The following is a 144,179-nucleotide window of genomic DNA, read 5'->3' on the forward strand; positions in this document are numbered from 1 at the left end:
TGGGCTGGGCCTCCGGTTAATAGGTTAGTCCCAAAAATAATATTAAAGTGAATAATAAAGCCCAATAATGTCTAAAACAGTAGATAATATAGCATGGAGCAATCAAAAATATACATACGTTGGAGACGTATCAAGCATCCCCAAGCTTAATTACTGCTCGTCCTCGAGTAGGTAAATGATAAAACAGAATTCTTGATGCGGAGTGCTACTTGGCATAATTTTAATGTAATTCTTCTTAATTGTGGTATGAATATTCAGATCCGAAAGATTCAAGATAAAAGTTTAATATTGACATAAAAGTAATAATACTTCAAGCATACTAACAAAGCAATCATGTTTTCTCAAAATAACATGGCCAAAGAAAGTTATCCCTACAAAATCATATAGTCTGGCTATGCTCTATCTTCATCACACAAAGTATTTAAATCATGCACAACCCCGATGCCAAGCAATTGTTTCATACTTTTGAAATTCTCAAACTTTTTCAATCTTCACGCAATACATGAGTGTGAGCCATGGATATAGCACTATATGTGGAATAGAATGGTGGTTGTGGCGAAGACAAAAAGGGAGAAGATAGTCTCACATCAACTAGGCGTATCAACGGGCTATGGAGATGCCCATCAATAGATAGCAATGTGAGTGAGTAGGGATTTCCATGCAACGGATGCACTAGAGCTATAAGTATATGAAAGCTCAACAAAAGAAACTAAGTGGGTGTGCATCCAACTTGCTTTCTCATGAAGACCTAGGGCATTTTGAGGAAGCCCATCATTGGAATATACAAGCCAAGTTCTATAATAAAAAATTCCCACTAGTATATGAAAGTGACGAAATGAGAGACTCTCTATCATGAATATGATGGTGCTACTTTGAAGCACAAGTGTGGTAAAAGGATAGTAACATTGTCCCTTCCCTCTTTTTCTCTCTTTTTTTATTTGGGCCTTTTCTCTTTTTTTATGGCCTCTTTTCTTTCTTCTTTTTTATTCTTCCAGAGTCTCATCCCGACTTGTGGGGGAATCATAGTCTCCATCATCCTTTCCTCACTGGGACGATGCTCTAATAATGATGATAATCACACTTTTATTTTCCTACAACTCAACAATTACAACTCGATACTTAGAACAAAATATGACTCTATATGAATGCCTCCGGCGGTGTACCGAGATATGCAATGAATCAAGAGTGACATATATGAAAGAATTATGAATGGTGGCTTTGCCACAAATACGATGTCAACTACATGATCATGCTAAGCAATATGACAATGATGGAGTGTGTCATAATAAACGGAACGTTGGAAAGTTGCATGGAAATATATCTCGGGATGGCTATGGAAATGCCATAATAGGTAGGTATGGTGGCTGTTTTGAGGAAGGTATATGGTGGGTGTATGATACCGGCGAAAGGTGCGCGGTATTAGAGAGGCTAGCAATGGTGGAAGGAAGAAAAGTGCATATAATCCATGGACTCAACATTAGTCATAAAGAACTCATATACTTATTGCAAAAATCTAGAAGTTATCAAAGCAAAGTATTACGTGCATGCTCCTAGGGGGATAGATTGGTAGGAAGAGACCATCGCTCGTCCCCGACCGCCACTCATAAGGAAGACAATCAAAAAATAAATCATGCTCCGACTTCATCACATAACGGTTCACCATACGTGCATGCTACGGGAATCACAAACTTTAACACAAGTATTTCTCAAATTCACAACTACTCAACTAGCACAACTTTAATATCACCATCTTCATATCTCAAAACAATTATCAAGCATCAAACTTCTCATAGCATTCAACACACTCATAAGAAAGTTTTTACTATTGTTGAATACCAAGCATATTGGATTATTTAAGCAAATTACCATGCTATTTAAGACTCTCAAAATAATCTAAGTGAAGCATGAGAGATCAATAGTTTCTATAAAACAAATCCACCACTATGCTCTAAAATATATAAGTGAAGTACTAGAGCAAAACTATATAACTCAAAAGATATAAGCGAAGCACATAGAGTATTCTAACAAATTCCAAATCATGTATGGCTCTCTCAAAAGGTGTGTACAGCAAGGATGATTGTGTTAAACTAACAAATAAAGACTCAAATCATACAAGACTCTCCAAGCAAAGCACATATTATGTGGTGAATAAAAATATAGCTCCAAGTAAAGTTACCGATAGAAGTAGACGAAAGAGGGGATGCCTTCTGGGGCATCCCCAAGCTTTGGCTTTTAGGTGTCCTTAGATTATCTTGTGGGTGTCATGGGAATCCCTAATCTTAGGCTCTTGCCACTCCTTGTTCCATAATCCGTCAAATCTTTACCCAAAACTTGAAAACTTCACAACACAAAACTTAAAGTAGAAAATCTCGTGAGCTCCGTTAGCGAAAGAAAACAAAAGACCACTTCAAGGTACTGTAATGAACTCATTCTTTATTTATATTGGTGTTAAACCTACTGTATTCCAAATTCTCTATGGTTTATAAACTATTTTACTAGCCATAGATTCATCAAAATAAGCAAACAACACACGAAAAACAGAATCTGTCAAAAACAGAACAGTCTGTAGTAATCTGCAGCTAGCACAAGATCTGGAACCCCAACAATTCTAAAATAAATTTATGGACGTCAGGAATTTATGTAATAATCATCTGCAACAATAATTAACTAAATATCACTTTCCAAACAAAAATGGTAGCAGTTCTCGTGAACGCTAAAGTTTCTGTTTTTTACAGCAAGATATCAAGACTTTCCCCAAGTCTTCCCAACGGTTCTACTTGGCACAAACACTAATTAAACACAAAAAACACAACCAGAACAGAGGCTAGGTAAATTAGTTATTACTAAACAGGAGCAAAAAGCAAGGAATAAAAATAAAATTGGGTTGGCTCCCAACAAGCGCTATCGTTTAACGCCCCTAGCTAGGCATAAAAAGCAAGGATAGATCTAGGTATTGCCATCTTTGGTAGGCAATCCATAAGTGGCTCTCATGAAAGATTCATAAGGTAATTTATTTTCTTTCTAGGAAAGTGTTCCATGCCTTTCCTTAACGGAAATTGGAATCTAATATTTCCTTCCTTCATATCAATAATTGCACCAATCGTTCCAAGGAAAGGTATACCAAGAATAATAGGACATGAAGGATTGCAATCTATGTCAAGAACAACAAAATCTACGGGCACATAAGTCCTATTTGCGACAATAAGAACATCATTAGTTCTTCCCATAGGTTTCTTGATAGTGGAATCCACAAGGTGCAAGTTTAAAGAGCAATCATCAAAATCACGGAAACCTAAAAATCACACAAAGTCTTTGGAATCGTGGAAACACTAGCACCCAAATCACACAAAGCAAAGCATTCATGATCTTTAATTTTAATTTTAATAGTTGGTTCCCACTCATCATAAAGTTTTCTAGGGATAGAAACTTCCAACTCAAGTTTTTCTTCATAAGATTGCATCAAGGCATCAACGATATGTTTAGTAAACGCTTTATTTTGACTATAAGCATGCGGAGAATTTAGCACGGATTGCAACAAGGAAATACAATCAATCAAAGAGAAATTTTCATAATTAAATTCCTTGAAATCCAAAATAGTGGGTTTAGCAACATCTAGGGTTTTAATTTCTTCAAACACACTTTTATCAAATTTAGCATCAAGGTCTAAAAACTCCGAATTTTTGGAACGCCTTCATGGTAAAGGTGGATCATATTCAGTCCCATCATTATCAAGATTCATATTGCAAAACAAAGATTTAATAGGGGACACATCAATAATTTTTATATCTTCATCTTTATTTTCATAGGAACTAGAAGAACATGCTCTTATAAAGGCATCTTTCTTCTTTTGCATATCACACAAATCAACGAATCTATTTAGATGGGTAGCGGCATCTTCACTAGGAAGGCCGGAAAACGGATCTTTCATGACAAGATTCAGAAAGGCAGCATTAATTTCACAAGATTCAGCACCGGTAAGTGGAGCAATCGGAGTGCTAATAAAATCATTGTTATTGGTATTGGTAAAGTCACACAATTTAGTGTTATCTTGAGCCATCGTGACAAGCAAGCAATCCAACACACAAGCAAACAAAAAGCAAGCGGGCAAAAAGAGGCAAATAGAGAAAGAGAGGGAGGACAGAGAGAGAGAGAGGGCGAATAAAACTGCAAGGGTGAAGTGGGGGAGAGAAAAACGAGAGGCAAATGGCAAATAATGTAATGCGGGAGATAAGGGTTGTGATGGGTACTTGGTATGTTGACTTTTGCGTAGACTCCTCGGCAACGGCGCCAGAAATCTTCTTGCTACCTCTTGAGCACTGCGTTGGATTTCCTTGAAGAGGAAAGGATGATGCAGCAAAGTAGCGTAAGTATTTCCCTCAGTTTTTGAGAACCAAGGTATCAATCCAGTAGGAGGCTATGCGCGAGTTCCTCATACCTGCACAAAGCAAATAAATCATCTCAAACAATGCGATAAGGGGTTGTCAATCCCTTCACGGTCACTTACGAGAGTGAGATCTAATAGATATGATAAGATAATATTTTTGGTATTTTTATGATAAAGGTGCAAAGTAAAATAAAAGCAAAGGAAATAACTAAGTATTGGAAGTTTAATATGATGAAGATAGACCCGGGGGCCATAGGTTTCACTAGTGGCTTCTCTCAAGAGCATAAGTATTTTACGGTGGGTGAACGAATTACTGTTGAGCAATTGACAGAATTGAGAATAGTTATGTGAATATCTAGGTATGATCATGTATATAGGCAACACATCCGAGACAAGTAGATCGACTCCTGCCTACATCTACTACTATTACTCCACTCATCGACCGCTATCCAACATGCATCTAGAGTATTAAGTTCGTGAAAATAGAGTAACACCTTAAGCAAGATGACATGATGTAGATGGATAAACTCATGCAATATGATGAAAACCCCATCTTGTTATCCTCGATGGCAACAATACAATACATGCCTTGCTGCCCCTAGTGTCACTGGGAAAGGACACCGCAAGATTGAACCCAAAGCTAAGGACTTCTCCCATTGCAAGAAAGATCAATCTAGTAGGCCAAACCAAACTGATAATTTGACGAGACTTGCAAAGATAACCAATCATACATAAAAGAATTCAGAGAAGATTCAAATATTGTTCATAGATAATCTTGATCATAAACCCACAATTCATTGGTCTCAACAAAGACACTGCTAAAAGAAGATTACATCGAATAGATCTCCGCAAGAGAGGGGGAGAACATTGTATTGAGATCCAAAAAGAGAGAAGAAGCCATCTAGCTAATAACTATGGACCCGAAGGTCTAAGGTAAACTACTCACACTTCATCGGAGAGGCTATGGTGTTGATGTAGAAGCGCTCCGTGATAGATGCCCCCTCTGGCGAAGCTCCAGAACAGGCCCCAAGATGGGATCTCGTGGATACAGAAAGTTATGGGGGTGGAATTAGGGTTTTGGCTCTGTATCTGATCGTTTGGGGGTACGTAGGTATATATAGGAGGAAGGAGTACGTCGATGGAGCAACAGGGGGCCCACGAGGGTGGAGGGCGCGCCTAGGGGGGTAGGCGCGCCCCCTACCTCGTGGCCTCCTCCTTTATTTCTTGACGTAGGGTCCAAGTCTCCTGGATCATGTTCGGTGGGAAAATCACGTTCCCGAAGGTTTCATTCCGTTTGGATTCCGTTTGATATTCCTTTTCTTCGAAACCCTAAAATAGGCAAAAAAAGAAATTCTGGGCTGGGCCTCCGGTTAATAGTTTAGTCCCAAAAATAATATAAAAGTGGATAATAAAGCCCAATAATGTCCAAAATAGTAGATAATATAGCATGGAGCAATCAAAAATTATAGATACGTTGGAGACGTATCAGCACGCACTGCAGCTAGTTCAAAAGCTCAAGAACACTCAAATATACACCAAAGCAGGATTAGGGTATTACGCATCCTTGCAGCCCGAACCTAGGTAAACGATCTTTGTGCTGGCTACTAGACCCGCTCTTTGCACAAACCCGCGCCCGCCAACCGTAGAATGAATCCTAGTGACTCCATAGTTGTCGTTTCCACCGACATCGATCCTTTAACATGAGGTGCTTGACGGTGTCCTGGACTAGGGGGTACTCACCACGTCATCTCCCCACCAGCTGGATCGGGCCGGGGACCCCCATGGCGGTTCACTTATGGGCCACTTCGGGCAGCCCATGCTGCATACAAGAAGAATTCCACAAGACTTGGCACCCAAGACAAGGACTCCTCTAAACCCTAGGCCTCTTGTGTGTTATATAAACCGAGGCCAGGCTAGTCAATAGAACATCTCATATTCATTACTACAATCTCGTGGTAGATACATGTACTATGTACTATCCCCATATGAATCCAATCAAAAGTAGGACGTAGGGTTTTACCGCCATCAAGAGGGCCCGAACCTGGGTAAAATCCCATGTCCATGTTACCATTGCTCCAAGACGCCTAGCTTAGGACCCCTACTACGAGATATTCTGGATATAGAACCGACATTGGTGCTTTCATTGAGAGCATGCTGGCAGTCGCCACGATGCGATGGGAATTCGGATCGTCTCCGGCGCGATCTACGCATCAGAGCCGAGCTTTATGGTCGATGTTAGCATCTTTGTCGCTGACTCGGCTGGACCGAGGACCGCGCTCCGCGTCAGATCATCAAGATTAGATGGATACTTTCATCATCATCAGCTCAAATCTCAACCGAGACCATGGAAAAGTCGTCCATGTACAACCGACTTCTTTTCTCTGCCACCATCTCTTCGGGAGTCAATTTGACAAACCCTTTGGTGGAATTGTGCGGAATTGAGTATACAACGACCCTGTAAAATTTCGTTGCCTTCCGATGGTGGAATCTCCGGCGATCTATGATATACCGGAGGCCTGTCGAGTCTGGACGGGAATCTGGATGAGTTTAGGGTGTGGTTTCTAGAGCCTAGCTCGGAGGTTATTTGAAAGATTCAACCATTCATCTTCTGCGAAATTTTCATATCTACCACCTCTCAAAATTTCAGCTCGATCCAACCGTTCAAACTCCGGGAACCTTCCAATTAGTGCATCACTTTTCGGATCTGTTTTCTGCACGAATACGAATCCGACCTGAGTTCAACTTTTTTCATGAACGAGACAATGGACAACCTTTTTGGAAGAATCTCTTTCTAGGGTATTGAGTTTTGTTTCCTAACACATGCTCACAAATTTTGCTCACAAATTGAGTTTTGGAAGAATCTCTTTCTAGGGTGTCAAACCAGCCCTTTCTACATGTCTGCCGACCTGTGCTAGACAGATCGTCGCTTCATCGAGCCGAGCCTAACCTTATCGGATCATCAGCTCGGCAAGCCGAACAAGAGTTTGGCAACGCGAATGCTAAATCATCACCAACACCATCGCCCCATGGATCGCACGGGTCAGGCGCGCCGACATCGCCGCTCGGTCACTTCATCAATCCGGCATTGACCGCGTCACAAGTTATGACCAGCATCGGCATGGCCGAGCCGTACCTTCTTCAAACCGATGTCTGCCACGGCGAACCGCTTCAAAACCTCGGCTGGCACGGCGGCTGCAACGTCACCTTACCGACCTGCTCCGTCACCTCGGCTGCACCAGGAGCTTCGCCATCTCTTCATCAACCTACTCCGGAGACTTCGGCGTCACCAGACGACCAGCTTCGTCATGTTAGCTAGACCGGGGGTTTCACTTCGATGCGTCCTGGCCGAGTACGCGCACACAACATCAAGCTAGCGCTAGCACTAGTACTATTACTAGATGCAAATCCATGAATGCCCGCATGTGTCTCTTTGGATTGCTACAACAAATAAATCAGGTGCTATTATTCCTACTAATTTTTTGCTTGCGTGGGCTTATTTTTTCCGAGGAATTTTCCTCTGGTTTGTTCCACCCTCTGTACACAGGACTGTCAAATGCTAGCCGCATTAATGATGGTTGGGTGATGGTTCGGTCATTTTTTTCGTCTGCAATTCGGCGAACGCCACACCCTGCGAATTCAGGCTTTGCCACGCCAACGCCCCGCGTCGACATTGGCTTCGATGTCAGGCCACATCTGTTTAAAAATTAGTTTGCGTAAATTAATTATGTGAGGATTTTTTATATATTTATATTATTATTATTTTGGACCACACTATTTTACACGTGTAGATAATCGACTTTGACTGCGTCACGCGGTCACTTCGGCAAGCCGACGTCGTCGTCCCAATCGGACTAAATCGGCTCGCGTGATCACCTTGTAGGTCGAATTGCCATACCGACATGTTCGGTTGCCTCTACCTCATCGAGCGTTCGGCACATGGGCCATGTTTCTTATATTACCCGCTTTGCATAAATTATTAATTATGCAATGATTTTTTAATTTATTATTATTACTATTATCTTTGGCTTGCACCATTTTCTGTGCACAAGTAAATGATCCGGGTTGGGCAGCTGTCACCTCGGCGTACCGACATATCGCACCACCTTGGCTGGACCGGTGGCTTCGTCATCACTTCATTAAACCACGTCGGGGACTTTGGCGTCATACTGTTGGCCTGCTCCGTCGCCTCGGTCGGACTGGGGGTTCCACCTCGCCACATTGGTTGTGCTATGTCACCACTTCAGAATGCTAAGCTCTTTGCTCCGCCACCTCAGGACCGGCTTGGGGGCTGGGACCTTGTCCCACCGTAAGCTCGGGCTGCGCATCGACACCAAGCTCATTAACCAGCTAAGTCGCTTCCATGCTCACTTTTTTTAATTCTTGTTCGGTTCGACCAAACTTTATATTTATGTTAAACAAAAAACTTAGTTTGTTAAAAACGTTATTTGTTAAAAACACTTCTTTACCCAAGTTAACTGGGGGCTCTTAAATTTGTACGAGCCATTCTATAATAATTGTTTTCTTCCTAGTCGTTGCAAAGTCTTTTTCTACCACTCCTTTCTCGACTCGAGTATGTGGTCAATAGCCAGATAGCCTGTTTTCTCTCTAATGCCGCTCGAGTTTAGTTCTCTAAACTGTCCTAACGAGCAGTACTCTGCCTTTGGGATAGGAGGTTGCAGCCATAAGCTAACCCGCTTGAAGTCTTGAGAACGGATGTGTCATATTAATGCACGTTAGAAGCACAAAAATAAGACCAATTTTCGGATTGGCACCAAATGACTTGATTTAGTTCGGGCATAAAGTTTTTACTGAAGTTTTTGGTTTTTCAAGCCTATGGCACTTTTAAACTATTTGTGTGGTTCTAGCATAAGTCTTGTAGTACAATGCCGGACACCTTTAGAGATTCAACAAAAACACTCTCGGATATTGCTATATATGCATCGGTTTCGAATTGTGTCTTCGGTCAATAGTTGGGTTGCCCGGCTCCTGTGCTTGCCTCCTACATTTCGCTTTGTTCAGCTAGGTGTGCAAAGGGAGAACCACTGGAATTGTGCTTCCAGCTCAAATGGTTAAGCACCTCAGTGGAGAAAGCCGAAAACTGACTGTCACAATGGGCGTAAACTAGTCAGCGATCCGATGACGGTGTCAAACTATAGATCGATACCGATTACCCTGTGTTAAACGATGGGTCTTTCATAACATTGGCCGAAGTGTTAATGGCTAGACTTTGGTCGGTGTCGAACACTAACCAGGGGCTCGTAGCTAGCTTCCCTAGTTTAAAGCTCCTATGACTAAGTGAAAGTTATAATGCCCGCATATCTAATTGCCTTGTTTCTGCTAACACAACAGCCTCCAGGGACCGAGGCGTTGGCTAAGGGTTGTCTTGTTACTGCAGAAACACCCTGCATAGTATCTACAAAGGGGTAGAAGCCGACGATGGGCCACTTTCAACTGTAAACAGTCGCAACGGAGTCAAAATAAACATATATCATTAGTGTTTGTATTCAGTATACAAGCACTGCCTTCCGCAATTATAGTTATAAAGCCATAAATATGCATCAATTTGACTTAAGATTTTGGCCGAGCTGGGTTGCCTGGCTCCTGTGCTTACCCCTACGTTCCCGATTGTTCGGCTAGGCAGTAAAGGGAGCACATTTGTGATTGTTACTACTGGGTCATCCGAGTTAGTACCTCAGATTGGGTGAAGCCAAAAGCTAGCGATCTTAAAGGATATAATTGGTAGACAATGACAGGAGTGAAAATTTAGGTTCACTAAAGACCACATAGTTCGGGAACTTTCCCCAAACTAAATCCTCAATATTTTTCTCCCGCATTGATCGGAGGTGAGGTTTCATGATCATGGTCGACATGACAACCCAAACAAAGGAACCGATAGCGGGACTATTTTCTTTGGAAGGTGTTTTTTACATTACATAGTAATATAACATTCTCTCTGCATACCTTTGTTTATAAAACCGTATGGCCGGATTACCTCATTTGACATAAATCTTTGCCCTCATAAGGCTTTATAAAGTGCGACAAACACTCCCCGGCTACTGGCCAAGGAGGTTGAAGCCAATGGTCGGTCAACAAAGTTTTGTACAATGTGGATCCGAGCATTAATAATGTGGAGTACTTGGATACGTAGAATCATTACGCATAATTTGTGATTTTACTCCCGATATCGATCCTTAATTCGGCCAAGCGTGCCCACATTAAGGCTCGGGGACTACTGGGCTTCGGTCTTATCATTTACTAATATTAAAGGGGCACATTGATCCCCTGATCTGGTGTTGCCACCCGACCAGTGTCTCGGGGGCTACTGCATTGCCTATTCAATACAGAAAATTCAAAGTGCTCAGTATTCGGCTTGACCGAACTATGGGCAAACGCGTCTTCGGACAATAATAGGTACCATCTGGGACTTATACGGCATCAAGCTAATATATTATAGCGACTTCTCATAACCCTCTCTCAAGGGCCCGTTCGCTGATCACTATTTGCTCTAATATATTACACCACGTTTCTATTCCTAAGTATGATGCCGAGCTGGGAATTGATCCTCATGCCAATTTCATGAATCGACTTAAGTCTCAAGGGCTACTGGGGTCAGCGGTTTGATTTTATCCTTCAGGTGCATCCCGGATATTAGGCCAACACGCACCTTGAGGGCCACTGGCTATACATCTTGGTAGAGAATACATTGCACAAATCGGAATTAAATTCATATAAATCAGCCCATGACCAAGGTGGTGCACCACCTCGGATACAGTCAGGCGTTGGAGCCCGAATACAGTCCAGCATTGGTGCTCGACTGCAAACTATACCTCGGAAGCAGTCCAGCATAAAGCTCGATGCAAGTGGCTGGCTCCATAGAGGGCATCTCCGGCATTAAGCTCGATTCTACCCTTTTAACTTTTTCAAGACCGAGGTAATCTATGACACTTCGGATACAGTCTGGCATTGGAGCTCGGATACATTCCGGCGTTGGAGCTCGGAAGCGGTCCGGCGTTGGTGCTCAGCTGCAAAAGATATCTCGGATGCAGTCTGGCATTGGAGCTCGGACGCAAGAGGACACCGCCCCACGGGAACAACTTCAAACCCGAGGTGTGGCGTGAAAAATAACAAGGCATTGCTAAAGGCCGAAAACTTAAAGGGGCTCCTCGGATACCCGACGTGTAGACTCTTCGGATTCACTTCGGTGATCCTCAAGATCGAAGATGAGAAGATTTGTTGAACCAGTTTTCAAGACCGACGACCGAAGATGAAGAACATATCGAAAGAATCGAGGAGCGTCCCCAACTTGAAGACCGGATCAGGGGGCTACTGACGGTGTCCTGGACTAGGGGGTACTCACCACGTCATCTCCCGACCAGCTGGATCGGGCCGGGGACCCCCATGGCGGTTCACTTATGGGCCACTTTGGGCAGCCCATGCCGCATACAAGGAGGATTCCACAAGACTTGGCACCCAAGACAAGGACTCCTCCAAACCCTAGGCCTCCGGTGTGTTATATAAACCGAGGCCAGGCTAGTCAATAGAACATCTCATATTCATTACTACAATCTCATGGTAGATACATGTACTATGTACTATCCCCATATGAATACAATCAAAAGCAGGACGTAGGGTTTTACCTCCATAAAGAAGGCCCGAACCTGGGTAATATCCCATGTCCATGTTACCATCGCTCCAAGAAGCCTAGCTTAGGAACCCTACTACGAGATATGCCGGATATAGAACCGACAGTGCTTGCCCCTATCTTTTCTAGCCAAAAATTCCGCACTAAGTAGAGATACTACTTGTGCATCCAAAAACCCTTAAACCCTAATCTTATTTTCAAGTGTCCACCATACCTACCTAGGGATTGAGCAAGATCCCTCAAGTAAGTTGTCATCAGTGCAAAAAGGCAATAAAAATTTCTTCTAAATGTGTGAGATCATTTAGTGTAAGAGAAAATTGAGCGTTGCATGAACTTGTGATGTGAAGAATAAAAGCGGTAGATTGCATAATGAAGGTCGCTATCACAAGGGGTAATGCAATGTGACATTCTTTTGCACTAAGGGGTTGAGCATACAAACAAATAAGTGCATGGCAACCTTTTCTTCCCTCTGCGAATGGCCTATCTTTTACTTGTGTGTATTTACTTTCATGCAAAGAGTCAAAGTTTTCCTTCTATTCCTTTTTATTTTTCTCCTTTGGCAAGCATCATGTGGCGAGGAAAGATCTAGGAACATATGTACAGTTGAATATAGATAGCATGAGTTATTATTGTTGACATCACCCTTGAGGTGAATACGTTGGGAGGCGAAACTATAAGCCCCTATCTTCCTATGTGTTCGGTTGAAACGTTTTGCTCATGTGTACGTGATGAGTGTTAGCAATCATAGAAGACTATATGATGGTTGAGTATGTGGACTTGCCTAAAGGCTCTGATACGTGACCCTTCCTGAAAAGATGATGAATTGTCGTTGCAGAGTTGACTGAGAACATAGTTTGTTGGTTTCTAATAGAGTTTTTTCTTTATACTTCAATAGTGTGATGAATTATCACTTATTAATGAGAAGTCTATGATAAAAGTTCTTTGATAGAAGTTTTATGTTTAAGCTTGTTTCTGTTATAATAATGAACACGATGCTTCTATGTCTGTATTTTTTTAACGACACCTCTCTCTAAGCATGTGGACATGTTTTTCGATTTCGGTTTTCGCTTGAGGACAAGCGAGGTCTAAGCTTGGGGGAGTTGATAAGTCCATTCTGCATCATGTTTTCTTACTATTATTTATGATGTTTTTATGCATAATAAAGCTTTTTGGAGTAATTCTAATGCCTTTTTTCTCATAATTTACAAGGTACACACAAAGAGGGAGAATTCCAGCAGCTGGCAATCTGGACCTGGAAAAGCTACGTCAGGCCACCTATTCTGCACAACTCCAAATAAGTTGAAATGTCACGGAGATTTTTTATCAAATATATGATGAATATTGGAGAAATTACTACCAGAGGGGGCCCACCAGGTGGGCACAACCCACCTGGAGCACAGGCGCGCCCTGGTGGGTTGTGCTCACCCAGGTCCACCTCCGGTGCCCATCTTCTGATATATAAGTCATTTTGACCTAGAAAAAATAAGGATAGGACTTTCGGGATGAAGCGTCGCCATCTCAAGGCAGAACTTGGGCAGGAGCACTTTTGCCCTCCGGCAGAGCGATTCTGTCGAGGGAGTTTCCCTCCCGGAGGGGGAAATCATCGTCATCATCATCACCAACAACTCTCCCATCTTGGGGAGGGCAATCTCCATCAACATCTTCAACAGCGCCATCTCATCTCAAACCCTAGTTCATCTCTTGTGTTCAATCTTGTTACCGGAACTATAGATTGGTGCTTGTGTGTGACTAGTAGTGCTGATTACATCTTGTAGTTGATTACTATATGGTATATTTGGTGGAAGATTATATGTTCAGATCCAGTATGCTATTTAATACCCCTATGATCTTGAGCATGATTATCATTTGTGAGTAGTTACTTTTGTTCTAGGTCACGGGAGAAATCATGTTGCAAGTAATCAAGTGAACTTGATATGTGTTCGATATTTTGATAGTATGTATGTTGTGATTCCCTTAGTGGTGTCATGTGAACGTCGACTACATGACACTTCACCATATTTGGGTCTAAGGGAATGCATTGTGGATTAGCGATTAGATGATGGGTTGCGAGAGTGACAGAAGCTTAAACCCCAGTTTATGCGCTATTCCGAAGGGGCCAATTGGATCCAAAAGTTTAATGGTATGGTTAGAATTTATTCTTAATACTTTTCTCGTAGTTGTGGATGCTTGTGGGAGGGTTAATCATAAGTAGGAGGTTTATTCAAGTAAGAACAACACCTAAGCACCGGTCCACCCACATATTAAATTATCAAAGTAGCGAACACAAATTGAACCAACATGGTGAAAGTGACTCGATGAAATTCCTGTGTACCCTAAAGAACGCTTTGCTTATCATAAGAGACTATTTTGGCCCGTCCTTTGCCTCAAAAGGATTGGGCTACCTTGCTGCACTTTTGTTACTACTATCGTTACTTGCCCGTTACAAATTATCTTGCTATCAAACTACTCAGTTACTTACAATTTCAGCACTTGCAGATACTACCTTACTGAAAACTACTTGTCATTTCCTCTGCTCCTCGTTGGGTTCGACACTCTTACTTATAAAAAAGAGCTACAATTGATCCCCTATACTTGTGGGTCATCAGCGGCCCATGGCATGACTCCACCGACGGCCTGGTACGGCCCATCTTCAGCACCAACAACACAAGACCCTCGCGAGGGGACATGCCTCGTGAGGCGGACAACGCCAAGACCTCCAGAAGGAGAGGCCTCCTTAGGCTGGCTCCTGAGGAGCGGAGATTTCTATGCGAGCCCTCACCTCGTGAGGCTCGAGTGACGTAAGCCATGATGACCAAGGCCAGGCGGGCGCCAGCGGGCTTAGCACAGTAGATTTCCTCTTTAGTGCTAAAGAAGCAAGCGCGGGCACGGAGTCCCGAGGAATCAGTCAAAGGTTTCCATTTCCATGCAACAAGACCAAGACCGCCGGAACGGCAGGATGGAGGTCATCACTGAGCCCACCACGCCGTCACGACTAGAAGCTTCGCACGCGAAAACCACGTTTCATCGGGATAAGATGTACTAGTTGTCTCCCTTCGAATTTGGTCGTTGTGGGATCCCTTCCTGCCTTCATTTTGGGGGAAGAGGACCAAGGCCACTATAAGTATAGCCTAGCCACCACCTTAGAGGACGATGGATCATTCAGGCTATCCTCACCCTCAGCAGCTCACACAAGCACAAGAACACACCTCTTGAGGTTGTTCCTCCTTCGTACTAGTTCATCCTCAGCCCGCCTCGAGGCTAATCCACCACAAAGCAGGAGTAGGTTTTAACACCGCAAGGTGGCTTGAACCTGGGTAAACTGCCTTGTTATGTTTCCTTCTAGTTCATCGAGCTAGGCTGTGGGATCGGTGGGTAGGCTGACTGCGGAGGTTGAGTTCTTCGCACACACCCCATAGTTCGAATCTATCTTGGGTTTGTGGAGCCCTGAATCCAACAGTATTGATATTCTACAAAATAAAAAACAAGCAAAAAATAACAACTAGCATTGGGCACTAAGTTAATAGGTTAGTCCAAATAATGATATAAAGTTGCTTGTAAATCTATATAAAACATCCAAGATTGATAACATAGTAGCATGGAACAATCAAAAATTATAGATACGTTGGAGACGTATCACCCCCGAGCCGAAAGTTGTTTTCCAAAAACTGGCGTTGGGGTCGTGTATAAATAGGAGCTTTACGTGCAACCCCCAGGATGTTGCCTAATGAAATATGGTGGTCGCCCTGGAGTTTCAATAGATTGATTTGCGGGCTTATGTAAAGAAGTTTTGTTGGCAGGTTTCGACCTCGACTCTGAACTTCGTCTCCAAGGAGATTGCGGAGGTAACCCATAAGCTCGAGAGGTCCCGGGAGTACCTCAACCTCATGAACCAGATGTTCGAGCAGTCTCAAGGTAAACGACCTAGACTTGCGTTCTATAAGTGTTATGCAAAATTTGTGATGGTTGTGACTCCGGGTCGAGAACTGATGCCGAGCTGTTTGAATGACAGCAACGTTGTCCGAGCTTGAGACACTCAAGGCCGAGCTCAAAAACTCTCAGCAGGAGGTAGAGCAACACAAGGTTGTGGCCGTTGAGGCGGAGAAGGCCTGAGCTGCCGAGAAGGTGGCTGGGGATAAGGATCGGGCGCGAGTCCAGGAGGGCGAGGAGACCCTGAAGGGCATGTTCGAGGCATGTGACAAACTTTAGGCGGAGGAGAAGCAAGTGAAGGAGGAGCTTAAGAAGCTCCAGCTCACACACTCCGAGCTCCAGACCGCGGCCCGTGCTGACCGCGAGGTGCTCCAACAAGTAGAGGAAATTGCTTTGGGTAAGCTTTACTTATTGCAGTGTGTGTTTGGCAGCAAAGGGTACATCAAGCTCACCCAGCTGTGGAGTTCCGGAAAGATCTTCACGGATCTTCCAAATAGCGTTGCGTATGTCGTCTAGCACTTTGACCAGTTGGAGGGTCATGAGGTGGAGAAGGCATTCTGGAGGTAGTTCCCGGGGTCTCCGTCATCACAGCTGCTGAATCACCGAGTGAAGCAGTTGGTGGAGTTATTCCGAATGGCGAGACTGGCACTTCAAGACCTCTGTGTCGTGTTGTGGCCCGCCAACGCCCTGCCGACCAGCTTCTTTAGCATTTTGGCTCGTCTGCGAGATGTTGTCCCGCGCTTTGATAGATGGAGGAGGTCTGTGTGCTTTGAAGGAGCACAAAGGGCGTATGCATGCGTGAAGACACATTTCCTAAAGGTTGATGCGGTGATAGTTGCCACATGGCCCCTCGCAGTTAAGCCGCGCACCGCAGAGCACTTCTTCGCCGAGGTGGAGGAGGGAGCCCGGATTGCCGAGGCCATGTATCCGAAGGACACTTTGTATTTTCAGGTAGAACTTCGGGATGTCGAAGTTTTGAAATGTACAAAACTTATCATTTCCTTGAATGAGTATGGCTTTAAATTCCTTCGTATATTTGTGTTTTTTAATTAATTTTCCTCCTGTGGGACCATTTTAAACTGAAAGTGGCCAGTCGTCGGCTTCTGCCCCAGTGTAGAATATACAAAGGGTGTTTCTTGAGGCATCTTTGACCCTTGGCCGACATCTCGGTACTCGGAGGTGGTCTATGCTCATAGGAACTAGGCAATCAGACTATAAGAACTTGATAACTTTCACTTAGTCATAGGAGTTTCACTGTGGCACTGATGATGAGCCCCCGATATGGGAAGTGGTCGGCTTAGCAAGTCGAGGTCTAAGCCATGATGCACTTCTTCTAAAAAGGAAGCCCTTCATTTGACGCGCGTGATCTCTATCGTCACATCGCTTAACGCGGGTTGTAGATGGCCGACCAGTTTGTGCTCATCTAGATAGTTAGTTTTCGGCTTTCTCCACTAAGGCGCTCTGCCAATTAACCTGGCGGCACTATCACAGTGGTTCTCCCATTACACCCTTAGCCGAATTCATTGGGAACGTAAGAGGCACACATAGGAGCCGAGTAACCCAACTATTGACCAAAATCTAGGTTTGAAACTGATGCATATAAAGCAACATCCGAGACGCCGAGTACCTCGGACTTGTATTTCAAGAAAGGGGAATGTGGCGCCTTAACACTTGTATCTTAACAACATTCTTGTGGTTTAAAGGTAGTTCTTGTATAGAAATATGATAAGGACCTTAAGGGCATGATTTCTTTATTTCATAACTTCAAGCTTTTACATGTCGAGCTGTAGTGAGAGGAACTAAAAGAATACGACGATAAAAGAGTAAATAAAGAAGGAAGAAAAATGGTCCAGATATTGTCATCAGGTTTTAGAAGCCTGGGCCGCTTCCTGCCGCACGACTGTGCTTCCGAGCTGTTGACTAGCTTGTTTCCATTAATGGTGGGGACTGAAGGGGACTGATGAAGTCCTGGCCCTTTATACACTTCAAGCGTTTATTGGCCAAGCCCTTTAAAGGAGGTCTTGCAGGACTCCGTTGTGTGGTTTAGGCCACATTGATGTAGTCATGTTGGCCAGTTCTTTGACAGAAACTTGCTGATGTGGGGGCTCAAAGCCACGTGCTCCTCGATCGAGCCATTCTGACGTTTCCATAAATTTTGGCTCTTTGACGACCCTGGGAATTTTGAGTGCAAAGTTATGCACCCTGGGGATGTAATGCCTCATCCAAGGAGGGCGTGCAAGGAGCTCGTATCCCTATTTAGGGTGCGGGGGTACGTGGCCGAGGTCGACTTGTGTAGCCCGTGTGCGCTTCGAAGAGCTGATGGTGTGTTTAACGCTGCCGGTTGCCTCCTCGGACGCTTGTACCTCGGCTGCGAAAGTCGCAGTCTGCTCCTCCATCCTGAGTGAGCATTCAGTGCTACCATTGACCGTGGAAACATTGTTAGGTCTTGGCATTTTAAGCTTGAGATAAGCGTAATGCGGGACTGCATTAAATCGTGTGAAGGTTGTGCGCCCTAAGAGCGTGTGGAATCCACTTCGGAAGGGATGATGTCAAAGATTAACTCCTCGCTTCTGAAATTCTTAGGTGAGCCGAAGACTACCTCCAGCATGACTATTCTGGTACTGCGGGCTTCCATGCCTGGAATGACACCTTTGAAGGTGGTGGTGGTGCTCGGCTTGATCCGAGATGAGTCGATGCCCATCTTCCTAACTGTGTCCTCATAGATTAAGTTAAGGCTACTTCCCCCATCCATAAGGACTCATGTTAGATGATAACCATCGACAATTGGGTCTAGGATGAGCGTCGCTGACCCACCATGCCTGATGCTGGTCAGATAGTCATGCTTGTCAAATGTGATCGGGTAGGCCGACCACAGCTTAAACTTCGGGGTGACTGGTTCTAACGCGTAGATGTCCCAAAGTACACGCTTCCTCTCCCTTTTGGGGATGTGAGTAACATAGATCATATTGACCTCAGTTACTTCATTAGGAAACTTCTTTTGGCCTCCATTATTGGGTCGCCGAGGTTCATCCTCGTCTTCACCGCGACTTTGGGTTTTACTTTGACCCTCTGTCGCTACCTTGCTAGCTTGTTTAAAGACCCAGCCATTCCTATTCGTGTGGGTTGCTGGTTTGTCCTGAGTGTCGTGAATTTGATACGGCCGGTCCAGGATCCTGTTGAGCTAGCTAGGTTCGTCTTTTTTTCCCTTTAAAGGGCCTCCTTTTCTCTCTAGGTCTAGGTCCGGTGAACCCTGCATTGACTAGAGCGTCCTCCATGTCGCTCCCGCCATTTTTGTGCCTGCGCTTGTTCTTATTATGCTTAGTTTAGGCTTTCTGTTTGTGTCGCATGTTTCCAAGGAGCTCGCCTCGCCATTATGGGTAGTTCAGGCGAGCCAACTCTCTCCTCCCACTCAAAAGCGGGTCATGAGTGATGTGAGGGCTACCATGGTCCTCGACTTGTCTTGGCCAATCTGGCGGGCAAGTCACTCATCTCAGATGTTATTTTTAAATGTCACAATGGCTTCAACGTCAGAGCAATAAGTGATCTAGTTCTTTTTGGTGAGCAACCTATTCTAGAACTTCCGAGCTAATTCGCCTGGCTGTTGGGTGACACGGCTGAGGTCATCATCGTCCGGAGGTCGGATGTAAGTGCCATGGAAGTTTGCCCGAAAAGCGTCTTCAAACGCTTCCCGGCTACCAATAGAATGAGGAGGCAAGCTGTTAAGCCAATGCTTAGCCGATCCTTTTACCCTGAGCGGCAAGTATTTGATGGTGTGGAGGTCGTCCCCGCTTCCCATTTGTAGTGCCATCATATGACTCTATGTTGATGGGCTTAAACCCTTTTGGAAACTAGTGTTCCATGACCCTATCTGTGAAACAGATGGGGTGGGCTGGACCTCGGAATCGGGTGGTATCCCGTCGAAGGTCAGGGGAGAGTCGTGTGTAGGCTTGATCTCGGGCGCGACCGTTCCCGTCCATCCAGGCATCGTAGCCGTCCGTCCCAGCGGGCGCGCGTCCTCTTGATCTGTAGATGGACCAAGGAGGTGCCTTGTTTGCCTCAATGTGACGTTGAACATTGAGAGGGTCTAGATAGTCCATAGGGTCCTTGCCATAACGGCATGGAGGTGGCTGAGTGCTGAGGTTTTCCTGCATTGGCCTGTCCCGACCTCTAGGGGGTCGGTCAGGCACATAAGTGGCTAGTTCTTCATCGAACTCCGACAGGAGACACCTACATGGGTATGATTTCAGCGCACTATGGTGCTAGTCTTCTAGATCTTGCTCGACTGAGAGCACTTTGATCCACTTATCATTTAGCGCGTCAGTGTTAGCCTGCAGCAGCTGCTGCTTGTGTTTCATGCTACGGGCCATGGCAATGAGGTGCCGCCAGAAGCGCTCTTGTTCGAAAGGGTCTTCGGGGATGATGTAGTCCTTGGTACCGAGGCTCTCATATTCCTTGGACTCCGGCATATAATTGTCATCAGCCCCTTCAAAGAGGTCGTTGGGATCTAAGTCCTTGAGATGTATTTCAGGTGTACCATTCCACACTGGGGAGGCTTGAAAGTCCTCCTCAAGGTTGTTGGCGTCACCAGCTACTGCGTCGCCGTTATCGGCGATAGCGTTGTTACCATTAGGTTCCCCATTGGTGCCCCTTATACGTCTGTGCCACCGCCTTTGGAGGGGATCTGGGAGTTCCAACCATGTAGACATCATAAGTGGATGTCGCAGTCCACCTGCCAGTGTTTTACTAGAGGCGAGGTGTTTTCTGTGGGTCCATCAGCATCTTCATCCATGTCTATGGCCTCGCCTTAGTCCAGCATGTTGGTTAAGTCATCGACTATGGCAACTAGGTGGGTGGTGGGTGGGATGTAATTTCCCGATCATCGGCTTTAAGTCTGATCTAATCGTAAACAGAAGTCTTGCCGTCCGAGATAGACATGCTCTGGATATGCTCAAGCATCTCATTAAGGTGGGATAGCTCTTCAGAATTTATTGCATGGTTGTAAGTGGGGCTGACTCGAAGTGTGCCTGGCATATAATTGGACGTGTATTCGGCGTGAAGGGGATCCAATGCCGATTCTAGATCATGCGCGGGGTCAGCTCTAAGCCTGGCGCAACTTCAGGGGCAGGAACCGGATCTACATTCGACCTGGAGATCGAAAGGGGACCTTCCAGAATTGTTGCGTCGGGGGTCCCTGGTGACGCCACGGGTCCTGGACCAACGTCCTTGACAGAGATCGGTTCAGCAGTCGAGCCTCCGGAGTCAAGAAGGTCCTCGATCCGGCTGGGTGTCTAGCCTGACAGGACGAGTTCTCCATGGTAATGCGCGGTGTACTCAATGCTGCCGAAGGTCACGATCTGACCTGGGGCGTAGTTTTCGATGGAGCCCAGGTGGCCCGTCGTGTCGGCGTAGAAGATCATGCTGCCGAACACAAAAAGCTGGCCGGGGGCATAAACGCTCCTATGGCCATTGTCGTTGTTGATCTGCGAGTGAGCCATTGATCCTTCTGTTGATACCACATCAGAATTCTCAATGAAAGCACTAGTGTCGGTGTCAAAACCGAGAAACCTCAGGGTAGGGGGTCCCGAGCTGTGGATCTCGGACAAATGGTAACACGAACCTCGGACAAATGGTAACACCAACAGAGAGACAATGTTTTACCCAGGTTCAATCCCTCTTGATGGAGGTAAAACCCTATGTCCTGCTCTTGTTTATATTAATGGAGATGTATCGAGTATAGAGTTGATCTACCTTGAGATCATAAGATGTGCTCTAACTCCAGGGCTAGGTGAATGATATCGCATTGATGTCCCCTCTATGGGCTAAACCCTATGGCTTATATACACGCCAGGTAGGGTATCTACGGTTACAAGGTCGGCATCTAGGCACAAGATGGCAGGAGAAATCTTGGAGTATACGACAAGTCTTCGGTGAAGGTAGTCTTGATCACGCCTCCCACGTACTGCCTCCGGAGTCCCTCTTGAGAATGAATGAAGGCCCATCATCCCAATCAGAGGAGCATGGGACAACTAGGTTAGTACCCCCTAGTCTGGGACACCGTCACTAGGGGATCCAATCTCACCCTAACTCGGTGGAGATCCTCTACGGAGGCAACGACGATGAGGAATGTCGTTGATGGCAACGGAATCCGGCGGCGAAGACGCGCTAGAGACGTGTAGACGATCCCGAGACCATGGGCGACAGCAGTGATGGGGTGCGGGGGCGATGTAACTGTTGAGAAATTTCAACGTACGGTCCGCATGATATATATACCTGTGAGTTGTTGGTGAGACCGAGTGAAATGGATCGGTGGCATCCATATGAGTAACTACTATGAGCACGTCAACTCATTGGTGCCAATAATTTCAAATCGATTTCTCCGAGATAGAAAATCATATCAGTCCAAGTGATTTCGGTGAGACCGAATGGTTGTGGGTTGGTCTATCCGAAAGCCACTTAGAGGTTTTTGGAGGTCAGCCCTAGTCGGATCGCTGGCTCTGAGTGCTCCTCACCTGGAGGGTCCGAAAGGAACTTGTTCAAGTTTTTGTGATATAGCAAGAATGAATTGAGACAAGTTGAGATAGATAACTAAGGGAAGTTCTTAGGCATTCTTATACATCCATTTGTCCAAATAAAGCCAAATCAATCAAACTACAGATGGATGTCCTCCAATGAGAAATATGTATAGCAACATGCTCACACAAAAAGATAGCAAATGAAATATGTGTCAAACATGCACAATCAACACTTAGCAACTATCAAACAGTGGGCGATGACATAGTCATCTATATATGAGTATATTGACTTAGGAGCCAAATGAGAACATTTGATCATAGGTCATACTCATCGTTTAAGAACAAGTGGGGTTGCCACTTTTACATAAAGCATTGATGTGTTCACACCATTAGAGTTGCTTTAGCTCAAGTCTTAGAGCAAAGCTCCCCCTAGATGTGATATCCCCCCCAAAGAGGGATGAACTAACCTTGGGTTTTGTCGATGATGACTTCATGTCGATAGTGTAGGTGTGGATGCTCAATGTTGATGTAGACCATCAAGAGTTGGGAGCAATCCTTGGAGTTTTGCACTTTCAATACCTACATGGGTTGGTCCCACAAGGAACAAACAGGGATATCCATAGACATAGAGTGAAATGCACATATGATGATGTCCATGAATGCATTGAATACCTTGTCCCTTCTCTTACCAACAACAGGGTTTATGACTCCATGAACTAGTGCAAGATGTTGAAGTTGGTTGCACAAGTTCTTGCCATAAATGAATATGAGTGGAGATTGTTGGTGGAGTCACCCTCAAGAACTCTCTAGTTCTTATTCTTTGGGACCCACATCAATTTGATGGGAATCCTTAGAGTTTTAGTAGCACTTGATGATTTAGAACTTTATGAGGCCTTGGGAACCCACTTGACTGAAGCTTGAGGTGGTTCTTCAAATGAGTCAATTGCTTCTTGAAGATTTTCCTTGCTTTTTAGCTTGTGGTCTTGTGGTGGAAGATCATCTTGAGTTTGTGTTCCCATCTTGAGTTTGTGTTCCCTTAAAAGAAGTGGGGTCATACTTCTCTTGTTGAAAAATAAACTTTGTCTTGGGTTATTGATCTTCTTCCCATTCAACTCCATTGGCTTGAACTTTCGTTCAAAACCAATACCTTGGTTCTTCTAGTGCCTTCCTTGCTTGCGCACAATTTCCTCAAATTGCTTACTTCCGGCGAGGCTCTTGTAGACACCTTTTTCTATATTTCCGTTAAATAGATTATTTTCTTGCTCAAGTGTAACTTGGCTAAGAGAATCATAGTGTAAGCAATAGAACTACTAGAAGCGACAACATTGGATTTAGCATTTGTAAGGGCATATTTCTCCCTAAGTGGTTTTGGTGATTGATGACAATGCATTTGTGGACTGATCGTGTGCATTGAGAATTTCAGATATCTCATGTCTAGGCACAAGATGATTTCGTGCCCCTTGGAGCCTATCGAAGACGGCGTTTCTCTATGTTTCTTTTCGATGGATTTGAGTTGTAGGAAAGCCATACTATTAAGAGGGGGTCCGCTTCAGAAAGGTTAGGGTGGAATCAACATGTACACATCTGTTCCTTTGCACCACCTTTCCTTCGCTTCATTGGAGCACTGACCGTTTCCCTTGTCGTTGCAAAGATGAAGGCTTCCAAGTGCTACTGTTCTGTGGCGTGCGGTAGTACTGCTCAAGGGAACAGTAGTACCACAGTGGCCCACGATAGTACCGCCCGTGGTCGCGGTAGTATCGTGTGGTGCGGTAGTACCGCTCCTAGCACGCGGTAGTACCGTGACCTCTAGCCCAGAACAGTGACATGCGCAGAAGTAGGGGCGGAATTAATTTTTTACTTTCGCACCCTATGCAGTAGTACCGCTCCCTGTGAGCTATAGTACCATGCCGGATTTTTGCATAGACTGAAACTCAGCGGAAGTAGCCACGGATGTAATTTTGTTAGTCCGTGCCTTCCCAGCCCATATGGAACCCTGCCTTGTGGTAGTGCCACAAGGGCGCGTGGTAGTACCGCTCCGGTGGTTCTACCGCTCGTTGCTTAATGCGACAGGGCATCGTCTAGCCCCTGCCGCACAAGCGGTAGTACCGCACTACCCAGCGGTAGTACCGCACTGCCCAACGGTAGTACCACATGTCATTGCGGTAGTACCGTGGGTATGTTCGGTAGTACCGCATGTCGCGGGCTGAAGAAGTGGGTAACAGTTGGATCCTTCCTCCCACTATAAAAGGGGGGTCTTCTTCCCCAAGTTGACTACATCTTCTCTCCTCAAGCTCCATTGTTGCTCAAAGCTCCATTTTTGCCCAATCTCTCTCCCTAGCCAATCAAACTTGTTGATTTTCTAGGGATTGGTTGAGAAGGTCCCGATCTACACTTCCGCCAAGATAAATTTGATTCCCCCCTCTAATCCCTTGCGGATCTTATTACTCTTGGGTGTTTGAGCACCCTAGACAGTTGAGGTCACCGCGGAGCCATATTCCATTGTGCTGAAGCTTCATGGTATCGTTGGGAGCCTCCAATAAGTTGTGGAGATTGCCCCAACCTTGTTTGTAAAGGTTCGGTCGCCGCCTCCAAGGGCACCAATAGTGGAATCACGTCATCTCGCATTGTGTGAGGGCGTGAGGAGAATACGGTGGCCCTAGTGGCTTCTTGGGGAGCATTGTGCCTCCACATTGCTCCAACAGAGACGTACTTCCTCTTAAAGGGAAGGAACTTCGGTAACACACCCTCATCTCCACCGTCTCCACTCTTGGTTATCTCTCACCTTTACTTGTGCAAGCTATATTGTGTTGTATCCCTTGCTTTCTCTTGTGCTTGTGATTGTTGCATCATATAGGTTGCTCACTTAGTTGCATATCTAGACAACCTACTTTGATGCAAAGTTTAATTTGGTAAAGAAAAGTTAAAATTGTTAGTTGCCTATTCACCCCCCCTCTAGTCAACTATATTGATCCTTTCAATTGGTATCAGAGCCTCGTCTCTTTATTAAGGACTTCACCGTCCGAAGATTATGGTTGACACCATAGACGGTGGGAGGAGCACCCCGGTGTGATTCTGTCCTCGTCTAGGGCCGATGGGGGATCCTCGATCACTCGTGAGGAGTTCAATGCGGCTTTGGACACATTGAAAACCTCCATGACCACCGAGGTTGAAGGCATGTTCAACAAGTTCTTAGAAGGCTTTAAATTATCCACCGCACCAATGAAAGTGGGTGATCCCGCTAACAAGGTGACGGATGCTAACTCCGATAAGCGGGGAGCTACTAGTGACAAAGTTCCTTTATCTGGTGGTAGAAGTGGAAATGGAATCTTTGCCCATGTTGAACCTCCACTTACTTATGGAGGACCGGTTCCCTCCACTCATTTGAATCATGTTGGGCCTTCTCCTAAGTTTGTGAAAAATGAGGATTTTGCCTCTTGGGTCTATCGCTTTAAACGTCATTTAAACCAAAGTAATATTAATCTTTGGAGAATTATTGAGCAAGGTTTCTACCCGCATGACCCAAGAAACTTCACCCCTAGAGAAGTCGCAGATAATCAATTCAACGAGTCCGCACTCTTCATCATCCAAGATGCAATTCCATTGTCACACCCTAATTTTCATGCCACAACACTTAAGCTAATAATTCATGATAAAATGTGGTTTTACAAAAACTTTTGAGTGTTCTGTCTTTGCTTTGATTGAATGTTTGACTGTTGTTTGCAAGTGCTCTAAAAATCAAATAAAATCCTCCAACTCCTATACTTCATCTCCTTGCTCCAAACTCTTGAACCAATGATCATGCCATGTGTATATAGCAATATAGTATTTTCTTACAAAAATAATTTGGCCAAAAAGTATTTTCAAAAATTAGTTTTCCAAAAACCCCTGAATTGAGGTTTGCACTGCAAGTACTTAATTAAGGGTAGTAAAAATCTTTCCAAAAATATATTTGACTCCTATTAGATATAGGATACCCAGAAACCACAAAAATATAATTTTAAAAGTTATTTTCCTATTTTATTTACAAGCTTTTTCTTAAGGCCAGGAATGGTCTTTAATAGGGAAAAATTATTTTATTGTTTCAAAAATATTTGACAAAAATCAGGGAAACTCAGTGGACATAGATTTTCCATATATAAGAGTTTCAACACATGGTCATGTTCAAAGTATTGGACAAAACCTCCCAAAACCATTTCTGCCCATTTCAAGGATTTGGAATATTTCTATAGGAAATATTTTCAGAAAAATCCAAGGAAAATCCAGCAAGTCACAAATGCATATTGTGATCACCTTGCAAAGCCTCATGTCAATTGAAGTCATTTTGGTTCACCAAAATGCCCCAAAACCCTCTCTGACCAGAGTCAAATTTGAACCACTTTGTACTACCAACTTTCTCTCCTTGACCCTAACTTTTGTGAGCATGTTCACATGACCAAATGAGGCCACTACACCAAGTGGTTCATCAAGGGGAAGTGATTTGCTCAACTAGATCTACACAAGTTCATTTCTGCTAATTTCTAGGGTTTACAAAAGTTGCATTGGCAACTTTTCCCAAATAAGCTTCCAATTGGTGGAAGACCCTAATTACATGTGCCATTTCACCCTGTGGAGTCTCATGCCAAATGGAGTTCATTTGCTTACCCAAATTTGCATCAAACACCTTCTGGTCATTGCAAAAAGTCACTGGTTTCACCCCCCTACACTAATCTCCTTGACTCCACATTTTTACCACAGCTGAACCTGATCACCAGCAACCTCCAGTAGCTCCCCCTCTTCCAAAGCTCAATGATTGAGGGGTAAAAACCCCCATATACCTCTCTGGACAACCCTTTTCTCTCTCTCCCACAACCTCTCTCCTCTCCTAGTGGTTCACCAGGGCATCCAAGGCCACCTCCCCTTTGTTTACTCACCCCACAATGCCCCAGAAACTAGTGGACACGCCCCTGGCACATAAACAATGCCATGGCGTGCAGAGCTCGCGCTCTGGAGCATGCTACAGTGCTCTCCGGCACTGTAGCACGCCCATTCCAAGGCCTCCCGTCAATCTTGGGCGCCGGAATCGTGTCCCCCGAGGCCGCCTCGGCGTCCACAACACGCAACACTATCGGGCCCTTCCTCCCTCGCCCTCCTTATCCCTCCACGAGCTCACCCGAGCACGTCCATGGACGCTGCCCATGGTGCACTGCGGCCTCGCCCATTTTAAGCCACCCCGACCCTCTCTCTCTTCTGGGTTCGAACCTTCTCTCCCCCGTGCACCTCTCGGAGACCCCCTCTCTCACCTACGTGCTCTCCTGCCCCCTCCAAGGCCGGGTCGCCGCCGACGTGCCCCCAGACCAACCCAGGCCCCCATTGCTTCCCCGCTCCCACTGAACGCTCGAGAGGACACCCAGGGCACCAAGGATCCTCCCCCGCACACCAGGCCCTCCACCCCGTGCTTGCCCTGCCCGAGTCTCGCCCGAGCACCGTCCACCGTGGTCGTGGCCCCACTCGCCTTCGTCCTCCGTTGGATGTGATGACAGGGGGGAGCGGGCGCGACGCAGTCCCCCGAGCTCGCCGGTGTGCCGGGCACCCGCAGCAGCGCCCCTGGTCGCCGGGGACGAGCTCGGCCTCGCCCCCTCTGTTCCTGTGGCACGGGAGGCCGCGCGAGGAAGAAGAAGGTCGGCCGGTGGACTGGCGACCCCACCGGTCAGCCTCTGAAGACGTGTCCAGCCGGACTCACTCGGGCTAAGTGGAGGCGGGATCCGCGGGAACCGCCTTCCCGGCAAGGAAGCGTACTCCCCTAATACGCCGTCAGCATGGCCCTCCTTAGCCGCGTGGCCATGCAGCTGGGCCGGCCTAGTGCGCTGCGGTTCTATACTGCGCCCGGTGCGTGGTATAGGTATAACCCCCACTTCCTTTGTCTTTTTCTTTTTCCAGAAACTTGTAAAATATCCCAAATATTCATATTACCTCCAAATTTGATGATTCAAATATCTAGTGACTCTATAAATCATGCTCTACCTCTTAGAGGAGCTTGCACATTTTTCCAGAGAACTTTCCTTCACACTTATTTAGTAAATTCCAATTTTCTTAATTATGTGACAAACTTTAGAAAATCACAGAGAGCTCAAAATTGATCCAAATGCCATGATTCAAAATCCTTGATACTTCTAAGTTCATAACTTAGTTTTTCAACTTTTTTCCTAATACTTTATGTGCCATACAAAATAATGAGCCATTTGTTCATATTAGCCAACTTTGCAAATTCATAGGAAATTCATTTGAACTCCAAATCCAGTGAAACCAACTCCTAGATGCTTCTAAAATTATTCCTTGTTAAATGGATGCCTTTGATCATTTTTCAAATAGTTCTTCTGTACACTTCTTACAAATCCATGAACCCCTTGATTCCATCATATCGAAATGTTTAGAAATATCCATTGATCCACTTCCAATGAAATCACCTTGGTCATTCCTCATATGACCAGAGGTATCCTAGGAAAGTCCAACTCACATTTTTAGAGCACTTTTATTTTTGCCTTGTTATGTTTCTTATTATGGTTGTTTTCGACGATAGTTGACGAAGTAGACGAAATGCTCGGAGTTGGACCAGAGATATTTGAAGACCTCGAAGACTTTGTTAAAACAGGCAAGCAGCCTTTGACCATGTCTATGAAACCCTTTTTATGCATGTCATATAGCACCATATTGTTGTTGCAACGGAATCATGATGAGGTGGTAACCACCTTGATGGTTTGCCACCGTACTTCCTCGTTGATACTTGCATTGTGCATGACCCTACCTTATTATGAGGGTTATGCCGGTGGGGGTAGATAGGATGCTAAAGTAGTGCTACGCAAAAAGGGACGGGAATATGCATGGTAATGGAGACAAGGCATTTTCGAAAACCCCATCGGGTGCCACTTATGCCCGGGGGAGATGATGAGTTGGGTAGCCACTTGATTATGAAGTGGTGTACCGAGGCAAGTGTGTGTTGTTTTCAAAATGGATTGGTTTAAGTTGCGACCGTTATTCCAACCTTACATGCGCAACCACTCTACCCTTGTATGGCAAAGGGCATTATTAATTACCTAGGCCGATACTAGCTTGGAGCCCGCATTACTAGTGACGGGGGAGAGTTGGTGCTCTCTCCCGGGACAGGGTCGTGCCAGGTAGGGCGGCCATGACTGTTTTCACAGGGCACCGGATACACCGTTGTGTCCCCTCTCGGATGTTACGATCTCGAGTGAGTCTCGTATGATGTACATCGTGAGGATACGTAACAACGAGTGGACTCCTTGTTAGTGTCATCTACGGAAAGATAATGATCGGGTGCTTACCCTGGGTACTGGAGGTACCGCGGGTCGTGGATGACACAAAAGTTCCCCGGATCTTGTGGGTAAAGTGTGCAACCTCTGCAGAGTGTAAAACTATTCGAATAGCCATGTCCATGGTCAAGGACAGTTGGGTAACCGCTCTTGGGCTACGTCCACATGTTTACAAACCAGTGTGTGTGTTTGGATAAGTGGGAAGATCTACTTGGGTCAAGTCAAAGGACTTGACATGATTGAGTGGGTTGATGCCCACTCTAATTATGTTGATATCTGTAACCTGTCCTCATGGTTACTTAAATTCTCCTGATGCATGTCTTACAAGTTGTTGAACATGTCATTACACTCAAAACTAGCTTTCTGCAAAAATTTACCTATATCATGCATTGTTGTATCTTGAACCAAAACATGGGTTGCTTGCGAGTACATTCAAAGTACTCATTGGCTTGCCACTGGTTATTTTATTGGCCAGACATGAAGGAACAGGATATAATGAAGAGTACCTTGGTGACGAACATGCGAGCTAGAACGCTTCCTAGTCAGAATGCCTGTAGGGTTACGGCAGATGCATGGGTTCTACTTATCGACGAAGATTTCCGCTGCTTAAGTTTATTTGGTGTTCAGCCCTTGTGGCTTTATCTATGTAAGACTTGACCATAATGGTCCTACTTGTGTAAAACGGTATGTATGGATGTAAGACTCTTGTTATTCAGCTTCTGTGTGTTCAGTGAGCATTGATCTCTGGGATCACTGTACACGTGCATTCTGTGATCTCGACTTATGAGTCGGGGTCCCCACAGAGCTGGTATCAGAGCCATCCTGACTGTAGGAAGCCTTAGCTAGCATGGTCGTTAGTTAGGTTAAAACTGTTTTCAAACTATTACTAACTGTGAAAAACTATCTACACTTCTCTTCCCCTCTAAGTTTTTCAAAAACTAACATATATTTTCCTTATCGATCTCTTGCCGTTCAAAACTATTGCAAATGGTCGCTAGAACCCTTTTGCCCCTGACCACTGGATTCCTTGTAATCCTCGTGGATAATCTAGGAGGATGATGTCTTGCCAGACCTTCACCCACATCTCCTAAACACAAGATTGGCGACACCATAACAAGACGACACCAACAGAAGATACATCCTCGAGGAATGAGGACATGAAGACTCAGGAGATGGTGACACCCTTTACACTGCCCCAAGATGATGCAACCTTAGCCTACGACGATCAGGGTGTAAGATATGCAAGATCATGATATACATCGCTAATAGAGCAACCATGTCATTACCGTTGTTGTATTGGCAACCACCGGTGGATGAGAATCTCGCCATTAGGTCCGCCTCACTAGAGTGAGCAGGAAAATGGTTCTCTTCATCCCCCGCCCTTGGTGCCGATGTTATCATCAATGAAGCCGACATGTTGTACCTCTACTATGCCTTGTTAATGTCATTGCATAAAGGATTACCTACCTGGTACCATCGACGGCTTAGAAGACAAAAAGGGATCGTCGTGATTAAGAAGACAATAGAAGACCAAGTCAGTGCCAGGTACGAGGAGCCACCTTCATCCCATCTTCTTCATAGACGAGAAGTTGTTGAAGAATCTTCAGGCTCAACCCGGATTGCTTCATCGAACAACTACAATAGACGTAGCAACACCTGAGGAAAACTCAGAAGACTGCACGAGGCACAAGGCACGACTACTGAGTCCGAGAACCCCTAGGGTAGGATGAATCGTGTACCCCCTATGCGTAGTCGAGTCCGTATGATGGTTCGAATAGAACCATGATTGTGTGTTGCTTGTTTTTATTTGTTTGTGTTTTGATATAAGTCGCACTTTTGCCCAAGGCAACAAGTACGCGACTATATCACTTTCCTTGTTTTCCTTTGTTTGGCCCCTTTGGCGCCCGTTTGTTTGCACCTGCACTATAGAACCCCCTTTAGGCATTCCCCTCCTCTATGCTACTCTTCCCTCTCATCTCTCTCTCCTTAACTGAAGATCGGCAAGACAAGGTACACCAAGGATTCTACCTCGACAACCAACTAGCACTGAAGAACTTTTGCTACAGCCTCCTAGACCAAGTGCAGCCCCTTAGAGTTATGTTTGCCCCTCAAGATTAGAGACCCATCCCTAGACCCTTCGAGACTTCATGAGATAACCCATCTTGGATCCTTAGCCATGTGCTTAACCCACAGACTTGCAAGAGAACCAGTTAAGCCTCAGTAAGCCTTGCTTATCACTGGGTTCATTATGGAACTAGTGGACATAGTGAACAAGCACATTATCATCCTAAGATAGCACCAAAACTGATGATGCCATAGGGAAGACCAATTTGAGGATATAGGAATAGAGGACAAATGACTTGATGAGTTTATATCAGTGACCTTGAGGAACTATTTGAAACTCTTTGGTGGATTATAAGGCTTTCATGTTGAACTTGGTGGGATCATGTTAATAGAGTAGCATAGCTTTCATTACCCCTGAGTAAATTGGATTTAATAGGACAATTAGGATCGCAAGCTAAAATTCTTGGAAGTATAAGGATTTGACTTAGCCAGGGGATATTGATAGGATATAGTTGATATTACGATAATGACTTGGGGGAAAGTGTGGAAAATCTCATTGGACACAAGATTTGGATTTAAATGGGTGTTCCTAGTTGAGTATAGATGCTGAGTAAGTCTACATGGTTCGGAGTAAATTGGAATTAGACCGATAATCTTGATCGTGATACCATGTTTCTCGGTGGACAATAAACTAGGAGATTGGATTAATTGTCGGAGTTGATATAAACTTGACCTTGGAAGTTACTTGACCCCGATAATGTCAATTGGTGGACTGACTATAGTAAAGATAACCCTTTTCAAGTATTTGAGGATTATAAGGACTTTAGAAGATCATGTGGAACACCATAAACATTGGATTGTGTAGTGATTGATGGAAGTTAATGGGCTGCTGGAGTTGATCCATAGGAAGGAAACAAGATCTTGGAGTGGCTTACGACGTGTTTCCTTAGGATAGAGATGCACTAACATGGACCTTGGAAGAATAGGATGAGCACTTGGATTGTCGTGTTTTATTCCAGCTTGGAAGCTTGTATGCTCTGCCCATGGATTTTAGGGGTAGACATACATATGAGTTTAGGGATTGTAGACATATATGGTTTTGTTAGACCTCCTCTCGAGATTCATGAGGATATGAACCACATGAGTGATGACTGGAGTTGACCTATACAAAATGATGCTATCGATGATATGATGTGATATGTTTAAAGGACTAGATAGAAAAATTGGCATCTCAGAAACTATGCTTGAAATAAGATAATAAATGTTCACTCGCACACTAGAATCCTTGAAACCCTTAAGCCCTACCAAGCTACAACATGGTCGGATCAGGACCTTAGGGCCTTGACACTAGATCTAGAACCACCTTCGCCCACACTCAACAAGACCACCACTAATTCCCCAGCCTACTTTATGTACCCCGCGAACAAAGTCTTCATGGAGTGCTTAGACAAGATAGTTGTCATCATCATTTGGCAACCTACTTGTCCACCCGAAGATAGAAGAAGAGCCGTTCAGCTAGTCAAGGAACATTTTAAGACCGCCATGTCAAGGAGGAAGAACTATACCAACCATCATCGTCAAGAAGTGAACTTCCTTGTCAAAGACCATGCATATCTACAAACCACTCCTCTCAAGGGAACCAAGCATTTTCATGACAAGGAAACCCACACCAAGATTCATCGGCCCTCTTCGAGATCACTCCAAGGTTTAACAACCCCCTCCGAGATCGCCACAAGACGAAGAGAAGGCAGTTACTAGATGGAGCTACTACCTGAGTTACCCACTGTGCGTAATGTTTCCACATGACACAACTCCGGAAGTGTTTTCGACTTCCTAGCTAGTCCGATCACTAACAAGGACATCGATCATCGAGCCATCGACCCCCAACCCAATCTAACCTACCGCGAGCTACCCATTAGCAACCTAGATCAAGAAGAACATCATACACGAAGCCACACCATCAAGTACTTCAAGTTCAATGGAGCACCAAACGAAAGCAGAAGCAGTATGAGGACGTGAAGACTACCCCAAATCCAAGTTTCTGTATTCCTTCCCGCACCTAGTCTGGGAATCTCGGGGACGAGATTCTTGTAAGGGGGGTAGGTCTGTCACACCCTAATTTTCATGCCACAACACTTAAGCTAATAATTCATGATAAAATGTGGTTTTACAAAAACTTTTGAGTGTTTTGTCTTTGCTTTGATTGAATGTTTGACTACTGTTTGCAAGTGCTGTAAAAATCAAATAAAATCCTCCAACTCCTATACTTCATCTCCTTGCTCCAAACTCTTGAACCAATGATCATGCCATGTGTATAGAGCAATATAGTATTTTCTTACAAAAATAATTTGGCCAAAAAGTATTTTCAAAAATTAGTTTTCAAAAAACCCCTGAATTGAGGTTTGCACTTCAAGTACTTAATTAAGGGAAGTAAAAATCTTCCCAAAAATATATTTGACTCCTATTAGATATAGGATACCCAGAAACCACAAAAATATAATTTTAAAAGTTATTTTCCTATTTTATTTACAAGCATTTTCTTAAGGCCAGAAATGGTCTTTAATAGGGAAATATTATTTTATTGTTTCAAAATTATTTGACAAAAATCAGGGAAACTCAGTGGACATATATTTTCCATATATAAGAGTTTCAACACATGGTCACGTTCAAAGTATTGGACAAAACCTCCCAAAACTATTTCTGCCCATTTCAAGGATTTGAAATATTTCTACAGAAAATATTTTTAGAAAAATCCAAGGAAAATCTAGCAAGTCACAAATGCATATTGTGATCACCTTGCAAAGCCTCATGTCAATTGAAGTCATTTTGGTTCACCAAAATGCCCCAAAACCCTCTCTGACCAGAATCAAATTTGAACCACTTTGTACTACCAACTTTCTCTCCTTGACCCTAACTTTTGTGAGCATGTTCACATGACCAAATGAGGCCACTACACCAAGTGGTTCATCAATGGGAAGTGATTTGCTCAACTAGATCTACACAAGTTCATTTCTGCTAATTTCTAGGGTTTACAAAAGTTGCATTGGCAACTTTGCCCAAATAAGCTTCCAATTGGTGGAAGGCCCTAATTACATGTGCCATTTCACCCTGTGGAGTCTCATGCCAAATGGAGTTCATTTGCTTACCCAAATTTGCATCAAACACCTTCTGGTCATTGCAAAAAGTCACTGGTTTCACCCCCCTACACTAATCTCCTTGACTCCACATTTTTACCACAGCTGAACCTGATCACCAGCAACCTCCAGTAGCTCCCCCTCTTCCAAAGCTCAATGATTGAGGGGTAAAAACCCCCATATACCTCTCTGGACAACCCTTTTCTCTCTCTCCCACAACCTCTCTCCTCTCCTAGTGGTTCACCAGGGCATCCAAGGCCACCTCCCCTTTGTTTACTCACCCCACAATGCCCCAAACACTAGTGGACACGCCCCTGGCACATAAACAATGCCATGGCGTGCAGAGCTCGCGCTCTGGAGCATGCTACAGTGCTCTCCGGCACTGTAGCACGCCCATTCCAAGGCCTCCCGTCAACCTTGGGCGCCGGAATCGTGTCCCCCGAGGCCGCCTCGGCGTCCACGACATGCAACACTGTCGGTCCCTTCCTCCCTCGCCCTCCTTATCCCTCCACGAGCTCACCCGAGCACGTCCATGGATGCTGCCCATGGTGCACCGCGGCCTCACCCATTTTAAGCCACCCCGACCCTCTCTCTCGCCTGGGTTCGAACCTCCTCTCTCCCGTGCACCTCTCGGACACCCCCTCTCTCCCCTACGTGCTCTCCTACCTCCTCCAAGGCCGGGTCACCGCTGACGTGCCCCTGACCAACCCAGGCCCCCATTGCTTCCCCGCTCCCACTGAACGCTCGAGAGGACACCCAGGGCACCAAGGATCCTCCCCAGCGCACCAGGACCTCCTCCCCGTGCTTGCCCTGCCCTGCCCGAGTCTCGCCCGAGCACCGTCTGCCGTGGCCGTGGCCCCACTCGCCTTCGTCCTCCGTTGGACGTGCTGACAGGGGGGAGCGGGCGCGGCGCAGTCCCCCGAGCTCGCCGGTGCGACGGGCACCCGCAGCAGCGCCCCTAGTCGCCGGGGACGAGCTCGGCCTTGCCCCCTCTGTTCCTACGGCACGGGAGGCCGTGCAGGAAGAAGAAGGCCGGCTGGTGGACGGGCGACCCCACCGATTAGCCTCTGCCGACAGGTCCAGCCGGACCCACTCGTGTTAAGTAGAGGCGGGTTCCGGGGGAACCGCCTTCCAGGCAGGGAAGCGTACTCCCCTGATACGCCGTCAGCATGGCCCTCCTTAGCCGCGTGGCCGTGCAGCTGGGCCGGCCCAGTGCGCTGCGGTTCTATGCTGCGCCCGGTGCGTGGTATAGGTATAACCCCCACTTCCTTTGTCTTTTTCTTTTTCCAGAAACTTGTAAAATATCCCAAATATTCATATTACCTCCATATTTGATGATTCAAATTTATAGTGACTCTATAAATCATGCTCTACCTCTTAGAGGAGCTTGCACATTTTTCCAGAGAACTTTCCTTCACACTTATTTAGTAAATTCCAATTTTCTTAATTCTGTGACAAACTTTAGAAAATCACAGAGAGCTCAAAATTGATCCAAATGCCATGATTCAAAATCCTTGATACTTGTAAGTTCATAACTTAGCTTTTCAACATTTTTCCTAATACTTTATGTGCCCTACAAAATAATGAGCCATTTCTTCATATTAGCCAACTTTGCAAATTCATAGGAAATACATTTGAACTCCAAATCCAGTGAAACCAACTCCTGGATGCTTCTAAAATTATTCCTTGTTAAATGGATGCCTTTGATAATTTTTCAAATAGTTCTTCTGTACACTTCTTACAAATCCATGAACCCCTTGATTCCATCATATCGAAATGTTTAGAAATATCCATTGATCCACTTCCAATGAAATCACCTTGGTCATTCCTCATATGACCAGAGGTATCCTAGGAAAGTCCAACTCACATTTTTAGAGCACTTTTATTTTTGCCTTGTTGTGTTGCTTATTATGGTTGTTTTCGACGATAGTTGACGAAGTAGATGAAATGCTCGGAGTTGGACCAGAGATATTTGAAGACCTCAAAGACTTTGTTAAAACAGGCAAGCAGCCCTTTGACCATGTCTATGAAACCCTTTTTATGCATGTCATATAGCACCATATTGTTGTTGCAACGGAATCATGATGAGGTGGTAACCACTTTGATGGTTTGCCACCGTACTTCCTCGTTGATACTTGCATTGTTCATGACCCTACCTTCTTATGAGGGTTATGCCAGTGGTGGTAGATAGGATACTAAAGTAGTGCTACGCAAAAAGGGACGGGAATATGCATGGTAATGGAGACAAGGCATTTTCAAAAGACTTTTTCGAAAACCCCATCGGGTGCCACTTATGCCCGGGGGAGATGATGAGTTGGGTAGCCACTTGATGACGAAGTGGTGAACCGAGGCAAGTGTGTGTTGTTTTCAAAATGGATTGGTTTAAGTTGCGACCGTTATTCCAACCTTACATGCACAACCACTCTACCCTTGTATGGGAAAGGGCATTATTAATTACCTAGGCCGATACTAGCTTGGAGCCCGCATTACTAGTGATGGGGGAGAGTTGGTGCTCTCTCTCGGGACGGGGTCGTGCTAGGTAGGGCGGCCATGACTGTTTTCACAGGGCACCGGATACACCGTTGTGTCCCCTCTCGGATGTTACGATATCGAGTGAGTCTCGTATGATGTACATCGTGAGGACACAGAACAACGAGTGGACTCCTTGTTAGTGTCGTCTAGGGAAAGATAGTGATCGGGTGCTTACCCCGGGTGCTGGAGGTACCGCGGGTCGTGGATGACACAAAAGTTCCCCAGATCTTGTGGGTAAAGTGTGCAACCTCTGCAGAGTGTAAAACTATTCGAATAGTCGTGTCCACGGTCAAGGATAGTTGGGTAACCGCTCTTGGGCTACGTCCACATGTTTACAAACCAGTGTGTGTGTTTGGATAACTGGGAAGATCTACTTGGGTCAAGTCAAAGGACTTGACATGGTTGAGTGGGTTGATGCCCACTCTAATTATGTTGATATCTGTAACCTGTCCTCATGGTTATTTAAATTCTCCTGATGCATGTCTTACTAGTTGTGGAACATGTCATTCCACTCAAAACTAGCTTTCTGCAAAAATTTACCTATATCATGCATTGTTGTATCTTGAACCAAAACATGGGTTGCTTGCGAGTACATTCAAAGTACTCATTGGCTTGCCACAGGTTATTTTATTGGCCAGGCATGAAAGAACAGGATATAATGAAGAGTACCTTGGTGACGAACATGCGAGCTAGAACGCTTCCCAGTCAGAATGCCTGTAGGGTTAAGGCAGATGCATGGGTTCTACTTATCGACGAAGATTTCCGCTGCTTAAGTTTATTTGGTGTTCAGCCCTTGTGGCTTTATCTATGTAAGACTTGACCATAATGGTCCTACTTGTGTAAAACGGTATGTATGGATGTAAGACTCTTGTTATTCAGCTTATGTGTGTTCAGTGAGCATTGATCTCTGGGATCACTGTACACGTGCATTCGATGATCTCGACTTATGAGTCGGGGTCCCCACATCCATCCGAAGATATTACGCATCTCTGACCTTTCACCGTGGCTATGGAAGCATGGCAGCATGTTGTTTCCATTTACAAGGGAAGCGCAAGCATTCAACGCTCCAACTATGAAGTGTTGCAAGATGAAGACGATGAGTTTGCGATGAATGAAGATGAAGAACCTCGTGAGCTCTATCGGAGATTAACCACTCTCGCGGTCTCTCTATGAGATCATGGGAGCAAGGATATGGATGACAATTGGATCAAGCGGAAGTTTCTCAAGGCCATGATGCCCTACCATAAGGCCATGTCATCCGTCATCCATCAAAGGCCGGAATTTCATACCTTGTCCTCAAGTGAAGTGTTGGATGAGTTTGTTGCTATGAGAATCTTGGACAAGATTGCCGACAATGCGGTGTTGCATTCTCAACGGGTAAAGAAACCCAACCTTGCTTTGAAGGCCAAGGCTAGTGTGGAAGCATAGGATGAAGTGGAAGAGGAGGAGAGTAACCCCGAAGATACAAAATATGCTTATCATGAGCACATGGCCCTCGCTTCAAGGCAATTTTGGATCAAGAAGAACTCAAGGCCTAACTTCAACAAGAACAACTCAAGTGGCGCCAAGGGCAAGCAACATGTGAGGACATTCTATAATTGCGGCAATGTGAGTCACTTTGTTGCGGAATGCCCATATGAGAAGAGGGAAGACAATGGTGGCAAGCTCATCCAAAAAGACAAGGCCAAGTCCTTCCCCAACAAGAACAACTTCACCAAGAAGACTCCTTCCAAGGGGTTGGTGGCACAAGAAGAGTACAATGAGGATGATGATGACGATGACGATGGAGAGATGGTTGCCATGGCCTCCTTTGACATTGCGACAACTCCACGTGTCAGATTCAGGGTTCCGCTAACCCTTGAGAGGTTCGAACACTAGGGTGCGTGCAAAGAACTCTCCCCTCTCAGCCTGCCTGCTCGATGATTCCATGGCCTAGCTCGACGAACCCAAGGGACAAGAGACACAGCAGTTTATCCTGGTTTGGGCCACCTTGTGATGTAATACCCTACTATCGGATTTCGGGTTCCAGCAGACCCTTGAGGTTCGAACACTGGGGTGCGCACGGAGATTTCGCCTTCTACCTACCTGCACCCCTCCGCCTCGCTGAGATCTAAGCTATGGGAAGAACAACACAAGAGACACCGGGTTTATACTGGTTCGGGCCACCGTTGTGGTGTAACACCCTACTCCAATGTGTGGTATGGTGGATTGCCTCTTGGGTTGATGATGATGAGCAATACAAGGAAGAACAGCCTCGCGAGGGTCTGTTCTTGGCTGTGGGGATGAACTGCTAGGAGGAGTTCAGTCACCCTTCTCTCTCTCTATGTGTGTGATGTTACTCGATCCGATTTTCCTTCTCTTCTACCCTGTGGGTGGCTAGTCCTATTTATAGGCAAAGGCCCTGGGCCTCTTCCCAAATATTGAGCAGGAAGGGCGCCGACAATTGGCCATTTTGAAGGGGAACACCTGGTACACTTATCCTGACTAAAGTTAGTCCTCGCCTGCCAAAGACTCTGGTGGTGACGCTGGCTTGGGCTCCACAATGACTTCCTCCCTGCCGTTGGACTGGTCTTGGTCTCATTGCACCGAAACGGGTGCCTTTGCTTGATGCTCTCGTATGTGCTTGCTCCCTTTGCACCAAAGAGGAAAGGAGGACACTGCGCGGGCTGGCTCCCGCCTGGCGCCCTTGGTCGTCATGGTTTGCTTCACGGGCACCTCATGAGGTACCCTGCCTTGATCTCTCCACCTCCTCGCGAGCCAGCCTGATGTGGCCATGCCTGAGGAAGCTCCGTGTCGTCTGCCCCGCGAGGCTTGGCCCCTCGCGGGGGTCTTGGGTCTGTGTCGATGAAGACAGGCCGTGCTGGGCCCCCTTTGAGCCACGCCGCAGGCCACAGGCAGGCAAGTCTGGGGACCCCCGTTCCCAGAACACCGACAGTAGCCCCCGGGCCCAAGGCGCGCCCGGACTTGGCCGTGCAGGGAGGCGGAAGGACAAGGGCGAAGCGCCGCGGGCCCTAACAGCCTGCGGCCTTGGGCGCCGCGTGGCGGTTGATTGGACGTGGGCGTCTCCACTTCCCCATGGCGCCTCGGCAACTGCACGGATTGGACAAGTCCCTGCATGCAAAATCGAGTCATAATTACCTGCGATCATGGGGGAGGGGGCGACGGTTGGCCCTCGCCGGCTATAAGTACGAATCGGCGCGCGCCCTTCCAGTTCATCCCCCCTTGCTTCTCCTTCTTCTTCATGGCCCTGTCGAGGAGGTTCTCGGCCGCAGAGAAGGGGAAGGCTCACCAGGTTGAGCCTGCCTCTCCCCCTCCCAAGCGCGGCCGAGGGCGCCCTCGCAAACATCATGTGGCCACCACGGCAGCTCCTCGCGGCCGCGGAGACGATTTCCAGCATGGTGACGGGCGGACTGCTACGGCCGGGAGACGCGTTTCGGTTGCGCATCCCCCTAGGTCGCGCTTTCGCGCGGCATAGGTGCTGCCGGAGTTCGTTGTGTGGTCGGCGAAGCCGACTAGCACCCGGCTTCTGCTTCCTCGCTTCCTCCTCGGTGAGCTCCAGGCCGGCGCCGAGGGCGGCCTCTGGCTCCAGGCAGACGGCTACTGTAGCCGGGCCTCATGGGCTTCACTAGAGGTCTCTGCAGCCGGGAGCCTGGCCTAGGCCCGCGGTTGGCAGACGTTCGCCCGCACGCGTGGCCTGAGCCGTCGGTGCACCCTGCACTTCAAGTTTGATGGCGACGCCACCCTCTACATGAGGGTGTTTGGGGAAGATGGTCGCTGCGCAGGGTGCTGCCTTGAGGACGATGACCGCGGCCGGGAACCCAGCCCCGGCGATGATGGAGAGGACAGCGCTCGCGTGATTGGCGGCGCTCAGGGTTCCCCAAGCTTCACCAGTTCTTCTTCAGGCGGCGACAGTTCTAGCGGTGGCCGCGGTCAGCCTCCACGCCGTCGTATCTGCTTGGGAGGTGGCAGCATGTCTGCCCGCCGTCGCGCATCGGTGAAGCGCGAGAGGGAGTCTGCCTGAGCGCCGGAGGCAGCTCGGGTCTTCCCTGCAGGCCGGTGTGAGGCGAGCTGCGCCTGATTTGTTCTTCCTTTTCCTTTTTCCTGCGTAAAAAGACAGTAGTGTGGAGCCCCGCGGGGGCGTGTTTGGGTTATTGCTGCTAATCGTCGCTTTGCTTCTATTATCGTGCCTTTCGGCTATGTGCCCGCGCATGGGTAGTTCCCGGCCCCAGCCGTGGGGGGGCGACCGACCCAGGCCCTGTGTTTGTGTCGCGGTGCCTGTGGGGCACGGACTAGAGGGGTGCTCCTGTAATGGACCCAGGTCGCGAAACCTTTGAACGACTAGGACAGGAACTCTCGCGAGGGCGCTTGGCTGCCCCCCCCCCCTCGCGAGGCCTTGCATAAGAGAAATCGAGGTAGGAGAGTGAAAAGTCAAAGAACCACAAGCCAAAGATGGCAACAACTTCAATAAAACTTCGAATGAGAACGAACAAGCCAACTGCGAAAAGCAAATGAAAAAGCCGCGTCCGGCACCTAATCTAGTCTTCGACGTCTTCTCACCAGCGCGGAGCTAAGTGCTGCCACTGGGCGTGGGAGGGAGCCCCAGGGCCTCAGGCCGGCGCTCCTGAGACTCCGGGGCGTGTACAACCCCAACTCATTATTACGTGAGAGTGTCACGGGCAGCGAGCTTCACAGGCGTTGGCCTTCTTCACAGGCTCCGGGCCTTTTCCAAAACGCGACAGCTTCACAGGCATTCGCCTTCTTCACAGGCTCCGGGCCTTTTCCAAAACGCGACAGCTTCACAGGCATTCGCCTTCTTCACAGGCTCCAGGCCTTTTCCAAAACGCGACAGCTTCACAGGCATTCGCCTTCTTCACAGGCTCCGGGCCTTTTTCGAAACGCGACAGCTTCACAGGCATTCGCCTTCTTGACAGGCTCCGGGCCTTTTCCAAAACGCGACAGCTTCACAGGCATTCGCCTTCTTCACAGGCTTCGGGCCTTTTTAGGGGTAGAACCTCTGGAGGTGCTGGATGTTCCATGTGTTCTAGACCGGCACCCCCTCCTGAGTCTCCAAACGCGCGGAGCTGGGCCTGGAAACATGAACAACCTTGAACGGGCCCTCCCACATGGGAGAGAGATTGTGCAGTCCCTCCCTGGAGAGAACCCGCCTGAGCACGAGGTCTCCTACCTCGAGTGTTCTGGGGCGGATGTTGCGGCAGTGATATCATCGCAGTGCTTGTTGGTACCTCGCCGCTCGCAGCGCGGCTTCTCGGTGACGTTCCTCCCCCAGCACGAGGTCCATCCCCCGCATGGCGTCCTACCACGCCTCGTCGAACGCCAGGACCCGCGCGGAGCGACGTCTGACCTCGTGAGGGAGGACCGCTTCGGCTCCATAGACCAGGAAGAACGGGGTCTCTCCAGTTGGCTTGGCCGCGGTTGTGCGGATGGACCACAACACGGACTGAAGCTTGTCGTACCAACCTCGCCGCAGGCCTCCAGCTTCTTCTTGAACGTCCTGGTCTTGAGGCCCCTTAGGACCTCTGCGTTGGCTCGCTCGGCCTGGCCGTTGCTTCGGGGGTGCGCCACCGAAGCGTAGCATATCTGTGTTCCATGGTTAGCACAGTATGTTTTGAAGAGGTTACTGGTGAACTGCGAACCATTGTCCGTGATGATGCCCCCGAACCGGCTCACGATGCCCCTAATGAACTTGACCGCGGAACCCGCGGGGATGGTGCGGACGGCCTCTACTTCGGCCCACTTGGTGAACTTGTCCACGGTGACGTAGAGGTAGCGGTAGCCCCTGGCGCCCGAGGAAACGGGCCCAAGATGTCCAGCCCCCAGACTGCGAATGGCCACGAAAGGGGTATAGTCTGCAGGCCTCCTGCCGGCTGATGGATCTGCTTGGCGTGGAACTGGCAGGACTCACAAGCTTTCACTAGTTCAACGACGTCATTAAGTGCGGTGGGCCAATAAAACCCACTGCGGAACGCCTTGCCGACGAGGGTCCATGATGATGAATGATGTCCATAGTCTCCGCCGTGTATATCTTCCAGCAGTTCCTTTCCTTGCTCCCTGGAGATGTAGCACAGGGACAGATCGTTTGGTCGCTTCCGGTAGAGCTCTCCATCCTTGATGCAGTATGCCGTGGCCTGCCATGCCACATGCTCCGCTTCCTCCTCCTTCTCCGGCAGGGTCCCTCGTGTTAAGTAACTCCGGAGCTCCGTGATCCAGCACCCCTCCTGAGGTTCCATTGTCAGGAGTAGGCGTGCTCCTGAGGTCGGGCCACAGACCGGGGCTCCTGAGGCAATTGGCTGGGGGAGCTCCTCCCGAGGCTGAGCTGTATTTGATAATGACGGCAAGGCTGAGGGCTTGAAGAGCCGCTCCTCGAAAACGCCAGGCTCCTGAGGTAACCGCCTGGATGCCCGTTTGGCGATGTCGTCGGCCTCCTGATTGGTGCCACGGGGCACATGCTGCAACTCCAACCCCCAGAACTACTTCTCCATCCTGCGGACCTCCGCAAGGTAGGCTTCCATGTGCTCATCTTTCGGCTCGTACACCTTGTTGGAGAAATTGACAAGGAGCTGCGAATCGCCCTTGATGGTGAGGCGTTTCACCCCCAAGGCAGCTGCGGCCTTCAAGCCCGCTATTAAACCTTCATACTCCGCTATGTTGTTGGAGACCTTTTCACCTTGCTGGAAACAGAGCTGTACAGCGTAGTAGAGCTTGTCCTGAGTGGGCGATATAAGCACCGTCCTAGCCCCAGCTCCATGCCTGGAGAACGCCCCATCGAAGTACATGACCCAGCCTTCTGGCGCCTCGCTTCCCGGGGAGAGGGACCGATCCTCGTCGGCCTTGAGGCCTAGTGCCTCCGTCCATTCTGCCACAAAATCCGCCAATGCTGCTCCCTTGATGACTCTGGTCGTGCTGAATTCGAGCTGAAACGCTTGTAGTTCTATGTTCCACTCAGCGACCCTTCCAGCTGAGTTAGGGCTCCTGAGCACTCTCTCCAGGGGGTATGATGAGACGACCTTGATGGGGTGACCCTGAAAATAGTGTTGCAGCTTGCGCGCGGCCACCAGTAGCGTGAGGAGGAGCTTCTGAGGGATGGGGTACCGTGCCCTCGCGTCCCGCAACACCGTGCTGACGAAGTACACTGGGTGCTCAACGAGGTTGGGTGCGTCAGTGCTGGTGGCGCCCTTCGAAGACCATGGCGCCTCCTGAGGTGATGAGGCCTCCTGAGGCTGGCCATCTGGGAGAGGGGCCTCTTCCGCCTCCGGTGCACTCCTCTGCGGCGGCTGATCCTCCTCTGCCGCGGTGGCGGTTTCTGTGGGCCTTCCTTGTTCTTGTTTTGCCTTGTCCCGGGCTGCTGCTGTGGTTTTGATTCGACGCTCCTCTCTAACCGCCACCAGGGCTGCGCTGGCGGAGTAGGGAGTGGCGGCGAGGTAGAGCACCAGGGGCTCTTGAGGGCGCGGAGCCACCATGACCGGAGGGCTGGTCAGGTATCTCTTGAGATCCTGGAACGCCTTGTTGGCCTCTTCGGTCCACTCAAAGGGCCCCTTTTTCTTCATTAGCTGGAAGAAGGGCAGCGCTCGCTCCCCCAACTTGGAGATGAAGCGCCCTAGCGCGGTCACGTGCCCAGTGAGCTTCTGCATTTCTCTGAGGGTCTTTGGCGGTCTCATGTCCTCGACCGCCTTGACCTTTTCCGGGTTAGCCTCGATGCCTCGGTGGGACACGAGGAAACCCAAGAGCTTGCCCGAGGGGACTCCGAACACACACTTCTCTGGGTTGAGCCGCAGGTTCACTGCGTTGAGGCTCGCGAAGGTTTCCTCTAGGTCTTGTATCAGGGTCCTGGCCTCCCGAGACTTCACCATAATGTCATCGACGTAAGCCTCAGCATTCTTCCCGAGCTGCGGGCCTAAGGTGATGTGCATCAGCCACTGAAAGGTCACCCCTGCGTTACGCAGCCCAAAGGGCATGCATGTGTAGCAGTACACTCCACACGGGGTTAGGAAGGCTGTCTTTTCGACGTCTTCTACCGCCATCTTGATCTGGTGATACCCAGAGAAGGCATCCAAGAAGCATAGCAGGCCGCATTCCGCGGTGGAATCGATGATCTGGTCGATGCGGGGGAGCGGGAACGGATCTTGCGGGCATGCCTTGTTGAGGTTGGTGAAGTCGACACACATGTGCTCCTTCCCTCCCTTCTTTGGCACAACGACAGGGTTGGCCAACCAATCCGGGTATCGGACCTCGCGAATGACCCCAGCAGCTTCTAGTTTGCGGGTCTCTTGGATGATGAAGGCCTGCTTTTCTATGGACTGCCGCCTTGCCTTCTGCTTCACAGGGCGCACGTTGGGGCACACGTTAAGGTGATGCTTGATTACGCTCCTAGGAATCCCCGCCAACTAGTCAGGCTCCCAAGCGAATACCTTCTTGTTTTCACGCAGGAACCCGACCAGGGCCTCCTCCTACTCAGGTTCAAGGTTGGCGCCTATGGTGAAAGTGGCATTGGTGGACTCGTCCTCATCGACGGGTATCTGCTTGGTTTCTGCCTTGTCTTGGGTGAACAACTGTTTCTTCTTGGCGGGTGCAGCCCCCTTGGGCTCGAGGGTCTCCGAGTCGGCGGGCTGTGCCGACGCCGCCGTCTTGAAGGCGAGCTTGAGCACTCGCAGCGCGTCTCCGGTGTCCCCGTGCACGGTGAGGACACCGCTGCTCCCGGGCATCTTCATGAGGTTGTACGCCGGGTGCGTCGCGGCCATGAACTGGGCTAGCGCTGGGTAGCCGAGGATGGCGTTGTAGGGGAGGCCGATGGGGGCGATGTCGAAGTCGACCAGCTCCATGCTGAAGTTGTTGTAGGTGCCAAAGGTTACTGGGAGCCGGATCTGTCCCAAGGAGCTGGACGATCTGCCCCCAACGCCTGAGAAGGGCTGGCTGGGTTGCAGCCGTTTCAGGGGTATGCAGAGGAGGTTGAAGGCCTCAACCGAGAGCACCCAGAGGCCCGCACTACCATCGATGAGAGTTCTGGTGACGGCCACCTGGCAGATGGTGGGTGTGCACAGCATGGGGAGCGCACCCGAGCAGGCCGAGTTGTAGGGGTGGTCCTCCAAGCTGAAGATCAGGCCGGCCTTGGGCGCCGCCCGGTCCGGGAGAGCCCCCTGCTGCATGGAAGCGGCACTGACCCGACGGATGAACGGCTTGACGTGGTGACTTGTAGGCGGCGCCTACGAGCCGCCCAGGAGGGCCGCGACGACCGGGGGTGCTGGTGTAGCTTGGTGGGCGGGGGAGAGGCCGCGGAGCTCTTCCCAAGAGGCCACGGAGGCTGCCGGCAGGTGGAGCAGCCATGCGCACGGAGCGCCGATGAGGGCCATGGGGAGCCAGTTGGCCATGACCCTAGAGTCACCTCCAGCTTCAAGGATGGCCTCCATGTACGCTAGCAAGAAGGCCAGCGGATCAGTCGCGCCGCCGTAGCACGGCGGCGTTGTTGGCTTGAACTGGTCCGACCACCGTACCCGTTGCAGGGCTGGGGCCAGGGCTCGGAGCCCCCTGGCCCCCGTGCTGGCGCCGGCGGCCGGAGCAGGCACGCGCTTCTTATCGCGAGGCAGGTCGTGGTAGTGGCGGAAGGGAAAACACCGGTGCACCCCCTACCTGGCGCGCCAAATGTCGGATTTCGAGTTCCGGCAGACCCTTAAGGTTCAAACACTAGGGTGCGCGCGGAGATTTCGCCTTCTACCTACCTACACCCCTCCGCCTCGCTGAGATCTAAGCTATGGGAAGAACAGCACAAGAGACACAGGGTTTATACTGGTTCGGGCCACCGTTGTGGTGTAACACCCTACTCCAGTGTGTGGTATGGTGGATTGCCTCTTGGGCTGATGATGATGAGCAATACAAGGAAGAACAGCCTCGCGAGGGTCTGTTCTTGGCTGTGGGGATGAACTGCTAGGAGGAGTTCAGTCACCCTTCTCTTTCTGTGTGTGTGTGATGTTACTCGATCCGATTTTCCTTCTCTTCTACCCTGTGGGTGGCTAGTCCTATTTATAGGCAAAGGCCCTGGGCCTCTTCCCAAATATTGAGCGGGAAGGGCGCCAACAATTGGCCATTTTGAAGGGGAACACCTGGTACACTTATCCTGACTAAAGTTAGTCCTCGCCTGCCAAAGACTCTGGTGGTGACGCTGGCTTGGGCTCCACAATGACTTCCTCCCTGCCGTTGGACTGGTCTTGGTCTCGTTGCACCGAAACGGGTGCCTTTGCTTGATGCTCTCGCCTGCGCTTGCTCCCTTTGCACCCAAGAGGAAAGGAGAACACTGCGCGGGCTGGCGCCCGCCTCGCGCCCTTGGTCGTCATGGCTTGCGTCACGGGCACCTCGTGAGGTACCCCGCCTTGATCTCTCCGCCTCCTCGCGAGCCAGCCTGATGTGGCCGTGCCTGAGGAAGCTCCGTGTCATCCGCCCCGTGAGGCTTGGCCCCTCGCGAGGGTCTTGGGACTGTGTCGATGAAGACGGGCCGTGCTGGGCCCCCTTTGAGCCACGCCGCAGGCCGCAGGCAGGCAAGTCTGGGGACCCCCGTTCCCAGAACGCCGACACCTACTCTAGCTTTGTGGTGGATTGCCTCGAGGGACTGAGGATGAACTAGTACAGTGGTGGGACAGCCTCAGGAGGTGAGGTGTTCTTGAGCTCGATGAGCTGGTGGATAAGAGGATGATCTCAGTGATCCCCCTTCTATGGTGGTGGCTAAGTCTTATTTATAGTGCCCTTGGTCCTCTTCCCAAATGCAAGGCAAGAAGGGATCCCACAACGGCCAAATTTGAAGGGAGACAACTAGAACAAGCTATCCTGACAAAAGTAGTCTTCGCCTGTAAAAGGCTCTGGTGGTGACGCTGCGGTGGGCACCGCGATGACCTCCGTCTTGTCGTCCTGGTGGTCTTGGTCTTGTTGCACCGACATGGAAACCTTTGCTTGATTCCTCTGGACTCAGTGCCTGCACTTTCCTCCTTGGCACCAAAGGGGAAACTGGTACACTGCACCCGCTCGCGCCCGCCTGGCCTTGGTCGTCATGGCTCATGTCATGTGAACCTCGCGAGGTGCACCTTGCCTTGATATCTCCGCTCCTCAGGAGCCAGCCTAGTGAGGCCGCCCCTGGAGGAGGTCTTGGTGTCACCGCCTCGCGAGGGTCTTGGATTATTGTTGCTGAAGCTGGGTCATACCGGGGTGTTGACGGAGCAACGCCGTGGGCTGCACGCAGGCAAGTTGGGTACCCCCATTCCCAGGACGCCGACAGTAGCCCCCGAGCCTAAGGCGCGCTCGAACTTGGCTTCGAGGCAAAGCCACAGGGCAAGAGCGGAGCGCCGCGGGCCCCAACCGCCTATGGCCTCGATTGACGCATGGCGATTAATGGGACGTGGGCGCCTCCGCTTCCCCACGCTGCCTCGGCAACCGTTCAACTTGACGCGACCCTGCTGCATGCAGAGAAAACCATCATTATGCACGATCCTGGAGGCCGGCGATTGGCCTCCTTCCGACTATAAATGAGGGGAGGGGCGGAGCCCCCCATTGCACATCTCTGTCTTCTTGCAGTCCATTTCTTCTTCTTCACCATCTTGCAATAGGTCCTTATGGCGCCGACGAGGAAGTTCTCCGCTGCCGAGAAGGGGAAGGCCCTCAAGGAGGGACCTGACTCGCTGCTACCTCTTGAGCTTGCGTTGGATTTCCCCGAAGAGGAAAGGATGATGCAGCAGAGTAGCGTAAGTATTTCCCTCAGTTTTTGAGAACCAATGTATCAATCCAGTAGGAGGCCACGCTCAAGTCCCTCGTACCTGCACAAAACGATAGCTACTCGCAACCAACGCGGTTAGGGGTTGTCAATCCCTTCACGGTCACTTACGAGAGTGAGATCTGATAGATATAATATTTTTGGTATTTTTGGTATAGAGATGCAAAGTGAAAAGTAAAAGGCAAAGTAAAAAAGCAAAGCAAGATTAAAGTGATGGAGATTGATATGATGAGAATAGACCCGGGGGCCATAGGTTTCACTAGTGGCTTCTCTCAAGAGCATAAGTATTCTACGGTGGGTGAACAAATTACTGTTGAGCAATTGACAGAATTGAGCATAGTTATGAGAATATCTAGGCATGATCATGTATATAGGCATCACGTCCGTGACAAGTAGACCGAAACGATTCTGCATCTACTACTATTACTCCACTCATCGACCGCTATCTAGCATGCATCTAGAGTATTAAGTTAAAAACAGAGTAACGCTTTAAGCAAGATGACATGATGTAGAGAGATAAATTCATGCAATATGAAATAAACCCCATCTTGTTATCCTCGATGGCAACGATGCAATACGTGCCTTGCTGCCCCTTCTGTCACTGGGAAAGGACACCGCAAGATCGAACCCAAAGCTAAGCACTTCTCCCATGGCAAGAACTACCAATCTAGTTGGCCAAACCAAACGGATAATTCGAAGAGACTTGCAAAGATAACCAATCATACATAAAAGAATTCAGAGAAGATTCAAATAGTATTCATAGATAGACTTGATCATAAACCCACAATTCATCAGTCTCAACAAACACACCGCAAAAAGAAGATTACATCGAATAGATCTCCATGAGAGAGGGGGAGAACTTTGTATTGAGATCCAAAAAGAGAGAAGAAGCCATTTAGCTACTAACTATGGACCCGAAGGTCTGAGGTAAACTACTCACACTTCATCGGAGGGGCTATGATGATGTAGAAGCCCTCCGTGATGACGGCCCTCTCCGGTGGAGCTCCGGAACAGGCCCCAAGATGGGATCTCGTGGATACAGAAAGTTGCGGCAGTGGAATTAGGTTTTTGGCTCCTATTCTGATCGTTTGGGGGTATGTAGGTATATATAGGAGGAAGGAGTACGTCGGTGGAGCACCGAGGGGCCCATGAGGCAGGGGGGCGCGCCCTAGGGGGGTGGGCACACCCCCACCCTCGTGACCGCCTCTTTGACTCCTTGGAGTAGGGTCCAAGTCTCCTGGATCACGTTCGGTGAGAAAATCACGTTCCCGAAGGTTTTATTCCGTTTGGACTCCGTTTGATATTTTGTTTCTCCGAAATACTAAAATAGGCAAAAACAACAATTTTGGGCTGGGCCTCTGGTTAATAGGTTAGTCCCAAAAATAATATAAAAGTGGAAAATAAAGCCCAATATAGTCCAAAACAGTAGATAATATAGCATGGAGCAATCAAAAAATATAGATACGTTGGAGACGTATCAGGCATCGCCAAGCTTAATTCCTGCTCGTCCTCGAGTAGGTAAATGATAAAAAGAGAATTTTTGATGCGGAGTGCTACTTGGCATAATTTCAATGCCAACCTTCTTAATTGTGGTATGAATATTCATATTAGGAAGATTCAAGACAAAAGTTCATATTGACATAGAGAATAATAATACTTCAAGCAAACCAACAAAGCAATTATGTTTTCTTAAAGTAACATGGCCAAAGAAAGTTCATCCCTACAAAATCATATAGTTTAGTCATGTTCCATTTTTGTCACACAAGAATGCTCTCATCATGCACAACCCGGATGACAAGCCAAGCAATTGTTTCATACCTTAATAATTTCAAACTCATAAACTTTCACGCAATACATGAGCGTGAGCCATGGATATAGCACTATGGGTGGAATAGAATATAATGATGGAGGTTATGTGGAGAAGACAAAAAGGAGAAAGTCTCACATCAACGTGGCTAATCAATGGGCTATGGAGATGCCCATCGATTGATGTTAATGCAAGGATTAGGGATTGCCATGCAACGGATGCACTAGAGCTATAAATGTATGAAAGCTCAACAAAAGAAACTAAGTGGGTGTGCATCCAACTTGCTTGCTCACGAAGACCTAGGGCACTTGAGGAGGCCCATTGTTGGAATATACAAGCCAAATTCTATAATGAAAATTCCCACTAGTATATGAAAGTGATAACTCAAGAGACTCTCTATATGAAGAACATGGTGCTACTTTGAAGCACATGTGTGGAAAAAGGAATAGTAGCATTGCCCCTTTTTAATTTTTTTAATTTTTTTGGGCCTTCTTTTTTTTCTTTGGCCTTTCTCTCTCTCTTTTTTGGGACAATGCTCTATTGAATGATTTTATTTATTTACCACTCAATGATTACAACTCGATACTACAACAAAGTATGACTCTATATGGATGCCTCTGGTGGTGTACCGGGATATGCAATGAATCAAGAGTGACAAGTATGAAAAAATTATGAACGGTGGCTTTGCCAAAAATACTATGTCAACTACATGATCATGCTAAGCAATATGACAATGATGGATGTGTCATGATAAACTGGATGGTGGAAAGTTGCATGGCAATATATCTCGGAATGGCTATGGAAATGCCATAATAGGTAGGTATGTTGGCTGGTTTGAGGAAGATATAAGGAGGTTTATGTGTGAAAGAGCATATCATATCACGGGGTTTGGATGCACCAGCGAAGTTTGCACCAACTCTCGATGTGAGAAAGGGCAATGCACGGTACCGTAGAGGCTAGCAATGATGGAAGGGTGAGAGTGTGTATAATCCATGGACTCAACATCAGTCATAAAGAACTCATATACTTATTGAAAAAATCTACAAGCCATCAAAAAACAAAGTATTACGCACATGCTCCTAGGGGGATAGATTGGTAGGAAATGACCATCGCTCATCCCCGACCGCCACTCATAAGGAGGACAATCAAATAACACCTCATGTTTCAAATTTGTTGCATAACGTTTACCATACGTGCATGCTACGGAACTTGCAAACTTTAACTCAAGCACTTCTAAAATTCACAATTACTCTACTAGCATGACTTTGATATTACTACCTCCATATCTCAAAACAATAATCAAGCATCCAACTTTTCTTAGTATTCAACACACTCAAAAGAAAGTTTCACAAATCTTGAATGCCAAGCATGTTATTATTAAGCAAATTACCATGCTATCAAGACTCTCAAAATAATTTAAGTGGAGCATGAGAGATCAATAGTTTCTTTAAAACAAATCCACCACCGTGCTCTAAAAAAATCTAAGTGAAGCACATAGAGCAAAATTATAGTGCTCAAAAGATATAAGTGAAGCACATGGAGCAAAACTACTTAGCTCAAGAAGATATAAGTGAAGCACATAGAGTATTCTATCAAATTCTAATTCATGTATGGCTCTCTCAAAAGGTGTGTACAGCAAGGATGATTGTGGCACACTAGAAACCAAAGACACAAATAATACAAGACGCTCCAAGCAAAACACATATCATGTAGGTGAATAAAAATATAGCTCCAAGTAAATTACCGATGGAAGTGGACGAAAGAGGGGATGCCTTCCGGGGCATCCCCAAGCTTTGACTTTTTGGTGCCCTTGGATTATCTTGGGGGTGCCATGGGTATCCCCAAGATTAGGCTCTTGACACTCCTTGTTCCATAATCCATCACAAGAATTCACCCAAAACTTGAGAACTTCACAACACAAAACTTAAAGTAGAAAACTCGTGAGCTCCGTTAGCGAAAGAAAACAAAAAAAACACTTCAAGGTACTGTAATGAACTCATTCTTTATTTATATTGGTGTTAAACCTACTTTATTCCAACTTCTATATGGATTATAAACTATTTTACTAACCATAGATTCATCAAAATAAGCAAACAACACACGAAAAACAGAATCTGTCAAAAACAGAACAGTCTGTAGTAATCTGTAGCTAGCGCAATATATAGAACCCCAAAAATTCTAAAATAACTTTCTGGACGTGAGGAATTTATCTATTAATCATCTTCAAAAAGAATTAACTAAATATCACTCTCCAAATAAAAATGACAGCAGTTCTCGTGAGCGCTAAAGTTTCTGTTTTTTTACAGCAAGTTCAACAAGACTTTCCCCAAGTCTTGCCAACGGTTCTACTTGGCACAAACACTAATTAAACACAAAAAACACAACCAAAACAGAGGCTAAATAATTTATTTATTACTAAACAGGAGCAAAAAGCAAGGAATAAAAATAAAATTGGGTTGCCTCCCAACAAGCGCTATCGTTTAACGCCCCTAGCTAGGCATAAAAGCGAGGATAGATCTAGGTATTGCCATCTTTGGTAGGCAATCCATAAGTGGCTCTTATGATAGTTTCATATGGAAATTTTATTTTCTTTCTTGGAAAGTGTTCCATGCCCTTTTTTAATGGAAATTGAAATCTAATATTCCCTTCCTTCATATCAATAATCGCACCAACTGTTCTAAGGAAAGGTCTACCAAGAATAATAGGGCAAGAAGGATTGCAATCTATATCAAGAACAATGAAATCTACGGACACATAATTTCTATTTGCAACAATAAGAACATCATTAATCCTTCCCATAGGTTTCTTAATAGTAGAATCCGCAAGATGCAAGTTTAGAGAGCAATCATCAAAATTGCGGAAATCTAGCAAATCACACAAAGTTTTGGGGATAGTGGAGACACTAGCACCCAAATAACACAAGGCATAAAACTCATGATCTTTAATTTTAATTTTAGTAGTTGGTTCCCACTCATCATAGATTTTTCTAGGGATAGAAACTTGCAACTCAAGTTTTTCTTCATAAGATTGCATCAAGGCATCAACAATATGTTCGGTAAAGGCTTTCTTTTGACTATAAGCATGTGGAGAATTCAGCACGGATTGCAACAAGGAAATACAATCAATTAAAGAGCAACTTTCATAATTAAATTCCTTGAAATCCAGTATAGTGGGTTTAGCAACATCTAGATTTTTATTTCTTTCAGTCCCACTTTCATCAATTTCATCACAAATATCTAAATACTCCGAATTTTTAGAATGCCTTCTAGGTAAAGGAAGATCATATTCAGTTTCATCAAGATTCATATTGCAAAACAAAGATTTAATAGGAGACACATCAATAACTTTTAGATCTTCATCTTGATTTTCATAGGAATTGGAAGAACACGCTTTAATAAAGGCATCTCTGGAAGCACGCATCCTAGCGGTTCCTTCCTTGCACTCATCAATGGAAATTCTCATGGCTTTGAGAGACTCATTGATATCATGCTTAGGAGGAATAGATCTAAGCTTTAAAGAATCAACCTCAAGAGAAATTCTATCAACGTTCCTAGCCAAATCATCAACTTTAAGCAATTTCTCTTCAAGCAAAGCATTAAAATTCTTTTGTGAATTCATAAACTCTTTAACACTATTCTCAAATTTAGAGGGCATCTTATTATAATTTCCATAAGAGTTGTTGTAGGAATTCCCATAATTATTAGAAGGATTACTAGGATATGGCCTAGGATTAAAATTCCCTCTATAAGTGTTGTTACCAAAATTATTCCTACCAACAAAATTCACATCCATAGATTCATTGTTATTCTCAATCAAACTAGACAAAGGCATATCATTAGGATCAGAAGAAACACTCTTAGTAGCAAATAATTTCATAAGTTCGTCCATCTTTCCACTCAAAACATTGATTTCTTCTATCGCATGCACTTTTTTATTAGAAGATCTTTCAGTATGCCATTGAGAATAATTAACCATAATATTATCTAGGAGTTTAGTAGCATATCCTAAAGTGATTTCCATAAAAGTACCTCCCGCGGTCGAATCTAAAAGATTTCTAGAAGCAAAATTCAATCCGGCATAAAAATTTTGTATAATCATCCACAAATTCAAACCATGAGTAGGGCAATTACGTATCATTAATTTCATTCTCTCCCAAGCTTGTGCAACGTGTTCATGATCAAGTTGCTTAAAGTTCATAATATCGTTTCTAAGAGAGATGATCTTAGCGGGAGGGAAATACTTAGAGATAAAAGCATCTTTGCACTTGTTCCAAGAATCAATACTATTTTTAGGCAAAGACGAAAACCAAGCTTTAGCACGATCTCTAAGCGAAAAAGGAAATAGCTTCAATTTAACGACATCATTATCGACATCTTTTTTCTTTTGCATATCACATAAATCAACGAAGCTATTCAGATGAGTAGCGGCATCTTCACTAGGAAGGCCGGCAAATTGGACTTTCATAACAAGATTTAACAACGCAGTATTGATTTCACAAGATTCAGTATTGGCAAGAGGAGCAATCGAAGTGCTAAGGAAATCATTATTATTGGTATTGGTGAAGTCACACAATTTGGTAGTATCTTGAGCCATCGCGACAAACAAGCAATCCAACACACGAGCAAACAAAAGGCAAGCAGGCAAAAAGAGGCAAACGGAGAAAGGGAAGGATAAGGAGATTGGGAAAGAGAGGGCGAATAAAACGGCAAGGGTGAAGTGGGGGAGAGGAAAATGAGAGGCAAATGGCAAACAATGTAATGCGAGAGATAGGGATTGTGATGGGTACTTGGTATGTTGACTTTTTGCGTAGACTCCCCGGCAACGGTGCCAGAAATTCTTATTGCTACCTCTTGAGCTTGCGTTGGATTTTCCCAAAGAGGAAAGGATGATGCAGCAGAGTAGCGTAAGTATTTCCCTGAATTTTTGAGAACCAAGGTATCAATCCAGTAGGAGGCCACGCTCAAGTCCCTCGTACCTGCACAAAATGATAGCTACTCGCAACCAACGCGATTACGGGTTGTCAATCCCTTCACGGTCACTTACGAGAGTGAGATCTGATAGACATAATATTTTTGGTATTTTTGGTATAGAGATGCAAAGTGAAAAGTGAAAGGCAAAGTAAAACAGCAAAGCAAGATTAAAGTGATGGAGATTGATATGATGAGAATAGACCCAGGGGCCATAGGTTTCACTAGTGGCTTCTCTCAAGAGCATAAGTATTGTATGGTGGGTGAACAAATTACAGTTGAGCAATTGACAGAATTGAGCATAGTTATGAGAATATCTAGGCATGATCATGTATATAGGCATCACGTCCGTGACAAATAGACCGAAACGATTCTGCATCTACTACTATTACTCCACTCATCGACCGCTATCCAACATGCATCTAGAGTATTAAGTTAAAAACAGAGTAACGCTTTAAGCAACATGACATGATGTAGAGAGATAAATTCATGCAATATGAAATAAACCCCATCTTGTTATCCTCGATGGCAACGATGCAATATGTGCCTTGCTGCCTGTAACATCCAGATTCTCGGAATGTTTAAGAAAAAGTTTTCTCAAAAATCAGGGCAAGAAAATTTCATTTGTTTTATTTGGTAACAAAGCATAAATCGGACTTTTATAATTTGAAGGATTTAATTTGAACTAATGTGAACCTAAATTAAAAATTTGTGTTTAGTTATTTTCTTTTAATCAGATTTTATTTTCTCTTCTTCGGCATATTAAAATATGCGCGTTTGAATTTTCTTTGGTCTTTTGAGATTCATTTGATTTTTTTAGCTTCTTTTCCTTTTCTAGATTTTCTGGAGAGGAAAATCAATTATTTTCCTCTGTCAAACTCTGTACAAAATTTCCTTCACTCAATATCTTTCTCTCACCCCTGGGTATGCATTCCATATTTTCCCCTCCCAGCCGAAGTTTTTTTTGTGTTTCCTGCGCTGCAACCCAACCACTCCTTCTCTATTCTTTTTGCTTCCACATGGGCCTAGCCGAACTGGCTCAACACCCAACCTAGTGACCAACCCTCTTCTCCTTCCTTTGTATGCTCACCTTACACATGAGGTAACCTCAACAGCCACCTAAGCATACACATAGGAAAAGTATACGTCTTCCTTTAATTCCTCCTCCCTTCCTATTCCTCTCCACTCACCATCTCTCCCACCGAAGGCCTCTTCTCCTTCCTCTTCCTTCGTCCTTACGCTTGCTGGCATAAAGAGAGGAAACATTATGTGAAGAAACCTACAGCCACTCTCCTGCCTTCCCCTTCACTCCGATAAATCTCAACCTTTTCAAGTTCTGAAGATATGTAGATGAGCGCCCCGACCTCCTCTTCCATTCCCATAGCAACTCATTCCCTCTCCCTTCCTCCTCTATCAAAGAACTCTCCCTGAACTTTGAAGCTCCATGGACGCGAGGTCTCCATCCCGATGACTCCAAGCACCTCCGTCCAAACCATTGCGCCAGATGATTCTACTACATGCCACAGCTCCATTCAGAGAAGAAACAACGCGTTCCTTCGAGCACACGCGAAGAATTTCACATGTGCATGTACACTGTTCGTCAAGTTCATGACACCGTTCCGTCCAACTCGGTGAGCCTCTATCCAAGTCCTCATGCACACCTCCTCAACATCACCCATAGTATCTCATAGACATCATGTTTCAACCTATCTATCCCGTTGGCCACTCTTGTCCAAAACATATTTCAGTTCGATGGCATCGGCTTGTCTTTATATTTTTGGCCTATCGGATAATCTTGTGGTCAACATATGAAATGTTTCTTATGGCTGTAGTAACCATGCTGTGGAGTTCGATTGACAGTTTGATCTTGCAAGCGGTACAATATATATATTTTCATACTCATTCTTGCGGTAGAATACAAGGGGCTTTCTAGTTCGATGATCTTTTTGTAATATGATATGTCCATATGTTCGTGTTATGCCTCTCATTATTTTTGGTGTGACATGTGAGTTGTTAGATTATTCGTTTATGAATTAGAGTTATTTAAAATAAGCTTCTCATATTGTTTTGAGTGGACAATTTGTTTATTGTCTATAGTCCACTTTTATGCATGTGTAGAATATTCGGTGAACTTTTTGTTAGAATGTAATTTTCATTGTTTTTTATATGCCTAGGAGTCGCTCCTAATTATTTCTTAATGTTAAGAGTAAAATAGGATTTATTAGATTTATTTTACTTTTGTTTAAATTTTTAAAATAGTTATACATATTTCCTTTGGTGCAATAATTTGTGCTACCCCATATATTTCATTTTGCCTGTGTTCTAATTTTTTAGAACTATTGCCATGAGTAGAAATCCCCATGTTTAATCTATAGGATTTGTTTGATGTCTATAGGTATATAGTAGTTGTTGCGTGAATTATTGATTGGTGTCTCGCTTATGATTATATTAACAGTCCTTGTATTATTGCTTATATCCATGTAGTAGTATGATATCTATTTGTAGCAATTTCTGAGATATTTAGATTTATGGATAATTACTTTATGGCTTGATGATTTAATTTTTCCTTAGCATGGATATATCTTAGATATGGTTCACATATTCATTTCCATCCATGTTGCATGTTAATTTTACTGGTTTGAAATCATGTCATGCCTATGATAGTTGTTTAGGTATTTATCGTGTGTGATTTTGCATAGTTTTCTTTATGCTAGGTTCTAGATATTAAATGAAGTGATATGTTAATTTAGAAAAATTCCATAATAGTACCCTGTGGCATAACACATTTCGTGTAGTTGTTCATATATGTCACCATTCTAGATTCATGGTTGGTTGCTTTATGACATGGTTCATATTTGTATTGCTATATAGAATTTATTCTTATGGCATATAACCTTTATTATTACTTTTGATAATTGTTTGATGTGTGTTTATTTATCTTAGTTCATTGTCACGCCATGTTAACAATTGCTTCAAGTAGAATGCTTGTTTACATGTCTCCTACCATGTGTTATAACACTACTAGTATGGACTACCGTGTGATTGCACATATGGTTAGCCTTCATTGAGACGATTCACATGATACTAGTTTGTTGATTTCGTACTTTCTTTTATTAAATAACTTCTTGCTTGTTCAATATTGTGCCATGTTGTTGTGATTACATAATTAGATAGCATCATGTGTGTGTACCAATTTTTATGTTGTATGGTGCCTAGTTGTGTACTTTAGGTACTTGCTAGTGTTGGATGAGCTAAATATAGATACATGCCACTTTCTTACTCATGCGAGTATAACACATGTTGAATTGGTAGATGCCATGATCTAGTTATTTACTTGCCTAAATGCGGTATGGTATGCCCATATGCTTATATGACATAACTAGTATGTGTGCTCTTGCCATTCTGGATATTCATGGTAGTTGATATCAACTAAGTTATCCCATTGATGTGGGTTGTATTCTATATATTAGTATCATATTTTGGTATCTCGTGTGATGATCATCCATGCTTAGCATCATATCTGGTCTATCTTACTGTTGCATTTGTGGTACGCGAAATTCTAGACATCAAGTCATGCTAGTCATCTTTCATGTGTTATTATATTCCATGTGGTATAGTTGTACTTGTGTTTCTCATATATGCTTGACTTGTCTCATGTTAGTGTTATGAGTATTTGGCACATGTTGCATTAGCTCATCACATGATTAGGATAGTTTACCTTTCAATAGTTGAGTTGTGTCTTTCTCATATGCTTAGTGCACATTGTTGCTTTGTTGTTAATCATGTTGTGGTAATGTTTTTGCTAGAGGTCATTTGGATATTATTTCTTTCCTTTATTATAAAGAGTGTCCTAGTATAGTATCTTCCCATGGTCATTCATATGTTTAATGCTTGTGTTATTAGATAAGACCTCTTCATGATTCTATACTCACATGCCTTGTATGATGTGTCTGATTATTTAATTTTTCAATTAGTTTTGTGATAGCATTGGTTTTTCTTTTGTTATAGAAATGCTTGCTAATAGTTGTTATGATTGGTGTTTAGTCTTTGCTTATTGTTAGCCATTATAGATATTTGGATACATCCAAGTATTTACTTGTGGTTGATCATTAATCTTAATCATATCATGTATGGATAGTAGTTCACTCTTTTGATCCATGTCTTGTATAGTTTCTTGTTAATTGTTTGACAAATGAATTGGTTCATTATAATAGAGTTGATCCTATTTTATTTTAATAATGTTTTATCGCTAGACCGAGATCAATTCACATGTTGTTGAATGATGTTTTGCTTGTTTAACTAGTATGTTTTATAATGTTGCTTTGATTGTCGTATAGAACACTTGTTTGGAGTTATTATAGAGTTAATGTATATGTTTGGACTCTATTGACCATTATAAATATTTAGATTCTATCTAAATATCTAATTGTGGTTAACTATTACCTTTATCATGTCATGTTGTGATTGTGTTGTTAAAATGCATACGTCGGTTCCATTCCATGTGTGTTGATGTTATTGTGTTTGTTATATGGTAATTCCTATTTAGTTGAGATGTGTAGTGGGCACCACTAGTGGTTAGTACCATAGTTAGTATTGGAACGATAGTCATGATCGCCAAGCCTTTCTTATCTGTGTTAACCTAAACCATGTCACTTCATTGAATCCTTTATCTTACCTCCCTATCACGCTATCTCCTTTTGGAATCACCATCTGATCAATATCTTGCTATCCATCCACTCCTATTGTTGTTTTGGATGTTATTAATTAGGAATTTATTGCTTTGGTATTTATTTGATTTTTATTTGCTATCGTTACGAAGAGTAGGGAGTGACGATATTGGAGAAGGACATAATCAGGTTATCGAAGAAGGACTCAACAACGAAGGAATGCCTCCTTCTTTGATCATATTTATCCTATGTTTACAAAATTGCATTATGTTTTATGGTTACTATATTCATGCTATTTTAATTCTTGTATCTAGCATGTCGATTGACACATTACCTTGATCCGCTTGTCGCCTATTCAATTGACACCTGAGTAGAATTATAGTATTCTGGTAGAGTAGAAATGCTTAGCCATGCTTATTACCCTATAGGTGCTTTGTTGAATGACCTTTGAGTCATTGACACTTGAAACTTATCGCTGAGCTAGGCCGATTGGCCCTTGTTGATCTTCTCTACTCTCTTCTACTCTGGGTGAAACTTACCATCTGAATACTGGCACGGGCGACAGCTGAATCAAGGATTAAAGGAGCGATTGGCTGACCTTCACAGGTTAAAGGGGGCAATCAGTCGTCCGTGCCGCATGAGGCCTAATAAGTCTTGGATTTGAAGATTGTGATAACAGTACATCCACATGCTATATGGGCACTGGCTTGGTTAATTAGTTAGTTCACTCTTGTTGTCGTCTTCGCCGTATCGCAGATGGGATAGCTGCCTTGCGAGGAGTATCCTCGGCACAAAAGGGGGGCCCGGACTGTGAACTGTGGTTACTTCCGTGTTGAAACCTAGTGGGCTTGGCACAGTAAGTTTGGTCTAATGAAAGACCTCGTCACAATCTCCCTGCCGGTATACCAAATGGTGTACTACGCTAGCGACGGCTAGTGGCAACAAGTCGGGATTGTGTCGTGTGGGTAAAGTGTACAACCTCTGCAGAGTGTAAAACTATTCAAATAGCCGTGTCCACGGTCAAGGACAGCACATGAATCTTTCTCGACATACAGGACCTGTCTTGCTTATTCCCTCTTTGCCCCTATTCTCGAAGCCTATGAAGGACGTGAGTTGATCGAGGATCCTCACTTGAAGAAAGTTATTCTGGAGATAAAACATGTTTTCATCTAAAACTACTTTTATCCAACTGCTTTATTTGTCAAACAAAATTAGCTTTATGCAAATGAGCCATATAGCCTTCCTTTGAAGCCACATGTAGCTATTAGGTCCTTCCCCGTGGGAGGCATGTTGAGTACGTAATGTACTCATGGCAATAATTTTGTTGACAACAGAGTTCCATGAAGACGAAGGTGATGAGTACGACTACTATGGTGATCTGTGGGAGTGAGGTCACGTGGACTACATCGACTGCCTGTGGCTGAGATGGAGTCACTATGCATTTTATGTTCCACTATTTTCTGATTGTAAATGTCATGAGACATCTCACTAGGTATGTCTTGTGACAAATATACTACTTGTAATGCTTTTACGTATTCTGCAATGATATCATTTCACTGTGTTGTCAACAATGATCCTGGGGTTGACAAATATACACAGGAGGATCCGGAAGTTAATTCCAGGTTCTCACACTGCCCCTTCTGTCACTGGAAAGGACACCGCAAGATCGAACCCAAAGCTAAGCACTTCTCCCATGGAAAGAACTACCAATCTAGGTGGCCAAACCAAACGGATATTTCGAAGAGACTTGCAAAGATAACCAATCATACATAAAAGAATTCAGAGAAGATTCAAATATTATTCATAGATAGACTTGATCATAAACCCACAATTCATCAATCTCAACAAACACACCGCAAAAAGAAGATTACATCGAATAGATCTCCACGAGAGAGGGGGAGAACTTTGTATTAAGATCCCAAAAGAGAGAAGAAGCCATCTAGATACTAACTATGGACCCGAAGGTCCGAGGTAAACTACTCACACTTCATCGGAGGGGCTATGGTGATGTAGAAGCCCTCCGTGATGACGGCCCTCTCCGGCGGAGCTCCGGAAGAGGCCCCAAGATGGGATCTCATGGATACAGAAAGTTGCAGCGGTGGAATTAGGTTTTTGGCTCTTATTCTGATCGTTTGGGGGTACGTAGGTATATATAGGAGGAAGGAGTGCGTTGGTGGAGCACCGAGGGTCCCACGAGGCAAGGGGCGCGCCCTAGGGGGTGGGCGCGTCCCCACCCTCGTGACCGCCTCTTTGACTCCTTGGAGTAGGGTCCAAGTCTCCTGGATCACGTTCGGTGAGAAAATCACGTTCCCGAAGGTTTTATTCCATTTGAACTCCGTTTGATATTCTGTTTCTCCGAAATACTGAAATAGGCAAAAAAACAGCAATTCTAGGCTGGGCCTCCGGTTAATAGGTTAGTCCCAAAAATAATATAAAAGTGGAAAATAAAGCCCAATATAGTCCAAAACAGTAGATAATATAGCATGGAGCAATCAAAAATTATAGATATGTTCGAGACATATCACTCGCCACCCCCCAAGAGAGGGCGAGACCGCCCGCGCAAGCATGTCGCGTCCCCTGCGGTGGCTCCTCGGGGGTGTGGGCACGCCTTGGCCGGCCGTGGTGGTGCTTCTTCTCGTGGTGGGTGCCATCCGGGGCGAGGCAGCCCTTACGAGGAGAGGAGGCGTGCCATGGTCGTGCAACCTCCCTGGTCGTGCTTTTACTTGGCCAACGTGCTTCTTGAGCTCATCGTGTGGTCGGAGAGGCCAGTCAGCACCTGGCTCCAGCTTCCGCGCTTCTTTGTCGGTGAGCTACCGGGCATGGGTCTTGATGGCCTCTGGCTGCAGGCTGATGGTTGCTGCAGCAAGGTCTCGTGGGTTGCAGTCGAGATCTCCGTCGCGGGCAGTGTGGCCCTAACCCACGGCTGGCAGACATTTGCCCGCGCACGTGGCCCGAGCGGGAGGCGCTCCCTCCACTTCAAGTATGACGGCCTTGCGACCCTCTATGTGAGGGTGTTTGGGGAAGATGGTTGTCGCGCTGGGTGCTTCCCTGAAGACAGCGGTGGCGATGATGAGCTTGGCCTTGACAACGGCCGTGACGATGCTGAGGCTGGGCTTGACCTTGGCGACGGCCGCGGCTCGCCAAACAGCGGTGGTTCCTCCTCCTACGAGAGCACCAGCAGCGGCGGATACGACTAGCCGCCACGTCGCCGGGCTCGCTTCAAGGAGAGTGGTGGGTTGTCCCATCACCATGCTTCGATGAAGCGGGAGGAAAGCTCGGGCTGAGCCCAGGAGGCCCTCCGAGCCTGGCCTCGTGAGCTGTTGTGGTCGTCCGGGCCACTTTTGTTTAATCTTTCCTTTCTCCTGCATTCGGAAAAGTAGAGGGCCCTGCTAGGGCGTGTAATGAACCATGGTATCTATGTTACTATGCTATGTTTATTGTTCTGACGTCATGTTGTGGTGCTCATGTTCCAAATAGGTATGGTAGGATAACTTAGCTTGATATGCTCGCGGTAGTTTCCCTCCTCGCGAGAGCGCATGCTTCATTATCTGATGAGGCCCCCTTGCTGGCGGCTCAAGAGCCATTGGCCTATGGAGACATCTTGAAGCTGCAGAATTGTTAGAAAACTTGTTCTTCCCTGCACGATCCCTTAGGTATGGGCTAGCCGTGGCTTAGTGTACCGTCTCATAGTACCCGGGGGGCATGGACTTTAAGAGGGTGCGTAGGTCACGAGCTTACTCGAGGGCGTCTCACGAGGATAGAAAAAGCCAAGGCCCTGGGGGACAGGGTTGTGGCCAAGTATGTTTGTGGGATGGGGCGGGCCCGATGCGCACAAACATACCTGCCCAGCCCCCGCGCGCGAGACGCGTGAGGAAGAGCGGCGGACAACTGCCACCCCTCCTGGCTCGAGATCGACGGTCAAAAGAAAAGACGAGAGAGAAATCCAACTTGGCAATCCAAAATGCAAGAACTCCAAACTCCATTAAAAAAGATCGCAAACCAACTATAGAAAGCAAGCAAATGAACAGCCGCGTCCGGCACCTAGTCTAGTCTTCTCACCGGCGCGGAGCTAAGTGCTACCACTAGGACATGGGAGGGAGCCCCCGAGGCCCGAGGGCGGCTCTCCGGAGACTCCGGGCGTGTACAGCCCTACTCATTATTACATGAGAGTGTCACGAGCGGATACCTTCACAGACACTAGGCCTTACTTCCTGGGTAGAACTTCCGGAGGTGCTGGATGTTCCAGGCATTCTGGATGGGGATCTCGTCCTGCGTCTCCAGGCGCGCGGCACCAAGCCTGGAGACAAGGGCGACCCTAAACTGGCCCTCCCACATGGGTGAAAGCTTATGCAGCCCTTCCCTAGAGATCACCCGCCATAGGATGAGATCACCCACCTTGAGTGTCCTGGAGTGAACGATGTGGCAGTGATACCGCCGCAGCGCCTAACGGTACCTTGCCGCTCGGCGCGAGGCTTGACGACGGCGTTCCTCCCCCAGCACGAGGTCCATCCCCCGCGTAGCGTCCTGGCGTGACTCATCAAACGCCAAGATCCACGCGGAGCAATGCCTGACCTCATGTGGGAGAACCTCTTGAGCTCTGTAGACGAGGAAGAATGGAGTTTCGTCGGTCGGCTTAGTCATGGTGGTGCGGACGGACCACAACATGGACTGGAGCTCATCGAGCCAGCCCCTACCGCGGGCCTCGAGCTTCTTCTTGAAGGTTCTTGTCTTGAGGCCTCTTAGGACCTCCACGTTGGCGCGCTCAGCTTGGTCGTTAATCCTCGGGTGTGCCACTGAGGCGTAGCATATCTACGTTCCAAGGTTAGCACAATATGTTTTGAAGAGATTGCTAGTGAACTGTGAGCTGTTGTCGATGATTATGCGATTAGGGACTCCGAAACGGCTCACAAGGCCCTTGATGAACTTGACCGCCAAGTCGGCTGGGATGGTGCGGACTACTTCCACCTCCGCCTATTTGGTAAACATGTCGATGGCGACGTAGAGGTAGCGGTAGCCCCCGGGCACTCGAGGGAACGGGCCCAAGATGTCCAGCCCTCAGACCGCAAACGGCCACGAGAGCGGGATGGTCTGGATGCCCTGGGCAGGCTGGTGGATTTTCTTGGCATGGAACTGGCAGGCTTCACAGGATCTTTGTGGCACCCCGGCTCAGAGCAACCGGTTTACCATGCATTGCCAGCCCAAAGACCATGTCTTCTGGCAACACACAACATCTTGGTATAGAAAAAAACTGCTTTATTGATTCTAGCGGATCATAGTTTATATTACAACAGGTGGCGAGGCCAAGCGGCACACACAGTATGGCTGAACAATATGTGCATTATTTAGTGAACATAAAGGGGGCCTCAATCAGAACAACTACGTGGCAGCGGAACAATGTCGTAGCGGAACTCCATAGCATAGGGACACCGATGTGGACACGATCTAGACTCGGACGGCACTCCTTTCCAACGAGACTTTCCTGAAAGTTGGCAGGACACGCCAAATCAGTACATTGAATGTACTTGCAAGCTCACAACAAACATATACATAATGTCAAACTATATCATAATACTTAACCAATTAATAATGCAACAACATATCATACATGATGTGATCATGATCTCGTGATAAAATTTCCCTCGGACTTGCTTACCAACGGTGATCTTTCCGGCGATCACAACCATGACCAACACTTGGTCTCAAACAGTGATCCTTCCGGCGATCACAACCATGACCAACACCTGGCCTCAAACGGTGATCCTTCCGGCGATCACAACCATGACCAACACTTGGCCACAAACGGTGATCCTTCCGGCGATCACAACCAACATCAAGATGGTTTACCCACCATCATCTTCTCAACAGTGCGACATTCATACCTTAGTGTGCAAAATTTATTTAAACATTGACCCATGGTGTGACCTACTTTCAAGCGTGTCCATAACCGTGGACTCGGCTATCGATAGATTTAATACACTCTGCAGAGGTAGCGCACTGTACCCACACCACGGAACCCATGGCCTCGCACTCCCATTCGGGTGGACCAAGGGCATTCCGACGGAACCCCTCCATTGCCATGACACTCTCTCGGCCACTCCGACTCTCTCCCCACTGGGCTAGTCCTGGGTGGCCCCGTGTCTACCAAAGACACCAACGGCCACCGTCGTGGCAAAACATAAACAGTCCCACACTGGGACAAGGTACCATAACATCAACAACTGGCACACAAGGTTATGTCTGCTTACCGGGCCAGGGTACCACACGCCCATAACCTTCCCTCGTTGGAGGCACTGACCAGAGGCATGACAACGGACCGAATAAAGGCCTTCCCATAAAGGCAAATGTGGTTGCACTGGGAAAAACTCGATTCAGTGGCACCATGACCCGGTCAACGATATATTCAAGTTGAGTTATTATCAGGTTCAACTTAAAGTGAATGCAACCGGTGTCATAATATGCCATGAAATGCAGCACTAACATGCACATCGTATCTCAATGGAAATAACTGGGTCAACAATATCCACACTAAGCATAATCATCAACAACTCATAACACTTCCCTGGTTATGATTAATCCTCACTTTAAACAGAATCCTTAATAGCAAATTTATCATTTTTCTCATCCAAGAAAATACTCAAAATAAGTACTTATATCCATACTCATATTAATTCCTCATAACAATTATTACTTCTAGTTACTTAACCAACTTAGTTAGCTTCTAACTTTCTGTAAACTAGGCATTTCAACTTAAACAAACAACCAATCAGATTATAAATAATATACTAGTGATTTAAATGCATGGATTAAATCATTAATTCAAGTTGAAAATTCACAAGTATTGTAATGGCACCATGAAAATGTTGCTGTGGCTTGCCTTAGTGCAGATAAGGTTCACAAACCTCCTGGTGATCCTCAAGACAAGCTTCACTCTCTGAAAACAATTATAAATACCAAAAGAAAATATCAAGAACCCTTTTGAAATTCACCAGAAAATCTAAACATCAGAGAAAAATCTCATTTTTTGGTGAGCTGCTAGATTTCTTCATAAAGAACACAATGCAAAAAGAATAAATTCATTTGGACTTAGGGTTAAAAAAATTTGGCTGTTTGAAGCTCTCTAGATTTGAATTTAAATAAAACAGAACTAAGGGGGGTGACGTAGAAGGCGTAAACCTCGCGGGCGCCACCACTTGTACCGCTTCGCGCGTGTACATAGTAGCTGACTAGTAGGCCCCGCTAGTCAGGTGAGAGGTAGGGGGAGGGAAACAGAGGACGGCGCGGCTTCGTTGGAGCACATGCCGGCGAGGAGGGCTCCTTGGCCCGAACTAGAGGGCGGGATCGAAAGAGGAGACGGAGGCGCACCTGCCCATACCCGTAGGTTAGCTAGGGGTGGTCGGACGGCTTCGGAAACGACCTCTCCAGCAGCGACAGGAAGCAAAGGTCGCCGGAGATGAGGACGATGGCGACTAGAGGTGACACCAGGGGCTCCAACCGGGCGGAACGGCACCATTGAGGCACTGCGGAGGCCCTGGAAGGATGGCCCGAGCCTGGGAGGGGCTGGAGCTGCGGAGACGGCCCGAGGGGATCGTCGGCGAGCTCGAGCTTGGTGACGGCGGCCCGTGGCCTACCCGGCCGGGCTATGGCTTTCTACGTGATTGTGGAGTGTGTGTGTGGAGTGGATGAGGCTCGAGGAGGCTGGGGAGGGCTCTATTTATAGCCGGAGTGACGAGGGGGGTTCGGGCTCCGCCGGAGGACACTTGGACATGGCGACGAATGGCGTCAATGAGCGAGGGGGAAGGCGACGCAGCTCACACGGGAACTGTGGGCGAGCGGAGACGAGCACAGGGGCGAGAGGGTGGCGACGAACACAGTGCGCGGCGCACTATTGCATTGGCCGGACCGCGCCCGTGCTCGCTGCGGCGAGCTACGGTGTCGGCGAGCGCCAGGAGGGAGTTAATGTTGGGGAACGTAGTAATTTCAAAAAAATTCCTACGCACACGCAAGATCATGGTGGTGCATAGCAACAAGAGAGGAGAGTGTTTTCTACGTACCCTCGTAGACTGAAAGCGGAAGCGTTAGCACAACGCGGTTGATGTAGTCGTACGTCTTCACGGCCCGACCGATCAAGCACCGAAACTACGGCACCTCCGAGTTCTAGCACACGTTCAGCTCGATGACGATCCCCAGACTCCGATCCGGCAGAATGTCAGGGAAGAGTTCCGTCAGCACGACGGCGTGGTGACGATCTTGATGTTCTACCGTCGCAGGGCTTCGCCTAAGCACCGCTACAATATTATCGAGGATTATGGTGGAGGGGGGCACCGCACACGGCTAAGAGATCAATGATCAATTGTTGTGTCTATGGGGTGCCCCCTACCCCCATATATAAAGGAGCAAGGGGGAGGCGGCCGGCCTAGGAGGAGGGCGCGCCAAGGGGGGAGTCCTACTCCCACCGGGAGTAGGACTTCTCCTTCCCTTGTTGGATTAGGAGAGAAGGAAAGAGGGGGAGAGGAACAAGGAAAAGTGGGTTGCACCCCTTGTCCAATTCGGACCAGAGGGGGGCGCACGCCTCCTTCCTTTTGGCCTCTCTCCCCTATTCCCGTATGGCCCAATAAGGCCCATTTACTCCCCGGCGAATTCCCGTAACTCTCCGGTATTCCGAAAAATACCCGAATCACTTGGAAGCTTTCCGATGTCCGAATATAGTCGTCCAATATATCGATCTTTACGTCTCGACCATTTCGAGACTCCTCGTCATGTCCCTGATCTCATCCGGGACTCCGAACTCCTTCGGTACATCAAAACTCATAAACTCATAATATAACTGTCATCGAAACCTTAAGCATGCGGACCCTACGGGTTCGAGAACAATGTAGACATGACCGAGACACGTCTCCGGTCAATAACCAATAGCGGAACCTGGATGATCATATTGGCTCCCACATATTCTACGAAGATCTTTATCGGTCAAACCGCATAACAACATACGGTGTTCCCTTTGTCATCGGTATGTTACTTGCCCGAGATTTGATCGTCGGTATCTCAATACCTAGTTCAATCTCGTTACCGGCAAGTCTCTTTACTTGCTCCGCAATACATCATCCCACAACTAACTCATTAGTTGCAATGCTTGCAAGGCTTAAGTGATGTGCATTACCGAGAGGGCCCAGAGATACCTCTCTGATAGTCGGAGTGACAAATCCTAATCTCGAAATACGCCAACCCAACAAGTACTTTCGGAGACACCTGTAGAGCACCTTTATAATCTCCCAATTACATTGTGACGTTTGGTAGCACACAAAGTGTTCCTCTGGTAAACGGGAGTTGCATAATCTCATAGTCATACGAACATGTATAAGTTATGAAGAAAGCAATAGCAACAAACTAAATGATCAAGTGCTATGCTAACGGAATGGGTCAAGTCATTCACATCATTCTCCTAATGATGTGATAACGTTAATCAAATGACAACTCATGTCTATGGTTAGGAAACATAACCATCTTTGATCAACGAGCTAGTCAAGTAGAGGCATACTAGTGACACTCTGTTTGTCTATGTATTCACACATGTATTATGTTTCCGGTTAATACAATTCTAGCATGAATAATAAACATTTATCATGATATAAGGAAATAAATAATAATTTTATCATTGCCTCTAGGGCATATTTCCTTCAATCTCCCACTTGCACTAGAGTCAATAATCTAGTTCACATCACCATGTGATTTAATACCAATAGTTCTCATCACCATGTGATTAACACCCATAGTTCACATCGACATGTGATCAACACCCAAAGGGTTTACTAGAGTCAATAATCTAGTTCACATCGCTATGTGATTAACACCCAAAGAGTACTAAGGTGTGATCATGTTTTGCTTGTGAGAGAAGTTTAGTCAACGGGTCTGCCATATTCAGATCCGTACATATTTTGCAAATTTCTATGTCAACAATGCTCTGCACGGAGCTACTCTAGCTAATTGCTCCCACTTTCAATATGTATCCAGATTGAGACTTAGAGTCATCTGGATTAGTGTCAAAACTTGCATCGACGTAACCCTTTACGACAAACCTTTTTTCACCTCCATAATCGAGAAACATATCCTTGTTCCACTAAGGATAATTTTGACCAATGTCCAGTGATCTACTCCTAGATCACTATTGTACTCCCTTGCCAAACTCAGGGCAGGGTATACAATAGGTCTGGTACACAGCATGACATACTTTATAGAACCTATGGCTGAGGCATAGGGAATGACTTTCATTCTCTCTCTATCTTTTGCCGTGGTCGGGCTTTGAGTCTTACTCAATTTCACACCTTGTAACACAGGAAAGAACTCTTTCTTTGACTGTTCCATTTTGAACTACTTCAAAAACTTGTCAAGGTATGTACTCATTGAAAACTTATCCAGCGTCTTGATCTATCTCTATAGATCTTGATGCTCAATATGTAAGCAGCTTCACCGAGGTCTTTCTTTGAAAAACTCCTTTCAAACACTCCTTTATGCTTTGCAGAATAATTCTACATTATTTCCGATCAACAATATGTCATACACATATACTTATCAGAAATGCTGTAGTGCTCCCACTCACTTTATTGTAAATACAGGCTTCACCGCAAGTCTGTATAAAACTATATGCTTTGATCAACTTATCAAAGCGTATATTCCAACTCCGAGATGCTTGCACCAGTCCACAGATGGATTGCTAGAGCTTGCATATTTTGTTAGTACCTTTAGGATTGACAAAACCTTCTAGTAGCATCATATACAACTCTTCTTTAATAAATCCATTAAGGAATGCAGTTTTGTTTATCCATTTGCCAGATTTCATAAAATGCGGCAATTGTTAACATGATCTGGACAGACTTAAGCATAGATACGAGTGAGAAACTCTCATCATAGTTAACACCTTGAACTTGTCGAAAACCTTTTTGTGACAATTCTAGATTTGTAGATAGTAACACTACTATCAGCGTCCGTCTTCCTCTTGAAGATCCATTTAATCTCAATGGCTCGCCGATCAATGCGCAAGTCAATTAAAGTCCATACTTTGTTCTCATACAAGGATCTCATCTCAGATTTCATGGCCTCAAGCCATTTCGCGGAATCTGGGCTCATCATCGCTTCCTCATAGTTCGTAGGCTTGTCATGGTCAAGTAACATGACCTCCAGAACAGTATTACCGTACCACTCTGGTGCGGATCTCACTCTGGTCTACGAGGTTCGGTAGTAACTTGATCTGAAGTTACATGATCATCATCATTAGCTTCCTCACTAATTGGTGTAGTAGTCACAGGAACAGATTTCTGTGATGAACTACTTTCTAATAAGGGAGCAGGTACAGTTACCTCATCAAGTTCTACTTTCCTCCCACTCACTTCTTTCGAGAGAAACTCCTTCTCTAGAAAGGATCCATTCTCAACAATGAATAACTTGCCTTCGGATCTGTGATAGAAGGTGTACCCAACATTTTCTTTTGGGTATCCTATGAAGATGCACTTCTCCGATTTGGGTTTGAGCTTATCAGGTTGAAACTTTTTCACATAAGCATTGCAACCTCAAACTTTAAGAAACGACAGCTTAGGTTTCTTGCCAAACCATAGTTCATACGGTGTCGTCTCAACGGATTTAGATGGTGCCCTATTTAATGTGAATGTAGCTGTCTCTAATGCATAACCCCAAAACGATAGTGGTAAATCGGTAAGAGACATCATAGATCGCACCATATCTAATAAAGTACGGTTACGACGTTCGGACACACCATTACACTGTGGTGTTCCAGGTAGCGTGAGTAGTGAAACTATTTCACATTGTTTTAACTAAAGGCCAAACTCATAACTCAAATATTTTACTTCTGCGATCATATCGTAGAAACTTTTATTTTTCTTGTTATGATGATTCTCCACTTCACTCTGAAATTCTTTGAACTTTTCAAATGTTTCGGACTTGTGTTTCATTAAGTAGATATACCCATATCTGCTCAAATCATCTGTGAAGGTCAGAAAATAATGATACTTGCCGTGAGCCTTAACACTCATCGGACCGCATACATCAGTATGTATTATTTCCAATAAGTCAGTTGCTCGCTCCATTGTTCCGGAGAACGGAGCCTTAGTCATCTTGCCCATGAGGCATGGTTCGCAAGCATCAATTGATTCATAATCAAGTGATTCCAAAAGCCCATCAGCATGGATTTTCTTCATGCTCTTTACACCAATATGACCTAAATGGCAGTGCCACAAATAAGTTGCACTATCATTATTAACTTTGCATCTTTTGGCTTCAATATTATAAAAATGTGTATCACCATGATCGAGATTCAACAAACCATTTTCATTGGGTGTATGACCATAGAAGGTTTTGTTCATGTAAACAGAACAACAATTTATTCTCTTACTTAAATGAATAACCGTATTGCAATAAACATGATCAAATCATATTCATGCTCAACACAAACACCAAATAACACTTATTTAGGTTCAACACTAATACCGAAAGTATAGGGAGTGTGCGATGATGATCATATCAATCTTGGAACCACTTCCAACACACATCATCACTTCACCCTTAACAAGTCTCTGTTCATTCTGCAACTCCCGTTTCGAGTTACTACTCTTAGCAACTGAACCAGTATCAAATACCGAGGGGTTGCTATAAACATTAGTAAAGTACACATCAATAACATGTATATCAAATATACCTATGTTCACTTTGCCATCCTTCTTATCCGCCAATTACTTGGGGTAGTTCCACTTCCAGTGACCAGTCCCTTTGCAGTAGAAGCACTCAGTTTCAGGCTTAGGTCCAGACTTGGGTTTTTCACTTGAGCGGCAACTTGCTTGCCGTTCTTCTTGAATTCCCCTTTATTCCCTTTGTCCCTTTACTTGAAACTAGTGGTTTTGTTTACCATCAACACTTGATGCTTTTCTTGATTTGTACCTTCGTCGATTTCAGCATCACGAAGAGCTTGGGAATCGTTTCCATTATCCCTTGCATATTAGAGTTCATCACGAAGTTCTACTAACTTGGTGATGGTGACTAGAGAATTCTGTCAATCACTATTTTATTTGGAAGATTAACTCCCACTTGATTCAAGCGATTGTAGTACCCAGACAATCTGAGCACATGCTCACTGCTTGAGCTATTCTCCTCCATCTTTTAGCTATAGAACTTGTTGGAGACATCATATCTCTCAACTCGGGTATTTTCTTGAAATATTAACTTCAACTCCTGGAACATCTCATATGGTCAATGACGTTCAAAACGTCTTTGAAGTCCCGATTCTAAGCCGTTTAAGCATGGTGCACTAAACTACCAAGTAGTCATCATATTGAGCTAGGCAAACATTCATAACGTCTGCATCTACTCCTACAATAGGTCTGTCACCTAGCAGTGCATCAAAGACATAATTCTTCTGTGCAGCAATGAGGATAATCCTCAGATCACGGATCCAATCCGCATCATTGCTACTAACATTTTTCAACATATTTTTTCTCTAGGAACACAATAAACTGGGAGCAACATCGCGAGCTATTGATCTACAACATAGATATGCTAATACTACCAGGACTAAGTTCATGATAAATTAAAGTTCAGTTAATCATATTACTTAACAACTCCCAGTTAGATAGACATCCCTCTAATCATCTAAGTGATCACATGATCCAAATCAACTAAACCACAACCGATCATCACGTGAAATGGAGTAGCTTTCAATGGTGAACATCATTATGTTGATCATATCTACTATATGATTCACGCTCGACCTTTCGGTCTCAGTGTTCCCAGGCCATATCTGCATATGCTAGGCTCGTCAAGTTTAACCTAAGTATTCCGCATGTGCAAAACTGGCTTGCACCCGTTGTAGGTGGACGTAGAGCTTATCACACCCAATCATCACATGGTGTCTGGGCACGACGAACTTTGACGACGGTGCATACTCAGGGAGAACACTTTTATCTTGAAATTTAGTGAGGGATCATCTTATAATGCTACCGTCAATCAAAGCAAGATAAGATGCATAAAAGATAAACATCACATGCAATCAAAATATGTGACATGATATGGCCATCATCATCTTGTGCTTTTGATCTCCATCTCCAAAGCATTGTCATGATTTCCATTGTCACCGGCATGACACCATGATCTCCATCATCTTGATCTATATCAATGTGTCGTCACATGGTCGTCTCGCCAACTATTGCTCTTGCAACTATTGCTATCGCATAGCGATAAAGTAAAGCAATTATTTGGCTCTTGCATCTTATGCAATAAAGAAACAACCATAAGGCTTCTGCCAGTTGCCGATAACTTCAACAAAACATGATCATCTTATACAACAACTTATATCTCATCACGTCTTGACCATATCACATCACAACATGCCCTGCAAAAACAAGTTAGACGTCCTCTACTTTGTTGTTGCAAGTTTTACATGGCTGCTACGGGCTGAGAAAGAACCGTTCTTACCTATGCATCAAAACCACAATGATAGTTTGTCAAGTTGGTGATGTTTTAACCTTCGCAAGGACCGGGCATAGCCACACTCAGTTCAACTAAAGTTGGAGAAACTGACACCCGCCAACCACCTGTGTGCAAAGCACGTCGGTAGAACCAGTCTCGCGTAAGCGTACGCGTAATGTTGGTCTGGGCTGCTTCATCCAACAATACCACTGAACCAAAGTGTGACATGCTGGTAAGCAGTATGACTTATATCGCCCACAACTCACTTGTGTTCTACTCGTGCATATTACATCAACGCATAAAAACCTGGCTCGGATGCCACTGTTGGGGAACGTAGTAATTTCAAAAAAATTCCTATGCACACGCAAGATCATGGTGATGCATAGCAACAAGAGAGGAGAGTGTTGTCTACGTACCCTCATAGACCGAAAGCGGAAGCGTTAGCACAATGCGGTTGATGTAGTCGTACGTCTTCACGGCCCGACCGATTAAGCACCGAAACTACGACACCTCCGAGTTCTAGCACATGTTTAGCTCGATGACGATCCCCGGACTCCGATCCAGCAGAATGTCAGGGAAGAGTTCCGTCAGCACGATGGCGTGGTGACGATCTTGATGTTCTACCGTCGCAGGGCTTCGCCTAAGCACCACTACAATATTATCGAGGACTATGGTGGAGGGGGGCACCGAACACGGCTAAGAGATCAATGATCAATTGTTGTGTCTATGGGGTGCCCCCTGCCCCCGTATATAAAGGAGCAAGGGGGGAGGCGGCCGGCCTAGGAGGAGGGCGCACCAAGGGGGAAGTCCTACTCCCACCGGGAGTAGGACTTCTCCTTCCCTTGTTGGAGTAGGAGAGAAGGAAAGAGGGGGAGAGGAACAAGGAAAAGTGGGCTGCACCCCTTGTCCAATTCGGACCAGAGGGGGGGGGCGCGCCTCCTTCCTTTTGGCCTCTCTCCTCTATTCCCGTATGGCCCAATAAGGCCCATATACTCCCCGGCGAATTCCCGTAACTCTCCGGTACTCCGAAAAATATCCGAATCACTCGGAACCTTTCCGATGTCCGAATATAGTCGTCCAATATATCGATTTTTACGTCTCGACCATTTCGAGATTCCTCGTCATGTCCCCGATCTCATCCGGGGCTCCGAACTCCTTCGGTACATCAAAACTCATAAACTCATAATATAACTGTCATTGAAACCTTAAGCGTGCGGACCCTACGGGTTCGAGAACAATGTAGACATGACCGAGACACGTCTCCGGTCAATAACCAATAGCGGAACCTGGATGATCATATTGGCTCCCACATATTCTACGAAGATCTTTATCATTCAGACCGCATAACAACATACGTTGTTACCTTTGTCATCGGTATGTTACTTGCCCGAGATTTGATCGTCGGTATCTCAATACCTAGTTCAATCTCGTTACCGGCAAGTCTCTTTACTCGTTCCGTAATACATCGTACTGCAACTAACTCATTAGTTGCAATGCTTGCAAGGCTTAAGTGATGTGCATTACCGAGAGGGCCCAGAGATACCTCTCTGATAGTCGGAGTGAAAAATCCTAATCTCGAAATACGCCAATCCAACAAGTACTTTCGGAGACACCTGTAGAGCACCTTTATAATCACCCAGTTACGTTGTGACGTTTGGTAGCACACAAAGTGTTCCTCCGGTAAACGAGAGTTGCATAATCTCATAGTCATAGGAACATATATAAGTTATGAAGAAAGCAATAGCAACAAACTAAACAATCAAGTGTTATGCTAACGGAATGGGTCAAGTCAATCACATCATTCTCCTAATGATGTGATCCCGTTAATCAAATGACAACTCATGTCTATGGTTAGGACACATAACCATCTTTGATCAATGAGCTAGTCAAGTAGAGGCATACTAGTGACACTCTGTTTGTCTATGTATTCACACATGTATTATGTTTCCGGTTAATACAATTCTAGCATGAATAATAAACATTTATCATGATATAAGGAAATAAATAATAACTTTATCATTGCCTCTAGGGCATATTTCCTTCAGTTAAGAGGGTTGGGACGATGATCGTGGCTAAGTTTGGCAAGGTTTGGCAGTCGGGGAAGCAAGCACGCGCGCAACAGAGGCTCGGGCATGACGCAGAGCGCATCGTCCATATGCCAGCACGCCTGGACGAATGCGGTCACCGCGTGAACTATGACCTCAGGACGACCTAAGCCCAAACTTCATGTCTGGCGTGTAGTTCGTGGTAGATTAAGATGTTACCATGCTTTGGTTTGAGCTTAGACGCAGTAGAATGGATTTCTACTCCCTGGTAAGTTTCTGGTCAGTAACTTGGACAGCTTACTGTGGTCAAACTAATGGGGGTTGGGAGCTGGGCTTTGGAGGTTAGCAATCATCTACTAAGGTGATGGTGCACAAGAAAAATCAGCCACAATAGAGCAAGCAAAATGGTAGTTGCTGTAGAAACCCCCATTTCTGTCCAAAACAGAAAAGATTTTCTGTAGCAAAAATATTCCAAAAAGTGATGAAATATTTTTGCTCAGGAAGGTGCCCTAGGGTTCAATGAATATTTGGGAATTTTCTCAGATTTTTGCGGGCAAGAAAATTGGGGTTGCTTTGGAGCACATTGAGCTAGCTAGGGTTTTGGAGAGGGAAATGAATATTTTCCTTTAAGAAAAATATTCAAAAATGATATTTTGAGGTGAACCAGAGAAGAAATGATAGTTAGAGAGGGGACTGAGGCACTTGGGTGAAAGTCAAGGGGTACCCAAGTGTTTAAGTCCATCTGAAAAGATTCAAAACTTCAAATTTCAAAACCAAACCAACTGAAAATCAGCCAAAGAGAAGAGGGCAAAAACAAGACTGTCACAATCTCACCAGCTCGGTCGCATCGCTGAGCACCGTGGGCCAGTAGAATCCGCTATGGAACGCCTTGCCCACGAGGGTGTGTGATGATGAGTGATGCCTGCAGTCTCCGCCGTGTATGTTGGCTAACAGCTCGCACCCCTGTTCCCTAGAGATGCATCGCAAGGAAACATCGTTTGGTCATTTTTGGTAGAGCTCACCATCCTGAATGCAGTAGGCTGTGGCCTGCTGAGCCACGCGCTGAGCGTCTTCTTCGTTCTTTGGCAGGGTTCCCTGAAGCAGGTACGCCTTGAATTCTTCAGTCCAGCACCCCTCCTGAGGCTCGAGCGCTAGGAATAGGCATGCTCCTAAGGTCGGGACGCGGGCGGGGGCTCTCGAGGTTGGTGCTGGTGGGAGCTCCTCCTAAGGCAGTGCTAGCTCTGCAACCAAAGGGGCTGCCGAAGATTTGAAGGGCCGCTCCTCGAAGACACCGGGCTCCTGAGGTTGGCGCTTGGATGCTCTCTTGGCGATGTCGTCGGCTTCCTTGTTCGTGCCACGGGGCACGTGCTGCAGCTCCAGGCCCAAGAATTGTTTCTCCATTTTGTGTACCTCCGCCAGGTATGCCTCCATGTGTTCATCTTTCGGCTCATACACTTTGTTGGAGAAGTTGACGAGGAGCTGGGAGTCGCCCTTGATGGTGAGGCGCCTCACGCCCAAAGCGGTTGCGGCCTTGAGGCCAGCGATCAAGCCTTCGTACTATGCGATGTTGTTGGAGACCTTTTCGCCGTGTTGGAAGCAGAGCTGCATGGCGTAGTAGAGCTTGTCCTGAGTAGGCGAAACGAGCACAGCTCCAGCCCCCGCACCCTGCCGTGCGAAGGCGCCGTCGAAGTACATGACCCAGCCGTGTAGTGTTACGCTCCCCAGCGAGAGCGATCGGTCCTGGCCTGCCTCTGGTCCTGGGGCGTCAGTCCATTCCGCAATGAAGTCGGCGAGTGCAGCCCCCTTGATGACCCTGGTGGTGTTGAACTCCAGCTAAAATACCAACAGTTTGATGTTCTATTCGGCGCCCCTACCTGTAGCATTGGGGCTCTGGAGCACCCTCTCTAGTGGGTAAGCCGAAACGACCTTGATGGGGTGGCCTTGGAAGTAGTGGCGCAGCTTGCGCGAGGTGACAAGAAGTGCGAGCAAGAGCTTTTGCGGCATGGGGTAGCGTGCTCGCATGTCCCATAGTACCATGTTGATGAAGTACGTCGGGTGCTCAACGAGGGCAGGATTGTTGGTGTAGTCCGAGACCTCCTGGGGCTGAGGCGCCTCCTGAGGCTGTGGACCTCGGGAGCTTGGTCGCCTATTGGCGCAGCCGTGGCCTCAGGAGCGCCGCCTTGAGGCTGCGTCATCTTGACCGAGCACGCGGACTCATGTGGCAGGCCCTTGGACTGGAGCTCCTCCCTGACGGCCACTAGCGCCGCACTGGCTGAGTGAGGCGTGGTGGCCAGGTAAAGCACCAGGGGCTTGAGTGGACGCGGCGCCACCATCACCGGCGGGCTGGTGAGGTATCTCTTGAGATCTTGGAATGCGGCATCCGCCTCCGGAGTCCACTCAAATGGCCCCTTCTTCTTCATCAGCTTAAAGAACGGGAGGGCGCGCTCCCCCAGCTTGGAGATGAAGCACCCTAGCGAGGTCACATAGCCCGCCAGGTTTTGCATTTCCTTAAGGGTCTGTGGTGGACTGATCCTTTCTATTGCCTTGTCCTTCTCCGGGTTTGCCTCGATTCCCCTTTGTGACACCAGAAAGCCCAATAGCTTGCCGAAGGGGATGCCAAACACGCATTTCCCCGGGTTGAGCCGCAAGTCCACCTTGCGCAGGCTGGCGAATGTCTCTTCCAGGTCCTCGATGAGGGTCCTTGCCTCCCGAGACTTCACCACTATGTCGTCAACGTAGGCCTCAGCGTTCCTCCCGAGCTGCTAGCCCAGAGTGATGTGCATGAGCCGCTCCAGCGTTACGCAGCCCAAAGGGCATGCAGGTGTAGCAGTACACCTCGCACGAGGTCAGGAAGGTCGTCTTCTCGACATCCTGCACCGCAATCTTGATTTGGTGATACCCTGAGAATGCGTCCAGGAAGCACAGCAGGTCGCCACTACAAAAAAAAGACACATCCGTGACATTTTGGGCCGAACGAAAAAAAAATATGTCATACTTATGACACTTCTATGATGATGATTGTGACAAAACCCGATATCATCATATATGTGGTGGGCTCCTACTTCTATGACAAAAAATCATGACAGAAAATGGGATTTTCGTTCTGGGCGGGCCGGAGACGCAGCTGCATGACATTCTTTGGGCTGTCCATGACGGAAAAAACCATGGTAGAAGCGAGGGCGAGGAAAATATCGGGGTGTTCCCGGTTACGGTGGGTGGTCGGGGCCGAGCGATGCGTGTTTCTCTCATACACGCACACATGTGGGTGTGAGGCGTTGGGCTCTAACTGAACCCGAGCGAGGCATTGGGCTTTAACTGAACCCGGGCGATTGCACTACAGGCTACGCGTTACTGAACCCGAGCGATCGATCGATGGCTGTCAGCTGAACCCGATCAAGCGATTCCTTCGCTACTGCTGCTAAATGAAGTCGGTCGATGTTGCCTCTGGATGAATAGTGAGCGTTGCTGGGGGGTTTGGATGAACAGTTCTCGGTGGGGGTGGATGAACAGGACCCCGTGGTGTTGCCTCTAGATGAACAGGACCCCGATCGATCGAGCCGGTTGGGGCTGGATGAACAGGACCCCGTGGAGGGCTGGATGAACAGGACCACCCCTTGGAGGGCTGGATGAACAGTAGATGGTGGAGGGTTGGATGAACAGTAGCCCGTGGAGGGGTGGTTGAATAGGAGCCCGTGTGGAGAGTGCTGGTTGAACAGTAGCCGATGGAGTAGCGCGCGGTGGAGGCTAGATGAACAGGAGCCCGTGGATGAACAGTCACAGGTGGAGGCTGGAGGAGGTCGACGGTGGATGAACAGTAGCCCGTGGAGGCTGGAGGGGGTCGACGGTGGAGATGAACAGTATCCCGTGGAGTCCTGTTTTGCGGTACGCCACACCCTTCCTGATGAACAGGACCCCCGTTTCGACCGTAGCGCTCCAACACAAGTCCGTTTCCTCCGTTTTGCGATATGCCACCCCCCTCCCGATCAACAGGACCCCGTTTCGACCATAGGAGGTCCGTTTCCTCCATTTTGCGGTACGCCAGACCCCTCCCGATGAACAGGATCCCGTTTCGAACGTGGCCGGTCAAACACAAGGTTGTTTCCTCTGTTCTGCGGTACGCCAGGCCTCGTTTCCATCGGTTATTCCGTCCAAGCCGGTTGGCTCCCACGCGTTCCGTTGCCTCCAGATGAACACGACGCATTATGTTGCCTCCCCATGAACACGACGACGTTGTTGTTGTTTTTTTGCGGGCGATGACGACGTTGTTCCTCCGTTCCGACCCAGCCATGTACACGAGCCCTGGCCATACGTATGCGCGAGTAGGCGTTCGAGACCCCGCCCATATGTACATACGTGGTCGTATTTTCTTTCTTGCACATTGGCCACTGTACGTGCGTGTACATGCTACGTGCGTGCCTCTACTACGACACGTGCGCGCCTCTACATAGACCAGTATGTACGTACACGTTCACGACTAGAATGACAACGCTACATACACTTCGACCAGGTGGGTCCGGACTATCAGGCACTTCCTTTCGTGCGAAGATGTAGCTGGTGAGTCCCGGCAGTCAGGAGGGTGAATCATTTTTTTTACCCGGACGCACTTCCTTGCGTGCGAAGATGTAGCTGGTAGGTCCCAGCAGTCAGGGGCAAACATTTTTTCGTGAAATACGGTTGCCCGTCCGGTGGGTCCCTGCTGTCAGGTGGAGGAATCATTATTTGTCACGTAATAAGGAGGCACTTCCTTGCTGCGGCCGCGGACCCAGCTATCAGCCTCTCCACGTATAGTCCACCTCCGATGGAAGTCGTTCCTTGACCATGTTGACCACGCCACGCCGAGAGCACCAGGGCGGTGGACGACGGCGAGGCCTAGGAAGGGGACGACGCGGAGCCGGGGAAGACGCGGCAGTGGATGCCCACGCGTAGAGGAGTAAGAGGGTTCACTGGTTTTCTGTGGTGTGAGGCTATCGTCACCGCAGAATAACAGGGGGTGTGGGTGAGTAGAGGGATGGCCTGGCCAGCGGTGGGAGTAGTAGGGGGCGGTGAGGCCTCCGCGGCATCATAGATGGCCACGGGAGGCAGGAGCACGTGGCACGACCGGCGCTGCATTGGGCGGCTGAAGCAAGAAGACCAGAGGTTGAAGAAGCACTATGGTCATGGGATGGACATCGTACGGTCACTGCAGCTAGAATCATTTATATTGACTAAGTTGACAAAGCCCTTGGTACGCGTCAACTTAGTAGGCCCATAGGTCAGCCTCCGAAACGGTGCGCCCCAGATGTCAGGGGGAGGAATCATTTTTTGGGTGGCTGAAGCAAGAATATCTAAGATTGAAGAAGAAGCATGACATCCGTTGGATGGACATCCAACGGCCACAGCTGCAAGAACCGTGTGTTGTTGACAAAGCCTTGCATATGCGTCAACTTAGTTTTTTTAGGGGACGCGTCAACTTAGAAGGCCCACAAGTGTGTGGCAGAGAACATATAGCCCATTTGCGATTTGTAAGAATGTATAGCCCATTTTTTAATTCTAATGGAATTTACTACAGCCCATTTACAGTTTGTTAAAAGTACAGCCCATTTTCTAGCTAGGACAACGAGTAATAATTTCAACCATTCCTCAAAAAAAGATTAATAATTTCAACCAACCGCTCAAAACAGAATTCAAAAAAAATTCCCACATTTTTATGGGATCTGAAATATTTTTATCCTAAATTTCTAGTCACATTAAATATAATTTCAAAATAAAATTGTATTACGTTAAAATCCAACGAAATATTGCGCGCGCAACAAGTAATGAAATTAAAATTTTCAAATTCCAAAAATAATATATTTTTTAAACTAATTACGCGTTTGGTGCATTTTTATAGTTACTGCCCAATTATTATAATTACATCCCATTTATTATTTCTTAAAGTCCATTTTCTTGTTAAGCCAAATACATACCTCCTAGGAAAGTTTGCACCCCAGCGAGGCGGAGAATAACAAGTTGACCCGGATATTGTGTACAACTATCGGCCCAGTTGCATTGCTGATGTTGAAAAAAAAGGCCTGTGTAGTACAGTACAACCTAACATGGCTACTCAGCCCACATTCAGCGACGCCGGAAAGGCCCAAACAAGGCTTCTGTACAACTTTTTGAAGTCATTGAGCTCAATTAATAACTTAAGAAAAAATTTAGATTACCGTGGAACCTAATTGAAAGCTGTCACGAGCAAAGAAATAATTCAACGGGTCCCACTTGTGCATGTGAGCATGTGTGTGTGAGAGAGAGAGAGAGAGAGAGAGAGACCCATCGGAAGATGCTCATAAATACATCTTTCAGCCATATGCATTGTTGATGCTCAGTAAAAACGTATATAGTTGACACAATCATATAGAACATCATAGCACACTGAACTTGCATACAAAAATTTCACACAGGCGGCACAATCAGGATGGAAGCAGTGGATCGCTATGGGTAGGGCTATGTTGAAACCAATGAACTCGTATAGAATGGTTCATCGTCTTTATCAATGACGGGGAAATATCTTGAATGTTGTGCAAAGAAAACAGTCAGACAACACAATAAGTTCTGCTAGCACATTAAGTTGACGTACAGCCCTTTCTAAAAAAAGTTCAGGTACAAAATTAGAACAGGTCACAATCAAATGTACTGGCACATCAGTGCTTCACACCCATAGCTCGGATTTAACTAATATCTGACAAGATTCGGTTGTTACCTCAAATTAGAGCACATCCAGGCAGCCAGCCCTACCTTTTCTCCCAAAGAAGTAGTGGCCTCCGCCGCGCAATGGAGTAGGCCCTGTGCCATTCATCGTTCCGAGCAACACGGGGAAGGTCTGACGTTGACTCTATAATGGACGTTGTCGACGGACCCTAGCACCAGCGGCGGTGGCAGGACTTCGATTGATGGATTGACCACTTCTTCGACATGCACGAACACTCGATATAGGTACATCCCTAACATGGTCCGCGACAGCCTTGGTGGCGACGAATAATACAACCCCGGTTCCTGCATTGGTATCTCAACACCAATCACCTTTGGTATGGTGGACGGCTTCTTCATCCATGCCATAACCGTCAGAGCCTAGCTGTCTGGAGGAACAAACATACTTACGAGCTCACCTCCAAGGTCGTTGATAAGCTCATTCATGGACTCGTTGTTCCAAGCACGTCGAGGCATGCCGTGGAAGGTAAGCTTTGTTAAAAACTCAAGCTCAGAGGGCACCGAGCCCCATCCTGGGTGTCATCGATCAAAGCTCACCAGCACGCCATCGTAAAACAAACGCCGGGAAGATTCGAACACATGACTACAGTTGAAAGTTATCTGAAACCTGACGAAGAAATCAGTCGGTGGCGGACAGACTTCGACGAGCAAGTCACTTATTTGGATGTCGTGCGCAATGCCAAGAGCTTTGACAAGGTCGTCCGGCGAGACGAGAGGCCAGTCGCTGTTGATGGTTACCATCAGCACTTTGCCGACAAACTGGTCATCAAGCGCCGCCATGCCGCTGTTGAGAGACAGCACGCAGCGACTGAAGGCAGGACGGACCTCAGGATCTCTGGCTCGAGGATCCGTGTGGACCAGCGACATGATAGTGCAGTTGAGTATAGGGAGTACAGGAGGGGGATTTGGGGGAACTGGAGTAGGAATCGAGATTCTAGAGGTGGGGCAGGGGCGGGAGATTGGGGATGAAAAGGTAGCATGAATTTTGAACATGCGCCAATATGCTCTCAGCGCGCAAGCGCACGAAAACACCGCTGGCGCCCTCATGTCGGCCTAAAAGTCCTTATTCTTTCTTTTTTGGAGAGCCTGGCCTTTTTTGAGGATCTTTTGAGAGCCCGGCCTGAGAGTCATAATTGACATGTTTGGCATTGCGTTACTACTCGGCCCATATTCAACGACACCTCACTGGCCCAAACAAGTGTACATCATCGAAAAGACACTGAGCTCAAATTATATAACTTGAAAAAAGGAGATACACTCTGAACACTGGAGAATGGTGATGCCCTCATTTAGCCCACCAGTAGTTCGAGACAATAAACAGTTCGAAACAACGATATATACAACATTCAAACACTGACTAGTGACTACTACTGACATAAACAGCAAGACATAATAGTTCATAAGAAGTCTTGCTACACCACCAAAACGCACCCATTTGCAGCACTTAGACTCTCGTGATCCAGACGAGAATGACATTCTAAACAGAGGCAACTATTACATCGTAAGAGTGACATAGACAAGGATGACCAAATGACAAGGAATATGCATAATAAAAGAAAGAACTACCCATCCAGAACAAGCAGCAAAGACAACAAAGTCATTTGAAGAGATGATCCAACACCATCATAATTTGCAGCCCCGCTTCAGCGACCAATGATCCGGAGACACCAGTAGCCTTTCGACGCAATAGCCCAATTACCTATCATCCTGAAGGCTTGAACTACATCACTACTTGTCGTAATTGAGACATCCAAGGATCAAAGTTAATCCGGATGCCTTTGTCATTCTCACCTTCTTTTGGCTACAGGTTGTATCGTTGACAATCAGGGGAGTTTGCTCCCGAACTCCTAGGGCTCGTCGTGTAGACACAGTTTTCCATAGCAAACAGAGCCTCTCTGCCATCAAGGTCCTTGCCAACGGTGATCTCCTGGTTAATCAGATAATTGAGTCCGAGAAACAGAGAGTGTGAACCAAGGCTGTTTACCCGCCTCCAACTAAAAAATCCTGAAGGCCCCAACAAGCTGGTATCCTGCTCATACGTAACAGCCACTGTCTGGATACTCACGTATTTCACGGTGCTTGTATACAGTGGGGTTTCTGAAATATAACTTTTTCGGCTCATGTGTCCGAATGATCATTAGTCTTTTGACGTCGTCTGATAGAGCGAGGAACCAGTTGTGCTTCCCTGTTTTTGGCAAAGGTGGTGTAATTACAAAGGGCAGTAACTGTAGGGACACTGCATCATATCAAAAAGGACATGCATTGTTAATGTAAGATCAGCATTGTTTAGAGTATGAGTAGGATAATGCAAGAAACAGCATTGATGTGTCCCTGTTGGAACTGGGAGGAAAATACAGGGTAATGTATATTGGGTTCGAAAATATAGAAGTGCCATGCATGGTTATACTCATGTTATCTCGTAATCGATTCTTCATAGGAAACTACCATGTCATGCATGTTATGTAATCATGTTCTGTCCTCACAAAAAAATTCTTCAAGGTAACTAACAGACCATGCATTGTTATATACTCGTGTTTTGTGGGCAAAATTTTTGTGAGGATATTATTCTAGCCATTGATTGCTGAAGGGCGAATATAGGTGTGTACACATGGTAAGCATTACAGGATTTCATTACTTCCAAATATAGAATTCTCCATATGCACATTTACTTCCCTAATGTATGGTTAGATGAAACCAACAGTGTGGTGCATGTTTCTACATCATGAAAATGAGGAAACTAACATGGCCATTGATACACGCTCATATTCAGTAGTAGTATATAGATAACTGTAAAATAAGGAAAATATCCATATATTCCTAACCGTTTGATCATTCAGGGATACAAATTGGTTGTAATGACATGGTCACAATCGCATGAATTAACTCATTCCAAATATAGCTGATTTATGGCGTCTCTAATACATTTCCATAGTTCTACTCAAACAGGGATATGCCAATCATCACAAAAAGTTCAAACAGTGTCATGGCGTCATCATTAACATGAGACGGAAACAACTTACGCGCGCCGTCCCAGCAATACATGGTCCCATCTGCTTTGTCGATCACATAGATGATGCCATTGTGTTCAATAGCATCACAAAAGTGTGTATCAGCTTTGACGATGATCCACTGTGAGCTGAGTTGTCTCCAGCTAAAGAAGGCACCGGCTTAAAGATAGGCGAGTCCGCGGTCGAACAAGGCAATTAGCTTAAAGTCTGCGTAATTCGCATGTCATGTGGGCACTTGGCAGATTACAATCTTCTGCAAAACAAGGTCCATCCAACTGATGTGGTAATCTAGATGACTTGAACCGCGATGGTAAAACTCTATATAATCCAACGGAGGAAGGATAATCTCATGGGAGGTCTGGAAGTTCACGAGCACCAACTTTTTACCGTCTTCCCCTTCTCTGATGGCATCCATCCAGTTGGAGTTCATGCCGACCCAGTACATACCTGCCAACTAGTTTCGGGCGATGGTGTTGGATCAAAGTCGAGGGAAATGATGTACGGCGACCCACTACATACCTGCAAAGAAGTTTCGGCTAATGGAGATCGGATTGAAGTCAAGGGGCATCATGTACGCCTCCGTATCATGGTGAGCCAATCTTGCAAGACCAGATAGCAGCAAGAAGGGTGTCTTGAAAAGCTTAGGCCTCGCTTCAATGATGGTTGTGTGCATGTTCCTCGAGCATGTAGCCAGCCGCAGGGCGCTCAACATATCCATACACGAACAACAAAGGTCGAGGATGTCACTGGGGAGACAGCTCCAATCGCGGCTCATATGGATGATGCGCGGTTCGCGTTCGGACATGGTGGAGTTTGGAAGGTGGGGGTTTTGGGGGGCTTGATTAACGGTGGAGAAGGCTGTCGGTGCGAGCGAGGTGATGGTACACGGGGGCACAGTGAGATGGAGATGGAGTGGTGCTATGGGAGGGGAGAGGGAGACGAGGCGAGGCATGCTAATGTGATGTACAGCGGCGGTGACAGACTGCATAGTGCACAGGCTGAGGTTGACTTTGGTAACCCGAACACGCCGCCTGGACTAGTGTCAGGCGCAGGATGTTGTCACTTCACTGTGAGGACCGGATGAATAGTATTTTGACCATCAAGTGTACCACAGTTGTACTACTACTGCTGCTAGTAGGAACATGAGTACTCCAGTACTGTATAGCGGAAATAGGTCTCCCGTGCTAGCATGTCTATTCACTTCATCCTCCAGGTATCATCCATATTGCGAGAAGAACCAAATTCTTGTGCATGCGGAAGCACGAAGATGGGCCTTTTCTTTTTTGATGAGGATAACCATGTATTCCTTAACCAGAGAATGTTGTGTCTCCCACGCACGCGCCAATATCCATCTGAACCAACTACGACACATTTTTTTATCTGTTTGCATAGGTCCCATCTATCAGGAAGGATGGGCACGTACACGAACAGGTACGACTCCTCGGTCTACCCGCATAGCCTTTTTGTTTAGTCTACCTAGCCATCTAATCAACTTCCTGCATGCCACTTCTCCCATTTACTTCTCCATCAGGAACCGGTTTTCCTCGGCTTCTTCACCTCCCCTTCGTCTTCATTTGCATCCAAACCCCACTGCATTCACATTTTTTAACCTATTTAAATAATCATCTACTACTTCAGTTAGACTAGCCATCTAATCCTAATTCTCCAAACCATAGCCCTCCATTCCAGCGGTTCCAAATGGCGAAAGAGATCGAGATGCAGGTTTTTAGCGTCCAACATGTCCTCGTCGAAGGCTCGTTGAGCATAGTTGCCACCATCACCGTCCACCCAAGGGTTGTTCGGAAGTGGATCAACAATGTATCCAACTCCCTTGAAAAGGTAGAGACGAGGGTGTAGGATCGAAAGTATGTCTAGAGGGGGGTGATTAGACTACTTGACCAAATAAAAACTTAACCTTTTCCCAATTTTAGTTCTTGGCAGATTTTAGCTATTGTAGGACAAGTCAAGCAATCATCACACAATTCAAGCAAGCATGCAAAGAGTATATTGGCAGCGGAAAGTAAAGCATGCAACTTGCAAGAATGTAAAGGGAAGGGTTTGGAGAATTCAAACGCAATTGGAGACACGGATGTTTTTCCCGTGGTTCGGATAGGTGGTGCTATCCTACATCCACGTTGATGGAGACTTCAACCCACGAAGGGTAACGGTTGCGCGAGTCCACGGAGGGCTCCACCCACAAAGGGTAACGGTTGCGCGAGTCCACGGAGGGCTCCACCCACAAAGGGTCCACGAAGAAGCAACCACCCACAAAGGGTCCACGAAGTAGCAACCTTGTCTATCCCACCATGGCCATCGCCCACAAAGGACTTGCCTCACTAGAGGTAGATCTTCATGAAGTAGGCGATCTCCTTGCCCTTACAAACTCCTTGGTTCAACTCCACAATCTTGTCGGAGGCTCCCAAGCAACACCTAGCCAATCTAGGAGACACCACTCTCCAAGAAGTAACAAATGGTGTGTAGGTAATGAACTCCTTGCTCTTGTGCTTCAAATGATAGTCTCCCCAACACTCAACTCTCTCTCATAGGATTTGGATTTTGTGGAAAGAAGATTTGAGTGGAAAGCAACTTGGGGAAGGCTAGAGATCAAGATTCATATGGTAGGAATGGAATACCTTGGTCTCAACACATGAGTAGGTGGTTCTCTCTCAGAACATATGAGTTGGAATTGTGTATGTGTTCTGATGGCTCTCTCCACGAATGAAGAGGAGGTGGAGGGGTATATATAGCCTCCACACAAAATCCAACCGTTACACATAGTTTTCCAATCTCGGTGGGACCGAATCAACAAACTCGGTCGGACCGAAAAGGTAAACCTAGTGATCGTTAGAGATTTTCGGTGGGACTGACATGCAACTCGGTAGGACCGATATGGTTAGGGTTTGGGCATAACGTAATCTCGGTGAGACCGATTACACAAACTCGGTGAGACCGATTTTGGTAATTAGCTAACCAGAGAGTTGGTCAGGCAAACTCGGTGGGACCGATTTGCTCTTTCGGTGAGACCGAAAATTTACAACAAGGAAACACTGAATTTACATTGCAATCTCGGTGGGACTGATTCGCTCTTTCGGTGAGACCGAAAAGTTACGAAAGGGAAACAGAGAGTTTGCAATCCCATCTCGGTGAGACCGAGATCCCTATCGGTAGAACCGATTTGCTAGGGTTTGGCAGTGGCTTATGACAAGTGAAACTGGTGGCGCCGGATAGAAAGAATCGGTATGACCAAGTTTGGCTTAGGGTTTAGGTCATATGTGGATATGGGAAAGTAGTTGAGGGTTTTGGAGCATATCACTAAGCACATGAAGCAAGAGGCTCATTAAGCAACACCTCATCCCTCCTTGATAGTATTGGCTTTTCCTAAAGACTCAATGTGATCTTGGATCACTAAAATATAAAATGAAGAGTCTTGAGCTTTTGAGCTTGAGCCAATCCTTTGTCCTTAGCATTTTGAGGGTTCCACTTTCACATCCATGCCATGCCAATCATTGAGCTTTCCTGAAATAGTCATCTTGGAATAGCATTAGCTCAATGAGCTATATGTTGTTATGAATTACCAAAACCACCTAGGGATAGTTGCACTTTCAATCTCCCCCTTTTTGGTAATTGATGACAACATATAGATCAAAGCTTCGACAAATGATAATAAGCATGAAATATATCGTCGCTTTGAGAAGTATGTGACAAGTAAGAGCTCCCCCTAAATTTGTGCATATTTAAAATTTGCTTTGGACTGCAAATGCGCAAGGAGTTAGAGTCATGGGTTACTCTTCCATGTCACATACATCTTAGTGGAGTGCTTAAAATGATAAGAGTGAAATACATGCACTCATCACCAAGAATAGTGAATGATCACATAAGATAGATAAGATGATAATATTAAGCAAACATTAAGTGTAGCTTATGATCAAACACATGATCATCAATGTCTCACGAGCAATGACATAGTATCTCAAGCACTCAAAAGCAAACAAAGTTCGAAAAACCACCAAATAAAGCAAGAGAGAATAAAAGCAACACTCTCTCTCTCTCTCGAAGCCTATGATCTATACATTTTCTCCCCCTTTGGCAACAAGTTACCAAAAAGTTCCTAGAAAATGCATAGTGCTAGATCGACTCTCAGGCTTGATCTTCAGGTGGTGGTGGAGTCCGGAGCACTCCAAGGACGAAGCCTTCTGTAGACGTGGTCGGAGTCGAGGCTGAAGTAGATGCTGGAGCTGGTGGAACTGAAGCTGTAGCTGGTGTAGACATGGTGACTCTGGAGTCAGCAACTGGCACTGCAGATGACCTCGGACCTCGTGGCACTCTGGCAAAGGCATCAGTTGTAGTCCTGCCTCTCCTCTCCTGCATGTCATCTTGGAGCTGCTCCACTGCAGTCTGAATCTCTGTCACCTTGACATCCAGGTCATAGAACTTTTGTTCCATGATTCTCTCTAGGCTTGCCTGGTTCTGAGTTAGGGTGGCTAGTCCTTTCTCAATCCGCAGGGTGGATGCAATTAGGTAACCAAGCTGCTCTTGTTTGGTTTTCAATAAATACTCAGATGCCTCCTCTCGAGTTGGCATCTTGGCAGCTTTCTCCTTCCTTGCCTTCTCCTTCTTTGCTTGTGCTTGAACTGATGATGGTTCGTTCTCATTCATCACAACTTGATTGTCCTCAAAATCTGGATGAATAGGCAAGTGTTCCTTGTCCAACAAGTATATTCCCGTGCCCATCTTGGAGTTGATTAATTCCTGAATTTGTGGGGCATATCCACAGCTCCTCTTCTGATCAGCTGCTGTCCTCTTAATGGTCTCTACCATGAGGCTCATCACTTTGAACTTCTGAGGCACATCAAAAATATGAAGCAAATTTATTGCATGGCCTCTGATCATCTTGTGATCACCTGACTTGGGCAATAAGGTGTGCCTTAGGATCCAGTTAATGGTTGGCAGCCCTGACAGAAGATAATGCACAGACCCAAACTTGAAAGTTTCAAGAGCTTCATTTGGAATTTCCTTGTACATATTGGACATAGAGTTGTGGTCCATCTTCTTCTTGGCATAGATATCCAAGTCATCCTCCTGCTCTTCTGGGGCATTGATCAGCTGAGCCCATTCAGCAACTGTAGATTGGTACCTCGTACCTTCAGACATCCAAGTTATCCTACCATCTGGATAAAAATGGGCTGTGGAGTAGAACTGCATAATAAGCTCCTCATTCCACTTTGTGAGCTTCTGCCCAACAAAGTCCTCTACTCCACATGCCTTGAAGCTGTCCTGCACTCCAGGGTAGTGTTCCTCATTTTCCTTGATGTATTCCCAGTCGACCCATCTCGTATCACAGACAATTGGCTTCTTATCAAGCAGCACTGTCTCATAGAAGTCCTGCTGTTCCTTGGTGTGAAATCTATAGTCAACAGCAGTTCTTCTCCTTGAAGCATACGGGTCTGCTTCTCTCCACTTCCGCAGCCCTGAGTCTCTCCTGAGCTTCATATCCTCAGCCACAGGATGAGCATCGTTGTGGTCTGGAATCTTGGGCTTGAGCTTTCTGAGTACTTGCTCTTCCTCATCTTCTTCAGCAGCTTCAGGCACTGGGGCCTTGTTCTTCTCAGCAGCTGGGAGGCTTCTTGTATTTCTCTTTGGCTTTGGCTTTGGAGCTGGCTTGGCCTTGGAAGCAGCTGCCCCTGATCTTATGGCATCACCCATCAGCTTGGGTGCCTTAGGTGCTGGTGCAGCTACCTCTTCCTCTTCTTCCATGATGGAAGCCTTTCCAAGCACTCTGGCTATGGTCTTCTTCACCCTTTCCTTTCTTTTCTTGCCTTCAGCAGCAACTGGCTCTATGGGAGTGGGCTTCTTAGTTGAAGCTCTGGCCTTTGACATAGGCTGCCTGCCTGCTGGCCTTTTGATTTTCAATCCTGGCTTTGTGCCCTGTGCTGGCTCAACTCTCTTTGATGTGGCTTCCTCTTCCTCTGCCACATAATCTTCATCCTCAGAATCTGAAGTTCTCTTCTTCCTCTGTCTGGTGGCAGCTTTTGGCAAATTGCTTGGGGTACTTCTGCTGCCATCATCTGAAGAGCTGGAGGGACTAGTGCCCTCACTCATCTGCACTTGCTGCTCTGACAAGTTCTGGCTATCACTTTGGTCTGACATGATGCAAACTCTGACTGCTGATCCTGTGAATAGTTTATAGATGAGGTAGAATAGATGAGCATCACAAAATGCAGAGATTTTTGCAAAAGAATGATCCAAAAACTTAGTTTTAGTTTCCCACTGAAATCATCTCGGATCTACCGATTTTTAAACTCGGTGATACCGAAGCAGTTTTGGAACCTAAACTAGTGAACTCGGTCAGACCGAGTCACAGTTCGGTGGCACCGAGACTGCTAGGGTTTCACAAAGTTCCAAAATCGGTCACACCGATAAGTAATTCTCGGTCAGACCGAGTCTCACTTGTGCAATGGCATAAGCCAAATCGGTGGGACCAAGTTTTTCAACTCGGTGGGTCCGAGATGGTTTCGGCGGAAACCTAACCCTAAAATTTTCGAATCAAAATTTATCTACGAACGCATTGACTGGATAGGAGTGTTTCAATCGTGGCAAGAATCATGATGATCACAATGTGCTAAGAATCGGATTGGGGAATAGCACAAAGATCGAGTCCATACCCTAGTTCGGCGGAGACTCTCTACGGCAGCAACGGCGGGGTAGAATTCCCGTTGACGGCGACAGAGACCAGCGACTGGAGGCGGCTGGCAGCGAGGAGACGATCCGGAGACCACGTTGGCAGAGCAGGCTATCGCGCGGGCGAAGGGGTTCGGAGAAATTTCCAAATTTTTGCCCGTGACTATATATAGCCCGAACCTGTCGGTGTGACCGAGTGGAACAGCTCGGTGGCACCGAGATGCAAAACTGTATACAGTTGTTGCAACCCGGTGTGACCGAAAGTTTCAAATCGGTTGCACCGAGATCGAAAACCTAGATCAACTTAATGATCTCGGTAGGACCGAAAGTGGGGTATCAGTCAGACCGAGAATCATAAAGAGGTTTTGGAAGTTTAAGTCTATGACGAATCAGGGACTCCGAGCGCTCCTCACACAGAGTGGTCCGAATCTGACTTGATCAAATTTTGTGATGTAGCATGAATAGAGTTTGAGACGAGAAAAGCATAGATAGCTAGAGGAGGTTCTTAGGCATTCTTGTCCATCCACTTGGCAAAAGGAAATAAAACAAAACAATCAAAACAACAAGTGGATGTCCTCGAATGAGTAAAATAGCAATCAGCATGCTCACACAATAAGATGGCAAATGAAATATGTGACAAGGCATGCACAACCAATTCTAGCATCTATCAAGCAATTTGTGATGACAAGGTCATCTATATATGAGTATATTGACTTAGGAGTCAAGTGAGAACACTTGATCATAGGTCATACTCATCGTTTAAGCTCAAGTGGGGTTACCACTTTTACATAAAAGCATTGTTGTGTTCACATCATTAGAGTTGCTTTAGCTCAAGTCTTAGAGTAAAGCTCCCCCTAGATGTGATATCCCCCCTTAGAGGGATGAACTAACCTCGGGTTTTGTCGATGATGACTTCATGTAGATGTTGAAGATGTGGATGCTCAATGTTGATGTAGATCACTTGGAGCTATCCATTTGAGTGAATTGCACTTTCAATACCTACATGGGTTAGTCCCACAAGGAACAAACAAGGATATCCATAGACATAGAGTGATGCACACACAAGATGATGTCCATGAAAACTTTTAGGTTACCTTGTCCCTTGTCTTACCAACAAGAGGGTTTGTGACTCCTTGAACTAGTGCAAGATGTGGAAGTTGATTGCACTTGTTCTTGCCAAAATGATAAGAGTGAAGTATGTTGGCGGAGTCACCCTCGAGAACTCTTTAGTTCTTCTTATTTTGGATCCACACCATCTTGATGGGAATCCTTGGAGTTGTAGTCATACTTGATGAAGTGGAACTTGAAGTAGTCTTGGGAATCCACTTGACTAAGGTCTTAGGAGCTTCTTCAAATGCATCAATTTCCTCTTGAAGCTTGTCCTTGCCTTTTTGCTTCTAGTCTTGTGGTGGAAGATCATCTTGAGCTTGTGTCCCCTTGAAAGAAGTATCATACTTCTCTTGTTGAGGAACAAACTTTGTCTTGGGGTATTGATCTTCTTCCCACTCAACTCCATTGGCATTGAACTTTCGTTCAAAACCAACACCTTGATTCTTCCGGTGCATTCCTTGCTTGCGCACAATTTCCTCGAATTGCTTACTCCCGGCAAGGCTTTTGTACACTCCTTTCTCTATAATTCCCTTCAATAAGCTATTTTCTTGCTCAAGTGTAACTTGGCTAAGAGAATCATTAGTGGAATTAAGAGAACTACTAGAAGCAACAATATTGGATTTAGCATGATCATTGTTACTGCTAGAGGAAGAATCTTTCTTGTTCTTGTTACTAGACTTGACTTGAGGCATGTAAGTGGATAAGAGTAAACACTTGGCAATGTAAGAAGAACTTTTCTTGCGGAGATCATCATTGATTGCTTTTAAGAACTCATGCTCTTGCTCAAGATTGAGCTTTTCAAAGCGTAATTTCTCATGAGCTCTTAAAAGTTCTCGATGATCTTCGAAGATAGTTTCATGAGCTAACTTAAGAGTGTTTAGTTCTTTAGTTAGAGCCTCAATCTTCTCCTTATCATTGTCATTCGTTTTATCTTGATTAGCATGATTAATTGACGTTTCATCATAGTATTCATCACTAGAGTTGTCAACAAGCAAATCATCACCTAACAAGTCATCTTCATCACTATTGAAATCAACATACTCGGGGTGTGTTACCTTAGGACCTTTGGCCATGAAGCATCTTCCAATTCCTTCATTTGGTGAGTCAAATATGTCGTAGGAGTTGGTTGACACAAGTGCTAGACCGGCAACACCTTCATCTTGAGTATCTTCGGAGTCGGAGTGATAACTTCTCTCGGAGTGGCTGTCGGAGTCGGAGCCGGATACCCATTCACCAACATGAGCTTGATGTCTTCGTTTTGTGTAGCTCCTTGATGATTTTTCCTTCCTTTCCGAATCATTGCTTCTCCGTGAGTATCTTCGTTCATAACGATCATCTCTACTCCTTCTCTCTCTTGGTGGTGATTCTTTGCTTCTTCTTTTTGGAGAATCTTCTCTTCTCTTGTAGGGAGCCGTACACTCATTGGAATAGTGTCCGGGTCTTCCACAACTATAGCAGTTTCGCTCTCGACTAGAAGATCTTTTGTCATTGTAGGACCTTGACTTGAAGCTTCTATCTTTGCTTCTACTCTTGTAGAACTTGTTGAAGTTCTTCACCATTAAGCTCAATTCTTCATTGAAGTTTTGTTTCTCACTTGATGCTGTAGGGGCTTCACATGAGGCTTTGTAGGCACCACTTGATTTGTTGTGAAGTTCCTCTTTATCCTTGAGTGACATCTCATGAGCAACAATTATTCCAATCACCTCTATTGGCTTGAGATCTTTGTAATTGGGCATCATTTGGATCAATGTGCACACGGTATCATATTTTACATCCAAGGCTCTTAGAATCTTCTTGATGATGAATCTATCGGTCATCTCTTCACTTCCTAAGCCGGCAATCTCATTTGTGATGAGAGCAAGCCTAGAGTATATTTCAGCGACACCTTCACCATCCTTCATTTTGAACTTGTCAAGTTGACTTTGAAGCACATCCAACTTGGATTCCTTGACGGAGTCGGTACCTTCGTGCATATCAATCAAAGTGTCCCAAATTTCCTTTGCATTCTCAAGACGGCTGATTTTGTTGAATTCTTCAGGGCACAATCCGTTGAAGAGAATATCACAAGTTTGAGCATTGTATTGCAACATCTTCAACTCATCCGCGGTAGCTTCACGGTTTGGTTCTTTCCCATCAAAGAAGTCACCTTGCAAACCAACACACACAATAGCCCAAACGGCAGGGTTATGTCCAAGAATATGCATTTTCATTTTATGCTTCCAACTAGCAAAATTAGTACCATCAAAGTAAGGACCTCTATGGTGATAATTTCCCTCGCTAGACGCCATACTCTCCTAGGTTGTGAAACCAAGACTATGACCACCAAAAGCTATGGAGATCAACGAAAATGGAGACCAAAGCTCTGATACCACCTGTAGGATCGAAAGTATGTCTAGAGGGGGGTGATTAGACTACTTGACGAAATAAAAACTTAACCTTTTCCCAATTTTAGTTCTTGGCAGATTTTAGCTATTGTAGGACAAGTCAAGCAATCATCACACAATTCAAGCAAGCATGCAAAGAGTATATTGGCAGCGGAAAGTAAAGCATGACACTTGCAAGAATGTAAAGGGAAGGGTTTGGAGAATTCAAACGCAATTGGAGACACGGATGTTTTTCCCGTGGTTCGGATAGGTGGTGCTATCCTACATCCACGTTGATGGAGACTTCAACCCACGAAGGGTAACGGTTGCGCGAGTCCACGGAGGGCTCCACCCACAAAGGGTAACGGTTGCGCGAGTCCACGGAGGGCTCCACCCATGAAGGGTCCACGAAGAAGCAACCACCCACAAAAGGGTCCATGAAGTAGCAACCTTGTCTATCCCACCATGGCCATCGCCCACGAAGGACTTGCCTCACTAGCGGTAGATCTTCATGAAGTAGGCGATCTCCTTGCCCTTACAAACTCCTTCGTTCAACTCCACAATCTTGTCGGAGGCTCCCAAGTAACACCTAGCCAATCTAGGAGACACCACTCTCCAAGAAGTAACAAATGGTGTGTAGGTAATGAACTCCTTGCTCTTATGCTTCAAATGATAGTCTCCCCAACACTCAACTCTCTCTCATAGGATTTGGATTTTGTGGAAAGAAGATTTGAGTGGAAAGCAACTTGGGGAAGGCTAGAGATCAAGATTCATATGGTAGGAATGGAATATCTTGGTCTCAACACATGAGTAGGTGGTTCTCTCTCAGAACATATGAGTTGGAATTGTGTATGTGTTCTGATGGCTCTCTCCACGAATGAAGAGGAGGTGGAGGGGTATATATAGCCTCCACACAAAATCCAACCGTTACACACAGTTTTCCAATCTCGGTGGGACCGAATCAACAAACTCGGTCGGACCGAAAAGGTAAACCTAGTGACCGTTAGAGATTTTCGGTGGGACTGACATGCAACTCGGTAGGACCGATATGGTTAGGGTTTGGGCATAATGTAATCTCGGTGAGACCGATTTTGGTAATTAGCTAACCAGAGAGTTGGTCAGGCAAACTCGGTGGGACCGATTTGCTCTTTCGGTGAGACCGAAAAGGTACAAAAAGGAAACACTGAATTTACATTGCAATCTCGGTGGGACCGATTTGCTCTTTCGGTGAGACCGAAAAGTTACGAAAGGGAAACAGAGAGTTTGCAATCCCATCTCGGTGAGACCGAGATCCCTATTGGTAGAACCGATTTGCTAGGGTTTGGCAGTGGCTTATGACAAGTGAAACTTGGTGGCGCCGGATAGAAAGAATCGGTATGATCGAGTTTGGCTTAGGGTTTAGGTCATATGTGGATATGGGAAAGTAGTTGAGGGTTTTGGAGTATATCACTAAGCACATGAAGCAAGAGGCTCATTAAGCAACACCTCATCCCTCCTTGATAGTATTGGCTTTTCCTAAAGACTCAATGTGATCTTGGATCACTAAAATATAAAATGAAGAGTCTTGAGCTTTTGAGCTTGAGCCAATCCTTTGTCCTTAGCATTTTGAGGGTTCCACTTTCACATCCATGCCATGCCAATCATTGAGCTTTCCTGAAATAGTCATCTTGGAATAGCATTAGCTCAATGAGCTATATGTTGTTATGAATTACCAAAACCACCTAGGGATAGTTGCACTTTCAGAGGGTCATCGGTCTCGACGCAGAGTACACGGAGCGTGCCATTGGGAAGATCCAACGTGCCGCCGTCCTTCAGTTGTGCCTCAAAGATGATGTTTTGGTGTACCACCTCATACACGCGCCCTCCATACCAGGTGAGCTTCATGATTTCTTGTCTCGGGAGGACATATACTTCTGTGGGGCAGCCATCGAAGGGGACAAATAGAAGCTGGAGCTGTACAACCTTGATTTGAAAAGCATCACTGACCTACAAACCAGAATCAAAATTCATGTAGAAGATTGTGATAAACAGACACCATCCCTATTCAACGTAGCAAATTGTGTGCTCGGTACAAATCTTCAGAAGGGTGACGAGACAGTGGCATTAAGGTCGTCTGGATGGGAGAATTATCCCTTGACGTACGAGCGGATAAAATATGTTGCCCTCGATGCCCGTGTGAGTTTCGAGATAGATACAAGGTCCAAAGAGCTTGTTGCGAAGCCATCTCCCATAGAAAATGAGAATAAGAAGAAGAAGAAGAAGAAGAAGACAAAAAAATTATTCACCGATATTGATATAGATGGACTATTTCGATGGTGTGCATGTCTTTGGAACAAGTAGTAGCATGGGTCCGCTTGACTATAAGGAACTATTTATCTGCCTAGCTTTCTCTACTACTCCTTCCAGTGATCAGTATGCAATGCATGTGTCCGTAGACATGAAAGCTTGTCGATTCCCATGACGCCGCTCCAACCCACGACACCACGTCCCCCGACGTGCGCCTCACCCCTCTCGGCCCACCGCCCCTCTGCCTTTGTGTGCATGACATGTGGGCCACCTTAAATGCGGCGAGCATCAAGTTTCTACCACAGCCACACGCGATTCCCATGACGCCACACGAACCCATGACACCACACGTCCCCCGACCTGCGGCTCACCCCTCACGGCCCCACTGCCCCTCTACCTTCGGGAGCATTACATGTGGACCAGCCACCTATTGGGTCCACATGTTATTAACTCAAAGGCAGGTGTAGTAAGGCACTGAAGCTCAGTCCCAAGGGCCCTGAGAGGGAAATGTAACTCCTGCGCCTGGCTGGTGCTACCGCTGCATGAACTCGTGCCAAACTCGAGATTTGTTTCTTTACTGTACATGCACGCAACGATTTAATGGACATTGTAATCTCAACATGTCATGGGGAACTCTAAATTTGAATTTGAAACTTATAAAACAAAAAGATTAAAAACAAATAAACTGGGAGAGAGGGAGTATATCATAGGATGTGTCCCATATGAAACAAGTCCCTTGGTTTGTCACCGCGCAGATGCGGTTAGAAAATAGCACAGCGTCTTCATACTCGTACGGCAACAAATCGGCCGCAGACAGCATGGTCCACCTTTGACTGCCGTGTGCAAGGTTCGTGCTATCTTATTCAATCTCACCATGGTTCCATCGTACCAATTCATGCGGTGGCCCGTTGCATGGCTGATCCCAATGTTGGACAAAGGTTCTACGGGGATGGTGTCACCATTGTAAATGTTGTGCAAATTGATGTTGGTACCCTCCCGTACATATGCAAGCCAATCTCCACTCGCACCGAGCCTAACCTGTTAAATAGTGGGCAAGGGCGGAATTAGGAAATGGACACGGAAGTAGTCTTTAGAATGCATTTACTACGTGATCAAACTCATCTTCCTGCTCATCGGAGGAAATCCGAGTGCCCCTCAACGTCGGCATCTCAAGGGGCGTCAACTTGCAACTACGGCCACACCGCGCTGGAGAGACCCCCAAGGAAACATCCTCGTGCGTTCCACGAAACATCAAGATGCATTTGCATGAGTAGTTTATCTTGTGAGAGAAAAGGATGAACGAGGGAAGGCCTCTAGAGATAGAGATAGACACTACTACTACCAATGTGCTGGACCGTGCGTTCCAATGGATCCAAAGTAGTAGAATAATACATGTTCACATCCTTGAAATATAAACACTCTAGTTTTGATATACATGTCTCGGCGGACATGACAGCTTGTCCATGGAAGTTGAACCACGGTGACCATCACGTTTCTTGTTTCTACCACTGCCACACCCACACGCGATTCCCACGACGCTGCTCCAACCCTACCTATAAGCACGACGGCCCCCGACATGGACATGGATCCTCTGACGTGGCTATCACTGCCTTACCTTGCCTTTCCTTCGCTGACAGGTGGGACCCACACTTGGGGTCCCACATGTCAGTGAAAGAATGGTAGGATTGTTCATGTCAGGGGATCCCCATCCCCCCGACATGCACCTCATCCCTCTCGGCCCCACCGCTCCTCTGCCTTTGTGTGCATGACATGCGGGCCAGCTGAACTGCAGTGACCATCAACTTTCTACCACACCCACACCCGATTGGATGCGGTTTGCCTGCTTCGTTGTTGTGCTCCGATCCGTACTCCCGCACCATCTAATTTTCATCCAGCGGCTGTGACACATTTCATCCCGGGCATCAATCCTCAGCTGGAGTACTTCTGTACTACAGGTAGTACCCGCCGGTGTGGCCATCTACACCTTGTAACGCCCCGACGCCCAGATGTGGCACCGTCGCCATGACCACGCCACCACCAGCCGGTTCATCTCGAACGAGTGAGTCGCGAACCACACCACCATAAGAATGACATGTGGGCTAGCCGCATTTAAGGTATGCATGTCATTGACTCATAGACCGGGCACTAAGCCACTGAAGTTTGGTCCCGTGGGCCCCGAGAGGGAAATGTAACTCAAGCGGTAGGCCTTGTGGTGCTCCCACAGTACGAGCTCGTGCCAAACCCGGAATTTGTTTCTTGCTACTACTCCCAACTACTAGTAAGGTACACGTGCATTGCACGCATGAGATTATGGTGGTTTGTGCATTATGCTTCTACATGTGGAGTCTTCTAGATTCTACATGTGGCAAAATCTGGTGGAATGTAGATGATATCCAACGGCCAGTAGTGCTCGGATTTGCCATCTTTGTACCATCGGATTGGCTTCATCCAACGACCAACTTTCAAAGTTATTCACACGTGATATAGGGGTATAGATGTTTGGTTTGCAGCCTAAGGTTGCCACGCCTAAGCTTAGGCGTGCCACAAGTGTGTTTGGTTGCGTTCTCGTCTCAGCATAGTTGTTCCCTCTTCATGCATGCTCAACTCAACACCCCTCTTCATGTATGCGCTCTTCATGCATGCTTCTAGTGTATTTGTGCTAAGCTAGTGTGGACTCATGCACCCTCCATACACTCTACCAAACACCCAAAAGTGGGTCCAGAAGGGAACTCTTGGGATCATGCACCCTTCATACACCCTACCAAACACACCAGGCATGTGTTTGGTTCATTGCTACACTTGTGTCTTGCCACACTTTTCTAGCTACATGGTCCACATGTCATAGACTCAACTTCTTGCAAAATCTTGCCACACTTGTGGTGGCCATTTTGTTAGCCACATTTTCTGTGGCAGACACACTTTGCCTAAGCTTAGTTGTGGCAAAGTTAGTCATGAATGAAGTTCAACCATGGAGTCTTCTAGATTCTACATGTGGCAGAATCTGGTGGAATGTAGATGATATCCAATGGCCAGTAGTGCTCGGATTTGCCATCTTTGTACCGTCGAGTTGGCTTCATCCAATGACCAACTTTCAAAGTTATTCACACACTATATAGGGGGTATAAATATAGATGTGCCGGCCCGTTGCAATGGATCCAAAGTATATCTATTTAGTGGAGTGCACTCTAAACACATTATCTATTTATTTTTCTCTAACCTTTCGTAGCCATGCAACCAAGCCACATAAGCTTCATGGGTGCCCCCCCACATCATATTATTCATACTACGTTGACTGAAGAAAAAAAGATAAATCACCCAAAACAAGATATTCCCGTTTTTTGTTCCTACAACACTGTGTCATGCACGTACCTACTAGTTGTATAGTGGTAGTACTAGTTGTATAGTACAAACTTGGTACTAGTAGGAGTAGAGTAGTACGGAATGCTCCTACTCTATCAACGAGCCCCATCTGACACCAAATTTCTTGGCTTCCGTGCTACAACTAGATCTTCCCCACGTTTCTGTTTTCCAACCCGGCGGCGGGCGGGGTGCGGTTTGCCAATAGTCGGTTTGTTCAAAGGCGGTCCACATGAAAGTGAAAATGCTAGGCAACACGCCTTCCCTAAGCTATGTGTCGTGCCGGATGGGCCGTGGATTACTCTCGATTCCCGTGCGTGTGAGGGGGTGCGATGCGAACGCGGTAGGCCTTTTCCTTTTACTAGAAATGTGCCCGTGCGTTGCGACGGATCCAAAGTAGTAGAATAGTAGTACTTGTTCACAAACTTGAAAGAAATCACTCTTGTTTTGATATACTCCTAATATATTACTCCCTCCATTCCTAAATATTTGTCTTTTAGAGATTTCAAATGGACTATCACATACGGATTATATAGACATATTTTGAAGTGTAGATTCACTCATTTTGCTTTGTATGTAGTCACTTATTGAAATCTCTAGAAAGAAAAATATTTAGGAACATAGGGAGTACCTTTCACTCAAAATATATTTCTCATGCTGTTTTGATGAGGTGAGGGAGGATGTGGTTGCTTTCAAGATAATAAGGGGTTTTCTGCAAATTCGAGCTGAGAAGTGGGCTATTGTTGCAAAAATGCCACAACTTACCTCACAGCCGTTAGATGCAGATCTAATGGTCCGAAACGACGGATGGCAGACACACCACCATCACCAAGTGAGTCCTTTATAGGAGGAGTAGTGAAACATGTATAAATTGTAACATTTTGGTTCTTCTCCTTGGCACGATCGATAGATAGAAATAAGGATTGGAAACGCTAGGGTGGGGCTATTTCCGCCAGATAAGCAGGGTACGTCGTAGCTAGGTTGGCGCATCATCAGTTTGGTCACACGCGGTCCGACATGTTCTAGTGTTTCTAGCAAGATGCCCGCGCGTTGCATGAAGTTGATGGAAAAGGTAAGCAAAACTTATAAATTGACGGATGGAATACTAGTTACAGTGATGCATATAATTAAGCAAAGGGATCGCACATGTCGGTATTGATTGGAACGAGAATGCAACAGCACAATAAGAATTAAGGCCACGATGATGAGGCGATCACAGTGGTGCTTGCAGGAGGCAAGAAGAAAGATGCATCCATCAACGTATGACCTCCTCCTCCTCAACTTAGTGCGTCGCGCCACCGACCGGCGGCTAAGGAGCGGCTGCTTTTGTGGCGAGGTCGAGGTGCTTCTCAGCAAAGGCATCCAAGGCTTCCAGCCGATTGAGGAAGGCCAACGTCGTAGCGTCCTCACTGTCCTTGTAGATACCTATGTACATGATTTGCTCGTACACATGGATGTGTAGGTCGATGAATTCTTGTAGGGCGAGGTGCCCCGCGGCGAGCACGACCTCCAGGTGGACATTCTTCATGGCGTCGGCGGGCAGTCGCAGGGCCACCAGTGCTTGAAAGAGGTTCCGGCCATGGAGGCCAATTAGGGTGGCAGGCAATGAGGAGCCCGGGCGCGCGGGCTGGAGGAGTACGGCGATGTCGTCCGCGAGCTTCTTGAGGACGGTGAACTTGTTGGTGGTGGCAACGACCATCTAGTCCAACTGAGAGTCGTAGTTGGCATCGACGGCGGCCATCCACTAGCCAGTCGCCAACACCGTCTGGAGACGATCCTCGGCGCCATGCCGCAGGCCGACGTCGTGGACCATCTGGCAAAGCCGCTAGCCGCTCACGCGCATCGCCGCCATGGGTCTAGAGCGAGGGCTTTCACGCGTAGTGTAGGTGCTTAGGCAAATGCTTAGGTGCGTACGATGTGGTAGATGCATTGGAATGGAGGGGCACCTTTATATGAGGGCAAACTGTGTTGCATTCACATCATGTAGCCTCTTTTCCCGGTCCTCCTCCCATTACTTCCCTCATGCATTAATTGAAGGAGGATGCATTGGACGTTGAACATTTCGGGAACCGCTACTCCCTCCCTCGTCTGCATTAAAGCCGTATCGGGAACTGCACCGCACGCTGCACGCCCGGTTGAACACGCCTCCTCGCCTCCATTAAACCCGCATGCAAACTGACAAACCTACTCCGGCCACACGTCCGTTCATGAGCGGGCCGGAATTAAAAGCAACACCGGCCGAGCTCCTCCCGTCCGCCCTCAGTTTAAATGAGGCCAGACGCCGGCCAAGCTCCTACCGTCCGCCCTCTATCTACACGAGGCCAGACAGACAGCGGGCAAGAATCGCACCCCTCCACTCTCCCCCATCTCCTCCTTCACCATTTTCTCCACTCTTCCGATGGCTTCTGAGGAGCCGTTCTCCGGCATATTACCCGGCTGGGTGGCCCGCCGAGCCCTCCGGATACGGGCGAGGCCGCTTGGTGCTTCACCAACCTCGCTTGGCCCGACGGAGCCAGTTGCTGCCCCAAGCAGGCGCGTGGTTCAGCAACTCGCCGCTCCAGTTCAGCTCGATGAGGAGTGGCGAGTTGCTCCACACCGGCACGGCCGCGAGCACACAGGTACGGGCGTCATCGCTGCCGCGTCGTACCGCGCCACCAGTGTCTGTGCGCGCCCCTCCCGTGCCTGCGGCAGCGCCATGCAGGCACAGACAGAAGCCGGGTGCATGGAGAGCGACGAGTCGGTGGACAGCTTCTTTGTGTCGGCCGCCATCATCGAGGAGAAGTAGAACACGGGAGGTCGTGGCCACTTGGGTCCCATGAAGGCCACCGTGGTGGCGACGATTGCGCATTCAGGTGGTTTCTTTGTTGCTTCCTCTCTTCCGAGGACCTTCGTCGACCCCGCAAGTGGCTGCCGGACATGAGGAAGACAAAGGGATCTGCGGGCAGCCATTTATATTATGTACCCCCTCTCCAGCTGGCGGGAAATATTTGTTCTAAGAATGGATAAATTGTATGTATCTAATAACTAAAATAAGTCTAGATACATCCATTTCTAAGACAAGTATTTCCGGATGGAGGGAGTATTAAGTATACCAAGAGAGCCGGATTGGCACCGCTTAGTTCATGTAAATGTAATGAAATCCATCATGTTTATATGAAGATCCAGCTTTTTATATGAAATCCTTCATGCTTATATGAAATCAGTCCGTGTTTGCATGAATTTCATCTGGTTGGTTAGAGTTGTGAAAATGTATGCCGCTGGCGTTTGATGTCATCCTCCGCGGAAGGAAGCGGGAGGAAATTTGCTGGCTGCCGTTGGAGATGCTCTTATGCTAGAAATAATAGAGTGACATCCAATCCATTTGAGTTAATTGCGTGTATGATTGACCCTCTATAAAAAGTTAATTGCATGTACAGTGTACACGTGACTTGCAGGGTGGCTACAGCTTCGTACAGAAAGTTAAAAAGAAACAAGTCCATCTGTAATCTTGTATTCTAAGTACTTTGTGGGTTCCACTGTCAGTACAGTAGCGAAAGAAGTATATATTAAATAAGTAATATATAATATAAAAATCTAAAGTTAAAGACAGAATTCGAAATCATGTCATCGCGTTGCGAGCATCCGGGGCTAACCAGTCCAGCACATTTTTGTTGTAGACCATGCTGGAGATATATCTCCATGTCTACTCTTATACTCCATCCGTTCCTAAATAATCCCTCTGTTCCCAAATATAAGACCTTTTAGGGATTCCACTATAGACTATATACGGATTAAAATGAGTGAATCTACACTCTAAAGTATGTCTGTATACATCCGTACGTAGTTTATAGTAGAATCTCTAAAAGGTCTTATATTTAGGAATGGAGGGAGTATTTGTCTTTTTAAGATTTCAAATGGACTACCACATACGGATGTGTATGTGGACATGTTTTAGAGTGTAGATTCACTCATTTTGCTCCATATGTAGTCACTTGTTGAAATCTCTAAAAATACAAATATTTAGGAACGGAGGAAGTAGAACACAGAGTTGGTGATGATGGTGTGTGTGCCATCCTGCAATATAAGCCGTCGGATTTATATCTAACGGATAGGAAGGAAACTATGGAAATTTTGAAAAATATACCCACACCCCTCTCCACGTTCGCAAATACGGCCTTCCCTCGTTCATCCTTTTCTCTCACAAGATAAACTACTCATACAAATGCATCTTGATGTTCCATGCAACGCACGGGCATCTAGCTAGTTTCTTTTAAAATAGTTACTGCGATAATTGGGTTGAAGTGATATATTTTATGTCTGCCACGAATGATTTCAGATTCACTAGTAGTAACAAAGAAAAGGTTGCCATGTTAATTAACAGAAAACGGGGTGAAAACTATCACATGAGGCCGGTAAAAACGAGGCACACTGGGTTCAGCGTCATCGTCACTACAGTTGTGCGCGCGCAAGAAGTCTACATATCGAGGGGGCTACTGAGCGAGGCACAGAGACACAATGTTCAAGAGAGAAACCAATTGACAGATTACGATCAGATCAAGTTGTCACCCTTCTGCTATCATTGTTGGGGTGGGGGAGGGGGAGAGAAAGACGTATCGAGAGTCTGCGCGGTAGGCACAGAGGCACAACTAGCGAGTGTGTGTGTGTTTGAAAGAGGAGTAGATAGATTACTATCAAGATCGAGGTGCCACCCTGTTCCTTCGGTGTTGGGTAGTGTGTGTGCGTGTGTGTGTGTTTGAGAGAGAAGCTAGTCGATAGATTAGTATCAAGATCGAGGTTTCACCCTACTCCTTCGGTGTTGGGAAGTGTGTGTGTTTGGTTGTGTGGGTGTGGGTGTGTGTGTCGAGGGGGGGCAGTGACACTTACATATCTCTACTCTTATAAAAAACAAAGTTGGTGATGATGGTGTTCCTGCCATCCTGCAATATAGGCCATCTGATTTATATCCGACGGATAGGAAGGAAACTATGGCAATTTTGCAAAAAGATACCCACACCCATCTCCGCATTTGCAAATAAGGCATTCCCTCGTTCATCCTTTTCTCCCACAAGATAAACTACTCATACAAATGCATCTTGATGTTCCGTGCAACGCATGGGCATCTTGCTAGTAGGGAGAAGGAGTTTGTGTGACACATATCTAGCTATATTAAGGGATAGGTAGATAGCATTTGTGCGAGGCATACTTAAAGCATCACGAAGATAAACGAAACGGTGTGCATGCAAATGCAAGAGCGTGTGTGTGTGTGTGTGTGTGAGAGAGAGAGAGAGAGCGAAATCTCAAAACAAAAGGTGCTCTGGTGGAATCCCATTGTATGTATTCATATGGTTCTGGAACTCGAGTTAACCTTAGGCATATGTGTGAGAGACATTATTATACTTTGAGATATTAGTAGCTGTGGGTGGGCGGAATTAAAGGGGTGGGCGTGTTCGACAGAGAGAGCGTGTGTGTTTCTGTGTGAGAGACTTGTAGGATGGGGTAGAAAGACGAATTCTAACCTTGACGAAGGGACAGAAATACACGAATTTCGATGCCCACAGGGAAATGAGATATGTATGTGTGTGAGAGAGATTGCACAATTCATTCATGTATCACTATTTAGCGATCGTGGACGTGCATCGCTTGAACATAAATCAATATCTACTTAGTATCGTGGCCAAAGGTACAATATCGATCCAACGCTATAAAGATTCGACACTCACGTATCACATTTTTTTCTATTTAAATAAACCTTTCCAGTTGTGCATGCCAAAGTTGCAGTGATGTTTCTTCAAACAACCAATGTAGCTATCATGTACATGCACCATTGTTACTCTTGCATTCAAAATCATTAGTCTTGGATGATTTAAGGTTCTATTATGAAGTAATATATGTAATATTCATATATGAATTCAACGAGTACGCAATTTATGAAATGGAGGCTATGTAATCATATGAGGTAACACTTTTAAGTAGCGGACTACAATATCCATTTCTTTTTGTGCGCCTCTACACTAACACGTCAATGCATTATGTCTAAAGTAAATAACCAATTGCACTAAGTTATCTATTTACACAAGAAATACATAGGCTGAGCGTTTGATCCCTTTTTTGTGAACGTGCCACTACATCCGTACGATTGGCCGCGCCCGTGTGAACGTCCAAGTTATCGGCGCATCATCCTGAGTTATTATGTTTTTTTCTGGGGTGGACTTTGCACCATTTATTAACTGCTGACGTGTGCCCCATGTACACAGTCTCGCATGACCTTCCCGCTATCATGGTCCAAAATTAGTTGAAACTGGATAGGGACGATCCTGCGGGCGGCAAAATCTCCCGCCTCCTTCTAAAATTTCCGCCACCTTAGTTTTTAGCATGCGAAATTCCCCTTTTGTCCTTGGTGCACGGAGACCAACAGTTACAATACCGCCCTCACCTACATAATAGGTCGGGGCTGCTTTGGTAACTTTCGGTTCCCCCCACTACACTGCACCCCCATTTCCTCTCCCCCTCCCACAAAAACGACGAACTCCACAGCACCAGAGCATCTTACATCACGTCGTCCGTACTTCATCGGCCTTTCTCCCCTCCCCTCTCAAAACCCTAGACTGCTCATCCACCGGCATACCAGAGCCCATTCACTGCCAGTGGTGTCCACCTCGCTAGATCTGCTTCTGTGACCGCATCTACCCCTCCCACCTCCCCTAGAAACAAGTAGACTACTCATCCACCACTGTACCACAGCCCATTCAGTGTCGGCCTTGTCCACGGCGCTGGATCTGCTTCGCCGGTACTCTCGTCAACCGCAGTACATCTGCAGTGGCTCATTCTTACTCCCCACTGGAGACGCTTTGTCCACACCCCCTAGAGCTGCCCCACCGACGCCCCCGTCGACGGCCTCTGATCCTCTTCGCCGACACCTTCCTCAACCCTATCAGAGCCGCTTCACCGACACCATCATCAACCCCACCGGAGTGGCTTCGCCTATAGCATTCTCAACCCTACCGAGGCCGCTTTTCCAACTCACAAGTCCACGGCCTCAGATCCGCTTCCTCGCACCGTTATCCAACCTACCGAAGCAGCTTCTGACGCCCTGTCCACGGCCTCAGATCCGCATCGTCGACACCATCCTTAACCCAACCACCGGAGCAGCTTCACCTACGCCCTCGTCCACGGCCACAGATCTGCTTTGCCCATACCATAGTCCACCCTACCGGAGCCGCTCCACAAACACCCTACTCGGCGGTTCTAGATCTCCTTACCGGACCCCGACAGCCAGCGCAGCGACATCACCCTTGACGTTTCTAACCTGATTCCCACCGCCTGGCAAGATGCCAAGCACCCGCCATGGCCTAGGTACTTGTCACCTTTAAACCCGTCCAGCATCACCTGCCCGATGTACTTCAAATATACTAACAGGTCGCTGTTAACTGTTATGCAGTTGGCAAAAACTACAAGGATGATGTTTCTTCTGGATCTAACAGCTTGGCCAACCAAGATCCTGGATTGAGGCATTGCTATGATCTTGTAAGTGTGTCTCTCTCTCTTGTATTGTTTTGTGCCTGCCAGCGTGCTTTGCTAGGATTTTCGACCAGTAATCCCTTTGTGCAGACAATGACTTCTACTACTGGCTGCTAAATTAGATATGTAGATGTCATACATGATACTATCTTGTACCTCCGTTCCTAAATATATGTCTTTCTAGAGATTCCACTATGGGCTACATACAGAGCAAAATGAGTGAATCTACACTCGAAAATGCATCTATATACATCTACATGTGGTCCATACTGGAATCTCTACAAAGACATATATTTAGGAACAGAGGCAGTACATTACACAAAACTGTAGGTGGCATGTAGAATTCTAGTGCACTACATTAGGCTCCCTTAGAGCGCCTGCTAGTCCAGCACACAGAGTCATGGCTAGTTTATGCTATGCACACAATCATTAATTGGTGGTTTAAATATGCGCAAGGGATATGCAATGTATTATCATGTAGAGATGTCCGAAATTAGCTGTGTCAACTTGCAGATAGGGTTACACAATGAGAAAGTAGAAGATGTATGTGGCAATTTCATGGAACATCGCAAAAAAAGGAGAGGCAGCGGTGAGCCTATACAGTGTGCTATGGTACGTCACTCCTCCATTGCAATCATCGTGACATGTTATTTGTATGTCAGTTCTATTGGCCAAGTTTCTTAGGGACAGTTATTACGAGTTATCCTAAGAAAATAAGCAGCTGTGAATATAAGCTCCATGTAATAAGCCAACCAGTTCTTTTCATTGCGTTTTCAGCTTATATTTGGTATGATCAGTGAAAAGTCTAGATTGCATTATATTTTTTCATTTTGCTTCCCGTATGAAAATTAATTTGACTTGCAAACATCACAAATTGAACCCAGTGCAGTGATTAATATGATAGGAAAACAGACCATCACCATTTGCTCAAAATGCAAATACAAAGATACCATCTACTTGGCACAATCTACTTTGGTCAATGTTTTCCATAGAGATCACATTGCCTAATTTAACCGAAGAATGCATGACCCACATTTAAATGAAGAACAATTATTTGTTGAAATTCGATGGTCCAAGTGGCTGGTTATTATCATATAGCAGCACCACTTGAAACCATCATATAGCAGCAGCAGCTCATAGCAACTCATCATACAGCAACAGCAGCAGCAGCAGTGTGCAATTCATCATATACCAGCAGCAGCTCATAGCAATTCATCATATAGCAGCAGCAGGAGCAGCTCACAGCAATTCATCATATAGCAGCAGGAGCAGCTCATAGCAATTCATCATATAGCAGCAGAAGGAGCAGCTCATAGCAATTCATCATATAGCATCAGTAGGAGCAGCTCATAGCAATTCATTATACAGCAGCAGGAGCAGCTTATAGCAACTCATCATATAGCAGCAGCAACAACTCATAGCAATTCATCATATAGCAGCAGCAGCAGCAGCTCATAGCAATTCATCATATAGCAGCAGCTCATAGCAATTCATCATATAGCAGCAGCAGGAGCAGCTCATAGCAATGCATCATATAGCAGCAGCAGAAGCAGCTCATAGCAATTTATCGTATAGTGGATCAGAATGAAAATTTGGCAAAAAATCAGAGGAGATCCTCACCTTGTTGGATGAGCTCATCCTTCAACAGCACCTCAAGGCGTGGAGGGGGAATAAGGTGCCTTCTGCCGCAGTGTGGCATCAGCCGTAGTTGTGCAGCGCCTGCCGGAGTAGTGCATTGGACGAACCACTGTGGAGCAGCTGTTGCAGACCATGAGAATGAGGGGCGGCGCTAGAGGGAGGAGCAGCCAGGGAGATTTGCCCCTACCCGCCAGCCATGTAGCCTAGCTGGACAGAGCATCATCGAGGACTAGGCAAGATGGAACCAGTGGCGATGGCTCGCTGGAGGAACCCTACTGCTGCAGGCAGGGGATCGAGGTAGAGGGAAAGGGGAGAGGAGATGCAAGCGGGCAGGGCAATGAACGCTTGCGTGTGTGTTTTTTACTTGAGGGTGAGGTGTGACGCGGACGTCAGCAGTTGCATTTTGAGTGTAATATAGGCAGACAACATAGTCATTTCACTATTCCCCTTCCCTTCAATTTTTAGTGAGGTTCTACCCGAAACACCCCCCCTCCAAAGCGAAATTAGTTAAGCCCAAGCCCATAACTCAAAAATGACTTCTTTACATCTTTTGTGGCTTATTTTGACAATAAGCCCTGAAAAGGCGGAATAGAACTGGCCCTTAACCTGCAATTCAATTGTGCATGCAATGATGAATCACTCCTGCCTGCTATAGTGTACATTTAGGCATCATCATACATGGCATAACCTAATACATGTGCATTCCATTGTAGAATCTGGAATATGCAATGTTTATGTTAGTTCATACGTTGCACATGATGTTTAAATGCCCCTTAAATCTGGTCAGTCAAGTAATGGTCTTTAAGCCTCCTTCTTTGCTTCTTTTCTTGATATGTAAGATTTGCTCACACATCTGCTCAATTGCTTGTTTGCATCAGCCAGCCATACTAGGACTGTTTGCTTTGATTACTTGTTGTTCTTGACCGAACACTCTAACAGAGCTTGTCAACGATTTAAACACTAAGGGCTGTTGTAGTGGGGCCTTTTCTAACTCATAGGTGACATAAAGGTTTGGCTGTACACTAAAGTAGGCGCTCCAAGAGTACCTGGAGCTCCATTTCGAAGGTATGCCTAGTTTTTACATAGTGCAGACATAGTAAATGCTCATTTCATTGTGTGCAAGTGCAAGAGATGCGGCATGTTTCATTATGTGGTGTTGTTTTGTTATAATCTCATCCTTTTGTGTTCACAAACTGGAAAGTATGCATATTTATCTTCCAAGGAGACGAGTAACTAGTTTGTGTCACCTTGCAGAGGGGGTGCAATGAAGATAAGATTGAGGATTTCCAAGTACAATATGTTAGGAAGGAGCCTTGCAAGAGAAGTAGAAGCTGCGCTGAGCCTCTTCAACATGTTAAGGTAAGTCACTGTATCCAACTCAATAGTTCAATTCCTTGTTTGTTTCAGGCATAGTTAATTTGCTCTTTTCAATTGCTTTATTTTTCCTCCGTTAATGAGATGCCCAAAGAATGATTCCTGATGTTGGATACTTGTATAACTATTGGTTGACATAATTAAAGGCCTTACCATTTAATTACTCTGCTGAAGTGTGCCTGAAGCTTTGAAGTCTACTAACCAACTATTATTGCATGAGGCTCAGGATCTAGTTTATACTAGGCTAATGATTGCATAGTTTTGCTTGCGGTAGTATGTTTGTATGAAACCCTCTGTTGTTCATTATGCTCCCTAAGACTTTAATTGAGCTACAGAATGGCCAACTACTTGCTTACTTCTACACAACGTGATGTATAAATTTGTAACTTGTCTGTTTTTTGGATTGGGCCCAAACATCATGCTCCTCTGGTGAGCTAAGAGATATTTTTGTATGCAGGCTGCACATACTACCTTTTTATAATTTTTAAAATATCACCTTCTTATGCTTCATGACGTGTAACATTATTGTTAGTCCTGTTTTGCCATGTACAAAATAGTCTGTCTTGCTCGCTTCACTGTTGTAACTATATTTTTGCCCTAGTCATGTGTACTTACAAAAACATTTCAGGATGAAGTGACATCAACACAAAGATCTGCGAGCAGTGCGGCATGGCCGTTACCGAATGATTATGGGTTGGAATTGGAATGTGCTGATATTCTCGAGCATCAACTAGAGGTGGCAAGACAACGTGTACATGATTCTCAACGTACAATCAACAAGTTGAGACTGGACATGCAGGTATTAGATGCAGGAGTCAAAAATGAAACAAGACACTGAGGTAACAACAAAGGAATTGGAGATTTTGCAGACTAAAATTTGTGCTATCTAAATCCGGCCAATCCTATTTTCTGAAGAGATTATAGTTCAAATGGTAAGTTATGTTGATGCGCGTCCATGATGTAGGAGCTGTATTTGCCCAGTGTATGTAATTTGTTGTTTGTGTATGCTTTATTATCACTGGTGCCGAACCATAATGCCCAGTGGGTATAATCGGCTATAATTTCTTTATTGTATAGTGTAGGATTATTCTACATTTCTATGCCTTAGCCTCTTTATTGTATAGTGTATGTTTTTTAGAGGTGATTGTATAGAGTAGGATAATTCTTTCAATATGCTATATCGTTCAACGGGGGCCTACTCGCCCAAACGTTGTAGTGACCATGGCCCTCCACAGGTCATACGATCCATGGGCCATCTACGGGACGGACGATCCATGGCCTTCTATGGCCGTCGGATCCGTGGGCCTTCTATGGGCTGTCGGATCCATGGGCCTTCTATCGATTGTCGGATCCAAGGGCCTTCTATGGGTCGTCGGATCAATGGGCCTTCTATGGGTCGTCGGACCAATGGGCCTTCTATGGGCCGTCGGATCAATGGGCCTTCTACGGGTCGTCTCATCTATGGGCCTTGTATGGGCCGTATAAGGGGCCGTAAACAGGCTAGAGTGGAAATCGTACATTTTATGGGCTGACCATAACGGGCCGTTAATAGGCCGTATTTGATGATGCTATGAAAATGGCCCAACAGATTAATGGGCCACAAACGGGCCGACTGTATCAACGTGTTGAATTTGGCCCACAAGCAGAAAAGGCCAGTAACGGGCCGTAAGTAACCGAATGCTGGAAATGGGCCCTAAGAAGGCCGAAAGGTAACACGGGCTGGAAACGACCCAATGGAATAATGGGCCGCTAATGGGTATAAAGTGATACACTGTTCATTACGGGCCGGTTTCACCACGGGGCGTTAATGGGCCAAGAGTTACAAAGGGACTCATATGGGCCGAAATACGTCATGGGTCATACATGGGCCGGAAGTTACAACGGGCTAGAATCATATTGGACGGCCCAGATGACGCTACTGGGCCTAATTTCGATAAGTCGTAACGGGCCATGAGTTAGCGGGCTATAAATGGGCTATATGCGAACATGCCGTTAACAGGCTTTCCGTGGGCCGGCCCGCCACCTTTTGACCAAGTCAAATGGGCCGGCCTTTTCACAGGAATGGGCCTTTGTTGGGATGTGCCATGTGTTGACGTATCATAGGCGCCTTGGGTCCAATGAGTGGATGACATCTGTCCCAATGGTGAGCCGACACGTGTTTCCTCCAGCCAATGATGATTTTACACGTGGAAAATCCCCATTGGTTGGGGCTGTTAACGGGTTATCGGTTCCAAAACCGGACCCGATGGCTTAACGGTGTTCCGTTATGGTGGATGCCACGTGTCGGTCACCCTTGACGAAAGCACTTCTGTGACGCGCGATTTATCGTCATGGAAGTGGACACTTCCATGATGATAATTTTGGTAATGTCATGGAACACTTCTATGACAGCACAGGTATGACTATCTTGATTCTGTCATAAAATCGTCATGGATGTACATGCATGACAAAAACGCGACCTACTATGACAAACACGTGTCATCACGGAAGTGTATTTTTCTTGTAGTGCGCACTCGGCGTTGGAGTCGACGATCTGGTCAATGCGCAGTAGCGGAAAGGGATCTTGAGGGCACGCCTTGTTGAGGTTGGTGAAATTGATGCACATGCGTTCCTTCCCGCCTTTCTTGGGGACGACTACCGGGTTTGCCAGCCATTCTGGGTACCACACCTCCCGAATGACACCAGCGTCTTGCAGCTTGCGGGTTTCTTGGACGATGAACGACTGCTTCTCTGTGGACTACCGTCGCACCTTCTGCTTCACTGGGCATACATTGGGGCACACATTCAGGTGATGCTCGATCACCCCCCTTGGGACTCTAGCCAGGTCCTTGGGCTCCCATGCGAACACGTCCCTGTTCGCGCGCAAGAAATCGACCAGCGCCTTTTCTTGGTCTGGGCCGAGGTTGGCACCTATGGTGAAAGTGGCTCCTGATGCCCATTCTCGTCAACCAGCACTTGCTTTATCTCCGCCCGATCTTGAGAGAACAGTTGCTTCTTTTTTGCCGACACAGCCCCCGGGACCTCAGGGACCCCTCCCACTTCTGGCCGCGCGGCATCCGTGCCCCTGAAGGCGAGCTTGAGAGCCGCCAGTGCCTCCTTGGTGTCCCCGGCCACAGTGAGGACGCCGCTGCTTCCTGGCATCTTCATGAGGTTGTAGACGGGGTGAGTTGCCGCCATGAACTTGGCTAAGGCCGGGTACCCGAAGATGGCATTGTACGGGAGGCCGATGCATGCGATGTCGAAATCAATGATCTCGGTGCGGTAGTTGTCGCGGGTGCCGAAGGTGACGGGGAGGCGGATCAACTCCAGGGGGCTGGTGGAGCTGTCGACAACCCCGGAAAACGGCTAGGTGGGGTGGAGCCGGCCGTGTGACACGTGAAGCAAGAAAAAAAAGCTTCCATGGAGAGCACATTGAGCCCGGCCCCACCGTCGATGAGGGTCTTGGTTACCACCATGTTGCAGATGGTGGGGGTGCAGAGCATCGGGAGCGCGCCTGTGCCCGCGGTGGTCAAAGGATGGTCTCTTGAGTCGAAGGTGAGGTCGGCCTCGGGTGCCGCCCATCCCGGAGGAGCTCCCTGCTGCACGCATGCGGCACCCGCTTGGCAAAAGAACCGCTTCATTTATCGGTCCGAGGGCGGCGCTTGTGAACCGCCCAGGAGTGCCGCGACAGCATGAGATGCTGGTGCCGCAAAGAGCGCGATGAGGAGGCCGTGCAATTCTTCCCAGGAGGCCTTAGGAGGTGAGGTGGTCTTGAGCTCGATGAGCTGGTGGATGAGAGGATGATCTCAGTGATCCCCCTTCTATGGTGGTGGCTAAGTCCTATTTAGAGTAGGCCTTGGTCCTCTTCCCAAATGCAAGGTGAGAAGGGATCCCACAATGGCCAAATTTGAAGGGAGAACACTAGTACAAGCTATCCTGACAAAAGTAGTCTTCGCCTGCAAAAGGCTCTCGTGGTGACGCTGCGGTGGGCTCCTCGATGACCTCCGTCCTGTCGTCCTAGCGGTCTTGGTCTTGTTGCACCGATATGGAAACATTTGCTTGATTCCTCAGGACTCCACGCCTGCGCTTGCCTCCTTTGTCGGATTTCGGGTTCCGGAAAAACCCGTGAGGTTCGAACACTGGGGTGCGCACAAAGATCTCTCTCCCCTCTAGCTCGCACTCCGTATGATCTCACGGCCTAGCTCGGCGAACCCAAAGAACGAGAGACACAAGATTTATACTGGTTCGGGCGCCGTTGCGGTGTAATACCCTACTCCAGTGTGGTGTGGTGGATTGCTTCTTGGGTTGAGGATGAACAGTTACAAGGGAAGAATAGCCTCCTGAGGAGAGGTGTTCTTATGCTTGGTGAACTTGAGTGGTTGGGGATGATCTGCGATGAGATGTCCTTTGCTATGGTGGTGGCTAGTCCTATTTATAGAGGCCATGGTCCTCTTCCCAAATATTGAGCGGGAAGGGTTCCCACAACGGCAAAATTCGAAGGGAGACAACTAGTACAAGCTATCCTGACAAAATAGCCTTCGCCTGCCAAAGGCTCTGGTGGTGACGCCGTCCTGGGCTCCACGGTGACCTCCGTCCTGTTGTCCTGCTAGTCTTGGTCTTGTTGCGCCAATACGGAAACATTTTCCTGATGCCTCAGGACTCCTCGCCTGCGCTTGCCTCTTTGGCACCAAAGAGGAAACGAGGACACTGCGCGCGCTGGCGCCCGCCTGGCTCCAGTCGTCATGGCTTGCGTCACGGGAACCTCGCGAGGTGTCCCTTGCCTTGATCTCTCCGCCCCTCGTGAGCCAGCCTGGTGAGGCAACCCCTGAGGAGGTCTTGCATCATCCCCCTCGCGAGGCTCAGCCCCTCGTGAGGGTCTTGAGTGTTTGCTGGTGAAGATGGGCCGTACAGGGCCGCTGGTGGAGCCACGCCGCGGGCTGCAGGCAGGCAAGTCTGGGGACCCCCGTTCCCAAAACGCCGACAGTAGACCCCGGGCCCAAGGCGCACTTGAACTTGGCTTCGAGGCGAAGCCAAAGGGCAAGTGCGGAGCGCCGCGGGCCCCAACAGCCTGTGGCCCCGCTTGATGCCTGGCGGACGATTGGACGTGGGTGGCCCCGCTTCCCCATGCAGCCTTGATATCCGCCTGGCTAGGCGGCCACGGCGTCCTACACAGTTATCTCCCCCTTGCTGGCAACGCACTCCCCGACTCCTCCGCTTCTTCGAACCTCGGCCTCCTCTCCATCCGACCTGAGCTCAGTCCTCTCCATCGCCATGGCGCCGAACTGGATGGAGAAAGGGAAGAAGCCCTTGTCCTTAGCCAGCCCGCCTTTGGCCGTCGAGCCCGCCGTCGGCCGATCGTGGGTGCTCAACGAGGAGGCCATGGACAAGGTCCGCCTTGCGCTCGCCACCAGCTTCCACGAATGGGGAGGGACGACGGCCTGGCCTGCGTCCCGAGCTTCTGTCGATAGAACAGCCACCGAGGTCCAGTTCTTCATCGACAACCTGTGGGCCGGTCTGGTCCCCCCTTCTCCGCCTTCTTCAACGTCGTGCTCTCCCATTACCAGATTCATCTGCTGCACCTAGATCCCCAATCTATCGCTCTTGTTGTCATCTTTGCCTTTGTCTGCGAGGCCATGGTGGGAATTGCCCCCTCCATGGCCCTTCTGCGCCATTTCTTCTTGCTGCACCTGACCGACCCCCGGCAGTGCTCGGGGTGCCTGAGCTTCCAGGCCGTGGCGGCGACGGCCGGCTCAAGTATTGACTTTGAACTCCCGTCGTCTGCGAGCGGGTTCCGGATGTGGTGGGTGTATGTGGATGTTGGAGTGCTCAGCCCTTTGTTCTTCCCTCCGTCTCCGCCCACCGTCCCTAGCTCCAGCCGGGCTCAAGAGAAGCTTACGAGCCCCTGCCTCGCCTTCGTCTGGCTCCGGCTGAAGAGGTTGAAAGACCTTGGCTTGACTGTGCCCATGGTGATGAAGGAGTTCCTCTGACGCCGCATCGCCCCACTCCAGCGCCATTCCCAGCCGATGTGGGCCCTATTTGTCAGCCCAGATCGCATGTGGCTTCAGGAGTCAGAGCTTCCGCTCGAGGCATGAAGAAAGGTGCTCGAGGTCCTGGTGGGCAACCCCTCACCAGCCGATATGCCACCAGAGGGCTGTCTCTTGTACCGTTGCTCAAACAGGGTGGAGTTCGCGGGGCAGATGCCCCCCTTTGACGAATGGGGGTTGTTTCCGGTTGGCCTTGAGGGGTCCCATGAGAACCCCGTCACCGTGGTTCCTCTCCTTGTCGCCGGCGCCAAACTTGCCCCAAGAGTGGACGCAGGGGGCAAGCACCACCGGAGGCCGGATACGTGAGTGCCGAGGTGTCGAAGCCACCCGCGGTTCCTGAGGTCACATCTTCGGGAGCCCATAACTCTCGCTCTGGGGTGGCAGTTGAGGGGGCGACGCAATCCGCTGCTCCTGAGGTCGAAGCTCCCGAGGCCTCTAGAGGCCGTCGCGAGGCGGAACTCGATGGCTCTCCCCAGCTTGGCGCTCCTGAGGTCACCTCCTCGGGCGCTTCACCAGCCGCGCCCTGCGCTGGTCGCCATGTCCAACACTTCGTTCAGCTCCGTGTAGACTTCGATGCGCTCCGCAAAAGGAAGGGGTCCCCAAGCTACAACAGCGGTACCTTCCGGCCGTTGAAATAGAGGAAGTACATCGCCATAGATGAGTAAGTACCTTATCTTTGTAATTCCTCGAGTGATGCTTCCCTTACTGATGATGGCTCTTCAGGATCCCATCTGCTAAGGCCGTGAAGCCTCACTAGGAGCAACCTCCTTCTGCCTCGAATCTCCCACTAGCCTTGAGCATCCCAGGCCAGCATGCTGCCCCTGGCACAAGGTCGGCCGGAGAGGAAGCCACGCTAGCCTGGCACCTCAAGCCCGTGCTCCAGCCGCCTCTCCTTCGTCACCTTGTCGGGAGTGTGACGAGCATGCTAACGGCTCCTCCCCTGGTCGTAGACGGCAGTTGGATGGCCTCGGTCTTGGTTCCTTCTCTGAGCAGCGAGCCTCAACCCAACCGGGCTCCTCCCGAAGCCCAGTCGGCGACCGGGGGCGCCAGCCCCCAGCCCCCTGCGGAAAGGGAGGGAGCCGCTTCGGATCTCGTCGGCGGCCCCCGTTGTGGAGGACGGAATCGGCCACGCGCTCAAGTTTGCGCACGAACAGAGTGTCGTCCGCCACGAGCTCTTTCGGGAGGTGTCGTGGTATTCTCACGGGGGGTGCAAGACGACATATGCCACAAGGTGGATTCGTGTGAGGGCAAGACTGCTGCCAGAATATCCAGGGACGGGTAGGCGAGTAGCACGCGCTAGTTTACCCAGGTTCGGGGCTCTCTGGAGAGATAACACCCCTACTCCTGCATGTCTGAGTATATATATGGGGTGTACATCAGGTAGTACAAAGTTCTCCTGGAGCTGTATCTGAGATCAATAGCAATGAGAGCTAGCTAGCTAGTGTGGCACATGTGCCTGGCCATGTGTGGCCGTGGGAGTGTGATGCTCATACGTGTGTGTGAGGATGGGTGGATGGCTAGCTATATATAGTGGGAGCTAGCTTAGCATGTAAGCCATGTAGGCATGGTAGCTAGCTAGCTAGTGGCATGGTGGGGTGTCATCCTTGTCCCCTGGGTCAGTTCATAAATAGTGCCCAGGGACAAGGGACACTGTACATGATGGCTGGGGTGTCACGTGAACAGTGCCGGGTACGGCCGTCACGTTGGGGTCGCGTCTGGCTACAGTTGACTTCAGGCAGTCGGCCTGGTGGAGGAGTCGGCAGCCAGCAGTCGGCCTGGTGGAGGAGTCGGCAGCTAGCAGTCAGCCTGGTGGAGTAGTCGGCAGCCAGCAGTCGCCCTGGTGGAGGAGTCAGCAGCCAGCAGTCGGCCTGGAGGAGCAGTAGGTAGCCAGCAGTCGGCCTGGTGGAGCAGTCGGCAGCCAGCAGTCGGCCAGGTGGAGCAGTCGGCAGCCAGCAGTCGGCCTGGTGGAGCAGTCGACAGCCAGCAGTCGGCCTGGTGGAGCAGTCGACAGCCAGCAGTCGGCCTGGTGGAGAAGTCGGCGGCTAGCAGTCGGTCTGGTGGAGCAGTCGGCAGCCAGCAGTCAGTTTGGTGGAGCAGTCGGCAGCCAGTAGTCGGCCTGGTGGAGCAGTCAGCAGCCAGCAGTCAGCCGCCGGCCAGGTAGTTGGACTGAGGGGCTTTGCTAGCCCCGATGTCTTGAATTCTTGTCTCGCCATCTTCGGGGTATCCGTGTCCAATTACTCCGACAGTAACCCCCAAGCCTCCGGACAACTTGGCAAAGTTGGGCGGAGGTTTTTTGGCGAGTGTTCATGGAAATGATCATGAAAAAGACAAAGTTAGTCCATGAAGATATATCAAATGTTTGCTTTTAGCATTGCAAGTTTTATGCGGAGGGTTCCGACTCGGTTTCGTTCGAGCCCCCTTCAATCTTTTTCGTGTTCCCTCCGCCTTTTGGCTTGTGCTCTCGCTCGCCGGACAGTCGCTCTACGGTCTGTGGCTGAGAGTGGGCCGCAAAGTGGAGTGTACAGTACTCAGACTCTGGGAGTGAATTTAACCGAGCAGATACTTATAAAGGAAACGGTCGGGTCGCCCGAAGCGCTTTTCTTCCCGGACGTTTTTCACGTGGGTGGCCTCCAACGTTCACTCTTGCTAGTCGGACAGCCACTCTGTGATCTGTGACTAAGAGTGGGCCTTTGGTACTGTGCACGGTACTAAGCCGTCTGCGGGAACTAACGTCTCAGGCCGAGCGGCCAGCCCCCGAGCCAACTCTGGCTGGCGCCGGGGCAAACAGTGATTTAACTGTAATAAATGCGGAGACAGCCCCCGAGCATCGCTCGGGGTTATCCGTGATTGCGTGGTGCAAAAAATATGCAGGTGAGGAGCTCACATTCGTTTTCGTGTTGCCGAGGCGGAGTTTGCTGAAGACAGCCGGCGGGGCTCAACGCTTGCTGAGCGCGCCGGCGCACCCGCTGGGTGTAGTCTTTCAGCCTTTGGGTGCTCGAAGGGGGTCCCGGCCGGTAAGGCTCGACCGGCCAGGTGGCGATGCATCTTGCAGCGCCTATCTTCTTCTTTTTCTCTTCTGCCGGCTGCTCGAAGCCGGACAAAACTTTTCTCTTGTTAGCAATCTTCGCGGGGGCGCATCAGCGCACCTGCTGGGTGTAGCCCCAGAGATTCGGGCCGACTGCTGAGTAGTCGGGCCGGATCTCCCGGCGGCTATTCCGTCTTCTTCTTTGCGGGGGCGCGTCAGCGCACCCGCTGGGTGTAGCCCCCGATATCTAGGCCGACTGCTGAGCAGTCGGGCCGGATCTCCCGGCAACTACTTTGTCTTCTTCGGCGGGGCGCGTCAGTGCACCCGCTACTGTTGACTAGCATCTAGCTAGCTAGTGTGGATGATATATGGGGGAGTGAACATGCGTTTCAGCCGGAGCAAGGCGCAACGCGGAGGGGAGCATACGCGAGCGGTGCGTGGATGGACGCGGCCGACCCAACAAGGCACCGCGCGCGGCGCGCGCACGCTCGGACGGCCGGTGTTGCAGTGGTGGTGACGAAGACGACGAGGCCGACGGCGAAGACGCGCCACCCCTCGTGGCAGCTCCGGGGACGGGTCGACGTCGAACCCCCGAGCGCTACCGGTATGACAGTGCGACGCCGCAGCGGAGGTGATGAAGAAAAAGGGTCCCGCCCGGACTGCGAAACCAGCAGCAGCGCGGTAGCATAGTACCGCCCCACGGTGGGTGCCAAATGTCGTGGTATTCTCACGGGGGGTGCAAGGCAACATATGCCACAAGGTGGCTTCGTGTGAGGGCAAGACTGCTGCCAGAATATCCAGGGACGGGTAGGCGAGTAGCACGCGCTAGTTTACCCAGGTTCGGGGCTCTCCGGAGAGATAACACCCCTACTCCTGCAGGTCTGAGTATATATCTAGGGTGTACATCAGGCAGTACAAAGTGCTCCTGGAGCTGTATCTGGGATCAGTAGCAATGAGAGCTAGCTAGCTAGTGTGGCACATGTGCCTGGCCATGTGTGGCCGTGGGAGTGTGATGCTCATACATGTGTGTGAGGATGGGTGGATGGCTAGCTATATATAGTGGGAGCTAGCTTAGCATGTAAGCCATGTAGGCATGGTAGCTAGCTAGCTAGTGGCATGGTGGGGTGTCATCCTTGTCCCCTGGGTCAGTTCATAAATAGTGCCTAGGGACAAGGGACACTGTACATGATGGCTGGGGTGTCACGTGAACAGTGCCGGGTACGGCCGTCACGTCGGGGTCGTGTCCGGCTGCAGTTGACTTCGGGCAGTCGGCCTGGTGGAGGAGTCGGCAGCCAGCAGTCGGCCTGGTGGAGGAGTCAGCAGCCAGCAGTCGGCCTGGTGGAGCAGTCGGCAGCCAGCAGTCGGCCTGGTGGAGTAGTCGACAGCCAGCAGTCAGCCTGGTGGAGCAGTCGGCAGCCAGCAGTCGGCCTGGTGGAGCAGTCGGCATCCAGCAGTCGGCCTAGTGGAGGAGTCAACAGCCAGCAGTCGGCCTGGTGGAGCAGTCGGCCTAGTGGAGCAGTCGGTAGCCAGCAGTCAGCCGCCGGCCAGGTAGTTGGACTGAGGGGCTTTGCTAGCCCCGATGTCTTGAATTCTTGTCTCGCCGTCTTCGGGGTATCCGTGTCCAATTACTCCGACAGGAGGCGATGGGCGCGATGAGCCGGCTTGGCGGAGAGCTCGCGGATGTAGATGCGCGCCTCGAGACCACGGGTCTTCGGTTGATGGAGGAGCGGCACAAACTGAAGGTGGCCATCAACGTTGGGCACCACCAGCGCGAGCTTGATAACACGAAGGCCGAGGCGTCTCTTGCGACCTCGTGTGAGGCCTGCACTCGAGCCTTGGAAGAGGCCCGGGAAGCCAATCGCCGCCGCGAGATCGCAGAGAACCGCGTGTGGGAGCTCCAGGCCTGGAGTGCCTCCCTAGAGCGGCAAGTGGAGGCGCGCAAGGCCACCCTAGCGTCGATGAAGGGGACGCCTGCCGAGGAGGAAGAGGTCCTGAAGCGTGAGGAAGCACTGGCGCTGGAAGCAAGGAGCGCAGCCTTGAGTTTGAGTGGTTGGAGACGAGGGAGCGCCAAGTCACCTAAGCGGAGGATGCTGTCGGTGCGCGTGAAGCCAGGGCTCAGGAGGAGGTCGACCACCGGGTTGCCGAGGCTCGCGCGGATCTTGTGGGCAGGTACGACCTGAAGTTGAAGCTCATGGAAGCCGAAGCTGTGGGTAGGACTAATGCCCTCAGGTCAGGGTTGGCTGAGGTGGAACATCGCGAGAAAGTTGCCGTAGCCGCCCTGACCTCAGTGCAAGCTGAGCTGGCTTCCGCTCGTGCCGAGCTGCTTTCCCTTCAGCAGCGGGTCGCCAGCACCGAGTCCTCCATGCAGCAGAGCAGGGAGGAAGCGCTCCAGTGGCGGACGCTGGAGCGCGAGCACGCCCCCATGCTCCAAATCCTCAGGATCAGAGCCAACGCGGCGCTGGGCCCCATCTGCGACGAAGATGCACCTCATCCCCACTCGAACGACTACGCCAATCACCTCCTTTTCTTCACCGACATGGTGACACGCCTGGAGAACTGATCTGAGAGGGCTCGCGTGCTTGTTGAGGAGAGGAGCCGCGGCCTGCTCAAGCGCGCGTTCTCCCATGTCTTTAGCCACCTCCAGAACACCTACCCCAACTTCGACTTCGACGCCTCCATTGCCCCTGTGCCCGAGGCCATCCAGGCGACCTGGCGTGCTGGGTAGAGGACAATGTGGATACTCTAGTCAGGGCTTTCACCTCCGAGGATGACACGGTGGTGGTCGCTGCGGATGAAGGTGACGTGGTGGAGGATGGTGAGGGCGGCGCCGGCGATGGTGACGGTGATGCCGGTGATGGTGATGGTGATGCCAGCGATAGTGACGGCTACGCCGGCGACGCGTCTGAGGGCGACCCGAAGGACACAGCGAGCGATATGTCCGATTGAGCTTGTGCTTCCTTGTCGTTGACCCTGCATGTGAAAGCTTGGGCACGGCCCTGAAAGTTGTAAGAGCATTTTGGGAGGGGGATCCCCTCATGTAAACAAATTATTGCTTCTATTCCTTAGGCCAAGCCGGAGGTGTTTTTTTTCGTGCTCGCGAGTCCCGCCACGAACTTACTGCTGTAGTTTACCTTGGTCAGGGCCAGTTCCCGACCGGCTTGTGAGGTCACAAGCTTCTAAGGGGCCTGCCAATCCGCCCGAGAGGCCTCGCAAGGAGCAAGCGCCAACCATGGAAGGGCGTGCGCGTAGCGTACGCGTGCCGCGCCCAGCCCCCGCTCGTGAGGGGCTCGCGAGGGGGGAAGCAGCAGGTGCGAACTCCGAGCCAAGGCAAGGAACCAGATGGCAAGAAATCGAATGAACGAGAAAAGTCACCCCCCATGCATACCAATGAAAATTCAACTTCAACTTAAATCCAAAGCCAGAAACAGGGCTACATAAATGAGGTTAAAAGCATATGGCCGTGTTCGGCACCTAGTCTAGTCTTCTTGTCTTCTCACCAGCGCAGAGCTAAGTGTTGCCACTCGGACATGTGAGGGAGCCCCCGAGGCCCGAGGGCGGCACTCCTGAGACTCCGGGGCGTGTACAGTCCCACTCATTATTACGTGAGAGTGTCACGAGCGGAGATCTTCACAGGCGCGAGCCATACTTCATATCGCCTGACGAGGGCCCCGCCTTGCGCCGCCCTCGACCACCGTTGGTGCGACCGGAAACCAGGACGAAGCCAAGGGGCAAAGGGGACGCCAGCGGTGCACTCGGCAACCACGGGTCCTCTACCAGGGGAAGGCTCATCAGCACCTCCCCGACAGAGGGCCTACCTCTAGGGAACGCCCTGCTCCACGTGATGCAAGGAGGGACCTGGCTCCCAGCCCCTCCCCTGCAGCCCCCACTGCGCTCCTCCTGGTGGGAGGGATGCCGTTGAGCTAGGGCCGCCGTCCGCCGTTGTGACCCGATCCTCCTGTGACCCATGGTTAGCATAAGCTTGCTCCTGAGAGATTAGTGGTACCCTGTAGTTGGTCCCTCGCATGGTTGGCGAGGCTCCCAGGGGGCTCCTGTCGGATTTCGGGTTCCGGCAGACCCTTGAGGTTCGAACACTGGGGTGCGCGTGGAGATTTCGCCTCCTACCTACCTGCACCCCTCCTCCTTGCTAAGATCTAAGCTATGGAAAGAACAACACGAGGGACACAGGGTTTATACTGGTTCGGGCCACCATTGTGGTGTAATACCCTACTCCAGTGTGTGGCGTGGTGGATTGCCTCTTGGGCTGATGATGAAGAACAATACAAGGAAGAACAGCCTCACGAGGGTCTGTTCTTGGCTGGGGCGATGAACTGCTGGGAGGAGTTCAGTCACCCCTCTCTCTCTCTCCGATTGTTGATGCCCCAACCTCTAGCCTCTCTCTCTCTCTCTGATTCTTTCTCTCCTCTGATTCTCTGATATCCTCTGATTCTCTGATCTCCTCCCTCTCCTGTGGGGGGCTGGTCCTATTTATATAGGCCCTGGTCCTCTTCCCAAATATCGAGCGGGAAGGGAGCCAACAATGGCGGGCTAATTTGAAGGGGGACAGCTAGTACTAGCTATCCTGACAAAAGTAGTCTCCACCTGCACAAAGCTCTGGTGGTGACGCCGTCTTGGGCTCCACAATGACCTCCGTCTTGCAGTCATCCTGGTCTTGGTCTTGTTGCACCGAAATGGCAACCCTTGCCTGATGCCTTGGTACTCCGCGGCTGTGCTTGCCCCCTTTGCACCGAAGAGGAAAGGAGGACACTGCGCGGGCTGGCACCCGCCTGGCGCCTTTGGTCGTCATGGCTTGCGTCACGGGCACCTCGTGAGGTACCCCGCCTTGATCTCTCCGCCTCCTCGCGAGCCAGCCTGATGAGGCCATGCCTGAGGAAGCTCCGTGTCGTCCGCCCCGCAAGGCTTGGCCCCTCGCGAGGGTCTTGGGTCTGTGTTGATGAAGATGGGCCGTGCTGGGCCCCCCTTTGAGCCACGCCGCAGGCCGCAGGTAGGCAAGTCTGGGGACCCCCGTTCCCAGAACGCCGACAATAGCCCCCGGGCCCAAGGCGTGCCCGGACTTGGCCGTGCAGGGAGGCGGAAGGGCAAGAGCGAAGCGCCGCGGGCCCTAACAGCCTGCGGCCTTGGGCGCCACGTGGCGGTTGATTGGACGTGGGCGGCACTGTTCCCCCACGCCCCCCTTATTTTGCGCCATGCTAGGCGGACTCGTAGTTGTACACAGCCGATCCCCCTTCTATTGCTCGAGCGCCCTCTGTCCTTCCTCCGCTCGAACTCCAGCTTATGTTTTCAACCCAATCTCGAACCTTCCCCCCTCCCTTTCCATCGCCATGGCTCCGACGAAGAAGGGAAGAGGGAAGAAACCCGTGCATCCGCCTTGTCCGCCGCCGTTGGCGGCCCTCGCCGAGGGCTTAGGCAAGGTTAGCTCGGCTCTGGACACTATCTTCAATGAATGTGGGAGGATGACGGCCTGGCCCGCGTCCCACTTCTCCATCGACACGATAGTCACCGAGGTCCCGTATTTTGCCGATGCCCTGTGGGCGGATCTGGTTCCTCCCTTTTTCTGATTTCTTCAATGCTGTGCTTTCCCACTATCAGATCCACATGATGCATGTGGGTCCTGAATCCATCACCCTCCTTTCGGTCTTCGCCTTTGTCTGCGAGGCTATGATGGGCATCCTTCCTTCGGTTGCCTTGCTGCGCCACTTCTTCTCGCTGCGCCTTGTCGACCCTACCCAATGCTGGGCGTGCGTGAGCTTCGTTGCCGCGTCTGAGACAGTGGCCTCTGGGATTGACTTCAAGCTCCCCCTGCCCGTGGCTGGGTTCCACGAGCGGTGGCTGTATGTGGACGCAGGGGTGCCCAGCCCCCTGCTATCGGAGCCAACTTCGCCTGCTGTCCCCAATTCGGGCTGGGGCCAGGAGACGCTTGAGAGCCCCCGGCTCGTCTTCATCTGGCACCGCTTCGCATTCTTAAGGTCGCTTGGCGTGACAGCGCCCAAGGTGGTGAAGGAGTTCCTGCTATGCCGCATTGCTCCTCTCCAACGCCACTCCCGCCGAATGTGGGCCTTCAGCGGGCGCGATGATCGTATGAGGCTCCAGGAAGAGGACCTGACTCCTGAAGTGCTGAGGACAGCGCTCTTGACCCTGACTGGGGACCCCAACCCTGGCAGCATCCAGCAGGGAGGGGCCTTGCTGTACCTCTGCCAGAGCAGGGGCGATTTTGTGAAGCAGATGCCTATCTTTGATGAGTGGGGGTCGCGCCCCGCCGGCCTCCAGGGGCCTCGCGAGAACCCAGTGGTGGTGACTGCCCTTCCAGTCGGCCAAGGCGGCTCTTCCTCGAGCGGCTGAGCAGGGAGGCATGAGGCGCCAGAGGCCGAGGGGGCTCCCGGTGGGGTGACGGCGTCGGGCGATGCTCATGAGGGAGCAGCTTTCGGGGCCCGTGCCGCTGACGCTGAGGGTGACGAGCAGCTGCCCTCAGCGCCTGCGACTGAGGCCCCTGAGGCTCCAGCTGCTTCCCTTGGCGAGGCGATTGGCAGCGCGCATCAGGCAGGCGCCCCTGACGTAGATCGCCTTGACGCTCCATCTTCATCGCAGGTTGATCCCTGCGCCCAACTCTTGGGCCGCTTCCGCGTGGACTTTGAGGCCCTCCGGAAGAGAAGGGAGGCCCTGGGCGACGATTACGCTTGTCGCCTGGTGAAGCGTAGGAAGTACTTCACCACTGATGAGTAAGCCTTCTCCTTTCCCAGCTCCCGATCCTTTTGTTGCTTTTACTGACCCTTGCTCTGCAGGCCCCTTCCAGCCGAGCTTGTGGAGACGGCTGAGGTGCCGTCCCCCTTGGCTTCGCCCCCTCCATCATCCTCAAGCGCCCTGAGAAGCAGAGCCCTTGTGGTGAGGGCGGTCGAAGAGGCGGACCGTCCCGAGGCGCATCGTGGCCCTGCGCACCTCGCGATCCTCTTCCGCAGACCTTCTCGTGGCATAGCCTGCCTGCTGTGGGCTTCTCGCCTGGTCGTGGACTGCGATTGGCTGAGGCGCTCCCTACGCTCTTCACCTGGGGACGGGCTGGCTCCAGGCCGGGCTTCTGGCGCGGCGTGCCCGGCCGTCGCGAGGGTGCCAGCCCCCAGCCCGGAGGGGGAGTGCTGATTCGTGGCCCCCGACGCTTGCTTGGGGCAGATGATGGTGTGGAAGACGTGCTCGAGCGCGCTCGGGGGCGTCGCGCTCTCAGCCAAGGATTCCTTCGAAGGGCGGCTGACGCAGTAAGCCTGCTTGGTGAGGAGCTTGCTGATGAAGACGCGCGCCTTGAGGCCAAGGGCCTGCGCCTGGCCGCAGAGAGGCGCGAGCTGGAGGGCGCCATCGCCCTTGCACGCCGTCAGCGCGATCTTGATGACGCAGAGGCCAAGGCGTCGCTGGTGGCCTCTCGGGAGGCCCAATCTTGGGCCGCTGAGGAGGCCTGGGAAGCCGACCGGCGGCAAAAGGCGGCGGAGGAGCGGGCTCGGGAGCTCCTGGCCTGGTGCCACTCACTGGAGGAGTAGGTGGAGCTGCGCGAGGTAGCCCTCGCATCGATGAAGGTGGCCTCTGGCGACTCAGCAGAGCTCCAGAAGCGTGAGGAGGCGCTGACGCTGGAAGCCGCCGAACGTACCCGCGAGTACGAGCGTCTGGAGACGAGGGAGCGCTTGGTGACGCAGGCGGAGGATGATGTCGCTGCACAGGAAGCCCGTGTCTTGGAGGAGGTCGGACGTCAGGTGGCGATGGCGCATTTGAACCTTGAGCACGAGTTCGAGGAGAAGCTGGGGTTGATCCGGGCCGAGGCTGAAGGCAGGACTGCTGCCTTGAGACCCAAGCTGGAGGAGGCGACACGGCGGGCCGATGCTTTCCGGGCCGCCCTTGAGGTGGCGCAAGGTGAGTTAACCGCCTCCCAGGCCGAGGTGCTCCTTCTTCGCCAGCGGGTGGAGGAGGCTGAGGTCGTCGCGCACCAGAATGTGGATGAGATACGTCAGCGGCGGATCCTGGAGCATGAGCACGGCCCCATGCTCACCACGCTCCGGGAGAGAGCCAACACAGCCTTGGGCTACATCTGCGAGGCGGCTGTTGGCGAGCCGCATGCAGTCAACTACGCCGGCAATCTTCAGTTCTTCACCGACGTGGTGACGCAGCTAGAGGCGCGGTCGGTCAGGGCTGACAGGTTGGTGGAGGAGAGGAGCCGCGCCCTGCTCGGGCGTGCCTTTTCTCGCATCTTCAGCCATCTCCGAAACATGGATCCCCACTTCGATTTCGACGCCGCCATCGCCCCAGTCCCCCAGGCCGTCCGGGGCGACCTGGCGCACTGGGTAGAAGACAATGTGGATGCTCTTATCAGGGCCTTCGCTTCAGACAACGACGGCGTGACCGTAGCTGCCGACGAGGGCGGTGTGGTGAATGGCCCTGACGCCGCTGGCGGCGACGCGGACAGCGATGGCGAGTTCAGCGACGCCAGCAACGGCCCGGGTGGTGCTCTTGAGGATGCATTGGGGGATTTATCCGACTGATTGTGCATCGTTCCTGCTTCCTTACCCTGCATGAATAGAACTCAGGTTTTGGCCTGATGGCTGTGAGAGCATTTTGGAGGGGGAGCCCCTCATGTAAAACTTGTGTTCATCATATTAGTAGACGCTACATTACCCATGGGCCCGCGCCAAGTGGTTGGCTTAAGCGGCGCGCTGGTCGGCTAGTTTACCTTTGTCCCGTGCTGGCCCTGAGGTAGCCTGTGGGAGGTTGTGGTGTCCCGAGTGTTCCCTGATTGGATCCGTAGGACCTGCAGTTAAACACCCTCCTGAGAGGACGCGGCGGCGGCAGTCTGGGCTGCGCGCAAGCTAGGCCTGACCCAGCTCACGAGGGGCTCACGAGGGGAGGCAGCTGAGGCGAAGTGGTAACCAAAACGCGAGAAATTGCTTGAATGAGACTAAGCACCCCTTCCCCGAACACACGCAAATCTCAAATTCGAATCCAACTTGAATCCAGCGGGGGAAAGCGACAACCAAAGGGAAAAGCAACGAAAGCAAACAAAAGGCCGCGTCCGGCACCTAATCTAGTCTTGGACGTCTTCTCACCAGCGCGGAGCTAAGTGCTGCCACTGGGCGTGGGAGGGAGCCCCAGGGCCTGAGGCCGGCACCCCTGAGACTCCGGGGCATGTACAGCCCCACTCATTATTACGTGAGAGTGTCACGGGGCGGCGAGCTTCACAGGCACTGGGCCTTCTTCACAGGTACTAGCCTTGCTTCATATCGCCAGATGAGGGCCCCGCCTTGCGCTACACTCTAGTGCCATCAACGACGACCGGAAACCAGGACGCCGCCGATGGGGTAGAGCGGTCGCCAGCGGTTCCCCCGACGACCACGGGTCCTCCGCCAGGGGCAAGCCCTGAGGCACCTCCCCAGCAGAGGGCCTACCTCCTGAGAACACCTTGCTCCGAATGCCGCGGTGGTGATGTCGGATCTCGGCCCCTCTCCTGCAGCCCCCTGCGCCCTCCTCCTGAGGGGTAGGAGACTGTGGGAGCGGGGCAGCTGCTCGCTGTGGCGACCTGCACCTCCTGTGATCCATGGTTAGCGTATGCCTGCTCCTGAAGAATTAGCGGTACCCGATAATCGTTTCCTCCAGCGTGGCCAGTGGGACCGTCCCGGGGCTCCTGGAAAGGCTCAGCTTCTGGCGCCTCGTCCCCCCAGCTTGGGCTGAGGAGCGAGCCTTGTTCGCTCTCGTGGGGGTGTCCTTGGTCCATCATGAGGGGCACGTATTCCTCTGGCGCCGTCATCCCGAAGGCCACGCTGTAGTGCTCCGCGTGCCACGTGGTCTTGCCTGACGTGCCCACCGTGGGGTGGCAGCGCGGCTGTCCACTGGGGCCGCGGGTCGCGTCGAGTCCTTCTTCTTCGCGGACCGGGAGCAGGGGCAGTGCCACCACCGGTCCTGTGCTGACAGCTTCGCTGGCGTTGGAGTAGCCTTGGAGCCCGCGGGCGCGCGCGGAGCCCCCACGCGGGCCGCCCTGGGCTTGAGATGGGAGCTGGGTGCAGAAGGGGTGAGCCCCCGAGGCGGCGAAGCCCAGGAGCTCTGCCACCCGCTCCAGCAGCACGTCGTGGCCGCCCTCTAGCAGCCTGCACTGCAGCAGCTCTCGGGCCACCGTGAGCACGGCCCTCGAGTTCGCTTGCTCCCGGCGGGTGTACGGTGTCGTGGTCGCGGCGTGATTGGAGGCCCTTGCTGCCGACCGCGCCTGCCACGGTGCGAGAGCTGTCGAAGCCTATCCGCGTCGCCCGCGGCCCGCAGCGCCCTGCGGACCGCGAGCTGCCTGGGGCACGGGGTTGCCCGAGGCGAGCGGCTCTGCGCGGGCGGGCCACGCCGCCCATGGATCTGGGTTGCCCGCCTGGTCGCCGGACATGGTGATGACAACGCGACGGGGCATGAAGCGGTAGAAGGTGGATTCCGGCGCACCCCTACCTGGCGCGCCAAATGTCGGATTTCAGGTTCCGGCAGACCCTTGAGGTTCGAACACTGGGGTGTGCGCAGAGATTTTGCCTCCTACCTACCTGCACCCCTCCGCCTCGCTAAGATCTAAGCTATGGAAAGAACAACACGAGGGACACAGGGTTTATACTAGTTCGGGCCACCGTTGTGGTGTAATACCCTACTCCAGTGTGTGGCGTGGTGGATTGCCTCTTGGGATGATGATGAAGAACAATACAAGGAAGAACAGCCTCGCGAGGGTCTGTTCTTGGCTGGGGCGATGAACTGCTGGGAGGAGTTCAGTCACCCCTCTCTCTCTCCGATTATTGATGCCCCAACCTCTAGCCTCTCTCTCTCTCTGATTCTTTCTCTCCTCTAATTCTCTGATCTCCTCTGATTCTCTGATCTCCTCCCTCTCCTGTGGGGGGCTGGTCCTATTTATAGAGGCCCTGGTCCTCTTCCCAAATATGGAGCGGGAAGGGAGCCAACAATGGCAGGCTAATTTGAAGGGGGACAGCTAGTACTAGCTATCCTGACAAAAGTAGTCTTCGCCTGCACAAAGCTCTGGTGGTGACGCCGTCTTGGGCTCCACAATGACCTCCATCTTGCAGTCATCCTGGTCTTGGTCTTGTTGCACCGAAATGGCAACCTTTGCCTAATGCCTCGGTACTCCGCGGCTGTGCTTGCCCCCTTTGCACCAAAGAGGAAAGGAGGACACTGCGCGGGCTGGCACCCGCCTGGCGCCTTTGGTCGTCATGGCTTGCGTCACGGGCACCTCGTGAGGTACCCCGCCTTGATCTATCTGCCTCCTCGCGAGCCATCCTGATGAGGCCGTGCCTGAGGAAGCTCCGTGTCGTCCGCCCCGCGAGGCTTGGCCCCTCACGAGGGTCTTGGGTCTGTGCTGATGAAGATGGGTCGTGCTGGGCCCCCCTTTGAGCCACGCCGCAGGCCGCAGGCAGGCAAGTCTAGGGACCCCCGTTCCCAGAACGCCGACAGCTCCTGGAAGGCCTCAGCTTCTAGCGCCTCCTCCTCCCAGCCTGGCTCGAGGAACGAGCCAGGGTCGTCTTCTAGTGCATAATCCTAGTCCATCATGCGGGGCACGTAGACCTCCGGGGCCGCCGCCTTGAAGACCTCACCGAAGTGCCCCACGCTTGATGTTGCCAGGCCCAACACGCTGCCCTGAGGATGGTAGGGCGGCACTCCACTGGGGCCACGGGTGGCAACGCTCGTGCCCACGCTCATCGGAGGTGGCGTGAGTGCGATTGGGTATCTAGTGTTGTTGGTCGCGCCAGTGTCGGTGAAGCCTCCTAGCGCACCTGGCGGCACGCAAGTGCGGCAAGGCCCGCCGTGTGATCTGGCTGCGGCCTGGGGCGTAAGCAGGGAGCAGAAGGGCGGCGCTCCCGAGGTCGTGGCATCCAGTAGCTCGGCGACGTGCTCCAGCAATGCATCCCAACCGCTCTCCATCAGCTGGCATCGCAGCAGATCCCGACCCACCGTGAGCGTGGCCCTCATGTTCGCTTGTTCCCATCGGGTGTGCGGCGCTGTGGCCGCAGCATGGCTTGAGGCCCTTGCGGCTGCCCGCGCTTGTCGTGGAGCAAGGGTGCATGGCGTTTGACCATGCCGCCTGCGCCCCGCAACGTTTGGCGGTGCGCGTGCCGCCTGGGGCGTAGATTTGAGGTCTTCTTGGGCGGACAGCGCCGGCCATGCTATGCAGCGGTCGGCGTTGGTCCTCGGGTCGCCGGACATCGGAACAGCGGAGTGTCGGCGGATCAACTGGCGGAAGAGAAGCTCCGACACACCCCTACCTGGCACGCCAAATGTCGGATTTCGGGTTCCGGCAAAACCCTTGAGGTTCGAACACAGGGGTGCGCACAAAGGTCTCTCCCCCCTCTAGCTCGCACTCCGTATGATCTCACGGCCTAGCTCGACGAACCCAAAGAACGAGAGAGATAAGATTTATACTAGTTCGGGCCACCGTTGCGGTGTAATACCCTACTCTAGTGTGGTGTGGTGGATTGCCTCTTGGGCTGAGGATGAACAGTTACAAGGGAAGAACAGCCTCCTAAGGAGAGGTATTCTTGTGCTTGGTGAAATTGAGTGGTTGGGGATGATCTGCGATGAGATGTCCTTTGCTATAGTGGTGGCTAGTCCTATTTATAGAGGCCCTGGTCCTCTTCCCAAATATTGAGCAGGAAGAGATCCCACAACGTCCAAATTCAAAGGGAGACAACTAGTACAAGCTATGCTGATAAAAGTAGTCTTCGCCTGCCAAAGGCTCTGGTGGTGATGCCGTCTTGGGCTCCATGGTGACCTCTGTCCTGCTGTCCTACTGGTCTTGGTCTTGTTGCACCAATATGGAAACCTTTTGCCTGATGCCTCGGGACTCCTCGCCTGTGCTTGCCTCTTTAGCACCAAAGAGGAAACAAGGACACTACGTGCACTGGCGCCCGCCTGGCTCCAGTCGTCATGGCTTGCGTCACACGAACCTCGCAAGCTGTCCCTTGCCTTGATCTCTCCGCCCCTCGAGAGCTAGCCTGGTGAGGCAGCCGCTGAGGAGGTCTTGCGTCGTCCCCCTCGCAAGGCTCGGCCCCTCGCGAGGGTCTTGAGTGTTTGCTGGTGAAGATGGGCCGTACAGGGCCGCTGGTGGAGCCACGCCGCGGGCCACAGGCAGGCAAGTCTGGAGACCCCGTTCCCAGAACGCCGACATCCTTGGCACCAAAGGGGAAACTGGTACACTGTGCCCGCTGGTGCCCGCCTGGCCTTGGTCGTCATGGCTCACGTCATGTGAACCTCGCGAGGTGCACCTTGCCTTGATATCTCCGCTCCTCGGGAGCCAGCCTAGTGAGGCCTCCCCCCCAGGAGGTCTTAGTGTCGCCGCCTCATGAGGGTCTTGGATTGTTGTTGCTGAAGCTGGGCCGTACCGGGCCGTTGACGGAGCCACGCCATGGGCCGCAGGCAGGAAAGTCTGGGTACCCCCGTTCCCAGGACGCCGACACCACGGGTGTCCCTCTTCGACTCACCCAATGAGAACATCACCGCCAAGTGCCTCATGGCTAAAGCCACCAACAAGGTAACCCCAACATCAAAACTACCATCATTACTAATCCTTCCTTGATGGATTGCATTGATGAAAATGAGGGGTCAAAGGAGGAAGAAAATGAATTTGAGTCTTTTATGAGTAAGCTCAGAGGGAAACCCAAGAAGCACTTTGTTGCTCTCCTGGAACAACTTGGTGAGGCCGACATGATCGAGGCTCACAAAGAAACCATCTCTAAGATGGAGGGGCATAGTCGTGACTATGTCGATGAGATATCGAATCTCTCTAATGCGCTTGAGGAAGAGCGTGATCATCGTTTGGCTCTTGAGGAGTCACACAACGATGATCATTCTCAACTAAAGAAAGATCTTGATCATGCACTTGCTGTATCTCGTGTGCTCAATTCCGAAAGGTTAAACTTGGGGTTGATCTTTCTAGACTCAAGGAAGAGTTTGATATACTTGACAAGTGTCGGCGTTCTGGGAACGGGGGTCCCCAGACTTTCCTACCTGCGGCCTGCGGCGTGGCTCGAGGAGGGGCCCAGCACGGCCCATCTTCATCAACACAGACCCAAGACCCTCGCGAGGGGTCAAGCCTCGCGGGGCGGACGACACGGAGCTTCCTCAGGCACGGCCTCATCAGGCTGGCTCACGAGGACACGGAGAGATCAAGGCGGGGTACCTCACGAGGTGCCCGTGACGCAAGCCATGATGACCAAGGGTGCCAGGTGGGTGCCAGCCCGCGCAGTGTCCTCCTTTCCTCTTTGGTGCAAAGGGAGCAAGCGCAGGCGAGAGCATCAAGCAAAGGCACCCGTTTCGGGTGCAACGAGACCAAGACCGGCCCAATGACAGAAAGGAAGTCATTGTGGAGCCCAAGCCAGCGTCACCGCCAGAGCCTTTGGCAGGCGAGGACCAACTTTAGTCAGGATAAGTGTACCAGATGTTCCCCTTCAAAATGGCCAATTGTTGGCGCCCTTCCTGCTCAATATTTGGGAAGAGGCCCAGGGCCTTTGCCTATAAATAGGACTAGCCACCCACAGGGTAGAGGAGATCGGATTGAAATCGGAGAGAGAATCGAGAAGAGAGAGAGAGAAGGGTGATTGAACTCCTCCCAGCAGTTCATCGCCCCAGCCAAGAACAGACCCCCGCGAGGCTGTTCTTCCTTGTATTGCTCATCATCATCAGCCCAAGAGGCAATCCACCACACCACACACTGGAGTAGGGTATTACACCACAACGGTGGCCCGAACCAGTATAAACTCCGTGTCTCTTGTGTTGTTCTTTCCATAGCTTAGATCTTAGCGCGGCGGTAGGGCGCAGGTAGGTAGAAGGAGAAATCTCCACGCGCACCCCAGTGTTCGAACCTCAAGGGTCTGCCGGAACCCGAAATCTGACATTTGGCGCGCCAGGTAGGGGTGCACCGGAGTTTTCCCTTCCGCCACCGCCACGACCTGCCTCATGGCCAACTGGCTCCCCATGGCCCTCACCGGCGCTCCGCGCGCATGGCTGCTCCACCTGCCGGCAGCCTCCGTGGCCTCTTGGGAAGAGCTCCGCAGCCTCTTCCCCGCCCACCACGCTACACCAACACCCCCGGTCGTCGCGGCCCTCCTGGGCAGCTCGCAGGCGCCGCCTACAAGTCACCACGTCAAGCCGTTCATCCGCCGGGTCGGCGCCGCTTCCACGCGGCAGGGGGCTCTCCCGGACCGGGCGGCGCCCAAGGCCAGCTTGACCTTCAGCTTGGAGGACCACCCCTCCAACTCGGCCTGCTCGGGTGCGCTCCCCATGCTGTGCACCCCCACCATCTGCCAGGTGGCCGTCACCAGAACTCTCATCGATGGCGGTGCGGGCCTCAGCGTGCTCTCGGTTGAGGCCTTCAACCTCCTCTGCATACCCCTGGAACGGCTGCAACCCAGCCGGCCCTTCTCAGGCGTTGGGGGCGGATCATCCAGCTCCTTGGGACAGATCCGGCTCCCAGTAACCTTCAGCACCTACAACAACTTCCGCACGGAGCTGGTCGACTTCGACATCACCCCCATCAACCTCCCCTACAACGCCATCCTTGGCTACCCAGCGCTGGCCCAGTTCATGGCCGCGACGCACCCGGCGTACAACCTCATGAAGATGCCCGGGAGCAGCGGTGTCCTCACCGTGCACGGGGACACCGGAGACGCGCTGCGAGTGCTCAAGCTCGCCTTCAAGACGGCGGCGTCGACACAGCCCGCCGACTCGGAGACCCCCGAGCCCAAGGGGGCTGCACCCGCCAAGAAGAAACAGTTGTTCACCCAAGACAAGGCAGAAACCAAGAAGATACCCATCGATGAGGATGGGTCCACCAACGCCACTTTCACCATAGGCGCCAACCTCGAGCCCGAGCAGGAGGAGGCCCTGGTCAGGTTCCTGCGCGCGAACAAGAAGGTATTCACTTGGGAGCCTAACCAGTTGGCGGGGATCCCTAGGAGCGTAATCGAGCATCACCTCAACGTGTGCCCCAACGTGCGCCCTGTGAAGCAGAAGGCAAGGCGGCAGTCCACAGAAAAGCAGGCCTTCATCGTCCAAGAGACCCGCAAACTAGAAGCCGCTGGGGTCATTCGCGAGGTCCGATACCCGGATTGGTTGGCCAACCCTGTCATTGTGCCAAAGAAGGGGGGGAAGGAGCGCATGTGTGTCGATTTCACCAACCTCAACAAGGCATGCCCGCAAGATCCGTTCCCGCTCCCCCGCATCGACCAGATCGTCGATTCCACCGCAGAATGCGACCTGCTATGCTTCTTGGATGCCTTCTTTGGGTATCACCAGATCAAGATGGCGGTAGAATACGTCGAAAAGACAGCCTTCCTAACCCCGTGTGGGGTGTACTGCTACACATGCATGCCATTCGGGCTGCGTAACGCAGGGGCGACCTTTCAGCGGCTGATGCACATCACCTTGGGCCCGCAGCTCGGGAAGAATGTTGAGGCTTACGTCGATGACATTGTGGTGAAGTCTCGGGAGGCCAGGACCCTGATACAAGACCTGGAGGAAACCTTCGCGAGCCTCAACGCAGTGAACCTGCGGCTCAACCCAGAGAAGTGTGTGTTCGGAGTCCCCTCGGGCAAGCTCTTGGGTTTCCTCGTGTCCCACCGAGGCATCAAGGCTAACCCGGAAAAGGTCAAGGCGGTCGAGGACATGAGCCCGCCAAAGACCCTCAGAGAAATGCAGAAGCTCATTGGACACGTGACCATGCTAGGGCGCTTCATCTCCAAGTTGGGGGAGCGAGCGCTGCCCTTCTTCCAGCTAATGAAGAAAAAGGGGCCCTTTGAATGGACTGAAGAGGCCGACAAGGCATTCCAGGATCTCAAGAGATACCTGACCAGCCCTCCGGTCATGGTGGCTCCGCGCCCTCAAGAGCCCCTAGTGCTTTACCTCGCCGCCACTCCCTACTCCGCCAGCGCAGCCCTGGTGGCGGTTAGGGAGGAGCGTCGAATCAAAACCACAGCAGCAGCCCGGGACAAGGCAAAACAGGAACAAGGAAGGCCCACAGAAACCGCCACCGCGGCTGAGGAGGATCAGCCGCCACAGAGGAGTGCACCGAAGGCGGAAGAGGCCCCTCTCCCAGATGGCCAGCCTCAGGAGGCCTCATCACCTCAAGAGGCGCCATGGTCTCCGGAGGGCGCCACCAGCACTGACGCACCCAACCTCGTTGAGCACCCAGTGTACTTCGTCAGCACGGTGTTGCGGGATGCGAGGGCACGGTACCCCATGCCTCAGAAGCTCCTCCTCGCGCTACTGGTGGCCTCGCGCAAGCTGCGGCACTATTTTCAGGCTCACCCCATCAAGGTCATCTCGTCATACCCCCTAGAGAGAGTGCTCAGGAGCCCTAACTCAGCTGGAAGGGTCGCTGAGTGGAACATAGAACTGCAAGCGTTTCAGCTCGAATTCAGCATGACCAGAGTCATCAAGGGAGCAGCATTAGCGGATTTTGTGGCAGAATGGACGGAGGCACCAGGCCTCAAGGCCGACGAGGATCGGTCCCTCTCCCCGGGAAGCGAGGCGCCAGAAGGCTGGGTCATGTACTTCGATGGGGCGTTCTCCAGGCATGGCGCTGGGGCTGGGGCGGTGCTTATATCGCCCACTCAGGACAAGCTCTACTACGATGTACAGCTCTGTTTCCAGCAAGGTGAAAAGGTCTCCAACAACATAGCGGAGTATGAAGGTTTAATAGCGGGCTTGAAGGCCGCAGCTGCCCTGGGGGTGAAACGCCTCACCATCAAGGGCGATTCGCAGCTCCTTGTCAATTTCTCCAACAAGGTGTACGAGCCGAAAGATGAGCACATGGAAGCCTACCTTGCGGAGGTCCGCAAGATGGAGAAGCAGTTCTGGGGGTTGGAGTTGCAGCATGTGCCCCGTGGCACCAATCAGGAGGCCGATGACATCACCAAATGGGCGTCCAGGCGGTTACCTCAGGAGCCTGGCGTCTTCGAGGAGCGGCTCTTCAAGCCCTCAGCCCTGCCGTCATTGTCAAACACGGCTCAGCCTCGGGAGGAGCTCCCCCAGCCACCTGCCTCAGGAGCCCCGGTCTGTGGCCCGGCCTCAGGAGCATGCCTGCTCCTGACGATGGAACCTCAGGAGGGGTGCTGGATCACGGAGCTCCAGAGTTACTTAACACAAGGGACCCTGCCGGAGAAGGAGGAGGAAGCGGAGCGTGTGGCACGGCAGGCCACGACATACTGCATCAAGGATGGAGAGCTCTACCGGAAGCGACCAAACGATGTATCCCTGTGCTGCATCTCCAGGAAGCAAGGAAAGGAACTGCTGGAAGATATACACGGCGGAGACTGTGGACATCATTCATCATCACGGACCCTCGTCGGCAAGGCGTTCCGCGGTGGGTTTTATTGGCCCACCGCACACAATGACGCCGTCGAACTGGTGAAAGCTTGTGAGGCCTGCCAGTTCCACGCCAAGTAGATCCATCAGCCGGCAAGAGGCCTGCAGACTATACCCCTTTCGTGGCCATTCGCAGTCTGGGGGCTGGACATCCTGGGCCCGTTTCCTCGGGCGCCAGGGGGCTACCGCTACCTCTACGTCGCCATGGACAAGTTCACCAAGTGGGCTGAAGTAGAGGCCGTCCGCACCATCCCCGCGGGTTCCACGGTCAAGTTCATCAGGGGCATCGTGAGCTGGTTCGGGGTGCCGAACCGCATCATCACAGACAACGGTTCGCAGTTCACCAGTAACCTCTTCAAAACATATTGTGCTAACCTTGGAACGCAGATATGCTACGCTTCGGTGGCGCACCCCCGAAGCAACGGCCAGGCCGAGCGAGCCAACGCAGAGGTCCTGAGGGGCCTCAAGACCAGGACGTTCAAGAAGAAGCTGGAGGCCTGTGGCAGAGGTTGGTACGACGAGATTCAGTCCGTGTTGTGGTCCATCCGCACAACCGCGACCAAGCCGACTGGAGAGACCCCGTTCTTCCTGGTCTACGGAGCCGAAGCGGTCCTCCCTCACGAGGTCAGATGTCGCTCCGCGCGGGTCCTGGCGTTCGATGAGGCGCAGCAGGATGCCATGCGGGGGATGGACCTCGTGCTGGGGGAGGAACGTCGCCGAGAAGCCGCGCTACGAGCGGCGAGGTACCAACAAGCGCTGCGACGATATCACTGCCGCAACATCCGCCCCAGAACTCTCGAGGTAGGAGACCTCGTGCTCAGGCGGGTTCTCTCCAGGGAGGGACTGCACAAGCTCTCTCCCATGTGGGAGGGCCCGTTCAAGGTTGTTCATGTTTCCAGGCCCGGCTCCGCGCGATTGGAGACTCAGGAGGGGGTGCCGGTCCAGAACGCATGGAACATCCAGCACCTCTGGAGGTTCTACCCCTAAAAAGGCCCAGAGCCTGTGAAGAAGGCGAATGCCTGTGAAGCTGTCACGTTTTGGAAAAGGCCCAGAGCCTGTGAAGAAGGCGAATGCCTGTGAAGCTATCGCGTTTTGGAAAAGGCCCAGAGCCTGTGAAGAAGGCGAATGCCTGTGAAGCTGTTGCATTTTGGAAAAGGCCCAGAGCCTGTGAAGAAGGTGAATGCCTGTGAAGCTGTCGCGTTTTGGAAAAGGCCCAGAGCCTGTGAAGAAGGCGAATGCCTGTGAAGCTGTCGCGTTTTGGAAAAGGCCCAGAGCCTGTGAAGAAGGCGAATGCCTGTGAAGCTGTCGCGTTTTGGAAAAGGCTCGGAGCCTGTGAAGAGGGCAAATGCCCGTGAAGCCTGCTTCCCCCAAGAAAGGCCCGGAGCCTGTGAAGAAGGCCAAAGCCTGTGAAGCTCGCCGCCCGTGACACTCTCACGTAATAATGAGTTGGGGCTGTACACGCCCCGGAGTCTCAGAAGCGCCGGCCTGAGGCCCTGGGGCTCCCTCCCACGCCTAGTGGCAGCACTTAGCTCCGCGCTGGTGAGAAGACGTCGAAGACTAGATTAGGTGCCGGACGCGGCTTTTTCATTTGCTTTCCGCAGTTGGCTTGTTCATTCTCATTCGAAGTTTTATCGAAGCTGTTGCCGTCTTTGGCTTGTGGTTCTTCGACTTTTCACTCTCCTGCCTCGATTTCTCTTATGCAAGGCCTCACGAGGGGGGCAGTCGAGCGCCCTTGCGAGTGTTCCTCTCCTAGTCATTCAAAGGTATCGCGACCTGGGTCCATTACAGGAGCACCCCTCCAGTCCGTGCCCCACGGGCACCGCGACACAAACACAGGGCCTGGGTCGGTCGCCCCCCCCCCCCCCCCATGGCTGGGGCCGGGAACTATCCACGCGCGGGCACGTAGCCAGAAGGCACGATAACGGAAGCAAAGCGATGATTAACAGCAATAACCCAAACACGCCCCCGCGGGGCTCCACGCTACTGTCTTTTTACGCAGGAAAAAGGAAAAGAAAGAGCAAATCAGGCGCAGCTCGCCTCACACCGGCCTGTAGGGAAGACTCGAGCTGCCTCCGGGGCTCAGGCAGACTTCCTCTCGTGCTTCACCAAGGCGCGACGGCGGGCAGACATGCTACCACCTCCCAAGCAGGTACGATGGCGTGGAGGCTGACCGCGGCCACCGCTAGAAGAGTCGCCGCCTGAAGAAGAACCGTGAAGCTTGGGGAACCCTGAGCGCCGCCAATCACGCGAGCGCTGTCCTCTCCATCATCGCCGGGGTTGGGTTCCCGGCTGCGGTCGTCGTCCTTAGGGAAGCACCCTGCGCGGTGACCATCTTCCCCAAACACCCTAACGTAGAGGGTGGCATCGCCGTCAAACTTGAAGTGCAGGGTGCACCAACGGCTCAGGCCACGCGCGCGGGCAAATGTCTGCCAACCACGGGTCAAGGCCAGGCTCCCGGCTGCGGAGACCTCCAGTGAATCCCATGAGGCCCGGCTGCAGCAGCCGTCTTCCTGAAGCCAGAGGCCGCCCGGGGCGCCGGCCGGGAGCTCGCTGAGGAGGAAGCAAGGAAGTTGAAGCCGGGTGCTAGTCGGCTCCGCCGACCACACAACGAACTCCGGCAGCACCTCTGCAGCGCGAAAGCGCGGCCTAGGGGAATGCACGACCGAAGCGCGCCCCCCGGCCACAGCAGTCCGCCCGTCACCGTGCTGGAAATCGTCTCCACGGCCGCGGGGAGCTGCCGTGGTGGCCACAGGATGTTTGCGAGGACGCCCTCGGTCGTGCTTGGGCAGGGGAGAGGCAGGCTCAACCTGGTGAGCCTTCCCCTTCTCTGCGTCCAGAACCTCCTCGACGGGGCCATGAAGAAGAAGGAGAAGCGAGGGGGGATGAACTGGAAGGGCGCGCGCCGATCCGTACTTATAGCCGGCGAGGGCCAACCGTCGGCCCCCACGATCGCAGGTAATCATGACCCGCTTTGCATGCAGGGACTTGTCCAATCCGCGTAGTTGCCGAGGCGCTGTGGGGAAGTGGAGACGCCCACGTCCAATCAACCGCCACGCGGCGCCCAAGGCCGCAGGCTGTTAGGGCCCGCGGCGCTTCGCTCTTTCCCTTTCGCCTCCCTGCACGGCCGAGTCCGGGCGCGCCTTGAGCCCGGGGGCTACTGTCGGTGTTCTGGGAACGGGGGTCCCCAGACTTGCCTGCCTGTGGCCTGTGGCGTGACTCGAGGAGGGGCCCAGCAGGGCCCATCTTCATCAACACAAACCCAAGACCCTCGCGAGGGGTCAAGCCTTGCGGGGCGGACGACACAGAGCTTCCTCGGGCACGGCCTCATCAGGCTGGCTCGCGAGGAGGCGGAGAGATCAAGGTGGGGTACCTCACGAGGTGCCCGTGACGCAAGCCATGACGACCAAGGGTGCCAGGTGGGCGCCAGCCCGCGCAGTGTCCTCCTTTCCTCTTTGGTGCAAAGGGAGCAAGCGCAGGTGAGAGCATCAAGCAAAG

The sequence above is a fragment of the Triticum urartu genome, chromosome 4A, assembly GCF_056163025.1.
Source record: "Triticum urartu cultivar PI428250 chromosome 4A, HENAU_Tu73, whole genome shotgun sequence".
Lineage (NCBI taxonomy): Eukaryota > Viridiplantae > Streptophyta > Magnoliopsida > Poales > Poaceae > Triticum > Triticum urartu.